This window comes from Rattus norvegicus, chromosome 4, assembly GCF_036323735.1.
Source record: "Rattus norvegicus strain BN/NHsdMcwi chromosome 4, GRCr8, whole genome shotgun sequence".
Classification (NCBI taxonomy): domain Eukaryota; kingdom Metazoa; phylum Chordata; class Mammalia; order Rodentia; family Muridae; genus Rattus; species Rattus norvegicus.
In genome coordinates, this window is record NC_086022.1 from 120,696,069 (window position 1) to 120,804,392 (window position 108,324).

Here is a 108,324-nt window from a genome sequence, read left to right on the forward strand (position 1 = left end):
TTAATGAAAACCCACTTAGGCTGTGGTATCAGGGGCCAGAGTGTACCATGTGGTGTGACAGCTACAAAGGAGAGGTAGAATGGCACTCTGGAAAAGATGCCCTGGCTCACAGAGGCCCTCACACATCACACTTACCAACTTTAATGCCTGAGGAATGTATTTCCAGTGTGACTAGCAGGGCAGTGTGTAATCTCAGCACTTAGAGCAGGGACACCGGGGAAGCATAGGCACAAAGATCTTGAGTTTGAGACCAGCGTGGACTACACAGTGAGAACCCATGTGAAGAAAATCTAACCCGAAAAGTTGGTGGCCACTGCGGCTTTCATTTGCTTTCCCATCTTGCCAAGGTTCAGGGCAAATCCTTAGAAAGGCAAGAAAATGTGTGCCTGCATGTGTGTGTCCCATGTCCCTCTGTAATAATTCAGTCTGAAATTACAATATGGGGGCTGGAGAGGTGGCTCAGTGGTTAAGAGCACTGACTGCTCTTCCAGAGGTCCTGAGTTCAAATCCCAGCAAACTCATGGTGGCTCACAACCATCTGTAATGGGATCTGATGCCCTGGTGTGTCTGAAGACAGCTACAGGGTACTTATATATATAAATAATTCTAAAATTAAAAAAAAACCCAACTACAATATATTCTCTTCTTAACTGATTAAATGGCCAAAGAAATTATTGTGGGTGGCTAGTTTTCTAGTTTTAACATTTAATAAAAACCCAACTCAAACAGAACTTGGTAGAAGCCATGTGAAAGGGCTGACAAGTGCAAAGTCCCCACACAGGACGGCCTTCACAACTGTTATCTGACACTGCTCACACTTTGTAAGCTGACAGTGACCAGGAGAGCTTGCTAACCAACAGGAACCACACAGACTTCAGTCTGACCAGTGACCTAAGTGGAAGGAAGTGGGTTCTCTTTGTTATTGATATGTTCACACTTTAATTTCTAAGATTTGTAAAAATATATTTGAGTATAATATTTTGTTTTTTGACGATGATGTTTTAAAGCAGGGCCTTGCAATGCAGCCCAGGCTTCCACAGTCTTGTGATTCTCCTGCCTCAGCCTTTTGAGTGCTGGGATTACAGATGTGTGCTGTATCTGTTTTTTGTTTTTTAATATATGAAGAGTAAAGATCTCTTATTTCTGAAAGAAAACAATAGCAGCTGGAGAGATAATCATAGCTAGGGGCACTGCAGAAACGTAGCCTCTTACTGGCCCAATCATTGCTTTAGAAATCTCCATATGGCAATTCTAGGAGGGAGAAGACACTCACAGCCGAGGAATTCTGAAAGACAAGGATAATTTGTGAACCTGTCACTGACTGCCAGGAGAGAAAAGCCACCATTCAAACCATTTGAAGCTAAAAGCAGGTGGGAGTAGGTGCTGTGTGCTGGAGAGTAAGAGCTTAGCCAAATCCTTTCTTTTCTACATTCTGTTGTCTTCCTAAATCTGAAGCCCGCTAGCTCGACCAACGCAGTCTGTACCGCAGGCGTCCACAGCAGAGCCTGCCTGCCTTGTGACCAAACTCAAAGCACGACTTCTCTCACTTTTCTAGCTCCTCCCCCAGATGCCACTGATTCAGTTTTCCAGCCTGGCTGTTTTTTCTCCTAGTCTATAATAGAATCCTGCTTCAAAACAAAACGAACACAAAGGACCAATTACTTGGAAAAACATTGAACTTCAAGAAAAAAGAATCCTAGTTTCATCCAGGTGGTAGTGGTAGACCCCTTTAATTCCAACACTTGGGAGACAGAGGCAGGTGGATTTCTCTGAGTTCAAAGCCAACCTAGTCTACTGAGTGAGTTCCAGGACAGCCAAGGCTATCTTGAAACCCTATCTTGAAAAAAACCAAAACCCAAAAACCTAGTTTCAATAAGCCTTTTAAGTTCACTTTAAACAGGGGCACATTCCTTTTCCAAATGAGCAATTTATTATTTGAACAGATACATAAAAATGATTCCAATTTAAAAAAATACTAAAAACATACATCAACCACAAAAGCACTTACTCTGACTGGAGGACAATGATCAAGGCTATTTTCAATAGCAATAAACACAAGGAACCAACACATACAAGTCATGATGCGTATACATCTTATCCTTGACAAAGTACGTTGTTCTAACATGAATGCTTTGTTCCCAGCTCCTCCTGTACATTCACCATGAAATCTATTTGCGTATGTGACTCAAAGGCACTCAGTTCAGAGGTTATAAAGTCCTGAGCTTAAGTAGGAAACAAGATTCCCAACTAAAATTTGAACATAAATTCCAACGATCAGAGAATATGAAAATGTTTAAAGATGTTTCTGTACATAAATAATTCATAACGTAAGAGTACACGGAATGCCAGACAAGACCACGCACGTAAGGCGAAGGAATATCCTCAGAATCAAACTGATTTCCCTTATTCAAGTTTATTTCAAGTCCTAAAGCTGACTCTTGTTGTCATTTAAAACTGTAGGAGAGTTAAAGTTTAAAAAATATGAAAATGCATACATTTAGAATAAAAAAACAAAACGAAACAAAACAAAACCAATTCCTAAGCTTAGTCTCCCAAACCATGAAAAAGGAAATAATGGTTAAAAAGAAGCAGAGACTGGAAAGGGTTAAACTAAACAGAGGACTTAACCGGGAGACTGAAAAATGAAAGGACAGCTTTAAAGGCACCGATTGAAAGAGCATTTACGATTGGCCACTCAAACTACATCCTTAGCATTCTCTTAACAAAACAGGAACACATTTACAGATGAATAAGTTCACTAACATTAGATAGGATCAAAATTCAAGCACAAAATCAATTCTATATTTTGTTGCAAAGAAGTGAGAAATTTACCTACAGCAATTTTCTACTGCTACTAAATGAAAGCTAGAGCTGATAGATATCCTTTTAACATATATGGTTTGACAGATGCTTTCTTGGTTTTAACATACTTTTTCATATGTGCATAGAAATGTAATGAGGGTGAGGACATCTGCATCGTCCACACAGTTCATAAGGCCGGTCACTGTTAGTCACCTTGGACGTGAACGCAGTAGGTCATTAAGTTAAAGCTGGCCACCGATGCGTGCCTCAGTGTCCTGGGTTTTCTGGGTGACGATTACTCTCAGTTCTTTTTTCTGGTGATATATACAAGAAGTTACAGCAGATGTATAGAGGGAAGATCAGCAGTCTGCTGTCCAAGTTCATCACCACTTGCTCCTACAAGACACATTTGTAAGTTTAATGACAACTAGATCACAACATTTTTCTGTCAACAGTAAGTCAAGCTGTTGAATAAAGTAAGCTAGAGGAAGCAGCACAGCGGCAAGGGCAGACTCTAGCCCATCAGATGTCTGTATGAGCTTGTTACCTGTATCTGCCTCAATGTTAGCTCCTGGATCACAGGACAGTGCTAAGGACTAAAGCGGACAGAGCCAGCTCCTCAACAGGGGCAGGCGGCTATTTTCATTCTTCTAAGACTATCTAGTCCCTGCATGCTTTATAAGCACACAGTGCAGAGGGGGAGCACATGCATAGTGCAGAGGGGGAGCACACAGTGCAGAGGGGGAGCACACAGTGCAGAGGGGGATCACACAGTGCAGAGGGGGAGCACATGCACAGTGCTAAGCCCCCTGTGCATAGTAAACTGCCTGCCTGGTTTCAGTTTTTAAGTCTCCAGTATAGCATGTCACTGGACTAAGACAGGAGCCACTGCTGTCATCATCCAGCACAGCTCCTGCCTTTACCTGAAGTCCTACCATGCCCAGAACACAGATACACACACACACACACACACACACACACACACACACACACATATACACATACACACACACATATATATATGTATATGTATATGTATATGTATATGTATATGTATATGTATATGTATATATTCTCTAGTCTCAGCCACATCCTCCAAAAATTGGTGGTGAGAGCCACAAGGGAACCACCACTGATACTGTGTATGTCTCTGGACCTCACAGATTTGTCAGCAGGACTACAGAGAACACAGGAAGTCCTTCAAGGAAGCAACACTGAAATGAACATTCCTATTATCTAAGCCTTGGGAACATCTCATACACTGTAAGCATCAGTCATGATATATATTCTGGAGAATACTGTGAGCACTGTTTAATTAGAGTCTGAAGCACTAATTCCCATGAAGATCAACTAAAACTAGAATACATGAGTGACCAAATAGGTTTAAAGGATATAACTTGTTTTGTTTGCTTTTTTGAGACAGGATTTCTCTGTGTAGCCCTAGCTGTCCTCTGTAGAGCAGGCTGGCCAGGAACTCAAGAGATCTGCCTGCCCTTGTCTCCCATGTGCTGGGATTAAAGGCATAGCTACCACCCAGCAAAGACTACAACTCTTGTACTCTTTGTGAGCACAAATATAGCCCAGGATTTCTCTGTACTCCCTGAAAGGTAAGGTGGTATTCAGGACAATGTCAGGGAATAAAACTGGAACACTGTCATCCTGGCAGTTGGGAAAACAGTGCTGCCAAAAGAAATGTCAGCACGCCATCTGAGCCACCTTGCCTTGGGCAAAACCTGTCCCTGTAACCTGAACATAGGTACATTTACTAAACTTAGTGACAATCTTTGAAGTCATGCACAGTGATGAAAAAGAAAAAAACCACAATTGTGCACAGACTAAGAAAACAAAGGTTCTGAGGAAAACCAGATGTCAGAAGTCTGAGCACAGTTAAAACTGGCCTCAGGTAGATCAATGCGCCAACTCCAGGGAAGAGAGGAAGCCATTATGGACACTGACTGAAACCAAATAAGCACACCAACCTTTGAGTAGCTGCAACAATCCCTGGTCTCCAATCCCTAAGGCACTAGAAGGCTTCCAGCATCCTCAAACCTTTTAATGCCACACAGTATGCCTCCACTGAAGCATCTGTATGGTGGAGTGCCCCCTGCTGTGGAAACCTTGCATGGCCACAGCACACACAGGGCTGTTTCCAGATGGAGAGCCCACACTGTCTGCTGTGCGTTATGTCTTCACTGCTTCAGAGCTCTGTTTAGCCTAGAGTCCATCTAGGCCTCACTCGAGCCTTCAGGGCGTAAGCAGCTTTAGTCCCTTCCCTCTGAGCCCTGTGTCCTGTATACTCGCTCATGACCTTCATCTGCCATCCTTGCTCCTGAACATCTCACCAGGCTATCTATTCACTTTAGTCCACATCTGACATTTCATTACAGACTGTATCTTTCATTACATCACACACAGTGAACTTCTGGACAGCCAGGACTACCCGGTGAGGCACTGGCACAGGTTTAGAATGAAACCAAAGCCTATCCTCTCATAAAGAAACATCTAACGTAAAAAATTAAGTCATAAAGGGAGCAGAAAAAATACAGATGACTATTACAGAGTCCTGCTCCGAATAAGAATCATTCCAAAAGAAGAAATCACTAGAGAATAAGGAGCAGATCATCTTGAAGACTGAAGACTGGCAGCACGTGACAAACGTTGCTGAAACAATGTAAGTCATCAAGTTACATAGGAAGTCAAACAGCACCAGAAATCCAATTACACCAGAAATCAAACAAGCGAAATCTGTGTGTGCCTAGTGCATGGACATGATTCCCTGGATCTAGAGTTACAGGCGGTTGTGAGCTGCCACAGGTGGGTCCTGGGAACTGGACCCAGGTCCTCTGCAAGAGCAGCAGTTGCCCCTAACCACTAAGTCACCTCCCAGTCCCTGGATTCACTTCCACATCTGTAAAAAATTAGCACATATGCAATACTCTACTGGATACACTGCAGAGGGCTGCAACCTGGCCATTAGGAAATGCATACGCTGCCAGGATTAGTGGCACACACTTGCTCTACCAGTAATCAGAAGGCTGAGGCAAGAGAACGAGCAGTTAGATCCAGCCTGGACTAAAACAAAGAAACATACAAATAAATAATACAATGTATGGATGTATGTGTATTTCTTATAGTAAGAAACATTGAGACAACTTATATCCAGTAAAGACGAGTTATCTAAATTACAGTATTTTTATTTATTCTAGCACAAACACCTGCAACACATGGCAAATAAATACTATAACTGACAAATCAAAGGCCTTCAGCCTTAACCTGCTGTCCAGAACACCAGCTCTCCCTGTACTGGACTCTCTCTCCAATTCTCAGTTCTTTTTTCAAAAAGATTTATTATAGATGTACACTATAGCTGTCCACAGACACACCAGAAGAGGGCATCAGACCCCATTACAGATGGTTGTGAGCCACCATGTGGTTGCTGGAATTTGAACTCAGGACCTCTAGAAGAGCAGTTAGTGCTCTTAACCACTGAGCCATCTCTCCAGCCCCTTCTTCCTACTTCTAAAGTGACCAGCAGTTCTTGCTCACCTGAGACTTCACATGCTCACCTTTTCAGCACAAGCTTTCCCTGAGCCATCAGCCATCACACTCAATGTCAACCCTGAAGCATGAGTTAGGGCTTCTCCAAAGCTGTCATCACCCCATTCTCAACCCTGCAGCCTGGATTAGGGATTCTCTCTCCCTCAGGATCCCAGCACGCTGGGGTCATGCCATAGCTTCTCATACTGGGCTACACTAACACAGGCTAGTGTGGATTCCCTCCACCATGGAAATACAACTCGGCATACAGGAGCCACTAAAGTGTCACATGAATATAACAAGGAAGGATGGTGAACCTGGCCTGGAGTCCTTTAGCTTTCCAGCTGCGTTGAGCTGGGGCTGTTGGTTATGAAGTTCCAGATAGTCCCAGAGCCAACAGGGAATTTCAGCGCAGGAAGACATCTGTTGAAATGGACATTCTCACAGACTATCGCCACGTGGGCCCACTTCTTCTGTGGCTCTGCAGTAGAGCTCAGGGCCTTTCCCGCACAAGCCAAGCACTGCCCTGATCTGTCCCCTTCACACTGTGGGGACTGTGCTGAGAGGTTCCCGAGGTCAGGGAGGTCACAGCTACTGAGTCTCACATTCCCTCAGTGCAGGCTCCCCCATCTGAGGAGCATGGCTGCAAGTCCTCTGCTGACTCAGGACAGTTTCCAATGCGATCTGCTTTTCAAAGAACCCCCTTCCTCACCACTAAGCACTCTACCTTTCATTTCTCCTCATCCTAACACATCACGCCTCACACGTGCGTTTGGAGACATGACAGATGACTTCTGAGACAACAGGGAGACTACTACGGATGTCTATCACCTACAGATCTAACGTGCTTTCAGAAAACACCCGGCCAGGCTGCCAGGCATGTTCGGGGTATCCACTGTGAGAGGTGACCAAACACTCCCATGTAGAGGATGGAGAAAGCCTGCGCAGCTTTGTGAAGACGGGATGTAAAGTACTTATTTCCTTACCACCAACCCTTCTCTCCCCCACAGATCATCTGTTTCTGTGGCCCCAGCCTGTGTTTCAGGAGATAGAGTAGCCCTCATCGGAAAAGCTTGGGACCAAAGCGTCAGATTCTGTATTTTTCAGACTTTAGAATATCTTAATTCTAAACATAAATTCATTTGTATTTTATACATACACTCATACAAACAGAGTCAAGGTAATTTTATTTTAATATTTATTGAAAATACTGTTTTATGATAGAACTCTTCCTGTGGCACTCAAACACTTTAGTTTTAATATGACAGTTTGGGCTTCCTATTTTTGGTTCAGGGACCACAGACCTACAGCGCTGGATCAGGCAGGCTCTGCAGAGGTGACCAGGGCATTTTCACCTCACTTTAAAAAATTCACCAAATCTTCACATCAGAATAGTCACTTTAGTGTCAGTTTTATGTAAGAGCCTCAGAGAGTGCTAACACACAAGACGCAAGCGCAGAAGCACACGTACCTGGTCTTTCTCAAGCGTCAGGATTTGGTAGCCAGTCGCTCTACTGCATATGAGTTTTCCACTACTGTCGAAAGAAGCCAAGCGCAATCTAGAATTAAAAAAAATTTTTTTTTTAAGAGAAGACTAAGGCCTTCCTCACTTGCCCCTCTCCCCTTCCCTACCCCAGAAGTCTTTCCTGTGGACAGAGGCAAGGCTCAGGGCTCTGCATATGGCAGGTAAACATGCTACTACAGCTACAGCCGCCACGCTTGGTCGTTAGAACAGGACTCATGCAGCTCAGACTAGCCTTGAACCATGATCCTGCCTCCAACTCCTGATGAGAGTATAGGACTATGCCCGCACATAAGGTGAATCCTTTTTAAAGGATTTTAAAGGCATTTTCAAACTGTGAATAAGCACCACCCAGACTTCAAACTGTGAATAAGCACCACCCAGACTTCAAATGCATGCTGTTCTATTATATAAATAACTTCAAAGCAGGGCAGTGCATGCGTTAACCTCAGCACTCAGGAGGCAGAGGCAGGCAGATCTTGGAGTTCTGGGCCAGCCTGGTCTACAGAGTGAGTTCCAGGACAGCCACAAAGTAACCCTGTCTCAAAAACAAACAAAACCAAGTAAAAGCTTCAAAGTGACCTTTCTGCACTGGCAAGACTCACAGCACATGATGCTTCCCTTGTCATTTCTTTGCAATGATGTCACCACACCCATCCTCAGAGCATGCTGCCCTCCCCAGCTGACACCATCCCCATTAGGTAGCAAGTCTTCACTTCTCTTCCCCCAGAACTGGCATCCACCAGCTCACTCTCTATCCCAATAAACGTTCCTATTCTGGGCATGAGTGCCAGCAGAACTGCTGTCCTTCCATGACGCACTTAACTTACTTCATGGGGTATGTGCTGGGCTTTCCTTTTTTAAGGATGGCCAGTGTTTTACTGTGTGAACATTATCCAGTCATCTGTTAAGGCGCACAAGGTTACTAGCAGGGGACACAGAATCTGATTATTTGATAGCCTTGCTATTCTTGTTTTGGATAAAAAGATGAGACATAGGGTTTTACTGTAGTTTTTACTTTCCTAGTGATTAGTGATATTAAACATCTTTTTGTTTACTACATTTATATATCTTCTTGGGAGAATTTTGTGTATCTGGTGTTTGTAGGGATGTATGTATGCATATGAGCACATAGAGAGGCTTGATGCCAAGATGCCACCATCACTTTAGTGTCAGTTTTATGTAAGAGCCTCAGAGAGTGCTAACACACAAGACGCAAGCGCAGAAGCACACGTACCTAGTCTTTCTCAAGCGTCAGGATTTGGTAGCCAGTCGCTCTACTGCATATGAGTTTTCCACTACTTTCCTCCATCACTCTCTGCCTTAGTTGTGAGACCCTGGAGCGTATCCATTTGGCTGAGCAGTCTGGACAGCGGCCCCACGGATACTCGGGTCTTGGCCCAGTGCTAGTACTACAAGTGCAAACGGCTGGGTCCAGCTCCTTGGGAGGCTGCTATGGAGTCTCAGGTCCTTGTGCCTGCCTGGTGCTGAGCCATCTCCTCAGTCCTTTGGAGAAATTTTAAGCAAGTTCTTGGTGCTTTTCTTTGCTGGATGTGCTGGACTCAACCAGAGTCTTGTACACGCTCCACCACTACGCTAGCGCGGCCCTGGTACTTTTAATCTCTATGTTTTCAGTCATAAAAATCTATTTTGTGTGTACTAGGGTTTTTTTAAATAAGATTTCTTTTGTGTATTTATTTATTTTATGTATGTGAGTACACTGTTGCTCTCTTCAGACACACCAGAAGAGGGCATCAGATCCCATTACAGATGGCTGTGAGCCACCATGTGGTTGCTGGGATTTGAACTCAGGTTTTCCGGAGTGCTCTTAACCATTGAACCATCTCTCCAGCCCTGAACTGGGGCTGTTTTAAATCTTTTGCCTACTTTTATAAATGTGTGCACTATGTAAATGTCCAGTGTGTTCAGACGTCAAAAGAAGGTGTTGGGTTCTCTAGAACTGGAGTCATGGATGGTTGTGAGCCACCATGAGGGAGCTTTGAACTGAACCTGGGTCCTCTCAAGAGAACCTACCATGGAGCTGACTCTCCCTGCCCCACCCTTTTTAGCTGGACTATCTATCTATTCAGTCTCAAACTTCACTGCAAGCACAAACCTTTGCTCCCACGCCTGGCAGTTCGGCTGTAGTTTTGGTTGGCTGTGTACTCTGAATGCTAATCCTCTCAGGGTCACGGGCTGCTTGCAGATGCTCTCCCATTCTGCACCTGCCATCTCCTTGGTGTTCTCTGATAAACAATCTGGATGAAGTCTCTTGATGCCCGTGCTTTTGGCATCAGATCAAAGAAGTCTACACCAAATCTGGCTCTCATGGAACCCACATATGTACATAAGGCTGGTACACCTGCCTGTGCCTGTCTCCTAAGCTTACAGACATCACCACCATGCTTGGCCCCCTTTGAGCTGATTTTTGCAAACAACGTCATTCAACTACTGCTGCAATCAATCCACAGCACCTCACTCGAGAGGGGAATGTGAGCCGAGTTTGCAGGCAGAGCTGGACACAGCATGGCCAACGGGTACTTTCTAAGAACACCCATCTTCCTCCGTTGGCACATTTTATTTGCTAGGAATATAACACAGTGACAGTTTCAAGCCAGAATCAAGTTGTCCATCATTTCTGCTCTAGCTGCTTATGTGACACTGAAGACCTTCCACTCTTGTTTACGGAGACAAGTTTCAAGCAATGGAGTTTTCTCAGCTTCCAGTACTTTCCCATATCCTCCATTTTACCAAGTCCTACATCTGTCTTACTGGCAGTCAAGGTTTCACCTCATTTCTTACCCTTCTGCTGGTGTAGGAAGTGGGGGTGCCATCTTACCTAAATGCTATGCTTCTTCGAGGCTGCAAGCTGACAGATCCACTACATGGCTGGTTTAGCGTATTGCGTTTGAAAATGATGTATCGATTGGTGTAAGTCACAAGGAGGTCAAAGCCAAAATTAAAACCTGTCCACCGCCAGCAGTACTAAGAGATACAAAAGATTCATTTTAGTTCATTGCATCAGCAAGTCATAATTAAAAGTTCAAGGGCTTTCTTCCCTTTACTTCGAATATCTGCAATTACCACCTTCTGTCACTGCCACTCCCACAGGGCTCTGATAGAAATAGAAACGGCCACCATGACCTGACTGCCCAGGCTTCATTCATCCCATAGCCCCTTTACATTGCAGTCCCATCCCAAGGAACCAGGTTTCCCATTGCACTTCTGATAAGGCCAGCTTGGGTACCTGGCAGGTACCTGGAAGTTACTGGTCTTAGAAGTTCTTTAAAGATTTGTTTATTTTCATTTTTTTAAAGATTTATTATATATATATATATATATATATATATATATATATATATATATATATACATACACTGTCACTGTCCTCCAACACACCAGAAGAGAGCATCAAATCTCATTACAGATGGTTGTGAGCCACCATGTGGTTGCTGGGATTTGAACTCATGACCTCTGGAAGAGCAGTCAGTGCTCTTAACTGCTGAGCCATCTCTCCAGCCCTTAGAAGTTCTTTAAAATGCTTCAACCAACCATCAGACACATGAAGGCCATGCCAGACACCAGTTAATTGGAGAAGGCAGGAAGGTAGTGTGGGAAGGGCAGCACACCTTGGATTAAACAGTAACTTGTTATTCACTGATTCCCAAGCATCTGTTATACACCAAGCTCAACTCCAGGGAGTGGAGGCACAACAGTCGGTAGACTTCTAGCCCACAATTTGTATCACACTCTTGAGTGTTTACCGGTAGGCTGAGGATGGGTGTGTATGGGATGGAACGGTCGGCAGAGTGACAGGAGAGAGCAGGGGACTTGCCGCTAGCAAGCCTGGTGAACAACGTGTAGAAGCTCAAGGAGCTTCGGGAGGAGGCTGCGCCAACAAGCAGACTGGGGATCTGGTTGGGAGGGAAGATAACATGTCCAAAACGCTGTGGGTGAAATCAGGCTTGGCTTCTCAGAGGCAGTGAGAAGGGCTCTATGGCTAGGCCAGGATAGGAACTGGAGATCAGCTCCCAGAGGCAGTCAGGCACCTTAAGGCTCTAGTCCCTGGTAAGGGAGAGTGTGGAAGGCTAAGAGAAAATTCTAGAAAAGGAAGCAACATGATCTAGCTTATATTTTCTTTTTTCTTTCTTTTTTTTTTTCTTTTTTCGGAGCTGGGGACCGAACCCAGGGCCTTGCGCTTGCTAGGCAAGCGTTCTACCACTGAGCTAAATCCCCAACCCGCTAGCTTATATCTTCAAAGACTAACTGGATGTTGTATGGGAGACATGACATAAAAAGTAAAAGTGAAACTGGGATCAGTCTGAACACTGGGACACTGTGTTTGAGAATGATGTACAGTGGGAATCCTCCAGCAGCCCAAACAGGACAGATGGTGGCCTGGGTGTTTCAATACAGACATGATGAAATGCATTTTAAGGAGTGACCCTTGAGGGGTTTCTCATGGACACCAAGAATGTACGAAGAGAACTAGGTATGACAGAGAACAAAGACTCTGCTCCAGGTGGAGAATCCTGGGGAAAATGAAGAGCACTCAAGCTGCGATGCTCTAGGATTCTGAGAAAGATGCATAGTGGAAGTCAAGAGCCATGTTGCAGACAAGCCATAATGTCAAGGGGATACATGAGAACACATAGACAGTCACTGTTGCCAACAGCAACAAGAACCCAACTCCACTTGCACATGGGTCTTTCCTGACATAGCTGTAGCATTTCCAGTGGAAGGCTGAGAATGATTAGACGGGCTTCAGAGGAAACACTGAGCAAGAACTGGAAGTGTGTGTGCAGTCCAGGAACAGTTCTAAACGCCCAAAGCGTGGGCTGGAGAGATGGCTCAGCGGTTAAGAGCAATGACTGCTCTTCCAGAGGTCCTGAGTTCAGTTCCCAGCAACCACATGGTGGCTCACAACCATCTGGAATGGGATCCGATGACCTCTTCTGGTGTGTCTGAACACAGAGACAGTGTGCTCACAAGGCCCAAAGCTACAGGCAGAGTAGAGTAGGTGCCACAGAAGGGAGGGTGGGAGGTGCACGAGAGGGAGGTGAGGACTGCAGGCTTTGCAGTGATCAAATGGGATCAGGAATCAAAGTCAGTGGTGCTGATGGAACACAAATTTAATCCCAGCACTCGGGATTGATGTGGGAAGTTACACGATGTGGGTGGTATCATCCCTGGGCTGGTGGTCCTGTGTTCTGTAAGAGGGTGGGTTGAGCACGCCACGGGGAACAAGCCAGTAAGCAGCATCCCTCCATGGTCTCTGCATCACTGCTCCTGCCTCCACGTTCCTGGTCTACTTGAGTTCCTGCCCTGCCTTCCTTCAGTGATGGACTATAATCTACAACAGTAATAAACCCTGTCCTCCCCACGCTGCTTTTAGTCACAGTGTTTATCACGGCAACAGAAAACCTAACTAAGGTAGACCTCTAAACAAATTTTAGCCTAATTTAGATACTCATTCGGAGAGTATAGGTATTGGAACTTGCTGTGCTGGGATGAATAGTCCGACAGCATTCAAAGTGGGAAAAGAAAAGGAAACTGAATATACACAAGAGAATGGTTTACACAGGGAACGGTTTTAAGACGGAACAAAATACTAGTCAAGAAGAATTAATGAGCTGACAAAAAAAGTGAGAGGAAAGAAAGAAGAGCAGACTGTGGGACTCAATGGGGTAGAAACTATGTTCAAGCTCTAGAAGAGAGGGCTAGAAGGAGAAAGAGGTGGACGTTGTAAACAGGACACTTGAGATGGAGATTTCTAAAGGCGATACAGATGTTGAAGCAGACAGGCCTGTGAGCAAGAGCAGTGAAGAGAGACCGAGCCCTGTGGGTGACAGTGACAGGATAGCTGGCAGGTGGTGACACATCTGTTTTGAAAGAGCTGCAGTCTATTGAGGGATGAAGCAACAAGAGGCAGGATGGAAAAGACAACCGCTTCTCTGTCCTACTACAATCCTGAAGGCAAGTATAAAATAACCTCTGAAAGTCAAAGTGGAAGTAAATTTGGTAGAAAAAGAAGCAGGTGAAAACTAGGCTGCAATGTGAAGGTGGAAATGATGACAGGTGGGCTGCACAGTCAATTTAATGGACTTAATACAATAGAGAGCAAGTTCTCTGCAGACACCAGGGTAAACCGTCCTTCTTTTCCCTACACACCTGCGTGCTAGTTCCATGTAAGGAACAATGGCAGTTCTCTGGTGTGGCGAGGATTCCAAGGGGACAGATGACTTTGATTAAGGATAGCTGTAAACAGAACCTCATTAGACTATGCATCACCTCCTACACGATATATGTCAGTTTCTCTATGGCAGAAGGACCCACTCAAGCCTCTCATCTGTCTGAGGTCTAAGCAAGGCTGAGGAACTGAGTGCTGCAGCTCTTACCCTGTCTCAGGACACCAAGCGCAGAGAATATAAACAGGGCCTCTGAAGCCGTGCCCTTCTACAAGCACAGTCATGTAGTCAGGAGCTGCGGACTTCTGAGCTCTGTGCTTAACTACTTTAAAAAGAACACGTAGTTACTGATTTTTGAGTTAGCATGTGTACCACAGTGAGCCCACTTTTAAATATATTACTAGGAAAAACTGCAAAAACACAAAAGTAAAGAGTGTGAGAGAATTTCCTCAGCAAGTTCAGACTATACAGACCAGAGCCGGACTTACTTCACCATCTTTGGCAAGCTTTCTACCACACCTCATGCTATTTCCCTCAAGTTCTTCTTTATTGATTTCTTGAGGCCTAAAATGATAGAAGAGCCATGAGCTTTCACAGAAAACAGGCAACCAGTAATCAATAAAACAAAACAGTTTAAAAGAAAGGGAAAGTCTTTCTACTGGCTAGACACCATTCTCTTACTGGGATTAAGTGGTGTGAGGCCCTGGGTGTAACTCAGTGACTCCGAACTCACCTTGCAAGCACTAGACCCTACATTCATACTCAGCACTGACAAAGGAAAAAGAATATACTGGTTAAATCACACCTCAACGTCTCCCCAATTTGACTTCTAGATTATGTTCATGAAGCTCGGTCAAACCAGAAAAGAGAGAAAAAATTATCTGAAAAATTTTGTCTATCAGAAAAATATAATACTTTAAAAAGTATAACTACTAAATCTATTATTTCTATGAAACACAGTTTGGTGTCACCTCCCCCATCCAAGGGCTCATAGTGTAGCCCAGGCTAGCCTCTAACTTGTACTCTCTGCTGCTCAGCCTCTTACATGCTGGAATCACAGGTCTGCACAAGCAGGGCCAGCTCAGCATCAAGTCTTTGATGTCACTTATCTCAAATGCAGACTGTTTTTCGTGGCATGTAATTCTATAAGACCAAAATGTCATAGGAAAAATCCATATAGTTTTTTCTGTTTTCCTTCAGTTGGTATTTTACTTTAACATTTCTAATCATGAGACTGAAGATACGATATAGAATGAGTAATGTAAACGAATTATGAGAATCTTAGACTCTGAGAGCTCAGGTTAATGGAAGCACAGTCCCTGGTACTGGTACACGAGCACAGAGAGACACTGTGCACTCAAGGAAAGGGCACTACGCCACCACAGCATAAGTGCTACTGGTGCCTCGGTGGGTGCTTGTCTGGGTTTGGTAGGATGTGCTCTTTGCAGGGGAAGGAATACACGCAGCCCAGGCTGACAGGCCCAATTCTGCAGCTGCAGCTTTCTGTTTGCAGGGCTCTGCCTGGAGGTTCATGCTCACAGGCTTGCTGAAAACTTTGCAGTATTTTGCAGCCTTTCCCTCCAGTCCTCTTTTCTACCTGTTTTGTTGGACAGCTATTCCTAAGTGACTCCACTAAAGACAATATAAATATAATTTATAATCAATATGAATGGAAACATTCTCAGCAAGGTTTACTTATTCATTTGGCTTGAGGACTCTGGTAGAGGACTCGGCCTAGCACATGCTAGGCCATGGGTTCAATCCCCATATCACCAGACCAGAACTACGATGCAGCACACTCACCCCACTTCACTGTCTTGTTCAGCCCGAAGCATAGCCAACCACTGCTGCTTATACACTGAAGCCAGCCATTCTAAAACAGAAACATTGATTGACAACTAGTTGACAAATTTTATTTCTAAATTTGTATTTAAAACAGCAATTTACAAAGGAGGTTGTTTGCTTTATAAACATGTTGTAACGGTGTGACTCTCAGTCTTTACAACCATAAAGGCCTTTGAGCTCTCTCTCTCAGACTTAAAAATGGCCTCCTTTCCAAAAGAGGAGGAAAGCCTATGCTGGCACCTCCATCTTCTCCTCAGGCTCACATTGACTTCCATTTGTGGACATCACTCCTAGAAGTGTTTTCATTTTTGTTTTGCTTCTTTTCCTTGAGACAGGGTTTCTCTGTGTAGCCCTGGCTGACCTTGAACTCACAGACCTGCCTTTTCAGTGTACTGGGAAACTTAATTAACAGATTTTTCATTTATTAAGTTATCTGTCACAATACTTCATTCTGGGGAAATCTGTCCAGTTGCAAAGACCTCTCCAACAGGAGTGCACAGGCAATGGTGTGGAACAAACAGCTCACTGGTTTTGGATTTTACCCAGTGGAAGGGTGACTGTGTGTCACTTATCAGCATCTTCATGAAACCTAAGACTGCCAGGAGCTGAGAAGAAGGGAGAGATTCCAAAGACCAGAGAAGAAGGGGTGGGGGGCTGAAGAGACAGGACTGTGCAAAGGGAATGTATGCACATGGCAGGTGAGAGAACAGCCACAATGTACCACACAGCAGACTGCTGATGCTGAGCAAGTCTCCTGAACAAGGTCACTGCATTTCTATGGCTGCAAAGGTAAATGTTCCAGGGCTGAGGTCAATAATGAGAGCAGGTATATATATATATATGTGTGTGTGTGTGTGTGTGTGTGTGTGTGTGTGTGTGTGTGTGTGTGTGTATGTGTATATAAAACTGACTGGGGAAGGAGGAGGATGAGTCAGACATCCAAATCCCATGATATGGAGGAAGGATTAAGGGTCAGACACAAGCAGTACTGTAAAGGACACTGAGGGCTCACACTAGGACAGTCTTGACCTCCGGGTCTAGGTCAGCAGAGAGAAAGGTATGGTTCTTTTTAGAGTGTGCCTTTCTGTACAGTTAAATAAATGCACAGATGAGACAGAAGACTGAGATTTTGTTGACTCTGACTCCAGAAGAAAAAAAAAAACCCTCACCAAACCAACCAAACAAAAAAGAAAAAACCAAACCCAGGTTAGAGAGGCATGGTGATAAGACGGGACACAGGCGGAGGAGGAGTACAGGAAGATGAGGAGTGAGACATCTGATGAGATGACCTAGGACAAATCTAATTTCATTAAATAATGAACCTCAACTGTGCCTAAAATTAAGACTGCCCTCTCCTGCCACCCGGCTGAGGATGGCACTCAAGAGCTTGCCTGTGACTTACACCTTTATCTCCAGTTTCCTGCTGAGAGCATAGACCAACCTATGTCTATAATGGGAGCCATGGAGCACTTTCTGCCTCCTCACAAGAGGGTGACACTTAATTTTAATTTATACTTTGCTTTTTAAGCTAAAATTTTTGAACACACAGAAAACTGTCTATATTTATATGATATAATAAAATTTGTTTCAAGTCTACTCATGTTACATCATTTCAAATCACAAAGAAAAAAGCAAGCCCTGAAATCTGGCCAGAATATTTAAAGATTTTTTTATACCAAATAAAATTATTTAGACTCCAGATGTTAATATAATTTTGTCTTCCAGAGACCCAAAACTTGTCCACTTGTACCAGACACACCTAAAGTACATAACAGACTGTTTTTTTCCAAACTTTAAATCTTAAAGACAGGGCTGAGGAGCTGGCTCTGTGTAAGAGCTCTAGCTGCTCTTCCAGAGGACCCAGGTTTGGTTGGTTCCCTGCCCACATCAGACAGCTCATCACCATACATCTGTAACTTCAGTTCTAGAGAATCCAATGCCCATGAACTTGCAGCATCTGCACTCAAACGCACACAGACACCTACTATACATAATTAAATCTTTAGGGAGCTTTAACGAAAGTTGATTGGAAGGACACACATCCTTTGGCATCTAATTTATATAATATCTGACAACACTGGTGTTTACTACACACTAAAACTAGTATAAGCTTGTTGCATCTTGCTTGCTTGCTTTTTCGTGCACATTGCATCAAACCCAGGGTCTTGAACATGCTAGGCAAATGTACTAATGAGCTTATAGACTACTATATGCAACTTGTCACAAATACAACAGATTTATAAAACTAATTAATACTTGTTCAAGAAATTTGAATAATATTGATTACATGTATTTGATCAAATATGTTTAAGAATTCAGAATAGGGGGTTGGGGATTTAGCTCAGTGGTAGAGCGCTTGCCTAGGAAGCACAAGGCCCTGGGTTCGGTCCCCAGCTCTGAAAAAAGAACAAAAAAAAAAAAAACCAAAAAAAAACCAAACAAACAAAAAAAAAAGAATTCAGAATAGGAAAAAACAGAAACTAAGCAAATTTAAGGAAAACTAACAGAAAAAGCATCTGTAATTTTTAAAAACAACAAAACTATTTGTCAGGCTGCTATCCGAAACAGCTCACTGGTTAACCTACCCGAAAATACCCAGAGCTAAGTGTGTTGTCGCCTACCCTGATGGCACTTGGAGAAGTAGGCGACCAAATGCTTCAAGCTGGGGCTGAATAGAGCTTACTGCAGGGCCTAGCATGCAGCTTGATTCATACAGAAAACAAAAATGAACACCCCATTGCAAAATGCTTCTTAGCCAGGTACTTGAATACTGAAATATGGTAAAGGAGACCAGTGTGCGACGTGGCCCAGATGATGATTCACGTGCTCATCCTCTGGGCAGAGATACATACCTTACGGGATCAAAGATGGCTTCCTGGCTTCTTCACTGTTCTTCCCTATGCAAGTATGAAATGCTACAATCAGAAAAACATGGCTTCAAATCAGAAAGCACATCAGGTTTTCTTACCTGAAGGTACCAGAGAGTCCTGCTCAATGATCCTTGCAGAAGCCAGATCACTGATAATGTACTGTAGCCTTAAATGTCTGAACACGGGCGCAAATGGTTTTCCCTGCTCAGTTTCAAGGAAAGTCGTCCCTTCAAAGTCTATTAAGAAAGTTTTAATTAAACAGCATTCTTGTCACATGTGCTGTTTTACTAAATGCTTCTATGGGCAGTCATAGACACAGAGTCTTCTAGAATCTAAGTAAGCCATTTCCAAGGATTTCAACAGTCTTAGAATAAATGTAAAATCTGAGGAAACTTAGAGGAACTTTGATAAATCCCTCAAATGAATTTTGGTACTTATTAGGTCCTTAGGTTGGAACTTCAGCTGTCCTTTTATTTTTGTGGTTGCTCTTACAGACAGCATGGTAGGAGAGGTGCACTTGAGGAAGTGACTTGTATGAGACTCTGTCTCTAGAATCCCTTCCCAAGGAACCCAGAAGGCCATCTCAGGGTTTTCACATGATGACCAGGACAGGGACAAGCTACTCAGCCTTCTAACTTACATCAGTGATGGACACTACATGTAAATTTTGAGTTGCCTGATGTGGGTGCTGGGAACTGAACTTACTTCCTCTGCAAGAGCAGCACACACTCCTAACTCCCTACTCTTACTGAGCCGTGTCTCCAGCCCCTGGAAGGGCTGCTTACACAACATGCAGTGCATGTCACATATGACCCCTCCATCTCCTTTCTAGTTAGTGATGCACGGAAGCCGTCTGCAGACCCTATCAAGAGTCACTGGCTGAGAGATGGGGCTTAGCTTATCAGAGGATATCTAATCTGGGCAAACAAGTATAAATCCCAAGATGAACTTGTGAGCAAACAGAACAGCAATTCTGGGGTTAGAATACGGTAACAGGCCAGGAGTGTTTTCTTCTCCTGCACTGACTTTCCTGCTGTAAAAGGCTAAAGTAGGAAATTGCTCAGCTGTTTTTCAGCTCTAAAATCAGGCCAAGGCCTGACTGTAAGAAACATCATTAAAAGAAGGTGTGTGTGTTTGGGGTAGGGTGGGGGATGGGGAGAATTCTCATTAAGAACATTTCAATGTACCTTTTTTCCACTTTGAAAACCAGACATCTGTTTCTGTCAAAAGCTGCTTTAAAGACCCATTCCAGGAAGGCACCAACTGAAGGAACATCCACTAGTTAAAAAAAAAAAATAACAAAAGGATTATAAAATGTCATTGCTTTATAGTCATATTTTCAAATGTTTAAAAGTAACCTTTTTTTGAGATGGGGTCTCATGTAGCCAGGCTGGCCTTGAACTTAGTATGTAGCTGAGGACAAAGTTGATTAACCTGTGGAGTGCAGGACTACAGGCCCATGACACCATAGTCAGCTTTTAAGTCAGTGGTTCTCAACCTGTGGGTCATGACCCCTTTGGCAAACCTCTATCTCCAAAGATTATAATCTCCAAACATTTTAATTCTTAACACTAACAAAATTACAGTTATAAAGCAACAATAAAAATAACTTTATGGTTGGGAGTCACCGCAATATGAGGAACTGTATAAAAGGGTCACAGCATTAGGGAGATTGAGAACCACTGGTTTAACTGGTGCTGGGAACTGAACCCAACCAAGGCTTTGTACATGCCAGGAAAACACTCTACCAACTGCGCTCGATGTCTAGCCTAATAGCTAAAATCTCCATTTTGGTTCAAATCCCAGCAGCCACATGGTGACCCGCAACCATCTACAATGGGATCAGACACTTCTGGTGTGTCTAAAGAGAGCAACAGTGCACCCACATACATGAAATAAATAAATCTTTAAAAAAAAAATCTCCATTTTGCAAACTGCCAGAAAGTGTAACTATTTTAAAAAATTATTTAACTTTATTTTATGTGCATTGGTATGAAGATGTCAGATCCCTTGGAACTGGAGTTACAGACAGTTGTGAGCTGCCATGTGGGTGCTGAGAATTACCTGGTCCTTTGGGAGAGCAGACAGCACTCTTAACCACTGAGCCATCTCTCCAGACCCGAAAGTATATTAAAGCTTTTAGATCATCATGGCAGGAAATAGAGCCATAAAAACTCCTGTGCATATTAACTGTTGCTAACACTCCTTAGTGAATCAAACAGCTAGAGTTTTAACATATATAACACACTGGTACTTCTTTACTAACATATTTTTTTTTTAAGGTTTACTTATTTTATTTATGAGTATGGACACACCAGAAGAGGGCATCAGATCTCTTTACAGATGGTTGTGAGCCACCATGTGGTTGCTGGGAATTGAACTCAAGACGTCTGGAAGAGCAGTCAGTGCTCTTAACCACTGAGCCATCTCTCCAGACCATCATATTTTAATCACTAACAAATCAATCACACTAAATACGACACAAGACTGTAAGACTGCAGGAGTAAGAGTGAGCACAGGAATTTCTGACTCTGTTATTGAGACAGCACGCACACTGTGAAGAGCATGGATATTCAATCCTCCAGCTCTCATGCAGGAGCTGAACACATCATCTAATTTCTCTGGGTTTTACTTTCTTCATTGGCAACCAAAGTGTATGGAGTGTTTCCCTTGCAGTACACATCCTTCAGTGGCCTGAGTGTTTATTAGTACTGTGTTGGCAGAGTGACCACCATCCAAGGTCAGCACTTTGGACATCAGAGCAGCTACACGGACAGAAATCCAGTCCCATCTTGATCACCCAAATGCTATGACGGAAGTTTCTCACTGCAGGTTTCACAACTGCATGAAGTGCACACATTTCCCACAGGGACGACAGAAGATGGATGACACACAGTGGGGCAAGGGCAGTGGCCTTTGCCTCAAGTACACACAAGTAGTGATACCAACCCTTACCAACAGTCAAGAGTAATAGCTCATGTGTTTCCCACTGTGAAACAAAACTGGATCTGAATCCGCCAAGGATGAAAGAAGCTGGGCTTGGTGCTCATTTGTGTAATCACAGCACACAGATGGCTGAAGCAGAAGGATTAGTGCAGGTATGTATGGGATGCAGAACGAGGCCCTGCCTCCAGAAAACAAACAAAACAAAACAAACAAAACAAAAGCAAGCACTGTGGTGGTCTGAAAGAGAACGGCCCAGTATGCTCATTTATTTGAATTCTTGGTCCTCAGTGGGTGGGACTGTTTGAGAAGAATTAGGAGGTGTGTCCTTTTGAGGGTGAGATTTGAGTTTTTAAAAGCCTAGGAGGGGTTCAATCTCTTTCTCTCTCTGCCTTCATCTTGCTGAAATGATATGATCTCTCAGTTACTGTTCCCGGGCCAGGCCTACTACAGCTCCTGTGCCAGGCTACTTGCCACCAAGCTCACTGCCATGATAATGGACTGACCCTCTGAAACCACAGACAAGCCCTCAATTCAATGCTTTCTTTTGTAAGCTGCCTTGGTCATGGTGTCTCTTCACAACAATAGAACAGTAACTAAGGCAATCATGAATCTTTAAATCTAAATAAAGACTTAGGTTTGAGCACACATATTTCCTGGCTTGAGATGGGCTGGTGGAATGACTTAGGATTTTCAATTCTGTGATGGTGGAGAAATGTACCAGGAACCACTTGCTTTCAGTTCAGGACACAACTGAACAAATTACTGGAGTCACATGTCATTTACTGATGTAAATGTCCTAGGTTAGGTGATGTAGCCTACACACGCATTCTGAGCACATTCAAGGAGGGAGAAGCTGAGCTGTGCTGTTCAGTAGGTCAGGTATATTCAGTTTATGATGGATTTACACAGATTCAAGCCCAGTGTAAGCCAAGCAGCATGTGTAGCTCCTCTGCCTTACTGAGCACCCAGAAGCAGTATTTCCAGCTGTTCACCACAGAAGCGATCTGAAGTAATATTTTTATATTCTTTCATCAGTACCTTTTTCAGAGCTGTATATACATCCATTTCCACTTGCATCACAAATAAGTTAGATGAACCAATGAGCTGCCTCATGACGTTTATACTGTAAAAAACAAACAGAGCGGGTTGAAGGACTCTGCTGAACTAACAGATTTAAAGCTTTATGTGTGTGTGTCTGTGTCTGTGAGAGACAGAGGGAGGAGGCGGATGCAGGATGTGGCGCTCTCCCTAAACCACAGGTCTGTTCACTAAAACAGCTGCATTTTCAAAGCAATCTTTTCTTTTCCTGAAGCAGGACATGTCTTTACAGACCAGGCTGTCCTCAAGCTTGCCATCCCCCAGTCTCAGCTCTCTCAGGGCAAAGATCATCAGCATACCCCACATACTATTCAAAATAACCTTTAACATCTGTACTTAAAGAACTTTTAGTCAGAAATTACATTGTAAGCTGGGCACGATAGCCATGCCTATAACCCCTGTGGAGGCCAGTATGGTCAGGCCAACCTGACCAATGCAGTGAGTTCAGGGCAGCCAGGGCTACAGGGAGACCTTGTCTCAAAAAACAAGCAACAACTTTACTATCTTAGAGTAAGATGAGGAAGCTCCCAGTAGTTCAGATTCAGAATGGAAATGTGGCCACTGGTTGCTCACTCTATTTCTGTTTCTTTCCCTGTCCTCCAAGCCAAAAAGCATTCAGGTTTCTAAGACAACTTCTCTATGACAGCCTTTTTGAAAAAGTTCAGTGAGATCTCTAACATCTCTCTCTCCCCTCTTGGAAGCCATGACACACTAGACCTTTGATATATCCATTTTCATCAAAACACCTTTAGTCCCAGCACTCCAGAGGCAGAGCTAGGTGGATCTCTGTGAGTTCAAGGCCAGCCTGGTCTACAGGGCAGCTAGGCTATACAGACAGACCTTGTTTCAAAACACCCCCCCCCCCAAAAAAAAAAAAAAACCCTAACTAGGAACCACTTCACACACATGCCATTTATGCCCTGGAGCCTTCAAAACATTTCCATGCAGCATTCTCTAGGTCGGTCATGGATGTCTTGGTCTCACAGATGCAGGAAAGCTGACGGTGGCAAACACAGCACAATTACACTGCCTCATCCACAGCCCTCAAGCTGCACATCATCAACACTCCAGGACATCCAAAGGGAAGGAGGGAAGGCAGAGTGAATGATAAATGCATGTAGGTCAAAGGCCAAGCTAATCATGAGTATGATTTCAATCAGGGTGTGTGTGTGAGAGAGATGGGGCGGGGAGGGAGAGAAGGAGAGAAAAACACACGTCATGGCACGTGTGGACATCATAGGGATTGTTCTCTCCTGCTACCTTGTGGATCTTGGAATAGAATTCAGGTCGACAGGCATTTTGTGTAAGTGCCTCTACCCTCTGAGCCATCTATTGTCCCATAAACATTTAAAAATAGGGTCTGAAGAGGTAACTCAGTGGTTAAGAGTGCTTACTGCTTCCCAGTACCCACATGGCAGCTCACAATCATCTATAACGTTAGTTCTAGTGGATCCTACACCCTCTTCTGCTCTCTAAGAACTCCTGAACACACTAATACACAGATATACATACAGACAAACACACACTACAATGAATCTTTTAAAAAAATTTTTTCCTGAAACACATTTTGATTTTTTTTTAAACACCATGTTCTATGATAGAAAAGGTTTTCAAACTATCTATCCCCTTTGAAGCTCTAAGTTTGCAGATGTAAAGTATCACTTAGAAGTCTTCACAGGCTTAGAGAAGTTGTATGCTTCTATTTCTATTACAATTGTTAAAACAATACATGTATATTTTATCATTTAAAACAAAGAGATAAATGCAGAGCTTATTAAGTTTGTGTGTAAGTCAGGGTGCCTTTCATTAAATAGTTTGCTTTTTCTTCTTTCTTTCTTTTCTTTTTTTTGAGACACTCACCATGTACTCCTGGATGTCCTGGAACTCACTCTGTCATCCAGACCAGTCTTGCACTAACAAAGATCCATCTGCCTCTGCCTTCCAAGCCCTGGGTTTAAAGGTGTGCACACCAGGCCTGCTTCTCACAATATTATTTGTATTAAAAAAACAAAACAAAACAAAAAACCTGGAATACCTGAGCAAACAAAAAGTGTCCCTTTAGGGTGATTTGCTGTGAAGTTACTTAAGAGTGCAAATACCTGAGTTCTTTGAAAAGCTCCACACTCTGGTGAGTCATGAGGTTGTTCAGCAGCCACTCGAGGCACCTGGGGTTAAAGCAGGGTTAGGGGTGTCTGAAGCTGGTCACTCACTGAGGTCTTACTTATAATTTAGTGAAAAGAGTATTAGTCATGCTAGGCCATGCTCAAAGTCTACCTTAATGACCTGAAGTTTAGTATTGTTTCTGTCAGGAGTTACTTACAGGAAATTCCCTAACATTAGTTTCATTTCTCATTAAGAAAACTTCATGTCTGTGTTAAATATTTTTAAGATGTCACCTTCCATATACTCTGAAAATGAGTTCCGCAGCTCTGGACAAGAGTCGAAGTGCCCATGTTTGTATTGGTGCACCATCTGTGGCACCCTGTGAGCGGTGGCCAGTAGTATATGCATGTTTCAGGCCCACCGTATGCTAACAAGGGCAACTCTGAGCAAGTTAATGCTTGTCCAGAAGAAGAGCAAGGCTTTTAAGTAACGAAGTCTAAACTCTATTCTTCCCCTAGCTAATTCTTTATTACATTCTCCTAAGACTCCAAAACAAACAAACCCCCGGAAGTGGGCTAGGAGAGAAACAGGAAAGGTGGCTTACTTTTTCTTTACAGAGTCTAGTCCATAGGTCCCTGCCGATGTGTAATAGCCACACACAGTTCTTACAGAGATGGTCTCCTTCATGGTCTCACCACACTGCTGTATCAAACCATCCTGTAAACATAAACAAGCACCGGAAAGGCCATTCGCCTGGGGAATCAGCTCTCTTATGTCATGCTTTCAAATACTAAGATGCAAAACCAAATCAAAGTAGCAAGGAAGGAAGGAAGGAAGGAAGGAAGGAAGGAAGGAAGGAAGGAAGGAAGGAAGCCTCATTAACTGCAGCTAGTCTAAGTTTTTTTCTGGGTTCAATAAAAATGTTGAGAAAAGAATCCAGCAAGTAGCCCACGGACCATCTGGAGCTGAGAGTGAACTGGGCAGGGGAGGCACCAAGGAGAGATGCTGCAAGTCTCATATTCTGTTTTCCACTCTGGACTTTTACCAATTTCTTCAACAGCACTTGTCTTTCCTGTTCTTACTGAACTAAGAATTCTTTATACAGTCATCTGATCAAGTGATGAGACAAAGGAATACTATGGATGCATGAACAGTGCTCAGTAAGGGTTAAAGCACCACCAGTACCCCACAGATGCCTCTGAACAGGTATGAGTTTTAAATAACATTAAAATTTTAATCTAATGCCCTTCTCCCCTCCCCTCTTGGCAGGCAAGAGAGCTGGCCCCAGGGTCATTAGAGTAGAAGGACGGGAGAACTGGTCCTGTCCCTCATTTTTGGGACAGCGGGCCTTGCACCTCCTCTGGGAGGGATGGTAGAGTTGGCCCTGATTGCATGGGTGAGTAGGACCTGAGAGCATGAGAGCTGGCTCTGGCCCTTACTGCAGTGTTGGATGGGCTAGCCAGAGCAGTGTGGATGTGGGACAACAGATCTCCATGACATAGGATATCCAAGAGGAGCCTCCAATGAGGATCCAGTATTGAGAGTGTAGCAGAAGACAAGAGGCACTGAAGCAGACAGCAGACCACTGACTCACTGAAAAGAACATCTGCAAGTAAAGCTGTGTGGACAAAAGGGTGTACCATGGGTCACACTGTGGCATACTGTGGCTTCCACAATGAGATTTTTTTCTTTTGTGGGGAAGGCTGCAAGGGTTTAAGGTAGGTACCGGGGAATAGGGAGATGAGTGGGATTAGGGTACATGATGTGAAATTCACAAAGAACCAATAAAAAGTTTTTAAAAATTTAATCTAAAATATGAATATAGGTGTCAAATAAACCAGCTTCTATCTACAGAAAGAACACTGTCACTTTTTCACTCAAGTTTCTGAAATTATCATGCAACTATATTATTAAATTAGAATTAGTAAGTTATAAAAATAAGGCACAATGCAGGTTTAGAACAAAACCAAAAGGACCAAAGTTAGAAAATAAAGATATGCTCGGTCCCCAGCTCCAAAAAAAAGAACCAAAAAAAAAAAAAAAAAAAAGAAAAGAAAAGAAAGATATGCAAAGTAAGTATTATAAAGATAAAAATATTTGAAAACATAACTCAGCCAGGATAATCAACAAGCTATAACTAGCACCTTAGATTTAGACAGATCAGCACGTCAGACCACATGAGCGTCAACTAAGCCATAGTACTGACTTGGTGGTTTATAAACCTACCTCACTTCTAGACCCTTCTCTTCCTACACCTCACCCGCACTGCCCCAGGCTGTGACCCCATCTTCCTCTCTGTGGTCATTACTGCTACCTTCATCTAGGTGGCATCTGGACAACCGCAGTACACTTGTACCTCTAACACACTTCTTTTCTTCACTGTTGTTCGTGAAACAGTCTTCCACTGTTCTGGTGTGAATCAAACCCACAGCCCTGCACATGCAGGTGAGCATTCCACAACAGAGCTGCACCCCTCAGCCCCCTAAATTAGAGGCTGTCTTTCCCTGATTAAAATCTTCTGAAGGTGCTCACAGGTAAAGTTAAACTTTATAATGTACAGAGAAGCCTTCATTTGCTGATTTTGGCCTCTTTCTTTCTAACCTTTTTTACTTTTGTTTTGTTTCTTGAGATAGGATTTTACCATGTAACTCTGGCTGGCCTGTACGTCACCAGGCTGATCTTGACCTTAGAGATTTGCCTGCTTCTGCTTCCTGAGTGCTGCTGGGATTAAAACATGCACTACCACACCTGGATTTTTTAAATGTTTATTTGTTCATGTTGTACAACATCATAGCATGCTTGTATTGACCAAAGGACAACCTGGAGGAGTCAGTTCTCTCCTTTGACTGTGTGTGTCCTGAGGATGAAACTCAAATTGTCAGTCTCGATGGCCAGCACCTTTATAGGCTCAGTCACCTTGCCAGTCCTTATATTAGTAGTATAAACTTAGTCTCCCTCACTTCTCTATCTTCTATCCTGTTCCTGGTCAGAAATGCTATTTTGCACCTTTCCACACAGTTCAAGGTAAGCACACTTCAAACTCCATCTGGTAATAGAGTGAGGACGCGAGGCTGAACTGGCCCTTGCTGTCTTCCCAAGTTTATTAGGACCCCACATGGGATTGATGCTGTACTCTTAGCACTGGGTACCTGTCTGCACCTTTGGTTTTACTTATCTCCCTGGAGGTACGCACAGATCATCCACGCTTAGGGACTACATCTTCGTCCTCTTTGGCTCTTATGCCAAGTCTTACATATGGCACAATGTGCTCAGCATACAGCTACTGAAGGATGCACATCGTTTACATGGGATGACATCATAATTAGGAAGCTTAAAATAACCAACAATTTCTTTTTCAATGAACTGTGATCATATACCATCTGCTTAACAGTGATGCCACCAATGGACAGAACTCTGCGGAGGAATGTGTGCGGGCAAGCGAACACTCCCAAGTGTCAGCACACCAAGGAAGAAACAGCTCCCATCCACTTCACACGGGGTTCAAAGCCTCTCAATCTAAACAACAGCTTTTGGTCAAGCATTTTCAACAATTTCTAACAAATGGCATGTCTATACATTTTGTTTAAAGGTCCCTGAAGCGGAATGTCACTTCTGTTTTGGAGGTGTGCACAGAGCCCCAGGCACCACGACACTGGTGAGTGGTGGCATACTTACCAACTGCAGCATGCAAGCTGCTGCCAAAATGGCGACAACCCTGCTGGGCTTTATTAAGACGTCATCTCGATACAGTGATCCAAATGCAACCTGCAGTGCTGAAAGCAAAAGTGCACACAGAGTGAAATGCTGCCTGCAGAAGCAAGAAGGACGTTAGCCTGCCCCTGGAGAAGCATCAGGAACTAACATGGCAGCCATGGTTACTGATGGTACTGATACATAACCTTGCTTGCTGGAAAGGATTCTGCCAACTCCAGCCACATTTTCTCTGTCTAATCTTGACAGAGTCAGGGGTTAGAATTAAGGCATCCTGGAACAGAGCTGCGTCAGAACTGCTGAGTACATCAACTCTAAGTATAGGTGCACAGCCCATCACTCTATGATGATACTTCTTTAGGAGTGGGTAAGGCTCTCACTATGTAGATCAGGCAGGTCTCCAATTCACAGCATCCTCTTGCCTCAGCCTCCTCAGGGCCAGAATTACAGACCTGTGGCCCCATGCCACTAAGGTGTGTGTTTAACTTCTGACCACCTCTGTGCCTGCTCACACCCCAGTCCTCACATCTAAGACCACTCCTCCTCCAATGCCACTCTCATTGATATTCTTCAGTTTGCTTTATAAACACCTCAAGCTTCTTTGCCTCTGGAGAAAGCCTTGGGTTTCTCCACTTGGCACGTCAAAGGAGATGAGCAGCAGGAGTAGGGAGGAACAGGAGAGGAGAGTCTGTCTGCACGGAGGCTCACTGAGCTGTTCTCACAATCCCTTACCCTTTCCTCATCTACTTTTATTTTGTGGTGTTAGAGAGCAAGCCTTAAACAGGGCAGGAAAGCTCTCTTAGCATTTAGCTGTGTCTGGGGCCCTCACTGCAGCCTTTATAAAAAGTAGTCATGCTTTCTGTGCTCTCCCACCTCCTTCAATCCCAGGCTGACACACTCACAAAGACACAGGAGCAGACTGACTGAACTCCGAGGACTAAATGGAGACAGGAGACACAACAGATAAACTAAGGAGAGAATTAATATGAAATACTCACCTTCTAGTATATCACACAACCTTTCCCCTGGCCTATAAGGCTAGAATATTTACTTTTTACCAAAAGAACAATAAGGTTATGCTTTTACGATTTTTATAAGTAGTAATTATGGAGGTCATACCTTCTATATCAATGTTCTGGTCAGGAATCTCCAGTTCAATAATATTCATGCTGGATTCTTTCCAAGAACCACTGAACATACTAGAAAAGTAGCCAGACTGGAAAAAAAAAGTCAATGATTAGCCAGCACTTTGTCTTTTTTCCTATTTTTAACTCCAAGCATCTACTTTATCAAAACAAATCTAACATATCATTTCAAGAGAAAAAGACCTTCAAAACCTGTACAACAAGAAGTTAAATAAGGCCATTATGAGGTAGAGTGAACTAAGTGTTCAATGTGATAGATATTATTGCAAAACTAAAGCAGGGACTTACACTACTCTCAGAATCCAGACTCCACATCACTATGAACCTGGGCGGCCTCTCAGCAGGCAGAGCAGTCCCTGAGGTACACAAGCACGACAGCATGCACACGGACTGCTTCTGTACTCAGGAGAGTCACGGATCAAGCCCTCCTCAAACCACCGACTCTCTCCTGTGGCCTCAGTAGCAAGTAAGGACCCGGAGAACTCTCATACTGAACCTAAAAGGGGGTACTCCAAAGAAATCTGAGACCCACGGTTTAACTGTATGTGCCCACAAAGGATTCCGAACCCCAGCACGATAGAAATCTCTTGCTCCCTGCCACAGTCATTCCTTGAATCAGCACTGCAGTACTTTAGGACGCATCACGTATTAGCTAATTAAAAGTTCCATTTCGGGGTTGGGGATTTAGCTCAGTGGTAGAGCGCTTGCCTAGCAAGCACAAGGCCCTGGGTTCGGTCCCCAGCTCCGAAAAAAAAAAAATAAAGTTCCATTTCATATCACAAACATATAAATTAAAATAGGATATCAGCCCTCAGTATTTATGCTCATCTGTTTGCTCTATGGCTCCAAGATACAGTCAACTGTTGGCTTAAATTTTACTTTTAATGACGGTTTTTAAATGCTTTAACCTTCTTTCTACCCCCCGACCCACCAGAGGTAGTGGGGAAGAAAGGCTACAGGGGAAGTGCACCTGTTTAGAAAGGTGCTTTGTAGCAAATCTCATCCACATTGTCTGAAAATTAGCAGTTCAGTTCACAGTCAGCAGCAGCATCTCAATCCAACCCAAACACTTCATGGATATACCAGTAGTCTGGCTCGGTAGCGTCGGGCTAGCAGCAGCAGTGACACAACCTAGCAGAGACAGCCAGGTCTCAGTAAATTGGCGTGAGTCGGCTGGAGGAATCTGGACCACCAAGGACAGCAGGAGAGGCTCTCAGCTGTGTCTCTCTCAACAAACTCAAGATCACTGAACACCAAGACCAAGAGCAGCTGCAGAGCTGGCTCCACCAGCCGGCACCGCGCCATCGACTGCGTCTTCATACTCCCTCCAAACACTGCATGCCCTCCACAGGTCTTGCCTCAGCATCTGAGTCTGAGCAAACCTCCACGTGCACCTGTCTCAGCTGACATCACTCTGCCAATCAGCCTGCTCCACCGACTCGTCAAGAAGCTGCTGCACACCACCAGTTTTTTGGTATATTTTCTCTCCATGGAGTACTGACAAATGCAGCTCAACAACATATGAAAGCAATACATGTGTGTCATTAGCAAAGAATCTTTTATCATGTAGCTTTTACATGCTTGCTTTAGTGAGACATCTTGTTGCCTGTGTTTACTTCATCAAAACATTCTTTCACGAGTGCCTTAGCCTTTTACTTGTGTCTGGTTTAGTAAAACATTCTTTTACTTGTGTTTGTTTCAGGAAAACACTTTTTTACATGTTTCCCCCCAAGCAACACCATAACACAACTGACTTTCCAAAGAACCCTTAAGTTTTTACTTCAGTCAACACTAAGTCAGATGCTCAAGGACCTCAGCTCTGCTCTGACTGTGCATGGGCTCACACACTCAAGTCTCCTGTAGGTCACTGGTAGTGCCTACCACGTAGATGCTGTGTAATTGCCACATTCTGGCTGAGCAGATGACAAAAGCCCTACATGGTCAGAACAGATACAACTGCCTTTTTTTCAAATATTTGTAACACAGAGTTGTTACATCTCAAGTTGTGGAACTGCAGATACAGGGGGTCAGCTGTTCATGGCCCACAGCTAGGATGCAGACAATGGTTCTGTCTGAAGGTACTGTCATGGATTGTGAGACTTTAATAATAATCAACCAGGTTTCACAGAAGACATTCTTTAAGTTAGTAAGAGGTTGTGCTTTTTCTTTTAGGGGTTCAAAAGACAGCTACAGTTGGTGTTGGTATTCTGATGTACACCTTGGATTACATAATCTTTGGGATTTTTTTTTTAAAGGATTTCATCTTTTTTAGGACTAAATTCTTCAAATAAATTTGTTCAAAGATAAACTTTTAAAAGTTTTGATTAAAATGTGGGAGGAGGGGCTGGAGAGATGGTTCAGCAGTTACAAGAACTTGCTGCCCTTTTTGAGGACTGGAGTCATTTCCCTGCATCCACTCAGGCAACTCACAACCACCTCAAAATCCAGCCTCGGGAGATCTGACGCCCTCCACAGGCACTGTTCTCAATTGAATAAACCCACACACAGACTTACATATAAACACATCAATTTTAAATAGTGAAAATAAAAATAAGTCAAAAAATCTAATTAAGTGTGAAAGAAAAAATACTTTTTAAACATCTCTGGAACAATTTAGCTCTATTGTCTTTGCTCCCATTATTCTCTGACAATGAGGGAAGCACTAACTCCATAGGTAAGAGCCATGAGGTCTAGCACAGTGAATAAATGAAACTTGAGTGGAATGAGGTATCCGAGGCTGGGAGAGGTGGCTCGGGAGTGGGGGTGGGGTGTGTGTGAGGTGGGTACATGTGCTTGCTGCCACAACTGACAACTGACTTCCCACAATCCACAGGGAAAGAGAATCAACTCCCTCCAGTTATCCTCTGACACACCACCATGGCAAGCATGTGCAGACACACACATAAAATAAGTAATACTAATAAATGTAAATGTTTTAAAAAGAAAAAAAAGTCTGAGCTCTTAGAGCCACATTGTGTTCTATTTTGAAAATTCTGAGCCATTTTGAAGGGTAAAGTAACAACGGGGGAAAAGTCAAATGGACACATCAGTTAAATGACAGCTACAGCATCTGCAGGTCTCCTCTGTAACTCCACTGGATTGTCTAGGAACAGGAGTAACATCAACTCCCCACTCACTTTCTACAAAGCAACATTTGAGGGAAATGTATTCAAATAGTTATAAGAGAAATGTAATAACCTTAACCTAAATAGTACAAATTTTCCTCCAATTCTTCCACTTTCCTGCAAAAAGGCACTAACACAAGCTTTTGACAAGAGGCAGTAATGGGTAGTATGACAAAGAATTTAAAAATCTGTTGTGAAGGCAGAAGCCAGCTTTCATTCCCAGTGCCCACCATCTTTCTTCCTAGCAGATACTCTATGAGGGGAGAGCTCACTATGAAATCCAAACAAACCACAGAACATACTCCAGTGTGCCCGGGCTTCCTTCTCCAACCTAGGACATCAGGGAAATACTCACTTGACATAAGTAGATTTTGTGTAAGCTCCACTCTTCACCTAGAGCACAGATCTTAATGTCACTGTTTTCACCATTCAAAAACAGCGTTTGGTAGATGTATTTCGATGTGCTCTTTAATTTTTTCCTGTTAAGAAAAACACCAAGTTACATAAGCAAACAGCTCAGCACTAGACTAGCGTCACCAGGCCCTGTCCAATGCCAGCATATTAAAGCATGCAACATTTCACCGGTTTTTCATACACCAGTAAGTCTCATTTTTGTCCTGTTTCTGTGAGGTCCAGCTTCCCTACTGTGTGAATGAGAAGATATGGGAGAGGGGAGAGGGATGTCAAGAGAGGTTACACTAGGTGCTCTTACTAGCTGATGGATGAGGCAGACATCTATATACACCCTATATAAGTTGTTGGTTCTAAGCCAATTTAAGTTATTTGCTCAATAAACAAAGACAGGCTAGCGATCACACTTACTAGAGTAGAGTCACTGTTGCTGCAGGAAACTGCCACTCAACTATAATCCAGTTGGAGGAGTGCCTGCCTTGAACACATAAGGCCCTGGTTCAACCCTCAACATCAGAAAACAAAACTTAGATTCAAGCTTATTTCAGCTTCAAACTAAACTAATTAAAACTAGTTTTAAATTCATTGGTTTTCCCCACAACACAAATGGTTTGCAACCCTAGATCAAAGCTTTTTAAAACTATGCTAAGGATATGTATGTTAGAGGCACTGGTGGGGCAGAACCATGAACTATGGAAGCCCTGCAACACCCAGAGCATCATCTATTACATCTGCAAGTGGTTTCTACATGTGACTTATTTTAGTACAGGAACTGAAAAGCTTGGCACCCACAGGGTTGAGGACCTAACTCAGTGCTTGCCCAGCATACACAAGATCCCTGGGCTCACCCCTTACCACCATATACACCAGGCATAGTGGAATAGGTCTGAACTCCCAGCACTGGGGAGGTATGGAAAGGACAATCAGGAGTTCAAGGCCATACCTTGCTCAATAGCAGTTTCACGGCCAGCTTGGACTACATGAAGCCCTACCTAAGAAAAAAGAGTTTGCAATTTCTGCTCAAGATGATCTGGTAAGTAAGAGTATGGTCATGGTGGTCAGCAGGAGCTGATTTACTTTAAAAAGACAAATTTTCAAAAGATGTATTTACTTATGTGTCTGTAAATATGTGCACACATGTGTAGGTGCACACTTTGTGCATGTAGAGGTCACAGGAGGCAGTGGATGTCACCCTTTATCACTCCCCATCTACTCTTCTGTGTGTCTGTTTGCTTGAGACAGGGTTTCTTTCTCTGTGTAGCCCTGGTTGTCCTGAAACTCACTTTGTAGATCAGGCTGGCCTCAAATTCACAGAGATTCGCCTGCCTCTGCCTCCCACATGTTGGGATTAAAGACATGCATCCCCACAGCTGGTACCACCTGTTCCTTTAAGTCAGGTTCTCTCCCTAAATCTGGAGCTTATATGTTATGATAAGGTAGGAACCAGAAAGCCCCCAAGATCCTCCAGTCTCTGTCTTCTCCATGCCTCTCCCCAGAGATGCCATGTCAGGCATGCACAGCACATCTGTTAGGTTGCATGAATGCTGGATTCAGATCTGACCTCCATTCCTCACGATAGTGGAGCAAGGGCTTTTTACTATTGAGCAGTCTCATCAGTCTGAGCTAACCTATCTTAAATTTTCTGATGACTTCTGATAGCTTTTCTAGTAGTTTAAACATTTAAAATCTCTGGTGCTGGACAGATAGATGAGTGGTTAAGAATACTGGATTCTCGGGGCTGGGGATTTAGCTCAGTGGTAGAGCGCTTACCTAGGAAGCGCAAGGCCCTGGGTTCGGTCCCCAGCTCCGAAAAAAAGAACCAAAAAAAAAAAAAAAAAAAAAAAATACTGGATTCTCTTTCAGAAAACCTTGATTTGATTCCCAGCGTCTAAATGGCTATTCACAAGTCTATAACTCCACACACCCACACAACAACAACAACAACAACAACAACAACAACAACAACAACAACAGCAGCAGCAGCAGCAGCAGCAAAACCTTTTAAAAATCTCTTTCCAGAAAGAAAATAATTGCAGAATGTGGTAGTTTTAATTGCTAACTTGACACAATCTAGATTCACTTGATGATAAAATTTCAAGGAGAGATTTATTGTCTAAATTGGGTTGGCCTGTGGGTTTGTCTGTGGGTTATCTTTTTTTTTTTTTTAAAGGTATTTTATTTATTTACTTAATGTATGGGAGTACACTGTCGCTGTCTTCAGACACACCAGAAGAGGGCATCAGATCCCATTACAGATGGGTGTGAGCCACCATGTGATTGCTGGTAATTGAACTCAGGACCTCTGGAAGAGCAGTCGGGTGCTCTTAACCACTGAGCCAACTCTCCAACTCCATAAAGGAGTACCAGTCCCAATGAGCCAGCCAGGAGGTTTATCTTGATTATGTTAATTAACGTGGGAAGATCCACCCATTATGGGTAGTACCATTCCCTAAAAAAGGTGTCTAAGCTGTGTAAGCATGGAGGAAGCCAGCAGAGTCTGCATGTGTTAGCTCACTGCTCTCTGCTCTTGGCTGCATACAATGTGCTAGCTGGGGTTCCTCTATCTTGACTTCTCTGCAATGACGGACTGTAAATTGGAACTTTGAGCTAAAATGAACCCACTATATCCCTAAACTGTTTGTCCTGGTGTTTTTCTGCAGCAAAAGAAAGTGGTTATAGTGGTGCATACCCATAACCTCACTGCTCCTAAAACAGGAAGGAAGATCAAGAGTTCAAGGTTAGCCTTAGCTAAACAGCAAATTGGAAGCCAGTCTGGGTTAAATGAGACCTTGTCATGAAACAAACCAAGAGGAGTTACTGTTTCACCTTGTGTCCAGAATCTGTTTTCCTACTCAGGGCTCTCCAGAATATACAGCAAAGGCACACACACCCACGATGTTCTAGAAAATCCTGACTAATAAATCATTAATTCCAAACACAGGGTGAAACACACACACACACACACACACACACACACACACACACACACACACGCACACACACACACACACACACGCACACACACACACACAGGAAATGCATTAGAAAAGTGAACAGGTTATGGTCCAGCCAGTTCAACAATGGCTGTCTACCAACAGAAGGTCTATGAATCCAGTAGTTGTTCAATCCAAGAGGCTGCCCAGAAAACATAGCCCAGATTAAAGGTATATCTTCCCACCTCAAAAGGTCTGGATTAAGGGTGTATCTTCTTCTTGTCTCAAAAGATCCAGATTAGAAGTGGGTCTTCCCACTTCGAATGACTTACTCCCTCACAGGTGCAAACACATACCCAGCCCCGGACTTTAGTTCATTCCAGACATAGCTGACAACTAAGAATAGCTTTTCTATATCAATTAGCAATCAAGAAAATGCCCCACATGCTTTCTGCCAATTTGATAAAGGCAGTATCCCAATTCAGATTCCCTCACTAATGGCACTGGGCTGTCAAGCTGACAGCTGAAACTAACTAGAAATACTATTAAACACAAAAGCTAAGGAAACGAGTGAACAAGAGTACAAGGGGAAACTTAGAACCCAGGGAAATCAGAGTTTTTTAAAATATATATTCATATGCTTGGAACTCTCAAATGACTGTGCTTATAGAATGATAATGGGGCACAGTAGCAAAGGATTACTCAGAACAAAAAAGAGCTATTTAGAAACAAGCATTTGAGTCTCTGGATTGTCAGGATTCACTAATTACCAAGCTGTCAAAAGACTCCCATTAAAATACAAAAGAAAAAACTTTCAAAACTTCAGAGGAAAAAAAAATGGTCACTCAAAAAGAAAACAGAATTAGACCAGGACCAAAGCCTTCAATCATGCTTAGGCCAGAGGACAATGGACCAGTATCATTAAAGGCTCGGTAGGTAAAGGTTCCTGTTGCCAACACTAAGGGCCCAAGTTTGGTGCCTGGAACATTCATGGTGGAATAGGAGAATCAATAGTGTACACACATGCACACACATCAAATAAAAATACAATACTTTTAATAAAGAGTAGATGATTATTGACAACACAAGTTCTGCACCTAAGGCTCAATGTGGACACAAGAGGAAGAGGGAGCAGAAAGATTGTAAGAGCTAGAAGAATAGAAAGTTTGCTGAGAGATTTTCACATCCTAGAAACATCAGGGAAGCTACAAAGATAAAGTCTCACCACCATAGCAACCTAAACAAGATCTGAAGTGGATGACACCAAGTACATACTAACCTGGAAGAGGGAAATGTCATTGGGCCTTGAATCTGATAGACAGCAGGGATAGACGGATACAGGGGAAAGGTTAAAAAGGGGGAAATGATGTAATTATATTTTAAATTAAAAAATAAAAACTATAAAAAAGAATAGATGTTTAAAGATATGGAAAGTCATATTAAGTACCATAATCAGTTAGAGGAAGAATAAACTGAGACTACATTTATATCACCCTTTTCCACCCTTTCATGAAAAAATACTTGATGATGCAGTTCTCCGAGAAATAAAAGGAGAGAAGTTATTGAAAACCAGAGTCTACTCAGAGATGGGGTCAAAGTCTCAGTAATAATCCTTAGAAGTAGGAGACCTAGACTGGAGTAAGAGGGCAGGACTATGTAGGTGGTCTAGGGTTCGAAGCAGGTTCTATGCTAGGGTAATTGAGAAAAAGTTCAAGATATGATGAAAGGATATTATTTTATCAATGGAAGCAAAAATAAAAAAATAAATAAAAAGGAAGCTAGAAACTCTAGGACAATAAGAAGCTTTTAAAAGGGGGGCACTGACTTCAAGTCCAGTACTAGGGAGGAAGATAAAAGGCAGAAATATCTTTGGGAGTTCCAGGCCATCCAGAGATGCACAGTGAGACAATGAAGGGGGTGGTGTAGGTGAGATGGCTCGCAGGTGAAGGCCTTATCCACCAAACCTGAAGACTTAAGTTCAAACCCTAAAACCCACATGGTGCAAGGAGAAAACTCCCTCAGGCTGTCTGTGATTGCTGCACATGAACTGTAGCAGAGGCCTCTCTCAAACATAGATAAATGTCGATATTTATGTAAATAGTTATATACGACAGAAACAATACAAACAGAAACAGTTCAACTGGAAGCACATAACCTAGGCTGTCCTTGAACCTGTTAGTCTCCTGTCCCAGCCTCCTGAGTGCTGGGATTATAGCTATGTGCCACAATGCCTGATCTATTCCTGTACTTTTTTTGTTTTTTTAAAGATCTCTTATCATTATATTTTGTCTTTGACAGTTCTTTGTTGGTATGATTTATGTTAAAATTTCCTTGCTAAAATAATTGTTTTTCTTTTTTAAATGTTCCCTGCCATATATTTAAAAAATTATATTAAATATTCATGGCCTACATACTAATCAAAAGGCACAGACTGTCTTGTTGGATTAAAGAAAAGCAAGACTTAACTATATGCTGTATATATACTTACCTTAAACATAAAGACACAAACAAAGGCTAGGCAGATTATTGTCAAAGTGCTTTTCAAGTAGAAAGTTAAATGCAAGAACAAACAAACACCCAAAAAAAGCCAGGTGGGGTTGCTAGTATCTGTAATCCTATTGGGGCAGGTGGAGGGGCAGAAACAGGAAGCAGATACTTGGACCTTGCTGGCTGGCTAGATTAGCCAATCAGAACCCTCCAGTTTTAAAAAGGTAAGATGGAGAGAAATATAGAAAGACCCACTGTTGATCTCTGGCCTCTGCATGCAAGCACATCTGTGCATGTGTGCATATGCAAAAAGTGAAAAGACGGTACTGCTGGTGAAAAGACACAGCTTAGTGGTAAACTGCTTCTGTAGAACTTGGAAAAGGCCCTGGGATATGGGAGGGGAAGTCTGAGGGATGGTTGGTTGATGGGATATGGTTGGAAAGGGTATTGAAAAGGTACATCAAACAATTACCAAAAGAAAGTGGGAGTGGCTAAGCCACTAAGGCTGAAGAAGGATGCATGCCTTATGACATAAGGGCCTGTTCATGGAAGAGTTCTAATACTGAAGGCACAAAAGACAGGCACTATGGGCCTAGAGAGGTGTCTCAGTGATAAAGAGCACATACTACTCTTACAAAGGACCCAAATACATTTCCCAACACCCATATTAGGGAGTTCACAACACCCATGTAACTCCAGCTCCAGACACTGCAGAAATGTACACAAACCCACATACAGACATACTCATAAATAAAAATAAATATTGTAAAAAGGGGAGGGGCAGCCAACACACTTGTGTTCACTCTCAGGTTATGATAGTCTCAATACTCCCAGCCCCTCCTTCCTCTTCTCTCCAGGGTCTCTGTAGATAGCTCAGGATGGCCTTTAACTCACTTTGTGGCCCAGGCTGACCTCCAACTTGATTCTCTTGTCTCAGCCACCAGTGTAGATATTACAGGATTATAATACCTTGCTAATTATAATACATTCTGTGGAACTCTTTGAGGTTACAGTAATATTTCCACTTTATGTATCAAAATGAGTATATTAAGTGCAGAATATAGATAGGAATTCGGAATTGGAGCACATTAGAACATCCATCTTGGAATATAATCACACATAAGACCCTAATCAAAGGTTATATTAATCTAGTTTTTAACCTAAGATATTTACATGTTAGTTCTTCCACTGAGCTCTACTTCTAGCACCTACACTTTTTTTTATCAACAAAAATGCAATGTCCCTGTAGCAAAATATTGAGCAGATCCTTTTTAAAAAATTCATTGAAAAATTACATCTGTGTGACTCTAACAATGATCTTAAAAAGAGAAAAAAGAGCAAGCAGATTCTTTACATGAAAGTATATTCTGGTACACCCCACATCTATATCACAAGCAATGATTTTCTTCAACTCTTCCCTCAAAAAATCTTATGCAATCTACACAGATCGCAGCCCACCTCAACAAGCAGACTTTGCTCTTAATTGAGTGAATGTATGTAACTGTCAATCTTCATCACTGGTCCATCTAGCGACAACACAGAGAGATGTCCATCTCTGGCACTACTTATGCTTCTTTCTTTACTGATTTAAAGCTAGTGATGCACACTAAGTTTTCCCGTGGCTACCCTACTCAGAAAGCAAATGCCTGCTACGCAAGGGGCGCGGAAGCTCTGGCTAGTCCTTTTAGGCTCAGGTTGAGACTCTGACACTCACGAAGCTTCTGTTTAATGTGCAGAACCCTAGGCTTTTCAGTTTCCGCACTGATCCAGGTCCACCCAGCAGCGCTAGCTCCTGCATTAACCCAGGTCTGTCTGCTAATGCTCAGCTCCCGCACTGACCCCAGGTCTGCCCGGCACCCGCCAGCTTCCTCACCGACCCAGGTCCGCCTGCAAACGCCCAGCTCCCTTCTACTCCGCGCGCGCTCACCTCCCGCACCGACCCTCCCCGTGCGGCAACCCCGCACTCTCCCGTCAGGCCCCCCAGGTGCGGGATGCTCCGTACCTGCGCGGCGTGTTCAGCAGCCTCTGCTGCTCGTCGCCCTCGTCCTCGTCTTCGTCTGTCTCTGACTCGGGGTGACAGTAGCAGAAAGTGCCGCTGCTGCGCTTGCGCTTGCGGCCGCCGGGACAGTAACAGAAGCCGTGGGCCGCATCTTCGCCCGCGTCCGATCTGCGGGCCGAGCCCCCAGCACCGGGCGTGGGTTCGGGCTGCTCTGTGCGCCCCGCGGGCCGCAGGACCCGGCTGCTCAGAGCGCCCATGGCTCCGGCGCCTAGGGAGCACTGAGGGGCCGCCACGCCATACCTGTCGCTCCACCGCCTACTCTGCCGCCGCCTCGCGCGCAGCCCCAACCGTCGCCGCGAACGCAGTCACCTCCATCCTCAGCCCCGCCCGTCGCGCCTTAGCCGACCGGCTTCTCAAGACCTCGCCCCCTCGTTCTCCCAACAAAGCGCGCGCCGCAGGGCGCAGGCGTACGGCGAGCCTCCGGAAGGGGCGGGGCTGCTGACAGAGGAAAGAGCTTGCGCTGCCGGTTGCGCATGCGCAGGCTGCTAGCACAGCTAGGCAGAAAACAGCCGCAGGGCGTGCATTACTTCCGCGGTTCCGGCGTTAGCTGAGGGGCGTGGGCACCGTGTGCCTGTGCTTAAGCGATCTGGGAATCTCTGTCGTTAGTTCTTCCCGTAAGATTCCGGGGTCTTATCCATCCCTGTGCGGTTAAAGAGAGAACGGACTTGTCATCATGGCCTTTGCTTCCCTTCCGGGCTGTGGAACCCGACTGGCCTGGATAGATGCCCATCACCCAGCTGTGTTGACAGGGTTCAGTCTGGAGTCTCAGCCAGCCTCCAGGTCCTGGCCTTCTGGTGCTTTGTTTTGGTTTAATTATTTTATCGTGTCAGTGTCTCATACTACAAACTGACCTTCGACTCACTGTAGAGGTTGATCTTGAACTTCTGATTTCCTGTGTTTACCCTTTGAAAACTGGGGTTACAGGCATGTGTCACATCAACTTCTTGGACCTGAAATGCTGGGTATCCAACACAAGGCTTCCTGCTAAGCAAGCATTCTACCAACTAAGCTACATCCCTAGCCCTCGATTTTTTTTTAATTTTTCAAGGAAGAGTGTCACTCTGAAGCCCAGGCTGCCCTGGAACTCTAAGTCAGAAGTGTGCCTGTCTCAGCCTCTGAGTACTAGGAGTTAAGGCATTGAAATACCATACCTGCCTTCTATACTTTTCAAAGTAAAATGTTTATAATGGAGTGTTTCAAACAGAACAATACAAATGCCTATGAACCCATATTGGCTTGGAATTTTATCATACTTAATTTTGATTCACTCTCCTCGCCCCTTTAGCTTCATTGATATATAGTGGGGAATGAGAAAACCCTTGTGTACTAACCCTGTTTCCATCCTCTCCCTCTCTGTGCCATTTCTATATGTGTCTTTACACGCATACTCATAAGCATGCTTTTCTGCTACACATTCAGACATATAATTTAAATGGAACCATTGACCATCCCAAACCTATGATTTAGAACCTTTCTCCTCTCCTAAAATTATACTTTGAATGAAATCTCTAGTTATTGTCACCACTCACTGTTAGATGCATCACCCTCTCACTGAGGGGCTTCAGTTGTTTCTACGTTGATGCTCTTTCATGAACGCTATGTGCAAAAGCTTCATCAAGCAGATCCCAAAAACAGACTTTCTGAGAAGTTCTGAACTTTATGAGTTCTTGCCAGTTTTTTCCTTCCTGGAACTGACTGCATCAACCCACCATTTGCACTCCCCTTTGGCAGTAATGTCCTTTGCAGGCCACTGAGGAATTGAGTTTATTCATGCCAGAGAAGTTCTGAGAGCATGTGGCTGAGGCAGGTTGAAGTCGGAGGAAGGGAATGGTGGCTGCAGAGGGATATGCTGGCATGTACAAATCTGAAAGGTGCATGAGGTCATGTTAAAGCATTGTCCAAGCCTTATTTTTTATTATGGCAGCTTGCTATTCTTGTAACATGGTGATTTGGTTGAACACAATAAAGTACAGTAGTAACTGATCTCCCCTTCTTCCTGGATGAGTGAGGAGATGGTTAAATGTTGATGTCAGCATCCTTGAGCATATTCAGATGAGCTTCTGCTTCTGTTGAAAAGGATGCTGTGTTTGATTGTGGTCCGAAGCTTTGAAGCACTACTTGGCATCTCCTTCCTTGGAGGTCTCACTGTTTAAACATAACAGATTTGATAGCTTGTTGGTAAGGTGAGGTCCAGCTTGTCTCCACTAGGTCATCTTCATGTGAATCCGGTGGTTATACGGTTTTGTTCTAGGGATATTTCATTTTTTTAATAACGGTTTTAGCTGACATTCATGGAGAGAATGAATCCTTAGAACTGTGCCATTAGTGAAAGGAAATCCTGTCTAGAGTATGTTTCTTTACAAAGCTGTGTCACACCATCCTTTGGGCCCTCTGCTGGAAAAGTAGAATCAAGTCTCAAATAATGCCTTTTAAATTGTAGCCTCTAGTATTATAGATGTAGGACAGTACTGTATCATACCTCTGTGGATGTAAAATAGCTTGTACCTGCTTTATGATACGTAGTAGTGACCGTGCTTTATCAGAGCTGTTTTTAATGATGTTGCTCAGAATGTTTTCTTTCCAGATGATGATTGAGAAGCTAATTTTAAAAAAAAATGGTGCCAGGTACCACAAGAGTAACAGAACTGTGCTGTTTTCTCGGGGTTTTTTTTTTTTTACTTTTTTTTTTTAATGGAGTGTGCTGGATGTCTCTACAGTTTTGTTCAGATGACTGCAGAACCTGGAAAAGCTGTTGCTGCTGTTGATGCATAACACACTGCTATTATTGGTCTTTTTATATAAATATAAATATATATATACAGATATATAATTTGAATTTTTTGAAACTTTAGCTGTGCTGTCAACTTTGGAAAAAAGTATCCCCGTTTACTGTGTTGAGTTGGCACTGTACAGAAATTAACAGCCATATTGGTCTAGAAATGTTGAACTTAAGTTTTTTCCATTTGTACAGGGGTAACACACTGTATTAAATATGTAAGGTCTTATCTACGTGGGTTTGATTACAAAAACTAATAAAGTATTCTCTAAATTAAAAAAAAAAAAGCATTGTCCAAGAGGCCTTGGTGAATGGGCAAGGTAGACTATAACATGGTGGCTTCTAGTGTCACTAAATTCCTAGACGGTAAAACATCCATATGCATCTTGCCTAAGGAAGCACAGGTGAATGGCTCCCTGGTTACTGAGGAGACCCATGGGGACGCCTGTAAACCTTCCAGAGCTGCACAGGACTTAACCTCCACCCACAGAGTACGGGGAGTCTAAGGACAGACCCAGTCTCCTCTGCTCTTCTCCTTGCTGCTACAATCCAGTCAGGGATGATGTAGGAAAGAGAGAATCCCCCATCTCCCTTCCCCAAGCCAGCTTCCCACTGAGGTCCGAACTGACTGAAGAAAGACATCTCAGATTATACCTGGAATTTTGACTCATTACTTTGATGACTGAGATGACATTATTTTGGGACCTTCAGGAGCTACACAGTAGGACTCCTGAGAAGCCAAGAGTGAGCAGAAAATTGTGACTTTCTACCCTCCCCTTGAATTTATACCTACAGATGAGAAAAACAGTCCACTGAAAGCAATCAGCCACAAAACACTGCCCCAGCTGTTGAATTTTGTTCTTAAAATTCTGGTTGAGACATTACTTAATGGTAAAAACGTCTATTAAAACCAAAACAAAGAACCTCATAATGCCTCCAACATGTAATAAAGTTGGAGTAGAGATTCCACAGTCCTGAGGTGGTATCGTTGATACCTGAATCAAGTTAATTGGAGTGACTGATCACATAGGCATGTTGTCAGTGATCCCAGCACCAAAGCAGAAAGCAGAAAGAACAAAGGAGTGCGTGTGTGTGTGTGTGTGTGTGTGTGTGTGTGTGTGTGTGTGTGTGTTCTTTGTACATCTGTAACTTTTGTCTTTTGTGGTGTTGAGAGTACAGGGTGTAACTACCCCGCTGAGCTCCGTTCCTGGCCTTCTATGTGACATTTAATAGAAATGCTACACTGTCTAGAACAGAGGGTCACTATTTTCAGAGAACAAACTAACATGCTAATACCATTGAATTGGCATAAGCATATATAAATGCTAGTGGTTTTGTTGTTTTTTTTGTTTGTTTTGTTAATTTTTGGGTGTGAGAAAGGGGTGTTATTCCTTTGCCTATGTGAGAAGGGAACAACCTGGGGGACTTGGCTCTTTTCTTCTTCCATCCGGGTTCTGGGGACTGAACTCATATTGTCAGGCTTGTCAGCAAGAGCCTTTACCCACTAAGCCATCTCAATTCCATCTGTGTGTGTGTGTGTGTGTGTGTGTGTGTGTGTGTGTGTGTATGTGCCCATATGGAAATCAGAAGCTGACATCAGTGTCTTACTCTCTACATCCTCCTCTTCCTCCTTCTCCCCCTCCTCCTCCTTCTCCTCCTCTTCTTCCTCCTCATTACCACCACCACATGACCATCATCGTCGAGACAGGGCCTTGGGGTTACAGGCACACACTCATTGGCTATGCCTGGCTTTCACATTGGTGCCAGGGATATCAACACCACTCTTCATGCTTGTGCAGCAAATACATAACTCACAGAGCCAGCTCCCCAGATCTTGTTTTGCCCTTTTGAGACAGGGACTCAAATGTCCAATCTGGCCTCGCACAGGCTATGTAGCCAGGGAGAGCCTGAAGTTCCAATCCTCTTGCCTCCACATCTCCAGTGTAAACACTCATCTTATAGAAGCAGGCTGACACATTATTAATGTGTTTCTTCAATAATATTGTTAATTCAAGTAGAAACTTAGTATCCTTAGTAAATTTAGTATTCCTTCAAAAGTAGTTCCTTCCATGGGAAAAAAAAATCTCTAGGGTGGAAAAGTCAAACAGAGAAAGACTACACACTTGGTTAAAGCCACCATTTTTAATTAAAAATGTCTCATGTTGTATACAAACCAAACTTGAGGATTACATGCAAGCACAGTTTCTGAATAAGATCAAAAGGGCACAGTGGGGATCAAATAAACGGTTCAGAGAGATGAACTATTTTTAGCAGAAAAAAACTCTTCTTAGGCAAGCCACACCCAGAGCATCTCATTACCAGGACAACCTTGGCCGAGTCCACTCTTGACCATCACTTGAGCAAGATTAGGGTAGTAACCCTAAAACTGAGGAATGTTCAGCATGACTGACAAACACACGTGGTCTGCCTAGCCACGCTTGAAATTGAACTTGTTTGATGTGCTGGTTACTTTGTTACACCTCACGAGTAGAAAATGGTGGCAGGGTACAATGAGATGAAGCCTGCCCCTACCAGGCTCAGCAACTGTCAGCTAACATGACAGGCAAAGCCAAAGAAAGGGGGCTCATGAGAACTTTGGATCTGTGTAAAATAGGAGACCAGATGGCTAATCTCAGTAAGAGACGCTGATGGTCCCACATAAAGAAATGACTGACTTCCCAGGGAAGAAAATGGCTTCTCTTCTGTTCTGTTCGTACCAAAAAAAGAAAATCTAGAAGGATTTAGTGCATTCAAATCTCTACAAAACACAAACGAGGAAATAATCTGATAAAGACATGGAGCACATTTTAATTTCTAATTCTAAATCTCCACGTATGTCTTAAAAGCTTTGAAAGTACAAGTTTAAGGCATCAAAATGACTAATTATAGACGATAATAACAGTCTGGATCCTAGGAGGCAACTGGAGGCGTTTTAATTGGAAATAAGCATTTGAGATAATGTTAATAGCAGTGCAGAAAAATGAAGTTAAAAACAAAATCAGTGTTAAGAAGCCTTCCGTCCTGCACCTTGCTTTTAATCATCTCCTCCACAGAGAATGAGCAGAACCTTCCTGTAGTCTCCAGAAGTGTCGCCCTGGGAGAAAGGAAAGCACAGTAACCAGCAGGTTAAGATGTTCTTGGCTAGATCACACAGCTCAAAATCACCTAAGCCTCACTGGATTTTCTCCGGTCCTCAAAAACATGTTTTTATTACAAAAGAAATTTTTGGGCTGGAGAAATGACTTTGCCACTCAGAGTATTTCTTGCTCACACATAGAATCTGAATTTGGTTTTTGGTGTTCCCAGCTTCCCATAACAATAGCTTCAGAGGATCTGATGCCCTCTTCTAATCACCCCGGCCTCCGCACACATGAGGCACATAAACATTGTCATAAAGTGAAAATACTAGATTAAAGCTGTGGATCTTTCTAATACTTTTGAAATAAGTTGCAAAATAGACTTCCAGAGAGGTCCTATCATTTCCACATGGAAATGTTTATTGCGGCTTTCCTTATTATTTATTCGTTTATATTTTTGGCACTGGAGATTTAAGGGGGCCTTGTGTGTACACCAAACAAGCAAGACTCTAAGCTTAGTCAGTCAGTTTGGGTGGCTTCTTCTTAATGGGCACCAAAACAGATGGTGCCTCTGACTTTAAGAGTTCAAATTTTACTGCCTGTGACAAGGAATAGTAATATATTATTAGCTTGTGTCAGTGTGGTGTGAAACAGTAAGTATGCGTTAAAGCCGCTCACTAGCACAGTGTTTTGTCACCCTCTTCTTATGGAACTGTCCCAATTAGGTTTCTGCTGCTGTGATAAAGACCACAACCAAAGCAACTTGGGGAGGAAAGGGTCTATTTGTGAAGCCAGGGCAGGAAATCAAGGCAGGAACCTGGCGGCAGGAACTGAAGCAGAGACCGTGGAGGAATGCTGCTTACTGGCTTGCTCCCCATGGCTTGCTTAGCCTGGTTTCTTATAGAATCCAATCCACCTGCCTAGGGGTAACACTGCCCATAGTGAACTGGGCCCTTCCACATCAATCGTCAATGAAGAAAATGTCTCACAGGCTTGCTTGCCTACAGGGCAATCTGACGGGAGTATTTTCTCAGCTAAGGTTTCCCATTCTCAGATGACTCTAGCTTATGTCAAGTCAACAAAAAAGCTAACAAGCACAGGCAGGAGCTTTGTGACAATTTAATCCTTCACGTTCTACCCTATCCCATGTGCATGTACGCACACTCATGTGTGCAGGTGCATGCTGTCAGTCCTTTTATGTGGGTGCAGGGTCCACATGCTTCCATGACAAGCATTTTGCCCATTGAGCCCCCTGCCCCCTGCCCCCTGCCCCCTGCCCCCTGCCCCCTGCCCCCTGCCCCCTGCCCCCTGCCCCCAGCCCTATGTCCCCATGTTTGCATTCTTCTTTCTTTCTTTTTTTCTTTTTTTCTTTTCTTTTTTTCCGGAGCTGGGGACTGAAGCCAGGGCCTTTCGCTTGCTAGGCAAGCGCTCTACAACTGAGCTAAATCCCCAACCCTGCATTCTTCTTTCTTTTAACAGCAGCTCTCAAATAGTCAGTACCTCCCCTACTTTTCAGGATATTTAATTCACAGGTCAAATCTTAATGAGATGTTTGTTGTGTGGGCAACCCAAGCTTCTCTGAAATTAGTCTCAGCTTCATGTCTATGAGATTCTCCAGGCTTCTTAAAGGCTTCTTAGAGAAGCAAAGGCCCAGTTAATGAGGGGTTTAAGGAGTGAGTCAGTTTCACCACCCCCACGCCACCTTAGAACTCCTGGCTGTCTGGTACCAAATAAAGAATGGTAAGTGGGTAGAGGCGGGAGCAGGATGCTGTCTCCTATTTCCACCAGACCCTTCTGGTTCTACAGAGGACCGACCCTGGGTTCATCTGTTTCTGCATCATTACCAAGCAGATGTGGAAGTTCTGCTCTTAAAAGTATTCATTATGGACTGAGCATGTAGTTCAGTAGGACAGAACTTGCTTAGCCTGCCTGAGGCCCTGAGTTCAATCCTCAGCACTGGGGGAAAAAGTAGTCACTATAATTTAGCAACTGTGAATTCTGTTTGCAAGGATCTGAGGAGGTAGAAGTTGACACCCTGGGAAATAGCTACTGTCAGCCTCACAGGTCACAGAACTGCTGTGGAGAGAGGGCGTTCGCATGAGAACAGGGGACCAAATGGGAGGACCTGCTGTTCCTTTCAGGGAACCTCTTAGGAAATGCATCTTTCTTGAGAAATGTGTTGGTTATAGGAATTCGTGGTGGGTTATTTCATGAGAAATGTCTCCCACAGGCTCGTGTGTTTGAAAACATAGTCCGCAGTTGGTGGCACTGTCTGGAGAGGTTATGGACCTTTCGGAAGGCACAGCCTTGCTAGAGGAAGTGTGTCACTAGGACTGGCTTGGAGGTGTTATAGCCTTGCCCCACTTGCTGCTCACACAATTTTCTGTGTCCAGATAAAATGTGACTAGCCAGCTTCCTGCTCCTTTGGCCTCTTGCCATGCCCTTCCTCCTCTGAAGCGATACGCCAAGATAAACTATTTCTTCCTTAAGTTGCTTTGGGCATGGTATTTACACAGAACAGAAAGTAAATGAAAACATCCGAATTTGCCCAGTTTATTTCCCCCACTTACTGGGTACACTTATGGAAGGCACGCGACAGATCTTGGAGGGAAGAAACAGAAATAATAAAAGCAATTGAGGGCTGGAGAGAAGGCTCAGTGATTAGGAGCACTGACTGCTCTTCCAGAGGTCCTGAGTTCAATTCCCAGCAACCACATGGTGGCTTACAACCATCTGTAATGGGATCTGATGTCCTCTTCTGGTGTGTCTGATGACACTACAGTGTACTTATATATAATAAATAAGTATATCTTTTAAAGAAAAAAAGTAATTGAAAGCTCACATAATGGGGTATATTCTCTATATACAGATATAGGTCTTATGTATCTCAAAGACCCTAAAATTTGCAATATCAAATACTGGAATAAATTATGTTAGGTTGTAACAGTTTTTTTTTCTTTTTTTTTTTTTTTTCGGAGCTGGGGACCGAACCCAGGGCCTTGCGCTTGCTAGGCAAGTGCTCTACCACTGAGCTAAATCTCCAACCCCAACACATTTAAAATTTTCTTCCTTTATTTTTTATTTTCTGTGTTTGGGTATTTGCCTATGTGTGCCTGGTCACTACAGGCACACAGTTCTACAGGCCAGAAGAGGGAGTCGGATTCCTAGAACTGGAGTTACAGGTGACTGTGAGCTGCCACGTGGGTGCCCTGCTGGGAATGGAAATGAGGCCCCTTGGAAGAGCAGTCGTTTGTCTTAACTGCTTATCCCTTAACTCCAGCCCCTGGTACTCATCCTCACCAACCTTTGGGACCAAGGTCAGGGGTGATGCTTCCTTCTCACACACTCTGTGTTCACTTGAACAGGTCAACTACTTAAAATGTCAGGGCTCGTTAGACTACACGTGCTTTAAATGAAAGCAGAACTAAATCAATGCCCCAAAATGTCCATCCTTATTTGGGGCTGACATGAAATTTTTACTGTACTTAGCAGGTAAATATTTCTTACATACCATGGGAAAGGAGGGGCAGGGAGAGCCTAGGAACTCCTGAAGCAGGGGCCATCTTCACTGGGAATGTCAGATGCCAAGGAGGAGAAAGCCAGTGGTGCTGCACCCTGAGGCCAGATCCTGCCTTCACCGTGGTGACCTACCTTGATAAAAGAGTACAAAGACTTCCCGTAGAGCCTCTTGAAGTTTGCCCGGATGTCCAGCATGTCAATCTCTGCTCGAGACACCATCACTCTGATGAGGGTGCTGTCGTCAGTGCCTAAGCCCTGAGGAAGGAAGCCAACCCTGCATCAGGTGATGCTCTTCATGGTCCAGCAAGGCGAGACCAGGTAGTAGTGAGTCTGTGCGGCATCCTTGGCTGTGAGACCTGGGAGCCTGAGCAACATCCTCATGCCTCACCTTGGGACTAAAGGCTGGACACAGCCCCTTTCCAGTGCGTTGGCCAGAAGACACTGCTCTGCCTTTCCAGGGACAGGCTCTGTGTCTACAATTCTCCTCCCCAGCCCATGTGGAAAGCTTCCCAAGGTTCTGCTTAAACATAACAATCTGCTCGCTCTCGCTCTCTCTCTCTCTCTCTCTCTCTCTCTCTCTCTCTCTCTCTCTCTCTTCCTCTTCCTTCTCCTCCTTCTCTTCCTCCTCTTCCTCCTCCCCTGTTTCTCCTCTTTATAAGACAAGGCCTTGCTTTATAGCTCGGCCTGGCCTCAAACAAGGCAATCCTTCTTTTTCAGCCTCCCAAGTGCTAGAATTCCAGGCATGTGCCAGAATACATGGCTCCAAATCCCTTACGTATTCTTTTCAAATCCTCCCTCAAGAATACTGAAAAACTACGATGTCATTTGTACTGTGATAATAATAGGACGCAGAGTTCCTGTCCTCCATTGCATCCTACTCTCGGCGTCTTCTGCATGCTAGCTCTTTCCTTGAGGACAGATGATCTCTAAGGACAAAGACTCTCCATTCTGTGTGATGACACAGGCCTGTGGTCCTAGGACTTGGAAGGCTGAGACAGGATGATCAGAAGTTCAAACCCAACCTTGGTTCCATAGAGAATTCCGGACCAGCCTGGGCTACATGAGAACTTGTTTCACAACAACAAAATCCAAGCACTCGGGCTCCTGGCTTCCTGTCCCACTTAGGGGTCCCTGGCAGGACTGCCTGCACAGAGTCCTGCACAGAATCCAGCACAGATCTGGGAAGCTGGCTCTAAAGGTGGAGTCTGCCCTCTGGAGCATGCCTCCCTCCATGAACAGCGTAAACAATCTGTGTATGCCTCAGTTTACCTACTAGTAAATCAGGACAGTTTGTGGCCCTGTTCCTATTGTGGGGCTAAAATTAATCCATACCTGTAAAGCACTGGGATCAGGGATCCACACATCACAAGGTCAGGGAGAGACACAACATGGAGTTGAGTTGAATATTCCAGGGTAGAATGTGGATGACGAACTTAAGAAGGTGAACAAAAAAACATAGCACAGTCTTTCAAATGATAAAACACAGCCGTTTACCTTCATGGATTTATAAAGCCTTTCAGCAAAATAGGCAGGTTTATTCCTCATGCACTTCACTGTGGAGAAAATGAACAGGGAGAAGTGAGCAGAGGCCACCCCCCTGCCCACTAGCCCACCCCATTCTCACGAGAGCTTCCTGCCTCTTAATAAATTATCTCTATTTCTAAAAATAGAATATAAGAATGCAAAGATTACAAAAAAAACCCAAAAAACCAAAAACAACCCAAGAACAAAGAAAAGTGAGTCTCTGTTTCTACAAAGTCCCAAAGAAATACTTCCTGATTGCTTTGCTAGACCCCTTTAAGCCAAGCCGCTTCCTGACATTCCAGGCCTTCTTTAGATGGACAGGCCTCGACTTAGTGGTTCCTGGAGAAGTCATTAATGAAGGCCATCAAAGCAAGGGAGCCCGCAGTTCCAAAATGATTATTATGAGTGGTGTAGGAAACAGTCATTAGGGGACTGGAGAGATGGCTCTGCAGTCAAGAGTCCTTGCTGTTCTTGCAGATGACTTGAGGGGATTCAGTCCCCAGCGCTCAAGTGATTGCTCAGAACCATCTGTAACGTCAGTTCCAAAGCATCTGATATGTCTACTGACATCGTAGGGCACCAGGTATGCACACGGAACACATACATACAGGCAAAACGCCCACACGAATAAAAACCGTTTAAAATCTAAGTGAAACACGTGCTGGATACAGCTAGCGTGGCATTATCTTTCTCCTACAGTGAGATAGAAAAGTGCAAAAGACCAAAGACATGAACCCTGGCACAACAGCAGTCAGGCCCTCACACAGCCCAGGCTGGCCTTGAACTCTCTATGTAGCTGAGGATGATCTGGAACTACGGCTCCTCGGGGCTTCCTCCACTTCCCAAGTGCTGGAATTGCATGTGTGCCACAGCTAGCTTGGCAAGGATTTCTTGTTTACAGTTGGAGAACAGCCTTATGGGGTGGCTCATGTCTACAATCCTAGCATTCCCAAAGCCACAAGTTCAAGGCCAGCTTTGGCTACTGAGTGAGACTATCTAGAAAAAGAAAATTCTGGGGCCAGAGGGATGGCTCAGTGGTTAAGAGCACTGGCTGGTCTTGTCCAGGACAGGAGTTTTGTTCCCAGCACCCATGTGGCAGCTCACAAGCATCTGTAATTCCTGTTCCAGGGTGTCCAGCACCCTCTTCTAGCCTCAACAGGTATTGCATACATGTGGTACACAGCTGTACACACAGGCAAAATATTCTGGAACATTGACTGGGTGTGGTGGTGCAAGGTTGTAGACCAGGTATTTGGGGACTGCAGTGAGAGGATCCCATTAGTCCAGAAGTCCCAGACCATTTTTTAAAATGCCGACTTAGCATTTTAAAAAAATTCTAGAATGTACCCTCGGTAATTGAAACCACTTTAATTCCAGGAAGACGCAGTTCTGTATCTCTGGGACAACGTCTGGATACTACAGAGGAATACCAACAGGATTAGCTCTGTGCCCACCAGCTCACCTATAGCCAGCAGAGCATCTTCAAAGCTTCCAGATGTCTCAGACTTAATGCTCTGTTCAATGTCCTTCTGTGAGATCCGTTTGTATTCATCAAACACTACGACCAATAACAAAACAGCATCATTTAGAGACCTGGGCTGCCATGGTGACTCATCTGCTAAGCACTCAACTAAGCCTGGTGACCTGAGTTGATCCTTGGGACCCACATGGTGGGAGAAGAGAAATGACTTGGGCAAGTTGTCCTCCGTTCTCTACACACGTACACTCTTGTGCACATGCATGCACACACACACTCCCTCACACATACCTCCTTCTCTCTCCTTCTCTCTAAATAAATAAATAAAAATTTAAATTCAGAAAACTAAAAATTACAGAGAGAATGAATACAAATTTACACTACTTTTTTTTTTTTTTTGTACATTTCAAGAGGAAACCGGGTCGTCCTGTGGGTGAATACCCAGGCAGGATGAAGCCTGCTGGACTAGGCCCATCCAGGAGGAAGAGCACTGAGATCCCTGGAGAAGATTGGGCACCCTCTTCCCCTGGCTAGGACCTTGGTCCTCCACGTCATGTCTCCATGTGGAGAGAGTCTTTGAGGACATTTGCTTTCTTCTTTTTAAGCAGACGGGTCTGGTGGCTCATACCCATAATCCCAGTTCACGGCATCAGAAGTTCTTCAGTTACACACTAATCTGAGGCCAGCCTGCACTACACAATGTCAGCCTTGGAAGTCACCTATGCACTCCTCGTCCATCTGGCTCATTAACATGAGAGTGATTCTGCCTCCTCAAAACTGAGTCACATATGGTAACAGCTGGTTGCATCTTTTAATACATTTTTCACGCTATTATCATTATTATTATTGTTATTGCTCTTTATTATTTTGCTTTTTGTCAAGGACTTTTGAATGTGATGAATATGTTTTTCTCTCTTCTTCTCAGGATAGGTATGCCTTGCGTATCTCCTTAGTGACTTTTGTTAGCATACTGTCCTACCCCCATCCGTGGGGCTCACAGTCAAGGAACACTGATGCCAGCAACTTACATCACAACCTCAGCCAGCAGGTTAGAGAGACTTACCCACCAAGGAAATGGCTTTCTTGCCTTTTGTGTGATCAGGCATAGTGGAGTACACCTGTGATCCCACCACGTGGGAGGCAGAGGCTGGAGAATCCCTGTGAATTTTAGGCTAGCCTGGACTACATAGTAAGTTCTAGGCTAGCCAGGGCTACACCAGTCTCTGGCTTCCAATTATTTTAGTAGTATTGTTGTTGTTGTTGTTGTTGACGACAGTCCTTGCTATAGCTGGAGCTCATCTATTAGCCAATCAGTGAGCCCCAGGGGTCATCCCATTGCCACCTTTCCTGCTTAGGAACACTTTGGTTTCTGTCCTCATGAAGGGGTTCATATCTCCCTCCAGTCTTGGGAGCCACCAGTATTTTCTCTTTCTTTTTTGTCAGTTATATTTGCCCAGAATCAAAGAAGTTACTTCAACCCCCACTGTACATAGGAACAAAATAAGGCAGAAAATTACCCACAAATCCTTAGTTTGGGACACTACTGTTGGTTGGTAGTGAGATTATTCCGTTTCACTACCTAAATGGTGCTTAAAATATTGTCTCTTGTGCCACATGTCGGTGGTGCCTGCGTTTAATCCCAGTATTCTGGAGGCAGAGGCAAGAGGATCACTGAGAGTTTAAGGCCAGCCTGTTCAATAGAGCAAGTTCCAGGACAGGTATGGGTACACAGAGAAACCATGGTTCAAAAAACCAAATGAAAATTGTCTCTTGGTAATGTATGAACAGGTAATTTTTAACTGCCCAACTACAGACACGTTTAGGATTAAAAATTCTTAGTAAATGCTTCCTGGGAACTGCAGTTCTGAAAAAGTGCCACAAGTGGGAGCTCACATTGCAACCAGGTAAAGAGAGCCGATAAAATAAAAGAAAGCGCAAAGCCCCAAGTCTTATGGTTGCCTATGATTTATGAACAGGAATAATTGCTTATTATTATTTTCTTTTTGCCACTGAGGAATATCTAGAATAATTACAACTTGTAAATGTGTCAAACTCTACAGTTACATTGTGTTTTCAATTTAGCAAAGCCATTCTCCTCCAATTTCCCACAAGCTCTGTAACTGCCTATGACAGGGGTAGGGTGGTTTATGAAATGATGACGCCCGTGAAGGTCTAAAAATCTCATCTCCAATACAAACTGCCCCCCCCCGAGTCCTTACTGCTGTTCATAAGAAGACTCCGCCCGACAACATTGATTCTGTAATAGTTTAGTGTTCTTTTCCCCCCAAAGAAGTTAAAAGCACATTGCAAAGTTTAGAAATTACCCGAAGCAAATTAGGAACATCACACAAAGGAAATAAAAAGTGAAATTACGCAGGACTCCTCTTACTCAACAAACCCCTGAAGAAGCCTGCTAGTGGTGTTAAATACGGATAACTATCCGCTGACATTTGTTCAGCTGGTTCCTCAGGTGGTGAAGGTTAATTTCTCATATAAGTAGTGGGGAGGGCTGTCTTGGGGCTGTGCTATGAACCAACTATGAAGGTTGGTGTCCTAGAATAAGGAATGCCAAACTATTACAAACACATTGCATACCTGTCACTTACTCAAATTAATCTTTCAAAATTGGCCTTCAGGGCTGGAGAGATGGCTCTGTGGTTAAGAGCACTGACTGCTCTTCCAGAGGTCCTGAGTTCAAATCCCAGCAACAACATGGTGGCTCACAACCACCTGAAATGGGATCTGATGCCCTCTTCTGGTGTGTCTGAAGACAGCGACAGGGTACTCAAATACATAAAATAAATTTAAAAGTTGGCCTTCGGGGCTGGGGATTTGGCTCAGTGGCAGAGCACTTGCCTAGGAAGCGCAAGGCCCTGGGTTCGGTCCCCAGCTCCGAAAAAAAAAAAAAAAAACCAAAAAAAAAAAAGTTGGCCTTCATTCATATGATTTGATTCTTACATTTGCAGAGTAATATCTAACAGTTTAGTTTCTTTTCTGTCTCATGGTGGGGCAAAGGTTATCAATCGATATACATCAAGATACATTACATACATATTTGGAATGATCAAACAATAAATAAGATATTCTTATTTTAAAGGCTATCAGGGGCTGGAGAGATGCTCAGTGGTTAAGAGCATTGGCTGCTCTTACAGAGGACCTGAGTTTAGGTTCCTTCCCAGCACCCACTTGGTAGCTCATAACTGTCTCCAGTTCCAGGGGATCTTGTACCCTCTTCTGATCTCCACGGACACCAGATATCGGTTCACAGACATACATCCAATCCAAACAATCGTATACATAAAGTATATTAACCTTTAAAACATTTAGGATTCTACCTGCCACCACACGTTACATCAGTCTAGCAGAGCTGAGTAAGACAGTGAGGTAGGTACCCACCATGGAGCAGGTGGTTCCGGTTCCGGGAACAGAGAATGCTTAGGAACTTCACTTCATCCGTCCCCCATCTCTTCTCTCCAGCCTCATACAGATCCTGATGATAAACAGAATGTGAGCTTAAACACCCAAGAGGATACACCAACACCTGGCAGAGTTCTAAAACTCCTAAGAGTCAAGCTTGCTGGGTTCTATTTTGTTAGTTGGAAAGGCAAATGTACACACACTCACACGCATTCACACACATACATATACACACACTCAGACACATACATACACACATACATATATATATACAAACACACTCACACACATATACACACACTCACACATACATACACACATACATACACACATACACATACATACATACACACATATCCACATTTACACACACACTCACACACATACACACATATACACACATATACACACACATACACATACTAGCACACTCACACACATTCACACACACTCACACACACATACATACACACATATACACACATACATACATATACATACACACACTCACACACACATACACACACATACTAGCACACTCACACACATTCACCCACATTCACACACACTCACACACACATACATACACACATATACACACATACATACATATACATACACACACTCACACACACACACACACACACACATACACACACACACACAGATTTGGTGTTTCCCTAGGATCCTTGTTGTGTCCTCAGTGTGAGGAAGAGACCTCACACTAAGAGGAATCCAGGAGTGTAGAAACAGTGCCTCCAGCCACTTGGGGTCCCAGGCACCACTGAAAGACCTGTTAATCAAAGACTGTCTATGAGAGTCTCTTTCATAATGCACCTCAGCAGGATTAACACACCCTGAGGTAGAAGAGGCTGCCCGCCAACCAAGTGAGACCTGTCTTAGAGAAGAAACTGCAAGGAAGACATTGCAGTCCACTAACCTGGGCATCCTGCTTCACGAGCGCATCATCGAGGTAATTTCCTTCATCCCTGCCACCCTGCGGGAGAAAAGGAGGAGACGTGACCAGGTAACCATGGCAGCAAGTACCCATGGAGATGGCAGAAGCTAGAAGGCCTGGAAACCCAGGGCACTGAGACAAGATGCAGTAAAGTTGGGTTAGGGAGTTAGGAAGACGGTTGTCTTCTGTCACAGGGCTTGGACCTGTGCTCTAGAGATGGTCCCAGCAGAGCATGGGCCCCACTATGACTCCTGATGTTGCACAGGTGTCTTCCTGGTAGAAGGACGTCTTTCTACCTGACTCCCACCCCACCCTCCCCCCACTGCACTGACCCCAGCCCCACCCCAACCTCTCACTACTGCACTGACCCGGCTGACTTGGTCTTCTTTTTTTAAATAAGGAATTATTTATGAGTACACAGTAACTGTCTTCAGACACACCAGAAGAGGACATCAGATCCCATTACAGATGGTTGTGAGCCACCATGTGGTTGCTGGGAATTGAACTCAGGACCTCTGGAAGAGCAGTCAGTGCTCTTAGCCACTGAGCCATCTCTCCAGTCCCATGACTTGGCCTTCTTAACTGACCAATCTTCATGATCAAGAGAATGCTAGACCTGAGGTGGAACTTGGGAAGCTGTTGCAATGCCAGACCCAAATACATCAGCTCCAGCATGGAGGGCCATGGGAATCCCCGGAGGAATACTAAGAAGTGATAGTTAGGCACTGCCCTCCAGTTTGGTAGACTGTTCTTTTTAAAAAGAAGGATGGAAAAAATTGTGTGTGTGCGCATGTGTGCAAAGGTGCGATGGGTGGTTGTGAGCCATGCCATTCGGATGCTCAGGGTTTAAGTCAGATCTTCAGCAAGAGCAAGAGGTAATGTCAACCTCTCCAGCCCCACCACAGCATAAGCATCTAAAACACAGGAGGTATCTCTCAATATCCTTGTAATCCAATAGCTGTCATGAACTTGGGCTGTGTGAACAGTGAATTATAAGCAGGAGAAATGGTTGGGCATGCACGACTAGCCAGGATCTCCGGAGGAAAAATAGGATGTAGGAACAGAGTGGCCCCAGGATGATGCAGGGGAGCATCCATGTTTAGGAGACTGAATGGATGAAGGGCAGAGGGTAAGCATTTCGATCAACCCAGCATCCCCTGTCAGAAGACGGAACCGAGGAAGCCACTCACCGCTGTCAGGGACACCAGTACTCGCTGGAACATGAAGGATGTGTCAGAGCAGATGTCCTCTTCAAGGCTCCTTCCATATTCTACCAAGAAATTGGACATGGGCGCATCGGAACAGAGACCTGCTCAGGTTGTCACCCTCCAGCCTGCTCTGTCCCTCCCAGCCTGCTCACTGGAGGAGCCCAGACCAAGATGGTGCCAAGGGAGGTTCTCAAAATCTGAACTCTACCCGGCCCCGGCCCTCCCTGAGGATCTATAGGCAGTTAATGGTTGCTGGAGGAAGTGGTACAACCGTTGGGAAGGGACCCACACTCCTATAGGTGACCTTTCACCAATGTTTCTATAAACGTTGTAACGAAGCTCATTAACTCATAAAGACAACAGAGCAAATAACAACAACTTTGGCTAAAAAACAAGTAAACAAACAAACCCACAAACACCCCCACCACCATCAACAACAAAGCCAGATGCTTATTGGTCACAGCAGGACGGAGAGATAGCTGTCTCTTAAGATGAAGGCGGGCCGGAGTCCTCCTTGGTCTCGTTCTGTTTGTAACTTTGCTATGCAAATGCTATGTGTCTAAATGGAAGCTGGCAAGGAGACCAGCGTCACCAGACAGAAGTCCCCAGAAAAGTTCTAACAGATTTCCCTGAAGAGTGAAACCCTCTACACCCCCAGAAGCCACTGTGGAACAGATGTCAGGGTTAGGGGGGCCAACTCCAAATCCTGGGTGGGGCTGAGGTTAGGGTTAGGGGGCTGTACTGGCTGGTTTTGTGTGTCAATTTGACACAAACTGGAGTTATCACAGAGAAAGGAGCCTCCCTTGTGGAAATGCCTCCATGAGATCCAGCTATAAGGCATTTTCTCAATTAGTGATCAAGGGTAGGAGGGCCCATTGTGAGTGGTGACATCCCTGGGCTGGTAGTCTTGGGTTTTATAAGAGAGCAAGCTGAGCAAGCCAGGGGAAGCAAGCCAGTAAGCAGGATCCCTCCATGGCCTCTGCATCAGCTCCTGCTTCCTGACCTGCTTGAGTTCCAGTCCTGACTTCCTTTGGTGATGAACAGCAATGTGGAAGTGTAAGCTGAATAAACCCTTTCCTCCCCAACTTGCTTCTTGGTTATGATGTTTGTGCAGGACTAAGACAGGGGCCAACTCCAAATCCTGGGTGAGCTGTGAGGGAGACACGGAGGGTTCTTATACCCACACAAGCACTAGGAGAGGCAGGAGTGTTAAACACTCCAACCTGCTCCTTCAAAGGAAGGGATGTATAACCTGTTATCTTCCCAGAAGGCTGGAGCAGACCTGGTTAATAGCCTGGTGACCTTTGTGCCCTCTGTGCTGAGACCACACGGATCCTTCCCAGTTCCTTATCCTGAGCCTGTCAATCTATAGAATTTATCTTTATGGACGATGTCACATGTACTTTACAGGGTTTTGAAGTAGTCATCTTAAGTTTTATTGTACACATAGGATTGAGTTAATTATCGCCAGGAAATTTTTCACCAAATTACGGTGTGCTTAAATATGCCAAAAATAAACTACTCCTAGTCAGTCAATTGACTGCCTTCTTGCCTCCCTTAGATCGTCATTCTACCAGCTGTGGAGGTCTAGACACCTTCATAGGGCTGAAGTCAGGATTGGAAGCTAACTCCAAAACCTTCAGGGTTAGAGAGCTAATCCAAGTCCTGGGTGGGGCTGAGGTCAGGGTCAGGCCTCTAACTCCAGACTCGCAAGGTTTAGGCTCAGGCTCTGAACACTTGAGCAAGAGACCCTACTGTGAGACAGTTTTCTCCTCAGAAGCAATACATACTGACTTTGAAAGCAGGGGTCACAGATGGGGTATAGCTCTGTGCTAGAACCTCAAGCGCTAGCCTAGCTTGTGAGAGATCCTGGGCTCCATCCTTAGCACCCAGGTAGGCCACAAATATGGCAGAAAACTCACAGTAAATAAATAAGATAAGCGGGAGAAACTTGCATCATAATCTAATAGCTGAGAAGTAGTAGTCACTAGTCTTACTTTCAAGTCCTGGGCAACCTGTGCCAGGGCCCGGGGGATGCTACTTACGCTGCTGGTATGTCTGGTTGATGCGACGGATCTCCTCAGGGTTGCGAGAGGCCAGGATCTCAATCAGACAGCCCTCGTCCGTGCCAGCTCCCTACGTGAGGGCAGAGGTGAGGATGGGATGAGCCAGTGGATCAAGTTCATGGCAACTTTTATGCATGTTTAAACAAATAAAATACAATGAAATTTACTAATTAAAAACAGTCCCGGGGTTGGGGATTTAGCTCAGTGGTAGAGCGCTTGCCTAGCAAGTGCAAGGCCCTGAGTTCGGTCCCCAGCTCCGAGAAAAACAAAACAAAACAAAACAAAACAACAGTCCCACACTCAGAAGGAATACAGGCCTGAAGCTACAGAGTGTAATAGCAGCCCACCGGGGTCCAGAACCAGGGCCTGTTAACTTTCACCTGTCCCGCCCGAGCCTGGAGTGTTTATCGTATCATTAATATCAATGCACACTGGTAGAGCCCCGTAGCCAACTGTGGTTTGTCCTAACAGGTTAGGTGCTGTTTCTGCCCTCTGGGGTTCTGCTCTTTCTCTGAAGGTCGGAATGTTCTGGTAAAGATGTTATCTCCCTGTTCTCTAGAGCCCAGCCCAGAACCTTCTACCCGGTGTAGTATTTACCGATAAGCAAAGGAGGGTGGCTATACTGGCATCTCAGAGTCACTTGCTGCCAAGCGAGTCAGCTATAGAGAACGTGCCTGCCCGCCTGATACCTGGGTCCTACCAGCACCATGGGCCAGTCCCTCTTCCACCAGCCCCAGGAAGGAGCAAATGGCTCAGCCAGCTCTGGGGATTTCTTAATTACAACAGCCGTGTAGATTTCAAGTTGTCCAGAGGGGAAAACCTGTCTCTCCTTGTCTCTCTTCCCCATCTCAGAAGGGTTTGGTCATAGGCTTTTGTTTGTTTGTTTCGTTGTTTTTAACTTTACGATTTTAGATTATGTGCGTGGGTCTGTGCCTGTGGGCGCAGTACCCGAGGAGGCCAGAAGAGGGAGTCAAAGTCCCTAACGCTGGAGTTGCTGGTGGTTTGTGTGAGCTGCAAACACTCGTAACCACTGAGCCATGTAGCCCAGCTCTGCCAGTCGTGTTTCTGAAGGATGGCTCATTACTCTGTGCACGGGGGACACCAAGAGCTCAAGGGGACCACCGACCTTCATAGCCCTCCGGAGCTCCTGCACGTCATACAGCACTGTGGGCGTCATCATGCCCAGGATCACCTGCTCGAAGTTGCTGCTCAGCTCCGACTTCAAGTCCTCAAGCAGGTCCTGCAGCGAGAAGGACATGTCTACTTTCAGTGACTATTGTCACTCATGCCCGACATATCCAAGTATGGTGCAAAACTGTCCTGCGCTGTCAGCCTCTTGGAAGCACAGGGTGGCGTTTTCCTCAGTCATCTGGCACATCTGCACATCACAGTCACCAGAAGTCTGTTAAGTACTTCCCACTTGTCCAACTATCCAAGACCAGATTTGATTTATTGACTTCAACCAAAGCCGCACAGCACAGCAAATAAGGGAGTGCGGTCATTTCCCATGATGCCGAACTTCAGTGAGATTTGTAAAACAATGCCAGCTCTCTCATTATGTTTTGGTTTGGTTGTGTGTATGTGTTTGTGTGTGCATGTGTGTGTGTGTTGTTGTGGTTCTCATTAACTTTTATTTTTGAGCTATTTCTCTTATTTGTGTGTGGAGGTCAGAGGACAACCTACGAGAGAAGGGTCTCTTTATCATGTGGAACCGAACTCAGGTTATTCAGCTTGGCAACAAGCCCTTTTACACATGAAGCCATCTCACTGGCCCCATATCTTGTGTATATACAAACACATATGTGTATAAATGTTTGTGGGTCTGTGGCTCCGACTTCAAGTCCTCAAGCAGGTCCTGCAGCGAGACCTGTAGGTACATGCACATGTGTTTGTGTGCATGCACACATAAGCATGAGTGTGTGTAAAGATAAGTTGTCAATGTCTGATGTCTTCCTCAATTGTTCTCTACTACTGTGGTCTACAAGTTCTCCCACTGAACCTAGAGCTTACTGATTAGGTAAGCTAGGGTGGTGGGCCATCAAGCTCCTATTTTCCTGTGTCCTCCCCAGTGCTGGGATCATGTATACAACTTTCTATCGGGCATATCTTTATGTTAAATTCACAAATGTGGAATGAATGAGTGAATGAGTGGATGGATGAATTAGAAGTCTATTAATTGGTCATCTTAGGCTACCATAGGTTAGCTCGATCCTGGCGGTAATCTCATGTGTATATTACAACAGCACTTAGATGTATAGCTCACACCTCCCTTGACTGTCCATGTTTGCTACTGATCTCTTTCGGTTTCCCTGAAGATGGGAACAGTTTATGGTGCTCTGGAGAGAGTCGGCAACAGTCTGTCCTATTCTCCTCAGGAGTGCCCAGAGTTCACCTGTAGATGCTCTGGAGAGCATTGAGTCAGCTCTGCCCTGCCCATCCCTCCCCACCTTGACCAGCAGTTTGGAGCCGTCTGTGAGAAGCAGCTTCAATATTCCCTGCTGTGACATCTCCCAAGACACTGGGCATGACATCACTGGGTGCCGATGTACAGAGACAAGGTTCTCAATAAAGAAGCACAAGGGTTGGGGTGCTTTAATGGTGATGTGTGGAAAGACCGGGCTGAATAATTCTGGTGAAGGAGGAGGTGTGGGGTTCAGACAAAATCTAGAGCACGCTGGGTAAACAGATGAATTTATAAGCTGCCATGCATGTGCTAGAGATTGGTGCTAATGTTGTGAACCTGCATGTCCAGACTTGGAAGATCGTTATCCCCAATTGGTTTGTGATCTATCAATAAAGATGCCAACAGACAATAGCTGAGCATGGGCGGGACACTGAGAATAGGATGCAGTGAGGACGGCAGAATCGCCTGGACTTTGGGAAGAAGAATGAGACGCAGTGCAGTATTAGCAGGAGATAAAGCCACCCAACCATGTGAGACTTCAGGAAGTGAACTCCGGCTACTTCTCCAATTGGGCCTGGGGTAGCAGGGGGAGGTTTAGGAGTGCCCAGCCTTAGAGTTAGCCAAGGCATTTTAAAATTAACTGACATGTGGGGTGTGTGTGTGTGTGTGTGTGTGTGTGTGTGTGTGACCTCACATGTGGAGGTCAGTGAAGTTGATTCTCTTCTTCCACCAGGCCGATCTTAAATATTGAACTTAGCTGCTCGTCAAGGTTAGGACAAGCGCCTTTACCCAGTGAGCTCTCATGTTATATCACTATTTTTAATGGATGCTCAGTTGTAATGGTAATGGGGCAGTGTGACATCTTATCAAGTAAAGGGACTGGCATAGTTGTCGCCTCAGATGCTTGTCATTTGTTTGTGTGAGGAACGTTTAAAATCTTCTCTGCTCTCTACTTTGATTAGCGGTTACCTACAGTCATCCTACAGAGCCTTAGAATTCATACTCTCATCTGGCTGTTCCCCTGCACCCATTGCCTCTTCTCTCCCCACCCTCTTCCCCCACTTTCTTCCTATACTCTGATAACCACTAACTTCACAGGTAGTCTTAAGGCATGGGGTCACTTCAGAGTCTAGCTTCGGGAGGGGATGGTGTATGAGGTGAGGGGTGGGAGGTGGGGGTCTGCTTCCAAGATGCCTGAGGAATCCCTGGTCATGGCAAGATCAGGTAACTGGGCCTACCCTGCCAATGGTGCTCTTGTAGGCCGTCCTGATTTCCTGGCGTTGGGCAGTGTTCCGGCAGGCTAAGACTCCGATAATGGCATCTTCGTCAGTACCTGGAGATGGAAACAGCAGGGTCAGGATTTACCTGTATGAGGAAATGGTCTCCCCTGTGGCCCCTGGAGAGAGAACCTGGAAGCAAGAGTCCAGGGAGGCGGAGGCAGGAGTTCTCCTTTCTCACAGCTGGATATTAGTGTTTGAGGAATTTTCTGTTTATTTGTTGGAAGAAGCAGCTGGGGCACATGGGGGAGGAGAGGGTAGAAGCCATTCTACTAAAATACCACAGGGAGAAAGTTTTGAATGTGTTCTCTATGTCATTCTTCACAAGCTTAGAGATTCAGCAAAAGATGAGGGACAGGGAGACCTACAGAACTCTCAAATCCAACCTTCAGTGCTCTGGAAGGAAGAGCACTTCCTGCTTTGAACCCTCACATTAGCTTTGAGTTTGTTGTTGTTGTTGTTTGTTTGTTTGTTTGTTTTTAAACTCCCCACCTTCCTCCAGATTTAAATTTCCTTCCAAGCCATGCAAAGCGTAGCTCTATGGCCACACTCTGCTTTTAACCCAAACAGTAACACACGGTTTCATTTTTCATAAATCTGTAAAAACCTTCTAACTAAATCCCTGTTTTTGTAGCTTGGTTTATCTTTCCTATAAGAAAAACTAACTCTCATCCCTTGCCTGCTCTTTAACTCAGATGGCTCCCTGTGGTCAGCTGGGTTCACAGGAGGCTGCTGTCTGAGCACTGCAGTCTCTGTTCTCTGAGGTATATACTCTTGGGTGAAGGGAGGAGGCAGACAGACTTATAGCTTAGCTCTTGTTTGGGGCTTTCCTAGTTAGCCCAGGCTGATCCTGAACTCTCAATCCTTCTGCCTCTGCCTCCCCACTGTGGGGATTCCAGGTGTACCCACCCTGCTCAGAATCTGCTCTTGAATTTTTCTGCTTTTCCCACGTGCTCTCTTGAACGCTCTCCTGAGCCCTCCATTACTACAGTCTCTCTGTTTCAAGTCATCCTTAGCCCCTCATTTAGCATTCTAATTCTGGTACCTGTGGTTTCCTGGCCCCCTCGTGCCTTGCGACCACCCCTCCATGGCTGTAATTCAATTGGTGGCTTTCTTAGTAGCTGCCCTAGGACCTCCCTTTAGGAGCTGCCATCTCAGGAAGCTTCCCTCTGGCCTGTTCCTGCAGAGCAAATTTTCCCAAACTCACTGTGACTCCCTCAAGCTTCAGTTCAGCTCCACTCCCAGAAACACATTCTCTCCTCATTGTTTATTAAAACTCAACCCACCTCCCAAGGGTATCTTAAACTCCACACTTCCAAGCTTTGCCTGATGATCCCCATGAAAGATGATCTCCTCTCAGTGAACCATGGGTTTGGGGGTTTTTTGTTTGTTCTATTTGTTTTTTAGTATGAGGAATCGAACCCAGGACTTCACATGTGTTAGGCAAGTACTCTACCAGTGAGCTACATTCCTAGTCTTTATTTGTTTTTTAAATGCAGATTCATGCATCCGGGCCTGATTTCAACTATGAACTCCTGATCCTCCACCTTTCCTAGGGGTCAAACCCAGGATTAGGGCATTCTACAAACTGAGCCAGAATCCTAGGCCCACAAAGAATTCTTACCATGCCCATCTGATGTTTTTAAATTTTATTTTACTTTAAATTGTGTGTGTGTGTGCGTGCATGCGTGTGTGTGTGTGTGTGTGTGTGTGTGTGTGTGTGTGTGTGTGTATGTGATGGTGTCTGCTGAGGCAAGATGCATCCCCTAGAGCTGGAGTTCCAGGCGGTTGGGAGCTGCCTGATGAGGGTGCTGAGAACAGAACTTAGACACACTGCAAGAGCAGGAACACTCTTAACTGCTGAGCCATCTCTCCAGCCTTCCCATACTCTTAGCTGTACTAGCACCAATCAGCACCCAGACTGTGGACTGACAGGACTAGCCTTTACAGCCCTTGTCTCCTTCAAGAGCTCACCTCAGTAGCTCATATCAGGCCTGGTTGTGTCAAATGTCTCAATTCTTGCTTTGGGAATTCTGAAAGTTTTGCTCTACACACTGGACTATACTGTTCTTGCAACATACAGAAATAAAATTGGACCAAAAAGAAAGAAAAGAATGCAGGCGGTGGGGCCTACACATTTTCTACTTATTTACAACAAAAAGGGAAGTGAGAAGGTGTAAGTTCAGGAGATGGGTGGCAGGGGTCAAGGTGCTTAGACCAGGCGGAAGGCAGAGTCTGATTGCCCGAGATTGCTCATTAGACCTGGCCAGTGGCTGACTGATTGCCCAAGATTGCTCATTAGACCTGGCCAGTGGCTGACTGATTGCCCGAGATAGCTCATTAGCTGTTTCCCAGAATTCTCAGTCTCACAGGTTCTGACAGCCTGGGGAAGTCAGCTCACCTCGACATCTTTTCACCCACCACACCCTGCTTCTCAAACAGGTCCTCGAGAAGCCTCTGCCTTCAGGCTAATACAGTGCAGATTAGCAAAGACCTGCCGTTCCGGCCACAGCTGTTAGCAGCAGACAGTTAAGGAAAATGAATCTGAGATCGCAAGACTGAGAGACAAGGTCTCACTGCCGAGCATCTTTACCAAATCTCAGAGACTCTCAGGGATAACTAGAATCGGGACACTTCTCTCTCCACATGTCCAACAGCGAAGCCTTGGTGCAGAAATACGTCCAGGGCGGCTGGCAGTGCACCTAGTACAACTGGACCTGACCTTGGGAAGACAACTTCAGGGCCATGCTCTAAGAGACATCCCCTGCCTGCTCACAAACAGCCCCATCTGCACGTCCACTGACTCAGCTGCACAGACATGGTGGCAGCAACACCCCCCACCAGAGGCACTAATAGGAGGGAGGTAGAACTTAATGGGAGGTAGTTAGGTCTTTTCGATGTTCTCATGAATCTTTTACCCCTTCCCCCATTCCCTTCTCTCCCCCCATTCTCTAGCTATAATATGAATTAACTTTCTTTTTTTTTTTCTTTTTTTCTTTTTCTTTTTTTCCGGAGCTGGGGACTGAACCCAGGGCCTTTCGCTTCCTAGGCAAGCGCTCTACCACTGAGCTAAATCCCCAAGCCCATGAATTAACTTTCTTGTTGATGTGCTCTCTAACCACAGGCCCCAAAGCAATGAGTCAGCCAATTGTGGACTTGATAGCTCCAAAGCTGTGATCCAAAATGAACCTTCCCTCTTTTTAAGATGATTATCCTGGGCATTTTGTTGTAGCAACAGAAAACTCACTATTGACACATTCTCTCATCCGAGTTGTCCTCGAGCGGACCATTTGTTACCATCGTTTTGTCTGTTTGCTGTCATTTTGCAGCACAGGGGAGTGAAGGCAGGGGCCTCATGCATGGCGGGCAAGCACTCTACCAAGTGAGCTACATCCTCAGCTCATGTTTATCTGAGGTGAATACCAGTGCCCACGGTGCCCTCCTCACGACTGTGACATCCGCACTCAGGACACCCTCAAAGGTACTTACCCAGACCTTTCATGGCCTTCCTCAGGACCTGGGCATCTTCAGTTGCATTGAATCCTGAAGCAGCTTTCACAGTTCCTCCTTTGGTTTCCTGAATGCACAGAAAATGACGTGACTGACTGGTGACCTCTCATACAGAAGCCCAAGCTCTACCCCAGGTGCCAGGGCAGCAGCAGCAACCATGAAGGGAGGGGGTTCACACTCCGGTGGGGCCACCACCTTCTCTGAGGAGGGCAGACAACGAGAATCACACGTCCCAGCGGCAGCCCGGGGTGACAGGTGCCACCAAGTAAGTAGAGTCCCAGTGGGCTGCAGGAAGCACCGCCATTGAGGCCGAGAGATGGTTCGTGTGAAATACTTGGTCATACGACAATGAAGGGGAGGGAGAGCTACAGACAAAGATAGGCTAGTCCAAAGACCCTGGGGCTGCCACGAGAAGGATCTGCTCTAAGAGAAATCACACCACCCCCTCTACAGCAATCTCCCCAAAAGGAAAAGCCAAGTAAGTATGAATTCAGTCAAGTTCATGTCTTTAGAGCCCAAAAACGATTTGCTATAAATATAACGCACAAGGAAATGCCAAACCAATAATGCAGCTTCTTCAGTTGATAAGCTGCAAGGGAGGTTGGAAGAGAGAGGTAGAAGGGAGTCAAAGTCCAAGAGGTTAAAAGGACACATTAGCCAACAGCTGCTGGGCACAGTGCTGCGTGCTTGTCATCCCAGCACTTGGGAAGTGGAGTAGGGCATCAAGAGTTCAAGGCTAGGCTCAGTCACCGATTCAAGGGCAGCCTAGGCTAGAGAGGCCTTGTCTCAAAAACGCAAACCCCAAACCAAACACACACAACAACAACAACAACAACAACAACAACAACAACAACAACAACAGCCATAGAGGCGAGCCTGCTTTGGGTGGAGGATGTGAGTAAGGACATGACAGGACAGCTGGACGGTGATGTTTTATGACACAGGAAGTCAGTCCTAAGAGTCTGGTCTGATAGTGGTGCTGTGACCACAGCATACATTTTACCTTTATATAGCTGACTCACGGGTAGAAGATGGGATATCTGGAATCAGCTTCGAAATAACACAGGTGGGAGGAAGTGGAGATAAAGAAGACAAAAACTTGAGTGCGAGTTAGTCATTAGCCAAAGGCTAGGAAGTTAGTTAGACACAAGCAGGCTTGGGGATCCCTGAGGAGAGGTCCTCCTCTCTCAGCTTCTCAGCCCACCTCTGTGTTCCTCGGTGTCAAACACCGAGTTTCAGGGAGGGAAATACCAAATCACTCCTCTTTAAGGTCTAAACATCAAAGGAAGGGGCAGCTACAGATACACAAACCAGGGAGGGAGGAGGCAACAGGCCCGATGGGGGTCTAGCAAATAGCACAGTCATTATTCCTTCTGGTAAAGACAGCTACTTTTAAACATCTGTATGCATGTGTGCGCATGTGCATGTGGGGGCCAGAGGCTGACATCAGGGGTTTCTTCAACTATTCCATTTTGTCTTTTAACTTAAAATTTTACTTGTGTATATAGTGTGGAGGTGTGGATGTGCTCCAAAAGGACCTGAGTTCAATTCTCAGCACCTACATGGTAGGTCACACCTGTCTCTAACTCCCGTTCCAGGGTTTCTGACACCCTCTCACAGACATGAATGTAGCCAGCTAAACATAAAATAAAATAAGTAAAAGGACGTTCTTTCCATTAGACATCCATGCTTAGTACCCATGAGCAGTGGCCCCGGACAAGTCTAGAGGCCAACCTAAAATTTAGGGTACAACGGCACTGGATGAGTTTGTTGAAACACCCAAGGAGATGAGAAACGGGGCAGCAGGATTGGGACCGGCCTGGGCCACTCAGACTGGATCCATTCAGCAGACACTGATGGGCCATTGAGCATGATTGAAAGGAGGCACCCTGGAGAAGTAGGAGACCCCACAATGTGGGGCAGAGCAAGTAGCCAGCAGCTGCTACAGCTGAATACAATAGTTAATACTGTGATATTGTCAACCTGACAAGAGCTAGAATCAGGTCACAGAGAAAATTCTAGAGATGCTTGTGAGGAAAGCCACCCTAAACGTGGGCAGTGCCATCCACTGAACAAGGAAGCTGAGCTCCTGCGTCCACCTCTCCCCTCCGCTTCCTGAGACAGATCAGCAGACGTTCTCTCTGCCATGACTCTCTGCCATGGTACACCTCAGACTTGAAGCTACATAAACCTTCCGCCACTAAGTGGCTTTTCTCTGGTATTTTGTCACTTAATAAGTCACTAATATATTGCAGAAGCACGGCACGGGAGCCCAGCAGACCTGACCAGAGGCTTGTTTCCAACCCTTTGCAGCTGTATGCCCAGGAGAGGGTTCACGTTTCTCACATGTGTATTGAAAATAATTAAACCAACTCACAGTGTTGCTGTAATAATGGAACAGGATAAAGGTGGGAAAGCTCAGCATGGAGCCCAGGAAAAAGTTAAAATAAAAACTTAGACTAGATGTCACTGCCACCACCACCATCACCACCATCACTATGGTTACCACCACCATCATCATCACCATCATCATCTAAACACAACTGAGGCACATTGCCAAATTAAATATAACAGTGAGATTCTTTGATCTCTCTCTTAGACTACTCATTGATAGAAGCCAATGGGATGATGTCGGTGATGAAATCAGATATTGCATTTGTATAAGCTGGCAGGAACAGCATGGGACCGAGCTGAAGGTGCTCATGGTTTCATCTGATGTAAGGACTTGAACAGGCCACCTAAGGGAAGACGGGAGCTTTATACTCTACAGTCGCTCTCACAAACCCGACTTGAGTCCTATTTGCCAGACCACTTTGCAGGCTGTTACCAAGAAAAGCCCTCAGTTGCCACAAGACGTGGACCTCCTCTACTTAGATGTCAGTCAATGTGAGCACTTAGTGGCTTCACATACCCATCGGAGGACAGTAGAGAGCTATGACATCAACTTAGGCACTGTCACCTGTGCGGTTGTTGCTGTCCTAACCCTCAGGACCTCAGAGCGTGACTTCAGCTGGAATGGGGTCATTGCAAATGTGAGACGTTAGGAAGAGGTGCTAGTGCAGTGTCGGCCCTGGACCTGATGGGGCTGGTGTCCTCATAGGAGGACACAGATCACAGGCCAAGTGGCGATGAAGGTAGATAAGGCCTCACGTACTGAGCATCCTACCACTGAGCGGTACCTCAGCTACTGAGTCAACGTTTCCTGAGGTTCTCTGGAATCCCAGTATTGAACGTTTCTGGGTGGTTCTCACACACCAAGTTCAAGTTTAAACTGTCCTAAGATGAAGATTAACGTCTGAGGAGGAATCGATAGGGGTGTTTGCAAGGGAGGTTCCATTTACCTAGTAACACCCTACACAACTCTTGTTCCATTGGGAACCTTTTTCCCTTGTGAGTCTCATGAGTGTCTGCATGGATTAAATTCTAGGGCACAATGTACAGTCATCTTTTCCAGGATGATGGGGAGGGGTGGCACATCCATGCCAGGGAAACTTGTTGTGGAAGCAAAGCAAACATCACCATGCTGGCTACTCTTATATCAACTTGACACAAGCGAGAGTCATCAGTGAGGAGGGAGCCTCAACTGAGAAAATGCCTCCGTAAGATCTGCCTTTGAGACATGTTCTTAATTAATTATTAATGGAGGAGGGCCCAGCCCACTGTGGATGGTGCCACTTCTGGGCTGGTGGTCCTGAGCTACTGTAGAGTACCAAGCTGAGCAAGCCGTGAGGAGCAAGCCAGTAAGCAGCACCCCTCCATGGCCTCTGCATCAGCTCCTGCCTCCAGGTTCCCACCCTGTGTGAGTTCCTGCCCTCACTGCTTCTGATGGTGAACTGTTGTATGGAACTGGGAGTGAAATAAATCAACCCTTTCCTCCCCAAGTTGCTTTGGTCATGGTGCTTCATCACAGCAATAGGAAGCCTGACTAAGACGATCACATAGAAAGGAAGCGGTGAACACTAGAAGTAGGCAGGCAGTGCTACAACTGAGGAAATGTCGTCACTGCCGTTACAGTGACTGGGAGATGGGAAGGTGGGAGATGGGAAGGTGAGAAGGTTCAGCTGGGCACTGAAAAGTATGGCAGGTGCAGCCACGCAGGTGCAGCCACGCAGGTGCAGCCACGCAGGTGCAGCCACACAGGTGCAGCCACGCAGGTGCAGCCATGCAGGTGCAGCCACGCAGGTGCAGCCACACAGGTGCAGCCACGCAGGTGCAGCCACGCAGGTGCAGCCACACAGGTGCAGCCACACAAGTGCCCACACCCACAGTGCTCAGAGGGAGGGGTCAGGGTCCACACTCTGACTCAGCCATCTCCCTACTCAGGACGCCTTTGAGTGGGGAGAGCTGTCTAAGGCAGCCCAGAGGCCAGTTTCTACCTTCCTGCTGAACCTCACAGAACTCTCAAAGGGCCCCAATCCTGGGCCTGTGCCAAAGACCAATCACTAAGTCCAAGGAAACCCGACCACAGCTGCGACTGAGGCAGGCGGCCGGGGTGGGGGGGCTGCTAGGAAGCACCCCCTTAGGGCTGGTTTGATGGTTCAGCAAGTTCTAGGGTTCTTGCACCTAAGCATGGGGATCAGGATTTGATCCCTGGGACCCATGTGAAGACAAGAGAGAACTAATTCCATAAAACTGTCATCTAACCTCCACACAAATGGCATCTGTCCCCTGTCCCAAAGCACCCGTCTCGTCGAGCCTAAGATGATGGGGCTGTCCAGGAGGACCCCCGTGGGTGGTAGAACATGCGTTCCTCTGAAGTTGCCTAAGTGTTCTAAAATGGAAAGTTATGTTTTACAGAGAGAAAACCATCACTTGTTTCTCTATTCTCACATTTATATATATTCACATATTAATATATTCTATTATGTTATAATATTCCATTACAATATTAATATTACATTATAATATTAAATTCTATTAATTTATATATTTATATATTCTATATGCTTATATTTCTGCTTTAGAAATGTAAGGGAGTCTGTGAATTCCTTTTCAGGATCAAGCTACCCACTTTGAAGTAAATTTGAAAGACATTGGGAAAAAATAAAAGGAAAAGAAAAGGCCAGGCTAGGTGGTGCAAGGCTTTAATCCTAGCCCTTGGGAGGCAGATGCAGGCAGAGGTCTGTGAGTTTGAAATCAGCATAGCCTACCTAGTGAGTTCCAGGACAGACAGGGCTATCTATGTAGAGACCCTGTCAGAGAAAAGCAGAGAGATAAAGTGGGGCAAGTGACAGAGACAGAGGCAGTGAGAGACAGACAGACAGATACACAGAGACTGCCTTATCGTGTCTTCATGCCCACTGCTGAACAAACAGAGTTTTGTTTAAGCCACCTAAGTACACATCCTGTGTCTGCCTGTGGCTGGTACCAGGTGGGGTGAGGCACTTACCATGGCTCTAGCTAACGTTCAGAGTTCAGTCACGCCAGCAGAAGCTCCTGTGGAAAAAAAGCAGAAGAGAAATGACTGTGAGCAGGGTGTGGTATTATTCATTAGTTAGGGTGCCATGTTTGCATGAAGCTGAGCCAAGAGGAAACATACATGATGTCATCAAAGGGTCACCTGTGCGGGACCCAGAGCTCCTGGGCCAGGCTAATCATTAGAGAAAAGATTTGAGCGGTTGAGTTTATTATGCCAACAATGTGCTTCCTGGTTGCTCCTCTGTTTGGAGACACACATGATAGCTGTTCTGTTGCCTTGTTGGGGTGAAGTGCTGTTACTGACCCTTGGGACACAGAGGTTCTGAGTTAAACACTTCTGCAGGTCAGAACAGAGAAGAGATGAGCTATCCGAATCAGGAAACTATGGTACTTAAGACGCCCCATATGTATGCCCATGTGCCCATGTGTGTATTGATGTGTGCATACACCTGCATCCTGTGAGTGCATTCATATATGTGTACATGTGTGTACCTGCATCTGTGTACATGCATGTGTCTGCATGTAGGTCTACATACATATGTGCAGATGTCTGACTGTGTATCTTGACAGCCCATCCAGCATTGGACTGTGTTCATTCCCCAGATGCTGTTTTTTCCCCTGTACCATGACAGGAGTAGAGAGACTTCCTGTCATTGATCTCTCACGGTTTCCAATGCCCCCTCCTTCATCAGGAAAGTTGGAGTGCAAATCATGGCATCTCAACATCCACAGAGCTATCCTGGAGCCAGCGGTTGGCATATCTGGGAACTTGCTACAAAGGCAGAATCAGCTGTGTGGAACAGGCTTGTAATCTCAGAACTCAGGAGGCTGAGGTGGAGTAACAGCTTCTCTCAACAAAACCAGACATTATCACTGTTTCACTAAAGCAAGGGTCTGGAGAGACGGCTCAGTGGTTACGAGTGCCTACTGCTTCTGCAGAGGACCTGAGTTCAGCTCTCAGCACCCACACTGGGTGGTTCACAACCATCTGTAACTCTAGTTGATACCCTTCTCTGGCCTGCAAGGGCACCCACACACTAATGGTATACACATACGTGCACACACACACACACACACACACACACACACCACATACACCACACACCACACACACATACACACACACCACATACACCACACCACACACCACACACACATACACACACACCACATACACCACACCACACACACACACACACACACACACACACCACATGCACCACACCACACACCACACACACATACACACACACCACATACACCACACCACACACACACACACACACACACACACACACAATGAAGATGAAGGCAGTATTTTATTAGCTAGGACTGTTGGGGTTATAAATTCATTCATTCGCCTACACGTCCTCTTTCTCAGTGAGCTCATGGTCAACCAGGATAGACAGGAAAAATTAAAGATGGTTTCAGATGCTGGTAAGATAAAAATATAGCAGGGAAAGTAATACAGAGCAGAGATCAGCAAAACACGCATAATCAAAGGTCTGATTCTGCCTCTTCAGCCATTTTCAAACAATTGACAAAGGAGAGAAGGAGGAGGGAGGGGAGGAGGAAGGAGAAGAAGATGATATAATCCTGGTATGTAACAACTGTGTGAAATTCAAACTTTGATGAGAACAAGTTTGTCTAACATCTCACTCTTGGCTTCAAGGTGCCTTCCTCCATAGTGGACCAAAGCTACTCTTGTCACAAGCCGCTGACTCTCAGCCAATCACAAGCAGCAGCTGTTCTGATAAGACAGATGAGAACTGTGACAATCCGGTCTTTTGTACCCCACTTCCCTGTTATGTGCCTCCCTTCCTTTATGTTCTTCTGGCTTTAAGCAACCTGGTGCTGCAGAGTGAGCATCTGACTGCCTTTGATCTGGGTTCTGGCCTGGTCCCAGGATCACAAACAAAGAGATCCACAGAGCTTGGATCATTGCTGTTTTGTCTCTAACATTGATGCTGTTATGATCTGGGTACCAGGAAGGAGCAGACTCATAGCATAGCCCAGAAGCACCTCTGAGGAAATACCATCCAAGCTGAAGGAAGAGTTTAGGTTGGCCTTGAACTCTGTGTGTGTGTGTGTGTGTGTGTGTGTGTGTGTGTGTGTGTGTGTGCAAAGATGACCTTGAATCTATCTCCTGGCTCCACTTCCTGGTGCTGGGATTACAGGCCTACAACTCCATGTCCCGTTTATCTGGAGCCGAGGATTAAACCCAGGGCTTAGTGAGTACTGAGTCCATGTGCTGCTCACTGAGCAACACGCCCAGCTCAGCTGAATGAGGATCCAATGAAGGGCACAGGCCGCCACTCCAAGTTCCAACAGAGACTCTTCCAGGTACAGGGAAGAGGTGTGCAAAGACTTTGAGGCAGAAATGAACTAGTGTGGCCAGTGAGTCTATGGATCACAATAAGATACCCACACAAGGGAAGGGAACAAGGGAGCATGGGAACTTCTGTCCCCTCCCCTGTGCCTGCCCTCTGCCTGCTTCTGAGGTCCATCTTTTATGAAGCGCTCATGATACATTCAGCAAACTCTTGGCCTGAGTTCTGCAAGTCATTCCGACAGTCAAACACAGGGGAGCTCTGGGATCTCTTGGTTTATTGCCTGTGGGCCAGAAGTACTTCCTGGGCTAGAGGGTGGCATGTAAACTGGGCAGTGTAGTGGGATAGTCTTTAGCCCTTATCAGTTTGGGAATTGTGTTAAGGTTTAGGGTAACTATTTGGAGCAAAGAAAGAACTAAAGAATTGCTTGGGGTGGGAACCCACCACCCCCACGTCTAGAGACTGATGCTCAACTGCTGGGCTGAGTCTCCCTAACTGCAGAAGAATGGACGGCCTCAGAAACATTCTCAGAGCCCAGTTTCTCTAGCCTTCTCCCACCTTCTAGTCTCTTCCCAGCTTGACCTTCCCAAAGTCAGTCATGTAAACAGGCTTCTAGATTCCCAAAGTCCTTCCCCTTCCCACCGCCAAGTAAGCCACAGGTTCTGAAGTATGGAGTCAGTCTTTCCTGTATTTCTGTGTAGGAAGCTCTCTTGTTGGTCTTATTTCACAATAAATGATGTGAGTCTTCTCACAGGTGGCTCTTGCACCACACTCAGGAGAGAGGAATGTGACTCCCTCAGGTATGCACCACTGGGTCAAGCCTTCTGCGCAGTGAGCTGCACTTCTACACACCCATTTATTCTCCACAGAACCTAAACAGAAAGCCAGAACTTTTCCCAGGCCTGGTGTGGTTGCATATAGCTTTAATCCTAGTGCTTAAAAGGCAGAGGCAGGCAGATCTCTGAGTTTGAAACTAACCTGGCCTACAGAGTAAGTCTTAGGACAGCGAGTGCTACAGTGGGACTCTGTCTTTAGCAAAAGAAAAGAAAACCTCAGAATTTTCCTTGGGTGTTCAGGGTCTTCACTGATGAAGACCCGAGTCTTGTATACAACTTTAATTAAATAAACGTGTTAAGCTTTTTTTGTGTTAAACTTCTTGTTATAGGACTGTTGGCTGTACCACATCTTCCTGCAGTGCATGGTACCAGATGTGAGGAGTTTGAGGCCAGCCTAGTTTACATGAGATCTTGTTAGAAACAAACAAACAAACAAACAAACAAACAAACAAATACAAGAGCTCTGAGGAGACACAAGAGAAGCACAAGGGCCTGAGCTCAGTCCCCAGAGTTCATGTATAAGGAGGTGCTCATTGTAGGACTGCACAGGCAGGCAGATGCCTGGGCTCCATTGTTGGCGAGCCTAGTCTACAAGGCCAATGAGAAAAGCTGTCTCAAAAAAAAGGTACACTCAGGAATAACACAAGAATTTGTCTTCTGGCCTCCACATGAAACACACACACACACACATATACATATACACGCACATACATACATGCACACACAGGCATACACACACATATACACATACATACATACACATACACACATATACACAATACATACACACATACATACACATACATACACACATACATATACATACACACATACATACACATACACACATACATACATATACATACACACATACATACACATACATACATACACACATACATATACATATACACATACATACACACATATATACACATATATACATATACACACATAACACACATACACACATCACACATACACACATATATACACATATATACATATACACACATAACACATACACACACATCACACAAACACACATATATACACATATATACATATACACACATAACACACATACACACACATCACACATACATACATATATACACATATATACATATACACACATAACACATACACACATATATACACATATATACATATACACACATAACACACACATCACACATACACACATATATACACATATATACATATACACACATAACACACATACACACACATACATCACACATACATGCATGCACACACACACAAATGGAGAGCTGCCTCACTGCACTGGCTCCCTTCCATTCAGTGATGGACTGCTCTCAAGTTGTGGGCCAGAACTATCACACCTCCATAGCATCTTCCCACCCACAGAGGGTCCTGCCTTCCAAAGCTTCTGTACAAAGTCTCCTTGCCCAGTGGTGCTCAGTGCGTACCACAGACTGCTTTCTCAGCTTCCTGCATGCCTCGAACTGTTCTCTCTGTGGGCCTGCCTAGGATTCCCTATATGTACAATGACTCAGAATTATGTTGGGGTTTTAAAGACTTCACTCTCACAATGAGGGCAAAATAACGAGCCATCGGGCCTCAGCTTTTACTCTGAAATATTGCAAACACATTTCCAGGGGAGTCAAATGACCTCAAAGGCATCAGGACTGTCCCAGATGAAAAGTGACAATGGGAGGTGACCAATCCTTTCAGAATTGCCTGAAACCCCAAGGGATGTACAGAGCCATGTGTGGGAGTGGCTTCCACTTCCTAACCATGTACAAATGTCATGTGTATAAAGGGTTCAGCACAGGAGAGCTCTGAAGGGACAGTGTAGGCCAGGTGTGGTATTGCACACTTGTAATCCCAGCACTCAGGTGGGTGAATGGAAGGATCTCCAAGGGTAGGCTGGGCCATTGAGACCATGTCTTAAAAAGAAAACATACTGTTTTAGAGCAACTGGGAGAAAGTCAGGAACATTTATATGCGACCGACGCAAACCACAGTGTCAGCAAGGAAAGTCAGCTGTCAGTGAGTCACTGCTCCGTGGAAGATTACATACATCCTCAGAAATACTGTCAGTGAGTCACTGCTCCGTGGAAGATTACATACATCCTCAGAAATAATTCACGGCGGATTCACAAGAAAACACTGGGATACCAAGAACATCTCCTCATTTCCCAGGTGTCCTCTAGAAGGGTTAATGTGCACGACCCCACTAGTGGCCATACTATGTCCCTGTCAGTGCACAGTGTCACTGCACTGAGTGGAATGATGACTCAGGCACTGCATTTATCATGTCCCTTCCGCAGACTGGACACATGCGGAAGGAGCAAGGGCAGCTAGTGGAAAACTGTCTTGGTGAGTTTGAAGCCAGCCTGGTCTACACAGTGAGACCCTGTCCAAAAAACTCAAAACAAAGCAACATCAATACTGCAGCCTGAGGCTCCCTCCTCCCGGAAAACAGGCAAAATCTATTTCCCGCCCGAGCATTAGACTAGTCAAATCAGCCAACATCAAAACACTGAGATGCAAACTCATCCCAGCCACACCAGCCAGACTGAGCAGAACAGCGGGAAGGGGTGGGCAGATTGAAGAGAAACTCTCCATTCACACACACAAGCTCCTCTCATGGTCTGCAGATTCTCTGGGGGATCCTTCCTGTCCCAAGAAAAGGTGGATCCAGAAGCCAAGGGGCTAGAATGTCCCTAGCATGGACATGAATGTTAGCTACGTTAATTAATTCCAAGGCTGACATGACAAACTCTAGATTAGTGTAGAACAGCCTCTCTTTCTGTTCCTGTCTGTCTCTGTCTCTGTCTCTGTCTCTGTCTCTCTCTGTCTCTGTCTCTCTCTCTCTGTGTGTGTGTGTGTGTGTGTGTGTGTGTGTGTGTGTGTGTGTGTATGCACATCCCTGAGGGGCTGAACTTCTGGTGAACACAGTATGTCTGTGCAGGAACCTCTGCTGTCCATGAGACCCCAACTTAACCCTGGGACCTCCACTCAGATTCAAGACACTGACCCACACCCCAGGACAGGCCACCTGAGTCTTTTTTGGGCCCAGACTTTTTGCACTGTGTTCTAACTCTGGAATATTCTCGAGTCTCTGAGGTCACATGTGAGTGACTCACTCTTTGCTGGAACACAGTTTCATTTTACATCCAGCAAGGACAGATTTAACTTCTGGTCCTCAGGGTTAGTGGAGGGTGTGGGTGGGTCACACCCAAGCAGGAAGGCTTTCAAAACTGCCAATGACTTAGAAAGCAACAGTGACTGTCTACTCTTTTATTGGAACTTATGTCTTTCGTGAGACAGGTTTTGTTGGAGTGATGAGGTTTGGGTTAGGGACACAGGCATTTCCAAACCTTTAATCAAAAGCAGAATATGCACGTTTTGTGAATGTGAATTTAAAAAAACCGGCATTGAGTGAAACCTACAGGAGGTCATTGTTCTGTCTCAAGTGGCCCCTCAGTGTTAGGTGCCCACAGATTCAAATGCAGTCCTCGGTGCTGATTCCACTCCAGCAGACAGAGACTTTAACAAACAGGAAAACTTGGTTAAGGAGATGGTTCAGTGGACAGAGTTGCCATGCAAACCTGAGGACTGGAGTCCAGATCCCCAGAACCTACACAGAAGTCCTGTAGGCAGAGACAGGGGATTCCCAGGGCAAGCTGGCTAGCCAGACCAGTGGGAAGCAGCAAACTGCAGGGAGAGAGAGAGAGAGAGAGAGAGAGAGAGAGAGAGAGAGAGAGAGAGAGCGACCAAGGAGAGAGACAGAGAGATGCTGCCTCAATAAACACAGTGGAGAATAACTGAGGAAAGCACTTGAGGCCCACATACAATATTTTTCTAAAATTTACACACTTACTTATAGCACCATGGGAAACATTGCAATATCAATCCACAACTGCCAAGACATATTTCACATACAGGTTACACTTAACTTTGGCTAACAGACTGAGAAGCCATTATTTTAGATATGATTTTAAAACATCCAGCCCCATCTCTCCTCTCCTCACATTTCTGTCACGATTTGGACTGTCTCCATTACCTAAACAGCAGAGGGAACACTTGGGAACACTGACCACATGGCCTTTCTATCTGAACTCACGTTCCTGACAGCCTGGGGAGTCCTCCTCATCTTCCTCATCTCTTAAAACAAAAATTGAGACTTGGTGACACCGTGTAACCTCAGGCCAACAGTCAGCTCATGGCCAGACTTGGATGAAACCCTCACTTTATCCTGTTTGCTCTGTTTGCTAGTTTCTTGTTTTTTATTTGTTTTAGTGAATGGGAGGGGTGTCTCACTTTGGAGCTCAGGCATGCACAGAATTCACTACAGAGTCCACCCAGACCTCAAACTCTGGGCAATTCTGCCTCAGCCTTCTAAGGGCTGGGGTTTCAGGCATGAGCCTCCGAGCCCAGCTTCCTCTGTCCTGTCTGAAATCGATCGGACTGCCACAGTAACAAAAGCTGACTGAGATAAGTCCTATGTTGTATTAAGAAGCAAAGTTAAAAATCTGTATTTGGTCAAAGCAAAAAGAGTCAACATGGCCTAGGTGGTTGCCAGAAAAACTGGTTGGTCCCTGCATGTTAGCTCAATCCTTACCTTGTTAAATGCCTTGCCTCAGTTTCCCCAGACATGTTTCAGGACACAGAGAGGGTTATTATAACAGAATCTATAAATGTAACTAGTGGTATTCTCAGGCCTGCCTTTACCATCACAATGCTTCAGACTCTTTCTCTCCCCCTCCCACCCTTTCTCTCAACAGCTCTTTGTAGGGCCTATGGCCTGGAGACCTTTGGGATTCTCATTGGCTGCACCATTTTGGTGGTGGTATTGGTGAGATTTTTAGAAACTTGTTTTGCCTGGGTGGTGGTAGCACATGCCCCTCTAATCCCATTATAGAGACAGATGTATCTATGTGAGTCTGAGGCTAGCCTGGTCTACAGAGGGAGTTCTAGGACAGCCAGGGCTACACGGAGAAACCCTCTCTCAAGGAAACAAACAAAAAAGTGTTCTACCTTTTAACTTGCAGAGAAAGCCGATTCTCCCGTCTCCAGACAGTGGCAAGAAAATCACTTGGAAGGTTCACTTCCAAGACAGACTGGAGTCCCGCTGAGGTGTTCTGTGTCCGCAGTCACTCCGTCAATGTTCTCTGAATGAACATCTGCTCTGTGCACACTTGAACTTCTACCTCTACACTCTTCAGAATAGTGCATTATCACGCATTCCTTATCTGTTCAAGATATATCTATCACTAAAGCAAAAATCCTGAAGGCCATTGAAAGTTACCTCACTACACTTCCTGGTGAGGACTCTCCAACCTTCTCCAGTGTCACCTCCCACCTTCCAGCTGTCCCACAGTAACAAGCCTACTCCTCCACATGTCCTTTCGAGCAAAAGGGAGCTTATTTATAAATGAATATTGATCATTGAGTTGCATTATATGAGATATTTTATCAAGACCATGTTGTTTGTCCCTTGTATCCAGAGACGTAGGTGTGATCATTTACATCCTAGAGAAATTAAGCATGAAGTTCCAGGTCATTTGCATGGGTGGGACAATGTCTTCATTCAGATCCCATGTTCTCTGTGTCATACCATGTCAATATATTAGTATGCATGCATTTAAACTAAGTCTAAAGGCAGATTCCAATTCTAGAAGCTTTCAAAATAATAATGGCATATAAACTTTAAGTTGTTAGGGCTGGAGAGATGGCACAGCAGCTAAGAGATAATATTGCCCTTGCAGAAGACCCAAAGTTGGTTCCCAGCACCCATGTCAGGAGGTTTACAAAAGCCTGTAACTCCAGTGCCAGGGAATCTGACACCGAAGGCCTCCATAGGCATCTGCTTCCACCGGTACAACATGTACACACATAATTAAATTTTTAAAAAAATGAATCTATTTTTTTTCCAGAGCTGAGGACCGAACCCAGGGCCTTGCGCTTGCTAGGCAAGTGCTCTACCACTGAGCTAAATCCCCAACCCATGAATCTATTTTTAAAACCAAAAGCTCTAAATTGACATTCCCTTACTATATCAGATGCTTCTTGGTTTTTTTGTTTGTTTTTGTTGTTTGTTTTTCTTTAGCAAATTGGATGCAAAAGCTAAAACAACTAGAAAAATATTCTTCCCAGATGAAGTGGCTGAGACTGGAGCATACTTAATATGGCAAAAGGCTGGCTGTCAGTCAACAGCAAAAGCTGGTGCCGTGCACATCCAGAGCCACATCTCCGACTGCCACAGTCCTGGTCAGGCTCAGCTATCCAGCCTTTGGGATGCCGCCCGCTGGAGCTGACTCATGGTCGGCAGCATGACTTCTCTACATGAGGCTGCAGGATCCCAACAGGCACATTCTGTGCCCACCTTAGAACAGAGCAGGGCCTAGCATCCTGCGCATGCAAGTGGGAGGTTAGGGCTGAGCCAACCATAATCCGTAAGCACTGGACACAGTATCCACACCCATAGTACTCAGGAGACTGATGCAGGAGGATGGAAAGTTTGATGCAGCTGAGTTATATAACAAGATCTGAGCGCTCGCTCGCTCGCTCTCTCTCTCTCTCTCTCTCTCTCTCTCTCTCTCTCACACACACACACACACACACATACACTCACACACACTCTCACACACACATACACTCTTACACACACATACTCTCTCTCACACACACACATACTCTCTCTCACACACACATGCATCTCTCTCACATACATACATATTCTCTCTCACACACACACTCTCTCACACACACATATACATGCATCTCTCTCTCACACACACACTCTCTCACACACATATACATGCACCTCTCTCTCACACACACACACACTCTCACACACACACATATACATGCATCTCTCACACACACACACTCTCTCTCACACACACATATACATGCATCTCTCTCACACACACACTCTCTCACACACACTCTCACACACACATTCTTTCTCTCTCTCACACACACACATTTCTCTCTTTCACACACACACACACACATTTCTCTCTCTCACACATACACATGCATCTCTCTCTCACACACACACTCTCTCACACACACTCTCACACACACATTCTTTCTCTCTCTCACACACACACACATTTCTCTCTTTCACACACACACACACATTTCTCTCTCACACATACACATGCATCTCTCTCTCACATATACACACATTCTCTCACACACATACACACTCACACAAACACACACACATTCTCTCTTTCACACACACACACATTTCTCTCTCTCATGCACACACACTCGCATGAGCATACACACGCACACAGGCATCCCAGAAGTGCTGCCAGTTCCAGCAACTCACTGGAGAATGATGCCGTCGGTTAGTCTGAATCCAGACTCTGTGGGGTTAGACGCAGTGATTCCACTGGGTGTTTGCCCCGTGTCTGCAGTTTGAAGAGTACCTGGCAGACACCAGCAGGAGACTGAGGAGCACCAGAAATAGCTCTTCTGGGTTTTGCTATGAACAGGAAGCACTAGGAGCTTTCGTGCAAAGCTTCTGACAGGGCAGACAAGAAAATGATACGCATTTCAAGCTCAGTGGTTACTTTATGTATCACGGCTGTGCCCTCCAGGCTTGAAACACAGTTCTCTATGGTTCAGTTAGAACTAACTGGGTTTCCTTATTTCAGATCAAACTGCCAAGCACACTATAGCTGAGGTAATAATGAGAACACCCAAAGGAGACAGGAATACAAGACTGGAGAGAAAGCTCAACATTTAAGAGCATTTGCTCTTGCAAAGGACCCGGCTTCTATTCCCGGCACACACATGGTGGTTCACAACCACCTTTAACTCCAGTTCTGGGAGATCCAACACCTTTTCCTGTTCTCTGTGACCAATGCATACACTCGGTGCCCATCCATACATGCTGGTAAAAAACATTCATGCATGTGAAATACAAGTAAATATATCTTTGTTGTCGTTTTGAGACATGGTCTCACTGTGTACCCCTGGCTGTCCTGGAACTCTATGCAGACCAGGCTAGCCTCCAACTCACAGATATCCTCCTGTCTCTCCTTCCTGAATGCTGGGATCAAAGGCCTGTGCCACCATACCCAGCTAATAAATCTTTTAAAAGGAGAAAACAGGAATAGAAACGGGGGTGGGTGGGTTCCAGAGAAATTAACTTCCTGCCAGGGTTGGATTATTGAGGTACAGAAAACTTTAGGGAGCATCCAACCCTGATTTATGGGTAGTAGACAGCTTCTCCCCCTGCAAATGATGGCAGAGTGCCCCACAGTAGCTCAAAGGTTCTCTGTGCTGGCTCACTGTGGGCGGCAAAGGCGGACCCTTCAACCAGAAAGTCTGTGCTATCCTTTTGATGAGAAGCCCAGATCTGAGGGCAGAGAGGGAAGCCATCTAACCTTTAATTTAGTTAAAAATTTCCCATCGTAGCCACTCAGAACAGAATTCTCTTTAAAGCTCATCTCATCTCCCCTCCAAAATAAAGTGGTGGAGTCCTGTGAACCATTTGTTCTTATGATCTTTATAGACATACTTCCTACTTATGGACCAAGGTATGGTCTCTCATGTTTCAGTTTCCTCATGGGCTACATAGAATTAATACTAAGAATTAGTGACACGTAGAGCAATCAAACTATGACCCCAAAACCTTATAATGGTGAACCCATTGTGAACCGGACAACATTTATCTATTCTACCTATTACTATTTGTTCTAGAACAATCTGGTCCCAGGATTGTTCAGAGTGAAATTCACTAGGCGCTTAGTGACTCCACCCAACCCAGAAAGTACCTACTTTACCTCAAGCAAATATCAGAGACAGGAAGTCCTGGCACCAGAGTCTAGTAGTAGTAAAGTCCCCATCATCACCTTAATGCTTTTTCTTTGTCTGTAAGCTAGGAAGCCATGTTGAAAGGAGAGGTTGGAGACCAACCAGAGCTACTCAGGGACAATCATGATTAGATGCAAGATGGCTGCTGTCAGGCCAAGGTAAACCTGCAGGTCATTCTCTCACATAGACTTCCCCAATACATGTCTATAGTCAAGTACTCACAGCTTCCCTGATGAAGATGGGGCTTCGAACTTAACGAGATGAGACGAGTTCTGTAGATAAGGATGACTGCGAAAAGGATGTAAATATAGATACTTAAGACACGGTAACTAGGGGTTGGGGATTTAGCTCAGTGGTAGAGCGCTTGCCTAGGAAGCGCAAGGCCCTGGGTTCGGTCCCCAGCTCCGAAAAAAAGAAAAGAAAAAAAAAAAAAAGAGACACGGTAACTAATTCATCTTATGTGTATTTTACCTCAGCTTTTGTGCATGTGCACATACATGTTCTTTTGGGTGCATGTATGTATGTAGGCATGTGTATACATATGAGTGTGGAGGCTGAAGGTCGACTTTAGAGGTCATTCCTTCTTTTTTTTTTTTCTTTTCTTTTTTTCAGAGCTGGGGACCAGAGGCCATTCCTTCTTAAGCATCTTGTCTTTTGAGACAGCATCTCTCACTGGCCTGGAGCTTACCAAGTAGACTGTCCTGTTGCCGCCAAGTTTGCACCACCACGTCCAGCTGTTCTGCCTGGACTCAGAGGACCCAACTTGGGTTCCAGTCACGCTAGCCCTCCATTTCTTTAAAATGTGTCCTTTTAAAAATCCTTTATAAAAATCCCTAATCATGTGTGATCTGTGCATTTTCTGATATGAGTATCATACCTCAATAAAATAGCATCCCTTTTACAGCCGAAGACATGGCCTTAAGCTAGCAATCGCCTCTGGGAATCCATTGTTCTTGCCTTCCACTTATTAACACCCACTCCAAAGAAAACTGACTCAGTGAAATCCAAAAAGCCCATATGGCTTTCCCACAGCATCATGGGTAAAATCGTGTCTCCTCAGTGTAACAGTCACTTAAAGGGAGACTGTCAACAACGAGACTCTTTCATTGGGTTACGTCATGTTTCCTGATCAATTTGGGATGATTTTGGAATCAAAATCCCCAAAGACATGTGGCAGGTCCTCCTTCAGGAAGATGTAAATACAGTGTACTAGGCACGTGAAGGTCTCGTGCAGAAACCCATCTGCACCGGTCCCTAGTTCTTGTCTGTCACCGGGTACTCTCACAATCTATCCACACATGCACCAATCTGGTCATTCCTCACGGATGACAAACCCCAGGCCACCGTGTGCTAAGACCAAGATTCCAAAGCTTACTTGGTGTCTCCTCTCAGCCTAGCAATCATAAGTCTTAGGCTCAAAACAAGGGCACCTCATCAGAGAAAAGTGGGTGCCTGCTCTTTTTTTTTTTTTTTTAAGATAGTGTCTCTCTGCATAGTCTGGCTGTCCTAGAACTCACTATGTAGACCAGGCTAACCTCAAACTCACAGAGCTCCACCTGCCTCTGCCTCCTGAGCACTAGGACTAAAAGCCTGTGTCACCATGCCCAGCTTGGATACCTGACTCATTCATGCTCTTCCCCCAAGAGATTAAAATCATCCCATCTTTCGTCACAAAATCCTGGTGAGACAGGAATAGAACAGTTTGAGTGCAAGTAAGAGAGTGGGGAGCAGGAGGTATGGAGAAAGGAGAACCCTGTGAACTCGGGATACAGATGCCAGTCGGCCCATCAGTCATGAGAAGTGACCTGGAGGGTCCTCGGAAATGCTACAACCAGGGCTGTTGAGATCACTAAGCTGGTCAAGACCCTTGCTGCCAAGCCAGGTGACATGAGTCAAAGCCTTAGAATCTGCACGGTGGAGACAGAGAATCGACATGCTAAGCTTGTCCTCTGACCTTCACACGCAATGCGGCATGTCCCCCTCCCCCCCCCAAAAAAATCCAAGAAAATCTAACAAACAATTTTTAAAGTTAAAACTGGAGCTGGAGAGAGAGAGAGAGAGAGAGAGAGAGAGAGAGAGAGAGAGAGAGAGATCAGTAATTAAGAGCATTTGCGGGGTTTGGGATTTGGCTCAGTGGTAGAGCGCTTGCCTAGGAAGCACAAGGCCCTGGGTTCGGTCCCCAGCTCCGAAAAAAAAGAACCAAAAAAAAAAAAAAAAAAAAAAGAGCATTTGCTGCTCTTGCAGAGGCCTGGGTTCAGTCCCCAACACCGACGCAGTGGTTCACAACTGTCCTTGACTCCAATTCTGGAGGATCTGACTCCCTTTTCTGGTCTGCCAAGGTGCAAGTCATACACTTACTACACAGACACACGTGCCGGCAAAACACGCATAAATGTAAACCAAAAATAAATTTTTAAAAAGCCTAGGACTGGTGGAGTGGTCCTGGGGTAGAGCCCTTGCCCACCTGTGTGATGCTCAGGCCATTCCTAACACCACCCCACCAAACAATACAACTGAACTGAACCCAACATTGGCACCACTCACAGCAGCGGGCTACACAGTCAACCTAAGTGTCCATCGGCAGGTGACGGACAGAGAAAGCGGTAAATCTACACCCGGGATGCTTTTTGCCTTTAAAGGCAATGTGGTCCTTTGGCAACAAATCAGAGAAAGGAGCATTGTGCTAAGTGAAATAAGCCAGCAGGAGAAGACCCACAGTGCTGTGGACTGAAAACCAAGGTAACTCAAAACTCAGGGAAAGCGCCCGGCCTGGGGGCTTGCACCTGTCATCTTCCAGAGTCCAGGAAGTGGCAGCAGGAGGGTAGAGAGTTTGAGGGAGGACAATGATGGTTAGTAGAGCTGGGAGTCTGGGAAGGAGAGTTGATGGCCAAAAGGCTCCAGTACGTCTCCGAAGGTAGGAGTCACTGTACGGAACGGTGAATGGGACAAAACACATCTCCTGCTTCAAATTCACTGAGAATAAGTCTTAAACATTGTCACCGCAAAGAAAAGTAAGATGCTTGGGTGATGAATACGCCAAGTGTCTCGATTTAATTACTTACTATATATTCATAAAGTATAGTATCACTTTGCACCCCGGATACATGCAATCATTATTTATCTGTTTTCTTTCTTTCTTTCTTTCTTTCTTTCTCTCTCTCTCTCTCTCTCTCTCTCTCTCTCTCTTTCTTTCTTTCTTTCTTTCTTTCTGGAGGGGGTGGTGTTAGTTGTTGCTGTTGTTGTTTGGTTTTGCTGGGTTTAGTTTTTCAAGAAAGGGTTTCTTTTGTGTATAGTCCTGGCTGTCCTGAAACTCTGTAGATCAGGCTGGCCACAAACTCACAGAAATCATTTGCCTTGCAATCCCGAGAGCTGGGACTAAAGGCGTGTGCCACCCACACCCAGCCTATATTCAGCTTTTAAAGTTGTTCTTTAAAACCATGCATAGTGGCTCAAGCCTCTAATTTCAGTGCTTCATCCTTAGAAAAAGGCATGGCAGTGAGTCTGTAACCCCAGTTCTCCAGTGATGGAGGCAGGAGAATTCCTATAGCTCACTGACCAGTCAGTCTAGCCCAATCAGTGAGGTCCAGGCTCAGTGAGACGGACGGTCTGTAGAAACAAAGTGAGAAGCAGAGAAAGGACACCTCAAGCCCATCTCTGCCCATGGGCTTAGGCACACAGCAGGAGGGAAGGGGTTCTGCCTATGCAGACTTTCTGCTGTCCCTCTGAGCTCCTCTTGATCCAGAGTGGGATACAGGTGTCATGTGGCCTTGTCCTTCTGGCCACAAGAAAAGCAGCCTGGCTCTCTCCACAGATTGAGACAAAAAGTGAGCACAGAGAAATCTCTCTCTGAGGCCTCAGCTCTGCCAGCTGTGTGGGCAGCACCTCCGTCTGCCACACCCTCGCTGGGCCAGAGTAGGGCACTGTACCCAAATCTTTCCAGAATTAAAGCTGACTCTGGCAGAAAGGCACAAAAACAGAACTGTTCAAGCTTCCACTGTGGCTTTCTGATTCATGGAGGGAACTTAGCTTTTCTGGTGAAGCCTCTCCCAGATTTGTATTTGAATCCTCTGTAAGGTGGGGGTAAGGGGGTGGGGTGGGGTGGGGGTGGGGAACTGGAAAGAGCAGGACTGACCCGAGGTAGGGTCAGGCTGAGAGGGACTGAAAGTAGATTGGAAGGTGGAAGTGGAAAAGGAGGAGGACGGCTGACATTAGTCACTGGCCCTGCTCCTACCTCCCAACCTGACAGGGCATTGGGATTGTAAACTTAAAGTCAGAACAGACTTGTTCATTCCCAGGACCCACATGGTGAATGGTGAGAACCGAATCCAGCAAGTTGGCCTATGATCTCTACATGCGTGCCATGAGGTACACACACACACACACACACACACACACACACACACACACACACAGGGGGCAGGGGAGATAGTGGCTGTTGCCCATCAAATCATTCCTAGCACTCAGGAGACTGAGGCAGGAGGATTGTAAGTTTGAGGACTATATTGCATGATCTTGTCAATAAACGTTTTTAACTGGTGGAAACTGGGAATTAGAGTAGCTCCCTTGAAAACAGCTCTCCCCTGCTAGGATGCCTTTGGGCTCCCTACTGACTTGACTGATAGTCTCCTCCCCTTGCACTGGGCTCCTTGTAGCCATGAACCACACATGACAACTGATGCATACGGATGGCATACTGAGCAACTGGTGTTATGACTACAGCTACAAGTTTGTTCTGTTTTTATTAACTGATTTAATTCTTATCTTATGTGCATTGGTGTGAGGGTCCTTGCTGTCAGATCCCCTGGAACTAGAATTACAGGCAGTTGTGAGCTGCTATGTAGGTGCTGGGAATTGAACCCAGGTCCTCTGGAAGAGCAGCCAGGGCTCTTAACTTCTGAGCCATCTCCCCAGCCTGCTCATTCTGAGCTGACTTTACTCTTAAAATGCCTTAGTTTCCCCATATGCATTAACTTTGAATTTTAAAATGCCCTAACTTCCTGCTCCTGCAGGGCTGAAGTTCACGTTGACTACTGAGCACAGTGCACCTGCCAGGCAGGGCGTGTCCCTTCTAGTATCCCTGAGCAACCAAGTGGCACCAGCAGCTTTGTTCACTTTGGATATTTTTCTAGGCACTGAGCAATATTTTAATGTTTTCATTTGAATATAGTTCACAGAAAGCACAAGGTACTCATTTTGCGATTTGCATGTGCCATATATACATATACACACATATATACATACATATATACACATATATGCATACATATACACACACATATATACATACATATATACACACACATATATACACACACACACATATATATACATATATATATATATATATATATATATATATATATAGAGAGAGAGAGAGAGAGAGAGAGAGAGAGAGAGAGAAAGAGAGAGGGAGGGGGATCATGGATCCTGGGAATAAAGGCATGTGCTATCACCACCTTGCCTCGCTGATGTTTAAGAACTTTAAACGGAAGCTTGCTCCCCATGTAGAAATGGTGGTAGCAGAGGCTTCAATGTTGTCACTGTAAAGAGAAAGAGATAGAGTTGACATAGGAGCTCATGAGTTCGCTTGGGCAAATGAAGTTCTAAAAGCCAAAGGCCTTTTAGTTCAAATCACATTCTTCTGGAGAAGATGAACCAGTTTTTTTAAATGAGGTTTCAAATATTAAATGGAAATTTAAAAAAATTGGACAGAGTCTGTGTCTAACTCATTATATTGCCAGGATGACCTTGAACTTCCCATCTGCCACCTCCACCTCCCTCCCAGTCCCAGGGTCACAGGTACACCTAACTACAAACACTTTACATGGGGCTGGGAACCAAGGCCAGGATGCCGTGCACGCTAGGTTCTATCAACTAAGCTTCATACCCAGCTCATAAATAAATTTTTTGGTATTTATTTTAGCTACTACAAAAATTTAAGTATGTTTAAAATATTCTGAGCATTTGAATTGATGGTAAAATTGTAAATGTTATGAAATCCAAATATATATCAAGATTTTCTGCTGACAATACTGAAATTCAATGTGCCATCACACAAAATATTAGCATAGACTGGAAAAGTCATTAACACCTTTACATTACGTGTCAAGATGGTCATGCTGTGGATATACTGGTAAGATATTACATTGACTACGTATTGAGATGGTCATGCTGTGGATATATTGGTAAGATAACTGTTTAGTTTTCTATTTTGTTTTCCATGCTGTGAATTGAATCTGGGCCTTTGCAAAGCCTAAGCCCACACTCAACAAAACAAGGTACATCTCTCACTTCAGTCTTTATTACTTAAGGTAACTGTTCCCACTTCCTTTTACTTTGATTGATTGGTTTGGTGGCATGAAAGTTAAGGCACCTCCTGGGCAGTAACCAGAGCATCGCCTGCAGGATCTCTTCTTTTCACTCTGTGTGTGTGTGTGTGTGTGTGTGTGTGTGTTCCTGTGCATGCATGCATGTGTGTGTGTCTGAGTGTGTGTGTGCCTGTGCATGCATGCATGTGTGTGTTGTGTGTGTTATGAGTGTGTGTGAGTGTGTGTGTGAGTGTGTGTGAGTGTGTGTGTGAGAGTGTGTGTGTGTAAGTGTGTGTGTGTGCCTGTGCATGTGTGTGCCTATGCATGTGCATGCATGCGTGTTTGTTGTGTGTGTTATGAGTGTGTGCCTGTGCATGCGTGTGTGTTATGAGTGTGTGTGAGTGTGTGTGCCTGTGCGTGTACATGCATGCATGTGTGTTATGAGTGTGTATGAGTGTGTGTGTGTATGTGTGTGTGCCTGTGCATGTATGTGTGTTATGAGTGTGTGTGTATGTGCCTGTGCATGCATACATGTGTGTGTATGTGTGTGTTATGAGCATGTGTGTGTGCCTGTGCATGTACATGCATACATGTGTGTTATGAGTGTGTGTGAGTGTGTGAGTGTGTGTGTGTTATGTGTGTGTGCCTGTGCATATGTGTGCCTATGCATGTGCATGCATGCATGTGAGTGTGTGTGTTATGTGTGTGTTATGTGTGTGTGAGTGTGTGAGTGTGTGTTGTGTGTGTTATGAGTGTGTGAGTGTGTGTGTTATGTGTGTTATGAGTGTGTGTGTGCATGCATGTGTGTGTGTGTGTGTGCATGCATGTGTGTGTGCGTGTGTGTGAAGGCCATTCTCAATCTCTTCTCCGTCTCCCATCTTGCTGAACTTGCTGCTCAGACTGACTGGCCAGGAAGACCTCCGAACCCTCCTCTCTGTAGCACAAACGTTCTAAGTACCCGTGGTCTAAGTACCTCTGGCTCTTACGTGGGTGGTGTGGATTCACTCAGGTCATTACATTTACACAGCGAGCATTTTACCCCCTGAGCCATCTTTCCAGCCCCTCTTTACAGTGCCTTTACAATTCACTACAGGACATTCAACCTTGCAAATGTAGCTCATGGCACGACTCTAGACAGGGCTCACCGTTTTCCATAACTGTGACTTGAACAGGGCTGACTGAATGATTGTTACAGTCAGACCTTGTTCCCCAAACCACATATGCACGGTCACTAGCCTTGTAATCCTCACCAAAGCCCCTCGTGTTTTCTTAGTGCCTTCATTCTGCCACTCACTGTTAGAAGGAAGGGAGGGGAGGAAGAGAGAGGGAGGGAAGGGGGAGGGGAAAGAAGGGAGGGGAGGGAGGGAGGGAGAGAGGGAGGGAAGAGGGAGGGGAAGGATGGGAGGATAACACACATCGGGAGAGCTTGCCCTTGGAAACTCTGCACCTCAAAGAAACACTTGGAACACTGGGTCAGGATTTGACAGAGCTCACTCCCATTCCACCGGCTGTCTTATGTCGTCCGTTTACTCATGGCAGCCCTTACTGAGCCCTCCAGTGCCGGATACTAAGACACTGAACTGAATCAGCCTTCGGAGCAGGCTGGTTGCTCTCCTTGGAGGGGATGAGTTTTAAAATCAGTTGACTGCTAGGTGGGCACAGAGGTCAGTGTTCTGAAGATGGCAGAGTGGAGAAGCTGAGCCAAGGATGTATCATCCTTGGATGTATGTTTAATCGTGTGCACGTATATCACGGATGTGTGTTTTAGGAGGACGAGGGAGAGGAAGGTAGGAGCTGATCCCTGCTAAGTGTAAGTAGCTGCCATTTGTCCCAGGGCAGTGGGGTATCTGCAGGAAATTTTGGGGTAGGTTGAGGGCGACAGTGACAAACCAAACAGCTTTCTAATCACTGTCACATTGACCCAGCTTAGGAAAGGGCTGGGGTGGCTTGGATGAGAGGTACTAAGGGCTGAGTGAGGATGTAGCAGAGAGAGTAGTTTTGAGAAATAGTAGAGAGCCAGACCAGACGGAAGTCTATCCTAGTTTGGTAGAAAGGGTAAAAGAATCAGGCATGGCACGTGTTTTTTTGCCTGGACATCCGACTGTGGCTCTCACCCATGCATCCTTAGATACACTGAGTTCCAGGTGACATGAGGGTACTTGACTAGACATCCTGTATGCAGAGCTGAGAAGACTGGAGCTGAGGCTCAGTGCTGGATTAATTTCTCAGCACATTAAGACGTCCTGGTCCAACCTCCAGCACCATAAAAAATTAACAAAATCGCAAAACCTTCAGTAAATGCAGGTGATCAACTTAAATGCTAACTCTGAAAAAGACATTCAAATAGCCAAGCATACTTGGAGGGAAGGCTTATGAGCATCACCAGCCATCAGATTACATCAAAACCACAGAGATGTCACCTAACCCCAGAACAGGTTGCTACTATCCAAATGACTAAGGGCAGTCAGTGCAAGCAACATGTGGCAACAGGATCCCTGGACGGTGTTGGTTGGGGATGCAAACCACTATGGAAAACAGTGTGAAAGTTCCTCAGGGAATTCAAAACAGAACTCTGTCTGACCCTCCATACCCACTCCAGGGTCTAACTCAGAGGAAGTGAAATCAGTGTGTGAAAGAGACACCTACTCTCCCAGGTTCACTGCAGCTCTCTTCACACTGTGGAGAAGTGGAAACAACTCAAGCACGAATCAACTGATGGATGGACAGAAAAAAAAAAAAAAAACCAACACACACACACACAAACACACACACACACACACACACAGAGTGTGTACCATGAGTCACAAAGAGAATGAAAACCTTGTCACTCACAGCTACTTGGATGGAAATGGAGCCACTGAACACACACAGCCATAGAAAGACAAGCACCGCGCTACCTCACTCGTGGGGAATATAAAATTTACAGAAATGGAGAGCAGAATTGGGGTTAGTGTTGGCAAAGGAAAGGAGGGAGTGGAGAGGGATGGATCAGTAGAACTGGTTATAGTTACACAGAATGAGAAGTTCTGGTGTGGATGGTATAACAGGGTGACCACAGATGTTAATAATACATGGTACGTTTCCAAAAGCTAGAAGAAGGTTGGTGTGCAGCTCAGTTGGTAGAATGCTCGCCTGGCATGCACAAGGCCCTGCGTCCAACGCCCACCACTGCTTGCCAATAAAACCAGATGTGGTAGCACATGGCTGTAACCCTACACCAGGGAAGTAAGCACAGGAAGGTCAGCAGTCAAGGTCATCCTTGGCTATACAGTTTAGGGGCAACCTGGGCTACAGGAGACCCTGTCTCAAAAGAAAAAAATCCAAGTCTGAGTGGAAGTCACTGAAAAAAATAAAAAAAATCTTCAAATAGATACACTAAAATTTCCTCTTGGCCCAGGAGATGGCAGCTTAGTGAACGGCAAGTTCCAAGCAGCCTCTATGTTACCGGACACAGCGAACTAGGCACTTGTAGGGATTTATTTATGTTAAGTAATCTAATATCTACTTGTGTCAACACACATCTATAGGCCTTAGAACAACACAACATTCTGAAAGAAGACTGGAAGGAGACTTCCAGTGGTGAGATTAGCAACAAATCCTTTGAGGCCAACAGTTCCTGCTTGGATTTCCTGTTCTCCACATGGCCAGAATTGATTTTCTGTAGTCATCTTTTGCTTCTGGTTTTGTTTTGTTTTTTGTTTTTTAAATCCTCTTGAGTTAGCCAAGAAATAGATACTTTAGTTTTTAAAACCCATGTAATCCCAAAGGGCTTACCGAATTGTATTCTTTCCTCTAGTTTGGTGCCAACTAACCTTTTGGTTTTTTTTTTCACAGATAGGAAGTTTTCCAGGCATGGTGATATATACTTTTAACCCCACCACTCACTCTGTCCTTTACAGCCAGCCACACAAGTAAGCAGCTCTGGTTTTCTGCTCCTAAAGCAAGCCTGAATTGTTCGCACACAGCTCTACACACACTACACACTACATACACATACACACACACACACACACACACACACACACACACACACACACACACACAGAGCAAATCTAAGAAAAACTCCTAGAATTAAAATTGCTAGAATGCCTTCTAATAAAAATCTGACAAATGCTACCAATTTTCTGAGTAACCCTTCATGTGGCCCTCAGCGCTCTCCAGACACCCTTGCCTGGGATCCAGAGGGTGTTTGGAAACCTCTTGAAACTGTAGAGAATGTTGAGTATGTGTTCACTTTCTCAAGAAAGAACCAGTTTCTTGGGTCACATTCTGGGTGGTGGTGGTGGCGGTGGTGGTGTGGCAGGTATGAAGAATGAGAACCACAGATTTGGCCCTGAATCAAGGCCAGCAGTTTGCTGAAGCTGTTGGTTTCAAGCAGGTTCCTAAATAAATGTCTTTCTATAGTCTGTTGGCCATTTCAGAAATTTAAAAATGCAATGGTCAATTCATTAGTAAGAAACATCTGGCTGGATATGGTACCCAGCTCTGTGATTATAGCACTTGGGAGGGTAAGGCAAGAGAATTGGAAATTTGGGGGTTGGGGATTTAGCTCAGTGGTAGAGAGCTTGCCTAGCCAGCGAGTGAGCTCAAGGCCCTGGGTCGGTCCCCAGCTCCAGAAAAAAAAGAAAAGAAAAAAATAAAAAGAGAATTGGGAATTTGAAACCTGCCTGGGCCTCAGCAGAATCCTGTCTAGGGCAGGTGAAGTGGGGGCAGGGAGCCAAAGAAACAGTCACGTTGTTTGTGACAGCTGTGTAGTGGGGTTCCATAGTTTCTGTATGATACTAATGCTTTACTGATTTAGCTTTGTTCATTAAGTTATATGTTAAATCTGTCACCAAGAAAAAAGGATTACTGTGGGTTCTCTGCCCAGAACATGGAAAAAAAAAGAGAGAGAGAGAGAACCACAGAATCAGTTTTACTTGGGGGAAGAATGTAGTTGATGCCACATTCCTCTAAGAAGAAAGACAACTATTGAATTGATAAGTCCTCACAAGCATCAGAAAGGAGCCCCTGCAGACAGCAACACTAAAACCCTGAAAACAAGTTTGCTCCTCTTCTCCCTGAGAGGAGAGGTAGATGTTGGGCCCTAATATCTGTAAAGGCTGCTCCCTTCTCTATGGGAGGGAGCTCAGGCACAAGTGAACCAGGAGAATGAAGCCCAGCTTAGCCTCTGACAATAATGCCACCTGGTCCCTCTCCAGGGTCCCCTCACACAGAGGAACACATCCTGTGGGCCAGAAAGTGTCTGCTCCCTGGAATCTCATTGTTCAGCTCTGTGTGGCATCTAGGCCTGAGGGTTAGGTGAAGGGTGGGGAGAAACTCAAGGATTTCTACACAGTAACCTGCATTCTGGCCTTTAGTCACCATTATGCCTGTGCTTATGGCGGTGGTAGCATTCACAGATGTTTTATGACAAGCCCAGGAGGTGGTATGACAAATTACTGACCTCAAGCAAGGAAACCTTTCAGTTTAGAAAATGCTCTTCAGAAATGGAGTTTCGGGATCCCACAGCAAAATCACAGCGCAGTTCAAACACAATCAGACACCAGGGAATTCTATACCCCACCAGCCCACAGTGGGCCTCGGAGGCCCTCGGCTTCCAAGGCAGTGAACGGAGTGCATTAGTGCACGGCAGCTTCAATCATGTTAAACAACCACAGAATGCCTTGAGCTGAAGCTCAGCCTGGAAGCGCTGAGCCCTGTAGGCTGCTGAGAGACTAGGGTGACCGTGTAGCTCATATAGAGGTGTCTTGCAAGCATGAGGACTCTCTGGTCCCCAGAAACTGAGTTTTAAAACAGTGAGGTGTGGTAGGTGTGTTTCTGATCTCGCTTCTGAGGAGACAGAGGCAGATCCCTGAGGCTCGCTGGCCGGTCAGCCTGACTTCTGTGGTGGCTCTAGGTCAGAACATCACCTGAGGAACAGTAGCTGAAGTCCCCTGGCTTTCATAGCATGTGTGTGCACATGTGTGCACAGAAAGAGAAAGAGAAAGAGAGAGAAAGACAGACAGAGAGAGAGAGAGAGAGAGACCGAGACAGAGACAGAGAGAAATGATTTGGAGGAAGAATGTCTGTTATTAATCTGATCACAGAGCAGATATTATAACATGTCAAGGGAAGATCAAGTTTTCACATGCCATTCCGCTTAGCAAATGTTTGTTCGTGAGTTTATAAGGTCTGTTTTCTCACAGTGAGGTCTTGGTGACATCTTCAAGTATGCAGGTCCTGGGATACCAGTCCACCACACTGGATCAGAATCTGGGACAGTGACCCTGCAGAGTGTGAAGGTGCACAAGTAAAAGCAGGACACAGAAGGCTGAGACAGAAGGCTGTCAAACTCCAGGTTAACCTGGGTTACACAGTAAGAACAGCTCAGAATTTTTTTTTTTTTTTAAGAATGGGACAAGAGCCAAGCGGCACACACCTTGAATCCCAGCACTAGGAGGTAGGGGCCTACAGATCTCTGTGAGTTCTAGGTCAATCTGGTTTAGAGAGTGAGTTCCAGGAGAGCCAAGGCTGTTGCATAGTGAGAGACACTGTCTCAGAAACAAACAAGAATGGGGCAAGAACCTAGATAGTATTTAGACCTCCCAGGGGAGCTTGATGAACTCTGAGGTTTGAGGAAGCATTAGGAATCTTGTGTAGCCTTATCAGTACGATTCTGTGGAGCCTTTGCCCAGGCCTTCTCTGCAGTGAGAACTCTCAGCAGCTCCAACCCCTCTCTACGGGTCCCAAAAGCCACTTTTTCAAGTTCAACGAGAAAATATTCAATATCATAAGGAATTAATCATTCCCAAGCCCACATGCCAAGCTCTTTGAGAATTTAAGAGCCACTGATTCACCCCACCACCACCACCACCCCCTCACACTGCAGCTTCCCTTTTCTGGTCAAAAAGCTTCGGGTTTCTGTTGAGATAGGGGACTGCAGTGCAGGGGATTGAACCATTGGCCTTGTGATCTTAGGCAAACAATCTACCAACATTCCCACCCAGGCTCTAGTTGGGGCAACTATATTTCACTTGGCACCTAGCCAAGGAGAGCATTGATGCAGAAAAGGAAAAAACAGATAAGACTCAGTTAAGAAGCCAGGAATCCACTGCTCACTGTGAACCGAGGCCAGAGTCTCAGCTGAACTTGAGCCTCGCCTTACAAGCCCCAACCCACTGGAGGGCCAGCACTTGAAGCCTTGTTTCTTCACCTGTTCCAGGTCACAAGCCCATCTCAGGCTGAGGGGAATTAGAACAATGAGCCTAGGCTGACCACTACTCAAAGACACTATACGGAGTCCATTGAGGTGCCTGTTAAACTTCCTCCATGCTCTAACTGCAAGAGAGCAGTGGGGGCTGGAGAGATGGCTCAGTGGTTAAGAGAACTGACCGCCCTTCCAGAGGTCCTGAGTTCAAATCCCAGCAACCACATGGTGACACCATCTGTATTGGGATCTGATGCCCTCTTCTGGGTTGACCGAAGATAGCTATAGTGTATTCATATAAATAAAGTAAATAAATCTCTGAGAGAGAGAGAGAGAGAGAGAGAGAGAGAGAGAGAGAGAGAGAGAGAACAAACCACTAAGGGCTTGGTTTGGGGAAAATGGCAGCCCCAAACCCAAGCAACACTTTTTGAAAGCTTCCTACTTTAGATTTGAGAGGTTCATCATTTTGGTGACTGGAGATGTATCTCAGGTGGTAGAGTGCTTGCCTCGCCTGCACAAGGCCTCAGGTTGGATCCTCAGCCCTCCGTAAGCTTAGGTATGGTTGTGTATATCTATAATCCCAGCATTCAGGAGCAGAGACAATAGGGTCAGGAGTTCAAGTACAGCCTTGGCTACACTGAAAGTTTGAGGCCAGCCTGGGCTACATGTTAGACCCTATTTCAAAAATCAAAGATAAACTAAAGAATATAATTTGAGGGCTCACCCCCAAATTCTCTGACTGTTTAAATGTGAAACATGGTTTTAATCAAACAATTGGATGAGATTGGCACTTAAGGGAAATCTGCTTATTCACGCTGTAGCTTCCCTCACTCCTTGACATGTGACCCATCTCCAGTGCGCAGATCCTTACCTTGATCTCCCTTGGAGAGGAGCCTGTAACCATGCACGCAAGATCAGGAAAAGAAAGGAATGGCTAGTCACAAACAAAGCAATGTGTCCTGGGATGCAGGGATAGAGGACCAAAAAAGAGGCTCACCCTGTGGGTGCTGTTGGCTGGAGGGAGGACCAAGAGGCTTACCCTGTGAATACTGATGGGTGTCAGGCACAGACTGACCCTGAATGGTACTCTCCAGACTACTTTCACAGAAAAAGAAAATGGTCCCTGACCAAAGCAAAGACTCCAGTAGGAGGAAATCATTGCCTTTGCTGTAATAGCTGTGCGTCTCTAGTACCACTGGGTACTAGAGAAAATCAACAGAAACCTGATCTGACTGGCTTTGGCAAGATAGCCATCACTGAAGTCAGTGGCTCTCAGGTGGCCGTGGTTATCGCTTCCCAATCTAGCTCCCCAAGCTCTCTTGGTTGCTCTTTACAAAAGCATTTAGTTAATGACTTGTGTGTGTATGTGCGTGTGTGTGTGGGTCTGTGAGTGTGTGTGTGTGTGAGTGTGTGGGTCTGTGTGGGTCTGTGTGTGTGTGTGTCTGTGAGTGTGTGTGTGTGAGTGTGTGGGTAGGTGGGTGTGTTGTGGGTCTGTGAGTGTGTGTGTATGTGGGTCTGTGAGGGTGTATGTCTGTGTGTGTGTATGTGTGTGGGTCTGTGTGTGTGTGTGTGTGGGTCTGTGAGTGTGTGTGTGTGGGTCTGTGAGGGTGTGTGTGTGTATGTGTGTGGGTTTGTGGGTGTGTGTGTGTCTGTGTGTGTGGGGGGTCTGTGAGGGTGTGTGTCTGTGTGTGTGTATGTGTGTGGGTCTGTGGGTCTGTGTGTGGGTCTGTGAGGGTGTGTGTCTGTGTGTGTGTATGTGTGTGGGTCTGTGGGTCTGTGTGTGTGTGTGTCTGTGTGTGTGTATGTGTGTGTGTCTGTGTGTGGGTCTGTGAGGGTGTGTGTCTGTGTGTGTGGGGGGTCTCTGTGTGTGTGTGTGTGTCTGTGTGTCTGTGTGTCTGTGTGTGTGTGTTTGTGTGTGTGTTTTCTCCAAGTCCATAGTAGGTATCAGACACATGGGATCTGGAGCTTCAGGCAGTTGTGAGCCATCTGAAGTGGGTGCTAGGAATTCAAATGCAGTCCTCTGGGAGAGCAGCAAGAGCTCTTAACCACCCAGCCCTCCGGCCCCTACCTACCCTTATGTTGGTTTTGGGTTTTGTTGGTTCGTTCTTTCTTTTTTTGAAGGCCGGATTTCATGCAGTCCAGACTAGCCTCCAATATTACCCTGAACTACCAATTGCCCTGAAGAACTGGGATCCTATTCCTTTTAAATCTAAACAGGAAGCTTTCAGAAGGGTGTTGCTTGGGTTTGGTTGTCATTTTCCTCAAACTTTCCTCAAAAGCAAAGGTACACCTGGTTTATTTGGAGCCAAGGATAAAATGCAAGGCTTCTGGTATGCTAGGGGCACGCTGTCCAACTGAAGTATATGCCTGGTCCTCCTCATTCTTCTTTCCTCTGTTCCCTAGGGATTCACAGCCATTTGTAGAGTTACTTCCTGCCTAAGAAAGCAGGGTGTCTGGGAATGATGGGCAGCGGGATAGATAACAACCAGCCATCCTATCTACCCTTCCACCATCAGCTAAAGTGCCCAGTCTTTTTTTTTTTTTTTTTTTTTTTTTTTTGGTTCTTTTTTTTCGGAGCTGGGGACCGAACCCAGGGCCTTGCGCTTCCTAGGTAAGCGCTCTACCACTGAGCTAAATCCCCAGCCCCAAGTGCCCAGTCTTAACGAAAGGCGCAGTTGCTCAGGGCCCAGAGTGCTCCTCCATTCATACACTTGGGGTGCACACTGAGCCAGGAGAGTGTTAAGCTGCCAATTGTTTTAGGCACCGAAGTCCCCGAAGTCCCCGACTGGTCAAGGCACTGAGGACTGAGTTAGAAATTAGACACAGGCAGACACAGAATGAAAAACTTAAGAATAAGATGATTCCTGGGTGCCAGGCACTGCGCCAAGACCATTTGCTACAACCGTTTGCTACAAGAGGGGCGAGGAAGGACCTAAGAATAAGAGAAAGCAAACTTACTTGCAAAAAGAAAAGATAGCACAAGTCGTGCTGGAGTGAGCTTCAGAGAATGTTAACTCAGTGGCTTATCCTCAGTGTGGAGTCCCGGGGGCTTTGACTCAGCAAAGGACTGCAGGAGTGCTGTGCACGGTGCGGTGCGGCACTGCCTGTTCCTTCCCACATTTCCCAGGTGGCTGCTTCGGCCCGGACCTCACGTTTCCAGGGCGCGGCGCCAAGTGGCCCACAGAACCGCCTCTGGTCGCGGCACCTGGTCCCTGAGTCCAAGATCCCTAGCCACAGCTTAGGACACCCGGCGGGAGCCCAAGATTTCCAAGCCTGAGCCCAGGACCGGCAGCCCAGCCCAACATCCACGGGTTAAGTTCAGGTTTCCAGGCCCCAGCCTAGGAGCTGTAGCCGAGCCCAGGATTCCCCAAATAAAGTCTAGATCTCTAGGTCGGAGCCTAGGACACCCGCCTGGAATCTAAGACCCACACCCAGAGCCCAGAGCCCAGAGCTCGCAGCGGAGGTTTGGACCACTGCCTAAGCCCCTTACCTCTCCTGCGGAGACAGGCTGAGTCTACGACTGCGACCACACCCTCGTCCCGGCCAATAGGACCCGCCCCGTCTCGGGGTGGAGACTGAGCCCAAGTTCCTGGTTGTCCCTTTGCCCACGGGAAAGTCCCTCCCAAGCGAAGCGCAGCTGGAGGGGCAGGGGAATCGCCTCTCCGGCACCAGGAGACGCCTGAGGCAGATCACGCATTCGGCCTTCCACCCCACTAAGGACAGCGACCCCACAAAGGACCCTGAGACTGCACCGCCAAACCCCACTCAAGATTGACCCTTTTACAACCAAACTCCACTGTGGTTCTCGATCCCAAGGTCACGGGCTCAGGTCCTGCAGGGATCGCACATCGCACTCGGGGGCTCCAGCCAGGCGCCCAGGCCAGTCTAGAGTGTACTGGAAAAGCAGAACATGACATCCGAGGGTACATTTCATGTCCTTTTTTCACATTACCACATACGTTCCAGAAAATTCTTGGTAGTTCCATGCCTCCCTTAGAGAAGACAGATGCAATACAGGTCACCTTTGGGAAATGGGGTTAGGAACAACTCCCAGTTTCCCATTGAACTTCCCATTGAAGCATTGCTTGGTTGCTCGCCAGCCTGGTTCTGGCTGCTTGCTGGACACATGCGTCTCGCGGCAAGTACAATGACCGCTTGATGAGCAGAGGCAGGTGCAGGCAACAGAGGCTCTACAGGCAACCTCCAATTTCACTTAACAAAGAATGGGTCGCTGTGGGCAATGTTGGCTCTCCAGCCAACCAAAACCTATGTGGTCATTATTTTAAATTATATCAGTAACTGTAGCTAGAGGAGGTGGGTTACTGTGTGGTTAATAGCTGGAGGATCAGGAGGAGGAAGGCTGATCTAGACTTGTACCTATCCTTTCATGGTTGGAAGCCTAAATGTTTCTAAGCTACCACAAGGGGAGGAGACAAAATTAATCAAGGTAAAAGAAAGGACAAAATAACGACACTTTATTTCTGAAGATTGGAGACTGTTGCCTCCTTTTAAAAATAATTGGGTGCAGGAGAGGCAGAGTGGATAAGGGTTAGTGTCTAGCAATTGCAGTTAGCCTACAGCTAAGCTGATTTACATAGCAAGTGCAACCAGGCCACAGGCAACATATATGTATATATACTGTATATGTATGCAATTTATTTATTTCATGTGTATGGATTTGTCTTCATGTATGTCTGCATGCCAGCATAGGATCCCTTGACTGCTAAGAATTGAAGGCCCATCTTTTGGGAGAAGTCAGTGCCCAACCATCTCTCTAGTCCCCAACTGAGTCCTTTATGGGACACAAGAGGCCAGGACTCCATCTGGCCCAGGCTCATACGGGGTTTGGGATCTGGGATCAGGGGAGGGAGGAGCCTTGCCTCCTTCTGAGCTCCGACAGGTGACAGGTGACAGGTGACAGGTGACAGGTGACAGGCGACAGGCAACATATGACTTCTTCCAACACCCTGCAGGCTCTCCTAAGAATGCCCAGGAGAGCACTAACTACATCCTGTTTTACTTCTGGGGAACCTAATTTAACCCTGAGCATTAAAACAATTAATAGAGTTGTTCAACTTAAGGACTCAGAGAGGACTTCATACTAAAGAGATCAAAACGAGGCACCACCAGGCACACATGATGTACCCAAATATTTGCAGACAAAACACTCGGATACATAAAATAAAACAATATATATATTTTTTTATAAATAAGAAAAGAGTAGAGAGTGCTCTTCCAGAGGAGCGAGGTTCAATTCCCAGCACCAGTATGGTAGTTCCCAACCATCTTTAACTCCAGTTCCAAATGATCCAACAATCTCCTCTGGCCTCTGGGCATCAGGCATGCAAGTGGTGCACAGACATGCGAACATAAAGATAAAACACCCAAACACATTCTTGTAAAATACCCAAATAAATACATATATTTGTTAGATTTCAAACCCAGAACAAATGGCTGAGTTACTTAACATATCAATGCAGGTGCTGGCTGCCAGGCTCTCCTTGCATCACCCCCCCCCCCAGTCCCTACCTGTGTCAGGGCCCTCCTGGATGGCATACCTTAGGAGAGTCAGATCAGCAGCTTGGTTGGGAGAAGTTCCTTAGGGGGGGGTGCTGGGGGGGGGGAAGTGGATGACTCATTTATGCCACTCCCAGGTTTCAGTACCAGATGAATGAAAAAGAGAAAAGGGGAAAGGAAAGGAAATAAGGAAAGAGCATGACTGCTCCTAGGTATGGTGGAGGGGAAAGTTTATTATAGGTATGGTACATGAGAGAGCACAGCCAGTGTCAGGGGCATCTGGGAGAGTCTAGGGTGGACAGACATGACCCTGAGCCATTCGAGGAGAGGGGGAGAGATAAGAGAGTAGAACCAGGTGCAGCATCCAGGATGCCCAAGATGGCAGGTAACCAAAATGGCTGGATTATATAGGAAAAAGCAGCCCAAGCCCTGGGCTGGAGAGTTCAGGGTAAGGGGTGGGTGTGCCTGCCAGGAAGACCTCTAACAGGTAGGGCCTAAGGATGCAGGGAGAACCTGGCCCCAGGTTTACTTTGATATGTTAAGTAGGCACCTCAGCTGTTTGTCCCAGGTTTGAGACTACCAATATCTAATTCAGATTTCTTCTGAGGTAGAATGAAAGCAAGAGTAGACTTTTTTTTCCTCTCACAACAAAGCAGGTCTTGGTGGTTACACACCTGTAAATCCAGCACTTGGGAGGTAGAAGAGAAGGACCAGGAATTCAGGGTCATCCTCAGGTACACTGCAAATTTAAGGCCAGCCTGGGATACACGAGCCCCTGTCTCAAAGAAAAAAAAATTAAAATATCGAAAAAACAAAAACCTTTCAATCATTCCAGGGATGTAGCTTGGTGATAAACTATATCCAAGTATACACAAGGCCCTGGATCCACCACCACCCCCAGGCTACATAAACATACATGTCTCTCAGACGAACTCCCCTCTGGCAACTGGGAAGCAGAAAGCCAGGTGACAACTGTCTTAGCCTGAGAAAGCAGAGCCCAGGAGAAAGCCAAGAAGCAGCATGAAATATAACCCCATTTCCCAGGCTCTGAAGGACTCGGCCGGCCGCTGCACCAGGTGCTTCTGAAAGTGGATAGTCAGGTCAGACTGAAGGAAATCTGTTCAGGTAGCAGATGGTGCTCTGTCCCCTCTGCTCAGCTGTCACCTCTCCTCTTACACCCAGGCCAAAGGCTGGAAGATTGGAAGGACTTCTCCAGAAGTGTAGAGAAGGGTATTTTGGGGGTAGGGGTGCCTGATTCAGTTAAGGTACTCTGGTCGTTAAAGGCAACCTGACACTTGGTGACTTAGAACAGCGACCACTTTATTTCTGTCTTGTTAAAATTCATATTGTTGTGAGTCTAAATTTGGATAGTGCTGGGCCAGGCATGCCCAGTACTTGCCACTGAGGCATCAATGGAGCCTGACTGCAATAGTAGGCTAGCTGTAGTCACCAACCTGGAGGATTCCCTCCTGTGTTGAGCAGTGGCAGGCACTATGACAACTGTATAGAAGACCTCCCTCCAGTGGTACCATCCACCTGCATATTCTCTCTGAAATCAGATTTTCTGGATGGAAGTTCAGGGTTACCAGAGAGAATGCTATAGGAGACCCAGTGACTTGCCGTCTAGGCTTCAAGAAGGTCAAGCATGTCTGTTACACTCTATACATCTGTAGTCATTAAGACCCGGCAGGCTCCAGGGCTCCACTTTAGGCTCCACTGTTAATTGTGTCTGCATGGGGTGAGCATATGCGAGGGATCACGGCCATCTTCAATCTAGGGTAGGAGATTTACCCAGGCCTCGCGTTACTCTATTGACATTATGGTGCTAAATATTGAACTGTTTCTGTTGGGCGCCTAGAACACTGGTGCGGGATTACAGTTGCGGAGTTGGGAGATTGGAGTTTCTCTCTGGGGAATCTAAGAGCAAAACCATGAAGAGACTGCCATCAGCTACTCCGGGAAACTGGAAGCAACGCTAAGGTTAATAATGGTACACTGTCAAGCCCCACCCTCTAACAGGAGCAGGTGTTAGCTTTTCCTCCAGGCTCCGCCCAACAGTTACCTAGCAACAACCTGGCAAGAGCCTGGCTCAAGTATAAAAGGACTGTTGGGAGGGGCTCCCTCTCCCTCCCCTTCTTCTTTTCCCTTCCCCATCTCCCTCCCCCTTTCCTCTTCTCCCCTCTTCCTCCTCCCTCTCCCCATTTTCTCTCTCTCCTCTCGTGTTCCCAGCTGGCCTCTTCCCTTTTCTCTCTCTCTTCTCTCTGTCTTTTTATGTTTCCCTTTTTTCTCTGCCTCTAGCAGGCAGCTGCTAATCTCACTTATGAGATTACTAGACAAAATTCAGGATACTTAGTTACATTGGAAATTCATCTGGACATGGTGGTACCTGATAAATCCCAGCACTTGTGAGGCAGAAGAATCAGAAGTTCAAAGCCATCATGGGCTCCATAAGAAACTCAGTGCTAGCCTGAGCTACGTGAAACCCTATTTCAAAAAGGAGATAGAATAGACATTCTTTAAGAAGATATTCAGGGAACTAAACCTGATCTTAACTTTTTAAAAGGATAAGATCTTTTAAATTAAAAATATGAAAACAAAAGAAAGACTGAACCAGTGAGATGTCTCATCTGCCACCACCTGAATTCAATTCTTGGGACCAGCATGACAGAGAGAAATGACTCTGGCAAGTTGTCCTCTGATCTTTTTGTTCATACACGCCATGGTGTGAACATACAGGGTACACACGCAAATGAACTTAAATGAAGCTCAGAGGAAAAGCTCAGTATGAGAGATGATAAGTGTCCTCATTGAGACGGAGCCCACCTAAGTCCCTCAAGAGGCAGAGACAGAAGATCTGTGTGAGCTCCAGAGGAACTCTGTGAACTCCAGACTAGCCTGGTCTACAAAGCAAGTTCCAGGACAGCCAGGGCTACACAGAGAAACCCTGTCTTGAGATACAGCAACAACAACAAACAAACAAACACCACAACAAAATGCAGCCATCCCCCAGGATTGCTCCCAGAACTGAGGCCAACACTAAAAATCTTGCCTCTCTTTGTTGTTTGCGTTGCTTGGTTTTGTCGTTGCTGCTGCTGTTGTTCTGTTGGAACAGAGTCTTACTATGTGGCCTAAACTGTCTCACAATACCTATCCCCCTGCCTCACCTGCCCAGTGCTGATACAGACTTGCACACCCACACCCTGCTCTCTCACCTGTTGGGAACCATCGCTTGATTACATGTACTGCACGGAACAGTGTAAATACCTACTATTCTGTGACGTTTGGGAAACAGTAAGAAGGCAAATATGTCTTAAATATTCAGTACAGACCCAACCACATAATTTCTGCAAGCTGTGGATGTCCATGCTTGAACTCACAGATGCAGGGGCCACCTGCAGAGACAGAACATAGAGAAGTTAGGTGTGGTTGTGAGGCAAACAAGCTTAGGACTAACTTAGCAACCTGGACCTCCACTTAGCTTGGGCTATGCACACACCCCTCTCCTAACAATGCACCTAGCAACTTAGGGCACTCACATAGGGTCTCACACACACACACACACACACACACACACACACACACACACACAGCGGTGGGGAGGGAGAGGGAGAGGGAGAGAGGAACACTTCAGACTACAGGTTTTATCCACTTCAAATTCCTCCCTAGCAACCTTTAACAACCCTCTTTCTGTGGTCAGTTTTATTGGGGATACAGATGGATAACGGATATAAGGGGCTGGTCTAGCCTGAACTAATTTTGTGTGTACTCGCTGCAAGCCAAACTGTGTCCTCTGAGGGAACTTTTAGAGGAAAAAAAAAACCTACTCACCCTCTTTTGCCTGTGAATGACTGGGTGCGCATATGATTAAAAGCAGATGCGTCATTCGAGAAGCTACCATT

General features: G+C 45.3%; 2 protein-coding genes and 1 non-coding gene across 11 annotated transcripts; 1 reads left to right on the forward strand and 2 right to left on the reverse strand.

Annotated features, from left to right (window-relative positions):
• Window positions 1-1,907: 1,907 nt before the first annotated feature.
• Gmcl1 (germ cell-less 1, spermatogenesis associated) lies at window positions 1,908-41,199 on the reverse strand. 4 transcript variants are annotated; one of them, NM_001033931.2, is made up of 14 exons: window positions 40,726-41,189; window positions 33,248-33,371; window positions 29,742-29,838; window positions 28,587-28,684; window positions 25,516-25,628; window positions 24,908-24,973; window positions 22,749-22,833; window positions 19,952-20,042; window positions 18,863-19,000; window positions 15,853-15,922; window positions 14,538-14,613; window positions 10,701-10,846; window positions 7,811-7,898; window positions 1,908-3,198 (listed from the first exon to the last, which is right to left on the reverse strand). In NM_001033931.2, the coding sequence occupies exons 1-14, from the start codon at window positions 40,977-40,979 to the stop codon at window positions 3,070-3,072; spliced, it is 1,575 nt and encodes a 524-aa protein (NP_001029103.1). In that variant the 5' UTR covers window positions 40,980-41,189; the 3' UTR covers window positions 1,908-3,069. The 4 variants fall into 4 exon arrangements, 3 of the variants coding, with proteins under 3 accessions (NP_001029103.1, XP_006236894.1, NP_001010956.1); XM_006236832.5 differs by lacking the exon at window positions 24,908-24,973 and having other exon boundaries at window positions 40,726-41,198; NM_001010956.3 differs by lacking the exon at window positions 1,908-3,198 and having other exon boundaries at window positions 7,515-7,898.
• Window positions 41,200-45,681: 4,482 nt separating this feature from the next.
• On the reverse strand, window positions 45,682-102,466 carry Anxa4 (annexin A4). 6 transcript variants are annotated; one of them, XM_063286727.1, is made up of 15 exons: window positions 102,399-102,451; window positions 85,634-85,699; window positions 81,611-81,825; window positions 73,385-73,431; window positions 67,975-68,062; window positions 64,447-64,541; window positions 61,931-62,044; window positions 60,784-60,874; window positions 58,721-58,800; window positions 57,513-57,569; window positions 56,552-56,645; window positions 53,141-53,236; window positions 51,649-51,707; window positions 50,287-50,409; window positions 45,682-46,652 (listed from the first exon to the last, which is right to left on the reverse strand). In XM_063286727.1, the coding sequence occupies exons 4-15, from the start codon at window positions 73,385-73,387 to the stop codon at window positions 46,593-46,595; spliced, it is 960 nt and encodes a 319-aa protein (XP_063142797.1). In that variant the 5' UTR covers window positions 73,388-73,431; window positions 81,611-81,825; window positions 85,634-85,699; window positions 102,399-102,451; the 3' UTR covers window positions 45,682-46,592. The 6 variants fall into 6 exon arrangements, with proteins under 6 accessions (XP_063142797.1, XP_006236903.1, XP_038964325.1 ...); XM_006236841.5 differs by lacking the exon at window positions 81,611-81,825 and having other exon boundaries at window positions 102,399-102,466; XM_039108397.2 differs by lacking the exons at window positions 81,611-81,825; window positions 85,634-85,699 and having other exon boundaries at window positions 101,867-102,411.
• Window positions 96,047-96,183, forward strand: LOC120102638 (small nucleolar RNA SNORA2/SNORA34 family). Its single transcript, XR_005504263.1, has one exon. It is a non-coding gene; the product is annotated as a small nucleolar RNA SNORA2/SNORA34 family (small nucleolar RNA).
• Window positions 102,467-108,324: the final 5,858 nt, after the last annotated feature.

Coding starts and splice junctions, on each gene's coding strand:
- Gmcl1 (NM_001033931.2), bottom strand. CDS start 40,979: ATGGGCGCTCTGAGCAGCCGGGTCCTGCGGCCCGCGGGGCGCACAGAG. Junction 33,372..40,725: donor CTGCTGAACACGCCGCGCAG/GTACGGAGCATC, acceptor TTTTCTTAACAG/GAAAAAATTAAAGAGCACAT. Junction 20,043..22,748: donor TATATACAGCTCTGAAAAAG/GTACTGATGAAA, acceptor TTTTTTAACTAG/TGGATGTTCCTTCAGTTGGT.
- Anxa4 (XM_006236841.5), bottom strand. Junction 62,045..64,446: donor ACAAGAGCACCATTGGCAGG/GTAGGCCCAGTT, acceptor TTCTCGCTGCAG/GACCTGCTTGAGGACTTGAA. Junction 50,410..51,648: donor GGCTTTATAAATCCATGAAG/GTAAACGGCTGT, acceptor TTCCTTCCTCAG/GGCTTAGGCACTGACGACAG.